This window comes from Humulus lupulus, chromosome X (genome assembly GCF_963169125.1).
Source record: "Humulus lupulus chromosome X, drHumLupu1.1, whole genome shotgun sequence".
In the NCBI taxonomy this organism is placed as follows: Eukaryota; Viridiplantae; Streptophyta; class Magnoliopsida; order Rosales; family Cannabaceae; genus Humulus; species Humulus lupulus.
Window position 1 is genome coordinate 238,029,484 of NC_084802.1, and position 144,179 is coordinate 238,173,662.

The 144,179-nt window shown below is 42.8% G+C and overlaps 1 protein-coding gene across 1 annotated transcript; it reads right to left on the minus strand.

Annotated features, from left to right (window-relative positions):
* Positions 1-54,952: 54,952 nt before the first annotated feature.
* Positions 54,953-96,088, minus strand: LOC133806877 (uncharacterized). The gene is made up of 5 exons (XM_062244960.1): positions 95,895-96,088; positions 95,027-95,521; positions 55,489-55,678; positions 55,181-55,432; positions 54,953-55,099 (listed from the first exon to the last, which is right to left on the minus strand). The coding sequence occupies exons 1-5, from the start codon at positions 96,086-96,088 to the stop codon at positions 54,953-54,955; spliced, it is 1,278 nt and encodes a 425-aa protein (XP_062100944.1).
* Positions 96,089-144,179: the final 48,091 nt, after the last annotated feature.

Genomic DNA, 144,179 nt, shown 5'->3' on the forward strand with positions numbered 1-144,179 from the left:
GGAGGAGGCATTATTGGACTGCACCACTTCATCCTGTGTCTGGGAAAGTGGCTCTGAGAGCATCCTTGGGGTTCGAATCCTCCCCTAGGACTCCCAATTACTATTGTCTTGCATCCCTGATGCTTTGGCCTAAGCCTCCCTCATCACCTGAGCAACATCTTCAGCATTAGCTCAGGCTAACTAGATAGCCGCCTCCAGGGCCACAGCAGCCTCTTAGTGCCTCCTGTCAGCTTCCTACTCCCTCTGGATCATCCTTTGGACCTGTTCATCTATCTCTCGTTGTTGTCGTTCCATAGTCGCGCTCTGGAGGGAAATTTCTGCAGCAAAGGCCTCCTGCCTCGCCAGAAATGGCACCATATCCTCCTGGTGAGCGTCCTGTGGATCTTCTGCATTAGGTTGATCTCCAACCTCCACCTGAGGTTCGTTAATGGGATTGATGGGATCCTGAGTGGTGGAATCCCTAGGAGTCGTCTTCTTTGTCTGACTGGTTTTTGGAGGCATCGTAAAACTGATGAAAGTGTGTGTCTTGATTTTGTACTCTGAATGAAAGCACCAAAATGTTGACCTGTGAAATTGGCCAAAGGTCGTATGTACAGTATATGACACATTTTGAACAAAATGAATATAATATACGACAGAGTACAAATATCTTAAATAAACACAGAAATTTTATAGTGGTTCAGCCCTGTTCTGATGAACAGTAATAACCTAATCCACTTAGTCTTTAGTATTGAATCACTAGATAGATAATTACACGGATGAACTGAAGTATTCACTCGTTACTAATTTTCACAGAGTTTATCCTCATAAAATATCTCTCTCAATATTCTTCCAAAAATACCCCTTTTATGAAGCCCTAGGTCTTTATTTATAGTACCCAGGGGCTGTGACATGATCAATAATATTGGAGATCGTGGTTCGGTTCATGATTATTGGGTAGTGGAGATACATGTCCACCTCCCCATGATTATGAGATCATGGGTCTTCTCGTTGTTTCTCTAGATCGTGGTTGACGATGCACGATTCAAACCTTTGGGAAAACGCTAAGTCTCAGTTGGTTTAGAGACTTAGGTGCTAGACCCAACGACCCTTTAGAGCTTGGGTGCTAGGCCTGATGACCCTATGGGTGCTAGGCTTGTTCATCTTCTGCTAGGCTTGATGACCCTCTGGGTGCTAGGCTTGTTTATCTTCTGGGTGTTAGGCCTGTTGGAACGAGCATGAACTTTACGTGTATTTAGGAGTTTAGGCCGAACACCCTATGAAGAATAGGGTGGGCCGACCACCCATGTGGCTCTTGAGCATGTCAGGCCGAGCACCCCTAAGGTTTGGGGTCAGGTCGACCACCCCTAGGGGCTTGGGCCAGGCCGACGACCCCTCGGGGGTTTAGGCCTGGTCAACTTCCCTATTGATTCAGGACCTATCTTTTTTGCTCATCGGCATTTTTTCAATACTTTGTCGTTTTTCCCTAACTTGTGATGCCACGTGCCTCTTTCTCATTTGCCACGTCATCTCTTGATTTTTGAGGGATAACAACCCTAACAACCAATTCAAACTGGTATACCACCATTGAAGATGACTCTGGAAATTCTAAGGAAGATCTGCCCTTTGCATATGAGGAATTGCCTTCATCTGAATTTCAAAGTCAAGAGTCTTCAGATGTCATTGCTTCCAAAGCTACTAAGATAAAAACAAAAGAATGTGCTCTCAAATAGGCTGCCTCTAAGAAGGTAGCAAAAACTAGTGATAAGGCCGATCAAGTTGGGGCCTCGTTAAATGCTCGCGCAAGTAAGCCAATTGCTGCAACATCTATGCCTACTACACCCGAAATTGAGAAGCCTTCCAAACCTTCTTCGGAAATTTTCATTTCTTCTACAAGGTCAATCAAAGATAAATATCCTATTGTCTCATCAGGTCAAACTTTTGTTCCTTATAATGATTTTTCTTTTTGCTACAATGACATCATAGACATTGGTCTTTAGATGAGAATAAGACCATTTTTGCTGAGACTAATTCTAACCTGGATGCCCATAAATAGTTTGGGGTAGAAAAAATTCTTCAAGTAGGAAATGGGTTCGATCTTTGTGTAATTGGAAGGGTTATGTTTCTAGGATAGTAAAGGAGTTATATGCCAATCTAACCGAAGATTTTGAAGAGCCTAGGAAGGATTTGTATGGGAAATTTTTTGTTCAGGGACATTTGTATGATTTTGGGGTTAGGTAATTATCCAAAGTCTTATGACTACTTGCCTATTCTCATGTGGATAACACGAAGCTATATCATAAAAATAAGGTGGCATCCGAGTTGCTTGGTCCAAATGTTCTGTGGTCTCCAAATCAGAACTTTAAAGTTGTAGACATGACCTACAAAAATATTGTGCTACCTCGGTTTGCTCAAACCAATGGGTATCCCACTTCTCATTCTTAAAATATTATGGAAAACATGGCTTTTGTTTTGTTTGATATTTGGACAGCTGAGCCTTTGAATCTAAGTGATACCATACCAGACAAAATTTTGAGTCTAGCAATGGGAAAGAAGCAAGGGCACTTACTTGTTCACCTGTTCCTCATTTATGAGAATCTCCAAAGTCAACATCCCATCAATGATGAGGCAGAAGAATTTTTCAAGGCCAAGACTATTCCAATATAAAAAATCAAAGTTCCCAAGGTGACTTCAGCACCATCCAAAGGGTAAAAGGTCACTATTCCTACTTATGCATTTGGTTCTCCTTCTACTTCGTCTGAACCAGAACCCTTAGAAGATGTTACTGCATCATCAATGTGCGACCCAAAAATACTTACACCAATTTTGTGGGCTTTAAACCATTTTCATTAAGAAAAAGGTCTTAAAAATCCATATAAAAAAATGTTTAAAAGTAATGTGTGCACAGTAAAAATATTTACATTTTAATGTTAAATTCTCACAGTGAACCAAAAGAGTTTAAGAAATAATTTAAAAAGTAATTCAAAAGTGCAATCTTCCCAGAGGTTGGCCACATGTACATCCTGGCAAGCAGACTTCTGCGCTCACTGTCCCAACTTATCATTGCCCTTACCTACACATGAAACAACTAGGTAAGCGAGTTGGTACCATACTGTTGAAAGATAGTGCTCCTAATGCGTAAAGTGTTGTCTACTACTGTGGTCATTTTAGGGAGACAAATATCGTGATGGTGAACTAAAAGGGAAACACACTATTGGATGGTAACATTCCAATCTGGGTCCTCATGTTGTCTGGTCATGATCTTCCTTGGTTCATGTTGAGCTAGGAGGAAGCTGGCAGCAACCCAGTTAATATTATTTTCATTGTTACCTTGGCTAGAGGTGCTAGCTACTTCCCCAACTCAGACCGGCCTGGGTCACTATTTAAACCGCGCTGGAAAGGGCGTCTACGTACCAATGGTGTGACCTCCTCCTCCTCAACCTCCTCTACGATGGCTTGGGCCCTTTTACCAGGAAGACCCCGAGGTCGGAGTGCCAAGGATTGGCCATCACCTATTAGCTGGCATGCCGACATGTTGGCATCAGTTATTATTGTTCGCCAGTCTTTTTCTTCGACGAGAACGAAGGAAAATATTAGGCACTTGACCTTAGGACAACGGAAGCCTTATACCTCTTGTGAATAGCTGGACAAATAAATAACGATATCATAATAGGTCAATATTATGAAGCAAAAAAATATTTATGAAATGCTCAAGGCAAAGGCACTTACGAGGTCAATTAAAGTATTGATAGTCATAGGTCACAAACACGTTCGATGTGAAGAATAGATTTTTAAATTTTTTTGGGGAATCGGGTGAGGTAGTAAAACCCGTCACCTAAGGTTCTAGTTTAAGGATTGGACTTGAGGCAAAAAAAGTAGAGGATATCCTCTACAGTGGGGTCCTCCAACTCAGATTTAAGAAATAAATTGTATGCCCCATAAGAAGGCAATACGTGTTGGGTGGGATGGGGGGGATGGAATGAAGTTAACTTTACAAAATTCAAAAAGTCTGAGAAGTATGAAATCAGTGGAAGAAAGACCCCTGCCTTCAAATGCTTGTCACTTCAAGCTCTAAAATTGTCCATTAATGGAGTGCAGCTCCGCTCTCCTTCGAGCGCTGGGCAGGCGTAGAACTTTGAGTCTATTTGGATGCCATAGCCCCTTATTATTCTATTCACTTGGGGCATGGAAGTTATCTGAGAAATGATCTACTTTGCCTCATAAAAGTTGTTGGTGGTTACCTCGATCTCTGGAATGAAGTTAACTTTACAAAATTCAAAAAGTCTGAGAAGTATGAAATTAGTTGAAGAAAGACCCCTGCCTTCAAATGCTTGTCACTTTAAGCTCCGAAGTTGTCCTATAATGGAGTGCAGCTCCGCTCTCCTTTGAGCAATGGGCAGGCGTAGAACTTTAAGTTTGTTTGGATGCCATGGCCCCTTATTATGCTATTCATTTGGGGCATGGAAGTTATTTGAGAAATGATCTGCCCTACCTTATAAAATTTGTTGGAGGTTACCTCATCCTCCCTTTCCACCACTAGCCCGAAGTGGGGAATGGGGGTCTCCGTAGCCTGCTGGCCTTGAGAAGAGGAGCCAACTGTGTTCTTTTATTTTTGTTGACTCATTTTGATGGTAATTAACCTCTCCTGGGCACATAACAATACTAACAATTAGTGGGCGACCTAAGGATATAGCTCTGTGATAAGGGTTAAGAGAATCAAGTTAGCTGGTCATACTTAGTAACCAGAGGAAGGTCCCTGAAAAATTGGACCCAACATTTGGAGGAGACGGGTCCTACGAGTTGGAGATTCTATAAGAGAGAAGTCTACAAGCTAGAAATCATACGAACTAATACGAGTTTAGAACCCGTGTACATGGATCCACGTGTGTCCCTAATTCACGCGCCCTAGTCTTGGAAAGTACAGTCAACTCCAAAATTGCTTGTCGAAACAAGGTTTTGGAAATTGGTTTTAATGAAAAACTGCCCAAAAAATGTTGCCTTTAAGATACTCAGTATTGAGGTAAGAAATCCAGAAATTTAGCCTAAATAGTTCTTCTTTCAAACACCAAAAGCTCATAAAATGCCTCGATATTTATTTATTTTATTATCCTCTCAATACACTTGGCTAAAAATAAAACCTATATTCTCCTTATAACCTGTTCTACCTTACAAAACGCAAATATGCAAGCCAAAACCCTCGATAGAACCAATACAAAAAAAAAAGTGACTTTGCAGAAGAGTTCGTAAGAAAACACATAGCAAGAAATATAAATAAATTTGTAGCAAAGAAAGGAAAATTACTTATAGTTCAGATTGAAGGGAAAAACTTGAAGGGTTGAAGGATTTGAGAGACTTGGGTGATGAATCAGAGAGAAATTTCCAGAGGGCTTTTAAGAGTTTCAGAAAAATGAGAGAAAAAAGGAAGCTATTTTAGAAAGGGATGCAACGGTAGTGAGGATCGGCTAACTGAGTAGCCTTATATATAGACTAAGCTTGGGAAAGATTCAGAGACATTTGATCGAAGCCACATTAGATTGAAAGGCTGAAATTATATAGACAAAACAACGACAAAAAGGTGATAAGACAACTGTTACTGTACTCAATACTCACACAAACGCCTGTAAAAATCAAACACGTGTCCCATACTCGAGAGGGTAGGTGGGCGCCTTACCCACGATGGAAGTAGAAAATTCCCTACTATATGTGTCAGACATAGGACTAATGTCATACATGAGCGAGGCTTGGGGGAAAATGTTGTACCTAAAATATACGAGCTGGCATGTCTTAATTCGCGGTAGAGTTGACAAGAAATTAATGGAGATTATTCATTCCTTAGAACACTGTATAAGTTCTAAGATGAGTAGCTCGAGTAAAGCCCAACTCTAGTAAACATCAAGGAGATAGCCTAGCCAAGTTGACCAAATGTTGTGGAGTTTTCTTAGCACCATCTTGCTGTAGCCTATAAACCTCCAGCTCAAGGAGTGCATTCAACTCGTCGTAAATGCTTGGAATGTGCATGCTTGAATTCCTAAGGACTCAGAGACGTTACACGAATAAAAAAACATCTTGTAACTGATGTAACCCCTACCTGGTAAACGTATGATATCAAGCAGTTAATGTCTTTATTACATTTAATTTTACGTTTGGGGAATTACTCAAAGTTGTACGTTACTCAGATGTAAACAGTCACTGAATTCTATCTGTTGAACCCCTATAATATATAAAGAGGGGGAATGGACTGAAAAATGGACAGGACTTCTGTATGTAAAAATTATGCTAAAATTGTCATAAACAATTTCCCAGATATCATAAGGCAATAATAAACACTCATAGACTAGGTGAATTTTAATCACTGAACCATGTGAACTTCCAAATGATTTTACCTGTGGTTTAGATAAAGCCTAATTTCTCATTTGCAAACTTCTTAGTGCACTGTTAGCGAAAAACCACATCAACATAATAAAACATGCAGAAAGTACTGGATCCAGATTTAAGTAAAAATATTTTGTGCAACATGACTTTTAAATATCCAAAAAAATGACACTAGAATTATTTAAAGAATACTTTAAAAGATAAAATATACTGGTGGCATCCTTGATCGGTTTCTAGTTCATATGTCCCCCACAGTATAGACACTTCCTTTGGATAGGCCTCAGCTCATCACTTCCATAAGTAATCAAAAAATACTTGTAACTAGAAGAAAAATAAGGGGGTGAGCTTGAAAGCTCAGTAAAGAAGTACATTCATTCAACCAAATTAACAGTTGTTGAATGCGTTTTTGGCCAACGACGTGTTGGTAATAAACGACACAGACGATTTTTATAGTGGTTCAGCCCCAATGTGTTGGTAATAGCCTAATTCACTTACAGTTGTGATTATAGATCTACACTCAAGATCAGATGAACCTGAGTCAACTGAGTTTCATCAGTGCAGATTACAAAAATACAAGAATTCTCTCAAATACAAGTACTCTCTCTCTAGAAAATTAGAATTTGAACCAAAAATCCCCTTTATGATGCCATAAGCCTTGTATTTATAGGCTCAGGATCGTACAGATGATGTCCCTCATAATCGGGATATTTTGTTATTCTCATTATATTTAATTTACAATAATATTCAAAATATAACAATACACTATATTCATGGGATAAACTGAGAGATTCCCGCGCAAGCCAAGACCGATTCTTGTTGAAGGCATTTCTGGGATTTTTCACGTAGCCCTGCTCTATCTAGTCGATCCATATCACATTCAGGCTGGTCGGCCAAACCTTCACTGGGCAGACATGCACCTGGCTGGGCAAACATGCACTTGACTGGGCAAACATGCACTTGGCTGGGTATACATGCACTTGGCTGGGCAGACATGCACTTGCCTGGCAGACATACACTTGGCTGGTCGGACATGATCATGACCGGTCGGCCAAGGCCATGCCTAGGCGGCCAAGGTCATGCCTGGGCAGACAAACATGTGACTAGTCGGATAAGGTCATGCTTGGGCAGACAAACATGTGACTGGTCGGACAAGGTCATGCCTAGTCGGTCATGACACTTGACTAGCCAGTCAACATTCTTCACTGGTCTACCGGGTCACTCCTAAGCCAGATCACCCAACCATTCCTTGCCATTTGTCATTTCTATTGCCACGTCATCATTTTCAAATTTTGGGGATAACATTTGCCCCCCAAGTTTATTATATGATGCTCTCACATAATAAACTTTTTTCTCCACATCTAACGGCACAATAAAAAAACAATCAACTGTTCATCTTCCCGCCATGCAACAGACCACGACTCCACAGACCACGATCACTGCTATTAACTGCTCATAGTCGTGGGGAGAAAAAATATCTAAGGAACTCCAAGGGTCCAAAAATAAGTGGCAATTCCCACTTTTTTCCTTTAAATAGACCCTTATACTCCCACACTTCCACACACACAAGAGATCAAAAACAAAAATTTCCCTCATTCTTTTTCTTTCTTCTTTGGCCGAAACCCCATAAGCCTTCTCCTTGGCCGAAAAGTTCAAGGATTCTCAAGGAAAAGCTATCATTTCTTCAAGCAAATCAAAGGGTTCTTCAAGATTGGGTAAGTCCTCTCCTTCATCTTCACTTGTGTTGTTATTTTTTTTCTTCAAAATTCCATGAAAAATACATGTGTTGGCCGAAACCCTCTTGAAAATTTTTCCCTTTGAACTATGTGTGAATCTTTGAAATACAATGTGTTTTGTGGCTGTTTTGATGTTGTTTAGGTTATGGGTAACTCAATTTCATAGAAAATTAAATAAAAATGAATTATTTTATCCTAAATCATGAATATGGGTTTATGGGTAATGAATTGTATATATGATCTCAAGAACATTTGAAAACCTTTCAACTCACCCTTTTTGATCTTGTGGTTAGGTATTTTAGATGAGGAATGTGTTTGTGCTAGATGGAATTTAGGGTTTTGTTTTTCGACCAAGGGTTTATGTTTGTGTTTTGGGGTATGGCCGATTGTCCATTGTTCCCTCTTTCTGTTTTTTGAAAACCTTAGTCCGATCGGACGCTTGGCTTTGGGCTCGGACTAGGATCTCATGCTCGGACCAGGGTTCCTCAGCACCCCTCGGACACGCACCCTCGGACCAGGCGATCTGCTCGGACTAAGTTGCTCCTCAGACCCACACGCAGTCCCTCGGACCAAGCTGCTTCTCCTCGGACACCAACTATCCGCTTGGATGCAGATGCCTATGCTGGCCCTCGGACACCCACGGGGCTCTTTCGATAGCTGCCCCGATCGGACACCATAGAAGCAATGCTGCCTAGCCACTCAGCCATATGCTCCATGCGCACCTGCTGCTTCCACTCGGATGCCACACACACTCGCTCGGATGCCACTGCGCTGGCTGTCGGACACACGCGCACGGCTTGGAAACTTCGGCTTGCCATAAGTGCACCGCTCGGACACTAGGCCATCTGCTCGGTCATATGCACACACAGCACCAAAATTTTTGCCCATCTCTAAAATTTTTCGTTCATGCCCATTCTAGGGACCTTAAGCACTTTTAGGCACACAAATTATTTTTTCCTCATGTATGCTCAAATTTTACTACTTACACAATTTTTTTCTAAGTACAAAAAATAAACATTGCTCTGTTGATTTAAATTTGTATGGTTACTCACCTCCCCTTTTCATTTTTTGTAGATGAATCACTTCGACTATAGGGGAGGTGAAAACCACACGAATTCCGACACGTCCGTCCCACAGTTAATCAATACTCCTCAAAGCAGCGACTCCTCGTCGAAGTCTCCTGACAATCTCACTCCTGAGGATCGCCTCCGCCACTTTAAGAAAATCCTCCCCCCTTCAGCTTTATATTTTCTTCACGAAGAGCAGTTCCTCCATCACACTGAACAGTCGACAATGAGGGTAAAGAAGTCCAACAGACTCCCGCAGGACCAGGATCCTCAAGTAGCCCACAGAGCGATACAGAAAGTGGTCCGCACTGCAGCTTCTTCGAGACCACCTCGCCAGACACCAAAACCAAATAAGCCTCGGAGAAAAATTACCCAGAAATTTGCTACCGAGATCCAGCATTTAGCTGTCCAAAAACCAAGGAAGGAAGGAGAAGAAACACCTTCTTGGTTTACCACAAAGCCTACGAAACTCAACCCTGGGATGTTTGACAAACACATCCAGGCCTTGGGCTTGAGAGGGGTGAATGTGATATGTCCACGCCCCCATCAGAGGGCTAACAGGCCTGGCGGACCTTACTGTGCCTGGTCTAGGAACCATATATACGCAGGAGCTACTATCCCGCTACACCCCTTCTTCCGGTCAGTAGCGGATTATTTCAACGTTTCTCCCTTCCAAATAGCTCCTAACGGGATTCAGGCGTTGTCTGCCCTGTTCATTCTTTACTTCTTGCAAGGCTGGGATGAGCCTACCCCTCATGAAATATACTACCTATTCGACTTCAGAACCAACCCGAGCCATAAAAACACAGGTTTTTTCAACCTCTTTCATAGGCATAAAGGGGTTATATACCTTTATGGCATTGCTCACAAGTCGAATCATGGGAAATACTATACATAGTATTTTCTCACGCCGAACATCAAAGCCAACAACCTGGCTTTTACGCATGCGGGTTCATTCCAGCAACCCTTGTCCACGAAAGACATGTTTGACCGAGCAGAGGAGTTGGCCAATATGTGCATCGAGGAGAAGGATGTGAAAAACTTGGTTACTGTAGATAATCTTTAGCTGGTGGGCCTGCTACCAACTAACCAGAACATCACAGTGGAGAGCACAACTGAGGAAAATCATGCAACTGATCAGTCCAACGCCGGCACTGAGGTAGTGACCGATTAGTTTTCTCCTGGACCGTCTCCTCACTCCCGTAGACCAAGTAATCTCATCAATAGGGAGCCCTAGCTAGAGGACCAGCACAGACCTACTATTCCCATACAGCCTGGGAAAGGGAAGGCCATCCAGCCTGAGAGAGACTTAAGCTCATCATCCAACGACGAGGATGACTTCCTCGACCAGATCCTCAACTCAGGTCTAGTAGTCACAATGAGATGTTTGATAACTTGGTTATATGGGATTTATAGAACTGTCTAGTAGTAGTAATATACTTATTCACATATTGCTTTATATATATATTTACTAACAAATCTTGTGCTCTCTCTTTTGCAGATTCAGAGATGTTTAGGCATTTCAACGCCCCTCCTGCCCCAAAGAGGAAATCCGGGGAAGGAAGTGGCTCCACCCCTCCGAGAAAAGTCCAAAGGACCACTCCGCCCAGCCAATGGAGACAACCCGAGGGGTCGATTGCAATCCCGCAACTGACCCCTTCCTCGCTTCCTCCCTCTGCGAGCCTAACCCCCACTCGCCCGACTGGCTTGAGTGAGGCACTTCGCACTGCTGGTACTATTGGGAAGGAAGTGGTTGATCAGACTCTTCATGACGCTTCAACGATTCAAAGCTTTGAATCATTTCCTCGACTTAGCGTTGATGTCATCTTACAAAGAGGGCTTGCTCAGTTGGCGAATGTAAGTATTCTATCACAAGATAATTTGTTATTTATATTTATACTTGTAGTAACCTCTTGGTTTTCATGCAGACGCTCATCACCATCAGTCTTGCTCAGCACCGAGCAGTATACTACAAGGATTTGATCAAGGTCTTAAATGATCAACTAGTGGAGGCCCAAGCTAAGGTGGATACTCTGACTTCTTTAGAAAAGGATCTTAAATCCAAGTTGGAGCGGTCAGAGAAGACAGTGGCTGAGCGAGATGAGTCTCTTAGGGGGTTGGCTGATGGGAACGACAAACTAGCCCAAACCAACAAGTCATTGACTGATCGACTAGAGAAACTGACTCACGAGAACGAGGAATTGACTCGTGAGACCGAGGAGCTAAAGCGAGAGAAATAAGCCAATCTTGCTCGCTATGAGGACATCTACTTCAACTGATTTTACTAGGTGTGGAAGCAGAACAAGCCTCTCAACCTCGACTTTCTCACAGAGGAGGTCAAGGCGGAGGAGCTTGCGAAATGTGAGGCAAAGGCTGCTGAGGAAGCAGCTAATCCTGCCGGCACTACATCTGTTTCCCCCACGTTGTCATTCCTACCGGAAGGAGCAGCTGATGCTGAGGAAGGGGTTGATCAACCTACCAGAGCCGACCAGTGATCTCGCAGCCAACCAGACAAGTTGTCATCCAACCAGCTCTCTAGTAGATTTTTGTTTTGTATTTTGTTATGTACTCTTGCTCGTATGGCCGAGCTGTTGGCATTTATACTTTACTTTTCTTGGCTAACTTGAAACATTCTAAGTCTTTTTAGACTTAAAACATTATAAGTTTTTTGTGAATAGCAATGTCACTCTGATGTATGCCTTATATTTTCGCATGAGTACTTTGTTTTCTAACTTAGAAATTCTAGACATTTCATAAGTCCATACTATGTATACTTTCTCACACTCTTATTACTCTAACATTTTATGAGCATAATGTTTATTGTCATACGAATATCTGCTTCTAACTTAAAATTTTAAAAAATTCCAAGTTACTTAAGCTTTGTAAAACAAGTTAGCTTAATGGCCTTTTTGGACTTCGAAAATTTACAAGTCAGCCTAAAAACAGATATCTTAACTCGTGCTCTTATTGCCTGTGTTAAATTATATACTGATATACCCTATGTGCCCCCCAAGTGATTGAGGGTTGAGAGATCCTTAGTCACTTGCTACTTGACCGAATCTGTTCGAGCAGTTCATCACTCGTGAAACACATCGAATATATGGAAAATATTTGAGCAGTTGAACACTGCTTGAATGTATCGACCAGTTGAACACTGTCTGATTTTACCGACCAGTTGAACATTGTTTGGATAATTAACACACATGCACATTTGTAGCAAGAATCGACCACGCTGCGCGTAGTCTCTTTTATTACTCATAAATTCAAAAGGACAAAACGTGTCTAATAACGAGTCTTAAACAACAAAAATTGTTCAAAAATAGATGGCTGGTCAGCAAAATAACCAGCTCATAAACCAAATTTAAATAACAAGTTAAACAACTTGAAATTAAACTACCACTCTGAAAGTGGTATTTAGAAATAATATATTCATAGACGCTCACCGCTCCAGTGGCTCTTGATCCTAGCACTCCTGCCCAGTATGCTTCTCCCTTGCTTCGTTGCTTTCCTCAGCCAAGTGTGGACCTCCACATATAGTGTCTAAGGTAAATTCCACAGGTCCGGGCTGCAAGGGTGGAGATCTTTGTCGTTTGAAACCAGGATTGCTGATGCCTCCTTCTCCTTGGGGTGTCTCTGCCTGGTACTTCCTCAACTTGCCCGACCGGAGAAGAAATTCTATTTCATCTTTGAGGTGATTGCATTCGTTTGTGTCATGGCCATAATCTCCATGGAACCGAAAAAAAAATTTCATGTCCCTCTTAGATGTCTCATTCCTCATCGGTGGGGGTTTCTTATAGGGAACTTCCTGATGATTAGCGAAATAGATTTCTGCCCGGCTTGCAGAAAGAGTTGTGTAGTTTGTGAATCAGGGCTCATACTTGGTTGGCTTATCGTTCGAATTCGACTTAGCTTTCTTTTCATCATGGCGTTCAGACTCGTTATTCCCACATTTCTTTCCGCCATTTTGACCATTTTCTCCGTTCTTGGGGAGATCAGTCGATCCGCCCGGATTGTTTAGACCTTTCTCTCCTTTCTCAATCGCGTCGTCCAATTTCATATATTTATCCGCCCGGTCAAGAAACTGTTGTAATGTTGAAATTGGGTTGCGATGAATGCTGTCCCACAAAGGACTCCGATAGATTATGCCAGAAGAAATTGCCACCATCTTCCCCTCATCTCCAACTGTAGTAGCTCGGTTAGCTTCTCTCATGAACCTTTGTATGTAATTCTTGAAAGACTCGTCCTTCCCTTGTTTAATATCCACCAAGTGATTGGCATAAACTGGAGGGGTCCGAGCAGCACTAAACTGCCTGCAAAACTCATTTCTGAAACTTTCCCAAGAAGTGATGGATTTTGGCTTAAACCTCCAATACCACTCCTGGGCAGTATCGGACAATGTTGTAGGGAAGACTCTGCACCGATAGTCATCACTCACTCCGAGCAGCTCCGTCTGATCTTCGAATTTCCCCACATGCCTTATCGGATCTGCCTTTTCTATATAAACTGGCAGTACCAGTGCTTTGTACTTCGCTAGTGGCTGGGCTGCTTTAATTCGAGCACAGAACGGGCTGCCATTCCTATGGTATACTGGATCGACCGTAGAGGGTCGTTTCGAAAAACCCTGAACTACTGCTGCCAGAGCATCAAGCTGGGCTTGGATCCCTGGGGCCACTGCTTGGGACTCATTTTCGGGACCGCCTGGTCAAGCGCTCCTATCCGGCAGACTGTCATCAAGTATTTCTACTTGACTGGTAGGTCGGATTGGATCTCGCCCTTCGACTGGGAAGGTCCTTCTCCTATCAGTAATGTTGTCTCTTAAATCCTTCTGGGAGGTATGCCTCCCAAACCGATCGAACACTGTACTCCGAGTCTTTTCGGAGGGCTTGCCGTGTGTGACATGCTCCTTGCCACTGCGCTGGTTGGGATGCAGTGGTGGCCTTCCTGTTTGCGATGGGCGATCTTTTCCTCCTCGATGGTTGTTATCATTCTTCTCCTTCGACTGGTCAGTGTGATGACTATCAGCTTCATCACGACCATGCCCATCTTTGAAGTGAGAAGTTTCTTTACCTCGAGGAGCTCTATTGTGCTCCTGCTCAGGTGGAGTTTTCTTGATACCTGATTTATGACTTCCTGATCTAGAAGTATCTAATCGGTGGCTCCTTGAGGGGGTTCTGGAGTTCCCCCTTTGGGTTGAGGCAGTGCCCGACCGGACCCCATCTTCTTCCCGACCAGGTGGGTTACTACCACTCCTGTTTGGCCCTCGAGAATGGGGTCTATCAATGTTCTTATGACCAGCTTCTGTGGTCCTTGGTCCTAGGGTGGCTGCTCCTCGTGTTGCAGCTTAGGCATTGGCTTGGGTCAGCTGCGCAGCTGCCTCCAGAGTGAGTACAGCCTCGGGATGTCGCCTATCAGCCTCCTCCTGCTTTTGCCAGATCTCCTCACTCCTAGCGTCCATCTCCCGTCTTTGCTGCTCGAATGCAGCCTTCTGCCTAGCCATTTCTTCAGCGAACACCTCCTGTCTGGCGTTGAATTGTGCCATTTCCTCTTGGAAGGCCCCATGACTTCTTGGAGTTCTTCAACTTCTGGAGTCACGTCCTCGAGCACGACTCTAGGTTCAGTCTCACAGTCTTGAGGGCCAGGACCTTCTGATCTGGCAGGCTCTTTAGAAGAACCTGTCTTCTTGGAGGCCGCATTGGTGTTCTTAGGCGCCATAATACTTCAGGGATCGTCTGTCTTTCTCTTCAGGCTCTCAATGAAAGCACCAAAATTTTGACCGCATTTTTGGCCAACAACGTGTAGACGTCAAAAACCACAAAAACCTTCAAGAGAAATAAACAACACAGACGATTTTTATAGTGGTTCAGCCCCAATGTGTTGGTAATAGCCTAATCCACTTACAGTTGTGATTATAGATCTACACTCAAGATCAGATGAACCTGAGTCAACTGAGTTTCTTCAGTGCAGATTACAAGAATACAAGAATTCTCTCAAATACAAGTACTCTCTCTCTAGAAAATTAGAATTTGAATCAAAAGTCCAAAAGTTCCCTTTATGATGTCGTAAGCCTTGTATTTATAGGCTCAGGATCGTACAGATGATGTCCCTCATAATCGGGATATTTTGTTATTCTCATTATATTTAATTTACAATAATATTCAAAATATAACAATACACTATATTCATGGGATAAACTGAGATATTTCCGCGCAAGCCAAGACCTATTCTTGTTGAAGCCATTTCTAGGATTTTTCACGTAGCCCTGCTCTATCTAGTCGATCCATATCACATTCAGGCTGGTCGCCCAAACCTTCACTGGGCAGACATGCACTTGACTGGGCAGACATGCACTTGGCTGGGCAGACATGCACTTGCCTGGGCAGACATGCACTTGGCTGGTCGAACATGGTCATGATTTGTCGTCCAAGGCCATGCCTGGTCGACCAAGGTCATGCCTGGGCAGACAAACATGTGACTGGTCGGATAAGGTCATGCCTGGGTAGACAAACATGTGACTGGTCGGACAAGTTCATGCCTGGTCGGTCATCACACTTGACTGACCAGTCAACATTCTTCACTGGTCTACCGGGTCACTCCTAAGCCATATCTCCCAACCATTCCTTACCATTTGTCATTTCTATTGCCACGTCATCGTTTTCAAATTTTCGGGATAACAACAGTCAAGACATAGATCAAAACTAGCATAAGATCAGGAAAATAATTACCATAGATATAACCAAGAAACTTACAAAAATTTCATAACAATATATGTCTTTATCCTTATAGTTAAATCTTTGAAGATAAAATCATAAGCATATACTAAACTTCAATGAATCATGCACTTCCATTCAAACAATCTCATGACCTATTAATTAGTCACAATATAACATCTTTCAAATGATAGTATAAGCATCACAATAAATACTTTAACATCCATACTCTCATTCATAAGGCACCAAGTAAATAAGGCATAGAAGTTCCATGAGGAAAACATCCTCCTAGGACCACTTTGGTCAAATTCTGAGGCACGTCTGCCAAATACTCATCTAACTAAATTACTTGTGCCTGCAAATCATTAACACATAACATAATCCATCACACAACATGTAACAAAGAGGACTAAATAACTTCCTTACCTTGAGTCCTTGCAACTAACAAAGTAATAAACTTTACTTTAATTCATAATATTAAAAAACATTGAAAATTACAAACTTGCATAAACCCTAGACTTAAGTAATTTTAGATCTACCATGCCATTACTTAAGCACCAGTTATGTAATCACCAAACAGTTAGATTTAATAAGTCATAAAGCATCAAAATAATACATAGCATCGATCATTCCTCATTCATAACTACTACATAGCTAATTAAGATATACATACCAAAAGGTTCCATACAAAGTACATAAACAGTTATTTAAAGAATATGACTAACTACTACAAATAAGACTAAGCTAAACACTTCGTTCTCCATTAACGAATCTCCTCAACACACTTTCGCATCAAGCTGAGTTCCTGAAAGGGGAAAAATATGGGGTGAGCTTATAAAGCCCAATAGGAAAGTAAATAATATCAAAGGACAAATAGATTTAGTAAAACCCATGCATGGTTATTGTTGATGCTCAAAATCTCACCAAGGGGAAATATGAGATCAATGCCATGAGGCCCCCATTTACACGACATAGATGCCAAGACGCCATGGCCTCGCTCAGCCAACCAGACGCGAGACTCCATGGCCTCGCTCGGCCACCCAGGTGCAGAACGTCAACAGCCTCGCTAGGCCTCGCTCGGCCACCCAGACGCGAGACGCCATGGCCTCGCTCGGCCACCCAGGTGCTGACGCCTTCGGCCTCGCTTGGCCACCCAGGCGCTGACGCCATGGCCTCGCTCGGCCACCCAGACGCGAGACGTCAACGGCCTCGCTCGGCCACCCAGGTGCTGACGCCTTCGGCCTCACTAGGTCTCGCTCGGCCACCCAGGCGCGGACGCCTTCGGCCTCGCTCGGCCACCCAGGCGCGGACACCATTTTCCTCGCTCGGCCACACCCAGCCGCGACCACGAACCTCCAGCCATCTCGCTCAGCCGCACCATCAGATGGCCACACGGATGGGCCATGCGCAGGAGGCCTCGCGAAGGGGGCTCGTGAGCGTCGTGAGAGCCATGCCACCAAGGGGGTCGTGAGGGAGGCATCTCGCCTCGTACCCTTAGACTTCTGGCGGGGTCACATGCCTGTTACCCATGCTCGTAGGTGGCCTCGGGGTGCTTTAGGCATCTCACGTCAAGGACCCGAGAACCTCGCCTCGCGCCACCCCCGTTACGCACGATAAGTGTCTCGTTCCCTATATCTTGGGACCCCAATGCTTAGGGGCCCGGGTATGAGTTGAATGGAACGTACTTGTACGATCTTGTACTGGGTACGGCCGCTAAGACCCTGTATGTCGAGTACGGTCACCGTACCAGTGGGGTAGTAGGAGTGCTGGAATAAGAGATGTGGCCCGTACGTCTACGGCCAGGAGTCAGAGTCGACACCACTACCACCTGCGCCACTATGCCTGTTACCACTCTTCAGACATGGGTACGGATAAGTAGTGGAGGCATCCTCCTGACGCCTGCCCCTGTAATGGATGTACGACCACAACCTCTGAAGCCACTCTCCTAACAGAGTACTTATGTACCACTTGGTCTCCTGGACCACCATGTACCCAGGGCCATTAGAGCTTACTATAAAATGAACTCTAGCCCCACCTGAAAGAGGGTTGGAAAATTTACTGGAGCAAGTGCTTGAGAGTGAATGAAAGATTGATTTCTCCATTGTTGTTCTGTCATTGTTCTTGAGTTATTACCTAAATTTCTACAGCTTTTTTATTGACTATCTTAGCTTGATAATTTTTTCCAACTCAACTTAGTTAACGAGTTCTCACCGTCAACAGTTTGGCGCCGTCTGTGGGAAAGTTAGTTTCAAGCTACTGTTCCACCATTTTTTCCGGCAAGAGGAAATGCCAAGACGTTCAAAGCGACTCAGGGAGCCACGAGAAGCAGAGGTCCACCTGAACGGAGTCCAGCTAAAGGCCTCCATGAAGGACTGTAACGCCCTACTTCCTTAGAGCCGTTACTAAGTGAGTTTTTAAGACAAAACAGTGTGAAATGAACTCGCTAACCGAGGTTTTTAAAACAAAAGTGTGACTAATTAAAAGTTAAGGCTGTAATCTTTGAAAATGCGTCGTTTCATCAAAAATTCTATTATTAAACAGTTGGGATCCCAAAATAAGGTTTGAAAACTAATTACATCTTGAAATAAGGTTACAGTTGAGAAATTATAAAATTATAGATTATTACAGCCATTTTCGAATAAACCCCCAACCAAAGCAGTCGGGCAGGCCAAACATGTACACGTCGCTTCACGCTCTCCGTACTCATGGTTGGTTGACTCAGTCATTGCCCTTACCTGCAACACAGAGCACCCGTGAGCCGAAGCCCAGCAAGAAAACTCATGCAGGACATAACATATGCATTTATACAATTTATCATAACAGATAATCCACATATAAACAAGTCAACCAATAGACTAAGAAAACACGGCCATGCCGCCCCAGAGGCCTTACCAAAGCCCTGGGGTATCGGTTCTCACCGCGAGGATAACTCATGTATCCCTTGGGTCCCACCCTGAATATAGCATAATACATGTATCCACCGGGCCCCGCCCTGACTATAGCATCCCATGTGCTAGGTGTTACTTTCGGCCCACGGCCGCCCCGGCTTACGCCGTACTCGGCCCACGGCCGCCCCGGCTTACGCCGTACTCGGCCCACGGCCGCCCCGGCTTACGCCGTACTCGGCCCACGGCCGCCCCGGCTTACGCCGTACTCGGCCCACGGCCGCCCCGGCTTACGCCGTACTCGGCCCACGGCCGCCCTGGCTTACGCCGTACTCGGCCCTTGCCGCTCATTTCATCATAATCACACATATAGTACATTCGAAATAATCATTCACACACATCATGATTCATTTAAGGTTTAAACATTTGCACATAATACAATCTGGGGCCATGCCCTAACCTCGGGTGTTATAGTTTTCTTACCTGCATTCCGAGCCTCCTGATGCACTAAAGCCACGAGCACGGTCCTCAAGCACGAGCCTCACTAACAACCTAGTCACAACACACAAGAAACATCCCTCATTACTAATCAACCCAAAACCACTTCCCGGGACCAACCTCGCACTCTCGGGACTCCCAAATCCCTAAAACAATTCATCGGAAACATCCCCCGAACCCCCGGAGCAAAAGCTGAAAAATGCAAATTTCCAACCCCTGAAAATGGCCTAGCGCTGCGGCACTCCCCTCAAGGGCCGCGGCGCCCAGCGAGATGCCCCTCTCCTGATGCAACCTCGCGCCGCGGCGCCCAAGAACAGGGTCGCGGCGCTCATACGCGAACCCAGAAAATCTGGGTTTTCTCTTGCGTTTTTCCCGAACTTAAACCTTCCAAATCACACCAAACCAATACCCAAACCCCAAAATCAATTTAAAACCTCAAATGAACCACCCAACAACTCATAAACTCTAGATTCAAGCTCAACACACAAACATATCCAACAATCCCCCTTTGATTCCTATTTTCAGCAACTCAAACCAAAAAACTCAAACACACTAACTCAAGCTCTAGATTTTACAAATCAAAACAGAAATCAAAACTTAGATGTGCACAAGATCCTTACCTCAAATGGAGAATCCACTTAAAAGCTCCCTTGATCCTCCTCCCAAGCTCCCACTTCAGCCCTTCACCTTCTTCTTCTTCTCTTTTCACTTGCCCTAGCTCTTCTTTCTCCCCCTCTTTCTTCTCTTCAATTTCTATCAATGCCACAAGTGACCCCAAATGCCCAAACCGTACCCCCCTTAGATCACAGCTGAAATTTTCATAATCCCCTTGCCAAAAGACCAAATTACCCCTTCCTATTAACCTTTCCAAACTAAACCTTCAAGGGCACTTAAGTCATTACTCTTCTATTTCATTTCTACCATTTTCTTTCTAAAACTTGTTACTCTCAGCAGTAACTAATGGTTACCCAGGTTACTAAATCTCCAATAACCATTACCCGCTAAATCTCAACTTGACCATAAAATTCCCGAGGTACCCCTAGGCTCCTCCCGAGCCGGGTACGGAATCCCGTTGTGACTCTTAAGTTAACTAGCTCTCTAGGACCGTCTCGGCACGTGCATCACAACAATAACACAACACTCACGTGGTACAAATCACGGAATACAATTATCACATATCAATGCAGATATGCCCAACAAGGCCAAAATTACAGTTATGCCCTTCTAACACGATCCGGGCCTACATGCATACTAATATACATGGTCATGCATCTCAGATAAACAAATAGTCATATAACATGCTTTAAATCATAATCATGCGTTTAATTCAAAAAAATCACACATAATTCCCATCATGCCCTCCTGGCACGCTAATCAAGGCCCTTAAGCCTTATTAGCAAATTTGGGTCGTTACAAGGACGCTCCTCTACCCAGAGACGTAGAGCCCCCAAGGGACCCTGAGGTTCATGACGGTGATAGAGAGGCCTCGTCACTAGCCGCTCCACCTGGAGGGAGTCCTCCAGTAGCACCACCGAAAAATGCTAAGGAGTTCCCTCTCCCTAAGTCACCACAAGTACCGAACTTCGGCCGGCGAGACCCGGGCCCCTCTACCTGTAGGCATGATAAGCATCCCCGGGTCCATTCCGTGAGCTCGAGTTCTAAATCTCGATTCTATGAAGAAGAAATATGTGAGCTCCACCGTAAGAACCAAAGGTTGGAGACCACCCTAGAAAACATGCAAGAGGTGCTGAAGGGCCTGTTGCAGGGTAAGTCAAGCATGATCTTGCCTAAGGGGAAGGAGAAAGTTCAGGAGGGGTTGGAGACCACCGTACCAGTAGATGATGGGAGGACGCGGCACTCTACCAGTAACACCCCCCGAGCGAAGCGACGCGAACACCCTGAACCACTGAAGCAGGCCCAGAAACCAGCACCAAGGACCAACGCTGCCCCTCGCAATGAGGGCGAGGTAACCTCTAAAAGAGCAGCCTCGGATTTAAGGGAGGAGCTCAATAAAAAGAGGGCGGGCAAAGGGACCACGCCCCCCATGGCCCCTCGAGAGGACAAGGGAAAGGCGGATCTTAGCCCGTCTGCTTTGAGGGACTCCCTAAGCAAGAGGAGGCAGGACCTGGACACGGAAATGAGGAGCCTGCGAAGCAAGATCATCACCGCATCAGGCGGCCAGGTTTTTGAGGAAGAATTCGACCACGAGTCGCCCTTTGTGAGAGAGATTCAGGCCATCCAGCTCCCTGCCAACTTTAAGGAACCTAATATGACCCCCTACGAAGGAAACATGGATCCAAAGTACCACTTGGATGCGTATAACGACCTGATGAAACTGAGAGGGATTGGAAGTGGAGCCATGTGCCACTGCTTCGTCGTCACCTTGAAAGGACCCGCCTACAAATGGTTCAAAAGGTTAAGGCCGGGGTCCATCAGGTTCTGGCAGCAGTTTTCTGACGAACTCCTCCAACAGCATCATGCCGTGCGGGACTACACGATGCCAGGTACCAGCCTAGCCAACGTGAAGCAAGAGGAGAATGAGATCCTGAAGAGCTGCATTCACCGGTTCAATATGGGGGCCCCGAAAGTGGGGAGCCTAACCCGCCGAGAGTTAAAAATGGCCATTATAGCCGGAGTGCTCCCAAGAAGCAAGCTGTGGGACAACATGTTGAAGAGGGAAGTAACCGACTTAGATGACTTCTACGAGAGAGCGCAGAAGTATATTCGTGTGGAGGATGGCCACGCAAACCTAAAGGCAGGAAAGGAGGAGCCCCACACGAAGCCCCCAGCTAACGACAGGTCGAATGTAACAAAGAAGAGAAGGGCGTACGATGGATCAAGAGATGACCAGCAGAGGAAAACCAAACAGGGGAATGATCATAGGCAAGCGGCTTATACTAACTACACAAACCTCATAGATACCAGGGAGCACATTTACCTCACCAACGAAGATCGAGTTCCTTTCAAAAGGCCCCCACCAATGAGAAAGGACCGGTCCAAAATGGATCCTAGTAGATACTGCCAGTACCACAAGGATACCAGTCACACCATGGCAGAGTGTATCCATTTGAAGGAAGAAATTGAGGAACTCATCCGCAGGAGACATATGGGCAGGTGTGTGCGCAAGTATAACCAGAGGCCAGAAGGAGGAGTGTCCCCATCGCGGGCACGTGAGGTGGCCCCGAAAGTGCAAGGAGAGGTCAGGACCATCTTTGGAGGACCAGGATTCTGAGGCGATTCTAGGAAAGGGCGAGACAGGTATGCCAAGGAGGCCCGACGAAGTCCACCACATTGCATTTTAAGTTTGGAGCAACGCCCCCCGAAGAGCTTCAAGGGCAAGAATGACTCAATAACTTTCACTGAAGAAGATGCGCAGGGGGAGCATTTCCCCCATAATGACCCCCTGGTGCTAACTGCCCAGCTTGCTAACATGAGGGTACATCGGGTCATGGTGAATAACGGGAGCTCTGTGGACATCTTGTATCGACAGGCGCTGGAAAAGATGGGATTGAGCCTCCGTCACCTAAAGCCTTACACTACGACTTTGTATGGGTTTACGGGAGATTCGATGCAACCTCTGGGGACAATCAAATTAGCCCTCACCATGGGGGAGCAACCCAGGCAAACCACTGTAATGGCTAACTTTGTCGTTGTAGATTGCACCTCAGCCTTCAATGCGGTATTAGGGAGACCCTCTCTGAGAGAATTGAAGGTGATAACTTCTGTGTATCACCTAGCTATGAAATTCCCTACCCCTGGGGGAGTAGCACGCGTGAAAGGGGAGCAGAAGGAAGCGAGGGAATGCTATAACATGTCCCTCCGCGCAGCCACCAAACCATCTATGCCAATGACAACGGCTGTGTATGAAGGAGCGACCCACACAAGTTAGATCCACACAAGATTGGACCCACGGGTTACGGAGCCTCTCGAGAAGTGCTACCAGCAAGGCTTCGGCTCTCAGTGCCAAAAGAACCTATGTTTAGTTTGTTCTTCGTTATTTTAGCTTAAGCAAGTAAGAATCAAAGAGGCTACCTAGGTAACCTCCTAGTTAGATGTAACCCCCTTTTTATTTACAAAGTCGGCTGTAAACCGCATGTTATGAATGAAACTGTTTGCAACTTCATGTGTTATTTTTCTTCGCTACGCGGGCATCAGCCAAAGTGCCTGCCGAAATAAATTTCACCAAACACTTGGGGGGCAGGACAGGAGGCAATAACATGCGGCTAGCGAGGGGAACCTAAAAAGGGCCCTCTAACGGAGGATCCTAAAAAGGACCCCTCGCCCTCCTAAAAAGGAGGCCCCTAAAAGGGACCCTCTACCAAGAGGACCCTAAAAACGACCCCCTGTCAAGAGGACCCTATGCACTAGGATGATCCTAAAAAGGGCCCTCCATCAGGAGGAAGTAGGACAGGAGGCAACAACATGCGGCTAGCAAGGGGAACCTAAAAAAGGGCCCTCTAACGGAGGATCCTAAAAAGGACACCTTGCCCTCCTAAAAAGGAGGCCCCTAAAAGGGACCCTCTACCAAGAGGACCCTAGAAACGACCCCCTGTTAGGAGGACCCTGAAAAGGACCCTATGCACTAGGAGGATCCTAAAAAGGGCCGTCCATCAGGAGGAAGTGACCTTAAAAAAGGACCCTTTGATGGGGGATCCCAGAGGGACCCCCTATACCAGGGCCTTAAACGAAGTCCTTACAAGGCATCCCCTGGGATCACAAGGATTAGCTACCCTTGTGAACACCAAGGAAGGCCATAGGTGTAACTCCCTACTTCCTTTAAGCCGTTACTAAGTGAGTTTAAAACAGAAATCGTGCATTTAATTGACTCAAAGTGGTTTCTAAAACCAAAAGTGTGACTAAACCAGAGTTTAAGGCTATATTCTTTTAAAATGTTTAACTTCATTGAAAACGTTAAATATAAAACATCTGGGATCCCAAAATAAGGTTTACAAAACATTTAAAACTCAAAAATAGATTTACAACAGGTTTGACTATCAAAAGAATGGATCAATACAACCATTTACAAAATGCCCCCAACCAAAGCAGTCGGGCAGGCCGAACATGTACGCGTCGCCCCCACGCTCTCCATACTCATGGCCGGTTGACTGACTCCTTGCTTTTACCTGCCACACGGAGCACCCGTGAGCCGAAGCCCAGCAAGAAAACCCAAATAGCACATAACATATGCAATAATAATATCACTGGCATAATTCACTGATAAATAGGAAAATCATCGATTTAAACAAGCACGGCCATGCCGCCCCAGAGGCCTTACCAAAGCTTGGGGTCTCGGTCATTACCGTAGGATAACTCATGTATCCCTTGGGTCCCACCCTCGCTATAGCATCCCATGTGCTGAGCGTTGCTTCCGGCCCCACTGCCGTACCCGGCCCTTGCCGCTCTCGGCCTTGCCGTTCATTCAATTACAATCACACATATCATACATTATGAAATAACCATTCAAACATACAATAATTTATCTAGGATTACACATTTGCACACAATACAATCTAGGGCCGTGCCCTGCAATCACACAGTGGGCCTATGCCCTATTCTCGGGTGTTACGGTTTTCTTACCTGTATTCCGTGCTTTCCGATGCACCACGGTCACGAGCACGGTCCACTAGCACGAGCCTCTCCGAAATCCTAGTCACAGCACACATAAAACACTTTTAATACTAACCAAGCCCAAAACCACTTCCCGGGACCAATCCCGTACTCCCGGGACCTCTAAAACCTTAAAACAACACCCCGGAGGCATCCCCCGAACCCCCGGAGCTAAGACCTAAAATTGCCAAAAAAAACTATCCTGAAAATTTGCCTTGTGCCGCGGCACCCATCAGTCAGAAGCTCCCCGCCGCGGCACCCAAAGTCTGTGCCGCGGCACGCCTTCGCAGCCCAGAAAATCTGGGTTTTTCCTGCATTTTTCCCGAGCTTTAACCTCTCCAAATCACCCCAAACCAATACCTAAACCCCAACACTCAAATCCAAACATCAAATGAACAACCTAACACCCTATAAACACTAGAATCAAGACCAAAACATCAACACACCCAAGATCCACACCTTTGATCTTCAAATTCAGCAACTCAAACCAAAACCCATGAAAATCTTATCTCAAGCATTAAATTCCTCAATCAACACAGAAAACAAACTTAAATATGCATAAGATCCTTACCTCAAGAGTAGAATCCACCCTAAAAGTTCCTTGATCTCCTCCTAAGCTTCCCACTTCAGCCCCCTTCAACACCTCTTCTTCTTTCTTCTTCTTGCCCTAGCCTTTCTCTCCTCTTCTTTTCCTTCTCTTCTAATTTTATCAAAGCCACAAGTGAACCCAAATGCCCCAAACCGTATACCCCATATACCCAGCTGAAACTTGCCTATTTGCCTTGCCAAAAGACCAAATTACCCCTTCTTACTAATCCTTCTAAGCTAAACCTTCAAGGGTACTTAAGTCTTTACACTTTCATTTCAATTCTACCACTTTCTATCTTAAAACTTGTTACTCACAGCAGTTACAAATGGTTACCCAATTACCAATAGCTAACCACTCATCCTCAACTCAACTTATAAGATTCCCGAAGTACCCCTAGGCTCCTCCCGAGCCGGGTACAACATCCCGTTGTGACTTTTAAACTAATTGGCTCACTAGGACCGTCTCGATGCGTGCATCCTGATAAAAACACCACCTCACATGGCACAATTCACATAGTACAATTATCACAGATATGCCCTAACATGGCCAAATTACAATCATGCTCATTATAAGACAATCAGGTCTACATGCATACTAATTCACATAGTCATGCATCTCAAATAATCAATTAGTCATACAACGTGCATTAAATGATAATCATGCCCTCCAGGCACACTACTCCAGGCCCTTAAGCCTTAACACTGAATTTGGGTCGTTACAACTATCGCCTCCTCATGAGAATTTTGTCCTCGAAATTTACCTGAACAACTCGGGATGCCGCTCCCGCATATCTGATTCCAGTTCCCATGTCGCCTCTTCGACCTTGTTGTTCCTCCACAACACTTTAACCAAGGCGATGGTCTTGCTCCTCAAGACCTTGTCCTTCCTATCAAGGATCTGAACAGGCTTCTCTTCGTATGATAAGTCTCGATCCAACTCCAAGTTCTCATAGCTCAACACATGAGTAGTGTCCGAAATATACTTCCAGAGCATGGATACATGAAACATGTCATGAACCCCTGATAGAGCTGGAGGCATTGCTAACCTGTAAGCCACCTCCCCAACTCGTTCTAGAACCTCAAATGGACCAACAAACCTGGGACTCAGCTTGCCCCGAACGCCAAATTGTTTTACTCCTCTCAGGGGTGAAACCCTGAGGAATACATGATCACCAACCTGAAACTCCACGCTTCTGCGTTTCTGATCTGAATAACTCTTCTGGCGACTCTGGGAGGCGAGCATACGAGCTCTAATCTTCTCAAGTGCCTCATTGGTCCTCTGAACCATCTCAGGACCTAAATACCTTCTCTCACCTGCCTCATCCCAGTGAATCGGTGATCTGCACTTTCTACAATACAGCATCTCATACGGAGCCACTCCGATCGTTGCCTGATAACTATTGGTGTACGAGAACTCAATCAGAGGGAGATACCTACTCCAAGATCCCTCAAAATCCAACACACAAGCTCGTAACATGTCCTCCAGTATCTGAATTTTCCTCTCAGACTGTCCATCCGTCAAAGGATGATATGTGGTACTAAACCGAAGCTGTGTGCCCATTGCCTTCTGTAGACTCTTCCAAAACTTGGAAGTGAAAGTGGGGTCTCTGTCGGATACTATCGACCTCGGAGCCCCATGAAGTCGAACAATCTCCTTTACATAAAGCTCTGCATACTAATCCACAGTATAAGTCGTCTTCATAGGTAAGAAGTGGGCGGACTTCGTATACCTGTCCACAATCACCCACACCGAGTCATGCTGACCCACGGTCTTTGGCAATCCAATCACAAAGTCCATGGCAATATCTTCCCATTTCCACTCGGGAATCCCTAGAGGCTGTAATAATCCTGCTGGCCTCTGATGTTCCGCCTTAATCTGCTGACAGGTTAAGCATCTAGCCACATAGTCCACCACGTCCCTCTTCATGCCTGACCACCAATACAAAACCTTCAGGTCATGGTACATCTTCGTAGAACCTAGGTGTAAAGAGTAGGGAGTGGTATGAGACTCGTCCAGAATCTCTCGCCGAATAACTGGATCAATCGGAACACAAATCCGTCCTTTGTACTTCAACAAACCCATCTCAGAAATAGAGAAGTCCTTAGCTGCTCCAGTTAGGACATTCTCTCTACGTTCCACTAACTGGGGGTCCCTTCCCTGTGCTTCCTTAATCCTCTCGAGGAGCGTTGACTGAAGAGTAAGGATGGCTAACCTACCAACCACTAACTCTATACCTGCTCTGGTCATCTCTCCAGCTAATCTGTCAGATATCTGCCTCGAGCTATACAGCTGTCCTGGGCCCCTCCGGCTCAATGCATCAGCCACTACATTAGCCTTCCCAGGATGGTACAGGATATCACAATCGTAATCCTTTACCAGCTCTAGCCACCGTCTCTGGCGCATGTTCAAGTCCTTCTGGGTAAAGAAATACTTTAGACTTTTGTGATCAGTGTATATCTCGCACCTCTCTCCATACAGATAGTGTCTCCAAACCTTAAGGGTGAATACCACTGCAGCTAATTCCAGGTCATGCGTGGGATACCTCTGCTCGTACTCCTTTAATTGCCTTGATGCGTATGCTATCACCTTCCCAGCCTGCATCAACACGCATCCCAGACCCTGTCTAGAAGCGTCACAGTAGACCGCAAACTTCTCATCATCTGTTGGCAGGCTCAGCACTGGTGCAGTAATCAACTGCCGCTTCAACTCTTTAAAGCTGTTCTCACATCGATCTGTCCACACATACTTGGTCTTCTTCCTTGTCAATTCTGTCAATGGAATAGCAATCCTGGAGAACCCCTCTACAAATCGCCGGTAGTAACCTGCTAATCCAAGGAAACTTCTAACTTCAGGAACACTGCTGGGTCTAGGCCAATCTTTCACTGCTTCCATCTTGCTTGGGTCAACCAGTAACCCATCCTTACTAATAATATGGCCTAGAAATGAAACTTGCGATAACCAGAACTCGCATTTGCTAAACTTAGCATAAAGCTTATGTTCTCTTAATCGCTGCAACACTAGGCGCAGATGATGCTCATGCTCTGTCTCTGACTGGGAGTATACTAGGATATCATCAATAAATACAATCACGAACTTATCCAGGTAATCCTTGAAAATTCTGTTCATCAAATCCATAAACGCCGCTGGGGCATTGGTTAACCCAAAGGACATAACCAGAAATTCGTAATGCCCATACCGTGTCCGAAATGCAGTCTTTGGTACGTCCTCCTCTTTGATCCTCAACTGATAGTAGCCTGATCGGAGATCAATCTTCGAAAACACTATACTCCCTTGAAGCTGATCAAATAAATCGTCGATCCTAGGCAATGGATACTTGTTCTTGATGGTCAGCTTATTCAACTCTCTGTAATCGATGCACATCCTGAGCGATCCATCCTTTTTCTTAACAAATAAAACAAGAGCACCCCACGGCGAGAAACTCGGCTGACAAACCCCAAATCAAGTAGTTCCTGCAGTTGAATCTTCAATTCCTTTAATTCTGCTGGAGCCATTCTGTAGGGTGCCTTGGATACTGGCTCTGCTCCCAGAGCCAACTCTATGATGAACTCAATCTCCCGCTGTGGCGGCAATCCCGGCAGATCTGCTGGAAACAAGTCTGGAAACTCGCAGACAACTCTGGTTTCATTCGGTCCCACTGCCGCCACCTTGGAGGCATCTACTATACTCGCTAGGAATCCTATGCAACCCTCCTGCATCAGGTCTCTAGCCTTTAGTGCCGAGATCATAGGCACCCGCGGTCCATCCACCGTTCCCACGAACACAAAGGGTGCCTCGCCCTCCGGTTCAAAGGTCACCATTCGTCGCCTACAATCAATGGTTGCTCCATACCGCGTCAACCAATCCATCCCTAGTATTATATCAAAATCGTCCATCTCTAGTTCAATCAAGTCAACAAACAATTCTCTACCGTCTACCACTACTGGTAAGGCTCTAACCCACCTCCTAGAGACTACCAGCTCTCCTGTAGGCAATATAGTCTGAAAACCCCTAGCATACAAAATACTAGGTCTACAAAGCTGATCAATCACCCTAGCAGCAACAAATGAGTGCGTAGCACCAGAATCAATCAATGCAGTAAACAAGGATCCAGCGCTAAAAATATGACCTGTGACCACTGATGGACTGGCCTCTGCCTCTGTCTGAGTCAAGGCGAAAACCCTAGCAGGAGCTAGGCTGTCCCCCTGCCTTGGCTCCTCCTTCTTCGCCTGCGGGCAATCTTTCTTCAAGTGACTGGTGCTCCCACAAACAAAGCATGCCCTGGTCCGGCACTCGCCCTAATGGCGTCGCCTGCATCGAGGACACATCGGAAGGCTTCTCCAGCTGTCATTTCCGCCCTGGTGGCCACCCACAGAACCGCGAACTCTCCTGTCAGAACCATAAGGAATAAATGAGTCTGGTACTCTCCTCTTCTACTCCCTGGGGCCGCTGCCCCGACTAGGCCCAGAAGAAGAAGACGCTACCCTCCTGGTATCACGCCTAGCAGCGCCATCCTTCCTGATCTGATCCTCAGCCCTCTCAGCAGTGAGGGCCTTGTCTACCACTTGTGCATAGGTAGACTCTGGAGTCATTGTGATACTCACGTCACGGGCGATCATTACATTTAATCCCCGTATAAACCTGTCCCTTCTGGCCGCATCATTCGGCACTAGCTCTGGCGCAAACTTCGCCAATCTGTCGAATACCAGGGCGTACTCGGTGACGGATAACCTGCACTGAGTCAGGTTGTTGAACTCATCCGCCTTCGCAGCTCGAACGGCTACGCTGTAGTATTTCTCGTTAAAAATGCTCTTGAATTCTTCCCAAGTCATAGTTGCAGTATCCCTTCGCTGCCCAACTACCTCCCACCAAATACGTGCATCATTTCTAAGCATGTAACTGGCACAATCAACCCTATCCCTTCCTTCAACCCTCATGAAGTCCAGGATCACAAACATCGTACCCATCCACTGCTCAGCTTACAGTGGGTCTACTCCGCCCTCAAAGGTATGGGGTTGCTGTTTTCTGATCTTTCGTATAGAGGTTCCAACCTGTTCCCAGTCACAGGTTGAACCGGAGCTGGTACCACGCTAGGCGGTGGTGGTATCACAGTGGCTGGTGGAGGAGCTGGTTGCCTCAACTGACTAAGCTCTTCCTCTGTTTTCTTCAACCTAGCCTCCATCCCCGCTAAAATCTGTTGCCAGTTCTGAGGAGCAGGTGGAGGGTCCTGCCCCTGGTTATCATCCTCGGCCTGAATGTCGCGGAGTCTCGACGATTGGCGAGGCATTACAACTAAATGCCTGCAATCAGTGACACCGCTCATTAGGCATGATAACTAGGTCCAATTTCCACCTCTCAATCTCAACAACAACCAAGATCAATCGACCAAAATGACATACATATATCATGCAGCATACAACGGGCCTTGCCCTGGCATCATGCATATGTTATTTCAATCATCATGCTCATAACAATCTAGGCAGGCACACAAAGCATTAAACACATATTTATGAATATATCAATCGACCATAACAAACCACCCTGAGTCGAGCTTTTCAATGGCAGCATGCGTACATGTTCGGTCGATCTCCAGAACCAATAAACCTTGGCTCGCTCTGATACCAAGTTGTAACGCCCTACTTCCTTAGAGTCGTTACTAAGTGAGTTTAAAACAGAAATCGTGCATTTAATTGACTCAAAGTGGTTTCTAAAACCAAAAGTGTGACTAAACCAGAGTTTAAGGCTATATTCTTTTAAAATGTTTAACTTCATTGAAAACGTTAAATATAAAACATCTGGGATCCCAAAATAAGGTTTACAAAACATTTAAAACTCAAAAATAGATTTACAATAGGTTTGACTATCAAAAGAATGGATCAATACAGCCATTTACAAAATGCCCCCAACCAAAGCAGTCGGGCAGGCCGAACATGTACGCGTCGCCCCCACGCTCTCCATACTCATGGCCGGTTGACTGACTCCTTGCTTTTACCTGCCACACGGAGCACCCGTGAGCCGAAGCCCAGCAAGAAAACCCAAATAGCACATAACATATGCAATAATAATATCACTGGCATAATTCACTGATAAATAGGAAAATCATCGATTTAAACAAGCACGGCCATGCCGCCCCAGAGGCCTTACCAAAGCTTGGGGTCTCGGTCATTACCGTAGGATAACTCATGTATCCCTTGGGTCCCACCCTCGCTATAGCATCCCATGTGCTGAGCGTTGCTTCCGGCCCCACTGCCGTACCCGGCCCTTGCCGCTCTCGGCCTTGCCGTTCATTCAATTACAATCACACATATCATACATTATGAAATAACCATTCAAACATAGAATAATTTATCTAGGATTACACATTTGCACACAATACAATCTAGGGCCGTGCCCTGCAATCACACAGTGGGCCTATGCCCTATTCTCGGGTGTTACGGTTTTCTTACCTGTATTCCGTGCTTTCCGATGCACCACGGTCACGAGCACGGTCCACTAGCACGAGCCTCTCCGAAATCCTAGTCACAGCACACATAAAACACTTTTAATACTAACCAAGCCCAAAACCACTTCCCGGGACCAATCCCGTACTCCCGGGACCTCTAAAACCTTAAAACAACACCCCGGAGGCATCCCCCGAACCCCCGGAGCTAAGACCTAAAATTGCCAAAAAAAACTATCCTGAAAATTTGCCTTGTGCCGCGGCACCCATCAGTCAGAAGCTCCCCGCCGCGGCACCCAAAGTCTGTGCCGCGGCACGCCTTCGCAGCCCAGAAAATCTGGGTTTTTCCTGCATTTTTCCCGAGCTTTAACCTCTCCAAATCACCCCAAACCAATACCTAAACCCCAACACTCAAATCCAAACATCAAATGAACAACCTAACACCCTATAAACACTAGAATCAAGACCAAAACATCAACACACCCAAGATCCACACCTTTGATCTTCAAATTCAGCAACTCAAACCAAAACCCATGAAAATCTTATCTCAAGCATTAAATTCCTCAATCAACACAGAAAACAAACTTAAATATGCATAAGATCCTTACCTCAAGAGTAGAATCCACCCTAAAAGTTCCTTGATCTCCTCCTAAGCTTCCCACTTCAGCCCCCTTCAACACCTCTTCTTCTTTCTTCTTCTTGCCCTAGCCTTTCTCTCCTCTTCTTTTCCTTCTCTTCTAATTTTATCAAAGCCACAAGTGAACCCAAATGCCCCAAACCGTATACCCCATATACCCAGCTGAAACTTGCCTATTTGCCTTGCCAAAAGACCAAATTACCCTTTCTTACTAATCCTTCTAAGCTAAACCTTCAAGGGTACTTAAGTCTTTACACTTTCATTTCAATTCTACCACTTTCTATCTTAAAACTTGTTACTCACAGCAGTTACAAATGGTTACCCAATTACCAATAGCTAACCACTCATCCTCAACTCAACTTATAAGATTCCCGAAGTACCCCTAGGCTCCTCCCGAGCCGGGTACAACATCCCGTTGTGACTTTTAAACTAATTGGCTCACTAGGACCGTCTCGATGCGTGCATCCTGATAAAAACACCACCTCACATGGCACAATTCACATAGTACAATTATCACAGATATGCCCTAACATGGCCAAATTACAATCATGCTCATTATAAGACAATCAGGTCTACATGCATACTAATTCACATAGTCATGCATCTCAAAAAATCAATTAGTCATATAACGTGCATTAAATGATAATCATGCATAAAACTCAATAGAAACACACACCAAATCCCATCATGCCCTCCAGGCACACTACTCTAGGCCCTTAAGCCTTAACACTGAATTTGGGTCGTTACAACTATCCCCTCCTCATGAGAATTTCGTCCTCGAAATTTACCTGAACAACTCGGGATGCCGCTCCCGCATATCTGATTCCAGTTCCCATGTCGCCTCTTCGACCTTGCTGTTCCTCCACAACACTATGAATAACGACGAGAAGGACGCTTCTCGCAAAGAAATAATAAGCGCGCACAAGAATATATAAAAGGATAGTTAGGACCCAAGGGGTCAAAATATCCTTATAAGAGTAATCAAGAGGCACCAAAAGAGGTCCCAGTGAACCCTTTCACATGGGCTCCAAAGGACCTCCAGCCTGATAAATAAAAGAGGGGAACCAACCAAACCCCATCATACAGGCTTAAAAGGGCCTCAAATGCAGTAGAATAAGAGATAAATAGCAACACATGTATTTATACATTGAAAAAGAAAGTTTCGAAGATAGTACAAGAGTTACGCTAGAAAAATAGTAATGACAGTCATATTACAAAGGCCCGAAGTACAAAAAAAAAAAGGAAGTGAGCATACACCCATGGAGGGCTAGCCGGCAAATGTTATGAAGTAACTACTTCAGGGCCTCCTAGCGTGGGCACTACACATGGCCGCTCGAGCGACGGCGTGCTCACCAAAATAAGAGAAATCAAAATTAGGATCCTACCTCTACACGTTGTATAGGGCACGGTCTATGGACCTGCGCTTGGTGGTAGCCTTCTCCGCCTCCAAGGAAGCATTTCTCTCCTGTGACGACTAAAGTTCAGCCCTGAGGGCCTCGAATTCGGCCTCCAACTGGGCAACTCTCTGCTGCGAAGCAGCCGCGATGGCCTTGGCCTCCTGGAGTTCACGCTCCAAGCGGGTAACCTTGTCCTCTAGCCCCTTGGTCTTGGCCTTTACTTCCTTCCTCTTTAGTGACAAGTTGGAAAATCTGGTCCGGACCTTTGACAACTTAGCCTTAGTTTCATTGAGCTCTTTCTCGAGCTCCTGGACTCGGGCTGTAAGGCAGTCCCTCTCAGCAGTAGACGCGGAGATGTTACTAGACGTGTCAGCAAACCGCATAGCCACCGTATAGGCCTACACAAAAAAGTTAACAACAGCAACAATAAGTGACAAAAGCAAAAGACATGTACATAAACACCTATACATAATAGGGCCGACGCGAGGTGGAGGAACTCACCCAAGTCATGGTACGCCTCAGGTTCTCCCCAAGGTCCGTCTGAGCAACGTTCCCAAGACCATTCAAGTCGGATACAGGGAGGCTCGAGGCAAGCTGAGTGTATCGCTGTCCGTAAGACGTTGCCATCCGAGTCACCCAAGGTGCCCCATCCGTACTAGGGGCACCTGGCTGGATGGGGACAGACAACCCGCTTGCCGAAGCAGGAGGGGGCGCGGTTAAAGTGGAAAACGGAGGCTCTGGTAGATTAGAGTGAGGCTCCGCAAGGTCAGCGTAATAAGTCCCCGATGGTTCAGGGTCGAGAGGAGCCTGAGTGAAGGCGTCGTGGCCCTCAGGGTCAGGGAAAATACAACACCCCGGAATGTCCTGCTAGTCTTGTGAGTGAGGGGCTATGTCCGGATCATAGGAAGCACATGGAGGGCACCCCCCAGGAGATGGAGACAGCTGGTGGGATCCCCCGCGGTCAAGGGGGGCTTCCTCCGGCCCCTCATCGTCCTCATCGTCCTCATCGTCATCCGGGCAAGGCTCAGCCAAGGTCTCCTTCATCTTCGTGGACCCAGAGATGGTCCACAACAACTTGGGGTCAGAAACAAGAGACAGCTTGTGGCAGTTCAGATTTTTTACGGTGAAAAGGCGCACTGCCTCTTTTGTGGCAGGATCAGCGTTGAGGAACTTTCTCATGTCTTTCGCTTCCAACCCGACGACGATGGGTTCGGCGAATCGCTCTGCACAATACGCGCCATAATCAATGTGAGCGTAAGGCACAAAACCATAAGTTACAAAAAAAAAAAAAAAAAAAGAGGAAGTGATGCTCAAAGTACTTACTGGGAGTGTACCGGAAATCCTCACAGACAGAGAGTGGACCTTCCACGAAGAAAAAGTCCCGCTTCCAAGCCCCCGGGTTAGACACCGAACCCTCTATCAAAGAGGCCCCGTTGTTGGCTTTTTGTAAGTAGTAAAAGCCTTTTGAATTGTGAAGGGGCATAAGGTTGTAGAGGAAATGTACCTCAGTTGCCGTAGGGGCGCGCTTCAACAGTTTCACATATGCAATGAAAAGGCAGCTCAAAGTCAGCCAGCCATTGGGTGCCAGCTGAAGCGGAGCAAGGTCGAAGTAGTTAAGGACTGCAACAAAGAACGGGTGTAACGGAACGGTACCACCCACTTTCAGAATGTGCTCACTGAGGGCCACGAAGTCGAGCCTAGGGCGGTCAGCCTGGCATGTCTCCAAAGGGGCGTATAGAGCATAATCTGGAGAGACGCGATAATGATTCACGATGTCCACCAGTTTGTTGTCGGACACGCGCGACACCAGCTCGGACGCTAGTGAAGGGGCGTCGTCCTGCTCTTGGGTAGATACCTGTCGCCTTAACCTCGGCATATCTTCAAAATCAAAAGAAAAATGTGAGGAAGAGACAGAACACTTGACCCTCCAATTTTTCTTCCTAGCAAGAGTCTTCCATCGAGGGAGCAACTGCGGAAGTGCTAAGCTGGGAAAAACTGAGACTAGGGGCTGAGGAGAAGCAGAAGCAGCCCCTTGACAGTCATCAGGCGAAGATGGGCTGGAAGGCTCAAGCGGAAGGTGTCCCTCCATAAACTCTAACCCCCTCTGCAACTCTAAGAGGGTCACCTTAAGGCTCGCTACATGGTCACTAAGGTTTGGGGGGGGAAGGTCCTCCGTCTCCTCTCGACATCAAGTCAATTTCGCTCTCCACTACCCAAATTTTACGCCTAAGTTCAGCCATGTACTCAAGGTGGTGGATGCGGGCCTGCTTTAAGGAGTCATAGTCCTGGTGAGGATTGCCCTCAGGGGACTCTGAGTCTGAGGACAGGTCAATAAATTCAGCCCCCGGAAGTATGTCGGACGAGCCGTCACTGGCCATGAGACCTCGTCCCGAAAGCGAAAAGGGGTTCGCGTATAAATAAGGGGATGGCTACAAAACACAAAAAAATAGGCTTAATATCTCTAGATGCAAGCGTCCTAGACGGCCCACTACAGGGTATAAAAAAGAGGGGCGTGCATATGGTCAAACTCACTACAAGCTCAGGCCAGGGTACCCCATCCCGAGTAACGCTAATTTGAACCCAACAAAAACCAGGGAAAAAGAGAATATACCTCAAGATGTAGAAATTGGAGGCTGTCGAGACCAAAAAAAGGAGGACGAGGGCTAAAAACACCAAATGGTCGAAAATACATGTCTGCAAAAATAGGCAAAAAGGATGTGTTAGTCTCCAAATAGACACACCAAAAAATTAGCTCATATGTAAAAAAAAAAAAAAATGATGATGATGATGAGATGAAAAAATAAAATAAAGGAAGCTATGGCAAAAGTGAGGTGGTGGGGGATTGAACCCCTTACCTCTTGAAAGGAGTAAGGGTCTAGGAACCACCAAGCTAAGGAAGTAAGGTGTAAATATTAGGCCTTGCATGAAGGCCTATTTATAAGAATCAAGGTGAATAGTCTACAAGAGCACCTAAAGGTACTCTCCTAGACTGGTGGGGAAGTGTTGATGCTCAAAATCTCACCAAGGGGAAATATGAGATCAATGCCATGAGGCCCCCATTTACACGACATAGATGCCAAGACGCCATGGCCTCGCTCAGCCACACTCGGCCACCCAGACGCGAGACGCCATGGCCTCGCTCGGCCACGCTCGGCCACCCAGACGCGAGACGGCAACAGCCTCGCTAGGCCTCGCTCGGCCACCCAGGTGCTGACGCCTTCGGCCTGGCTAGGCCTCCCTCGGCCACCCAAGCGCTGACGCCATGGCCTCGCTCGGCCACCCAAGCGCTGATGCCATGGCCTCGCTCGGCCACACTCGGCCACCCAGACGCGAGATGTAAACGGCCTCGCTCGGGCACCCAGGTGCTTACGCCTTCAGCCTCGCTAGGCCTCGCTCGGCCACCCAGGCGCGGACGCCTTCGGCCTCGCTCGACCACCCAGGCGTGGACACCATTGGCCTCGCTCGGCCACGCCCAGCTGCGGCCGCGAAGCTCCAACCATCTCGCTCAGCCGCACCATCAGATGGCCACACGGATGGGCCACGCGCAGGAGGCCTCGCGAAGGGGGCTCATGAGCGTCGTGAGAGCCATGCCACCAAGGGGATCGTGAGGGAGGCATCTCGCCTCGTACCCTTAGACTTCTGGCGGGGTCACATGCCTGTTACCCATGCTCGTAGGTGGCCTCGAGGTGCTTCAGGCATCTCACGTCAAGGACCTGAGAACCTCACCTCGCGCCACCCCCGTTACGCGCGATAAGTGTCCCGTTCCCTATATCTTGGGACCCCAATGCTTAGGGGCCCGGGTATGAGTTGAATGGAACATACTTGTACGATCTTGTACTGGGTACGGCCGCTAAGACCCTCTATGTCGAGTACGGTCACCCGTACCGGTGGGGTAGTAGGAGTGCTGGAATAAGAGATGTGGCCCGTACGTCTACGGCCAGGATTCAGAGTCGACACCACTACCACTTGCGCCACTATGCCTGTCACCACTCTTCAGACATGGGTACGGATAAGTAGTGGAGGCATCCTCCCGACGCCTGCCCCTGTACTGGATGTACGACCACAACCTCTGAAGCCACTCTCCTAACAGAGTACTTATGTACCACTTGGTCTCCTGGACCACCATGTACCCAGGGCCATTAGAGCTTACTATAAAATGAACTCTAGCCCCACCTGAAAGAGGGTTGGAAAATTTACTGTAGCAAGTGCTTGAGAGTGAATGAAAGATTGATTTCTCCATTGTTGTTCTGTCATTGTTCTTGAGTTAGTACCTAAATTTCTACAGATTTTTTATTGACTATCTTAGCTTGATAATTTTTTCCAACTCAACTTAGTTGATGAGTTCTCACCGTCAACAGTTATATTTTAAAAGATAAATAAAAGCATATCATCATCATGTATAAAAAATAGAGAGACCACAAGAGAGAAACTACACGTTCACATCACACTGTCCAATAGATCCCTAACTCCCAATACCCATCATAGAAAAATGACATCGTAAATCGGGTAGTCGTGCCTCATAACCACCACAAGGGGTGGCTCAAATTACCTCATGTACAGCTCCTAGTTCTTTACATTTATAGATGAGTGAGCACCTGACCTACTTATGATGACACAAAGACTAGGTCATGAAACAACAATATGCCAAATCATGATCAATATGGCTCTTATCAGTATAACCAACTCCAGGCAAAAAGAATAACAAACAAGCATACTCCCCTTATTTTAGAAAATTCAGCAGCACAACAACTCCATGTGAATAAAACCAAAAATCATAATCTACATAGATATGTATACAAAACTATATTTGGCACTCAGTGCCCTCAGAACAGTCCAAAAAAATAAGTAGATTAATTTTTCAATTTTTCAAACATTCTATAAATCATAAAATTGGAATATGTCTAATGTTATTTAGTACACATAAAACAAGTGCAGTAATCAAGGTAAATGCCTACCTCCTTAGGATCATTATCCTTTGTCTAAAGAGACCCTCCTAAGCCCCCTATTCCAAGGTTCCAAGTATCCTATCCACTCTAAAGTCATTTTTTCTGACAATCCTCAATTGAAAAAACAATTATCATCATTGTAATGTACTCTTCAAATCGAGTCCAACGACATATAGCATGATACCATTCAAAGATGGTAAAAAATATCACCTTAGCCATGCACAATGGCAATTCATAGTGGCCAGTGATAGTGCTCCCACAACGGTGATGGAATTTGACTTTCTATATACAAAACAATCATCTCGTTGAGTACATCATGGAAGTATAACCCATTTTTCCAAACAACCACTTATGTCACTAGAAAATGCTCATAAAGGGGTAGAGATCCAAAAATCTTACCTAAGAAAAATGACGAGTTGATCGAAATGGTTTAGGGGCAAAGTTCCTCTCGCGATGTTGATTCCAATGGTACCAACCTCTCATCAAATGGTCATTGAAGTATGAATGTCATCTCAAAGTTTCGACGGTGAAACTTTGAAGCTTCCGTTTAGGCACGTCCTTGCTCCGATTTCCACCAAACTTGGGGTGTAGCTTCATTATCGGCCAGATATGCTCCAGCTCTGTGGGTATCAAAAATGGACCTTCGGTGGTGGTCTGATCTAGCTCTTGTGTGAGTGTCGTAGAGAGGAAATAAAGAAAAGGAAAGAAAGAAGAGAGAGGGGAGTCAGGGAGAGAGACAGAAAAGGGAGAAAGTAAGGTCTTTGACCCAAGTGGGTCCTACACTTATAAACAAAACTAATATTTTTTTTAAAAAAAATTTTGTTTTGTATTCTTCCATCCTTAAACAAATTTCGTCCCAAAATTTAAAATTACAACCTCAAGCTGAAAATTACACAAATGAGGAGACTTCTCGTACATCTCCGACTATAACTCCCAAGTAGCCTCCTCTTCTCTATGGTTCTACCATAAGACCTTGACTATATGAATCTCCCTATTCCTTAGCACCATAAACTCTCTCGCCAAGATTCTGATAGGTTGTTCTTCATATGTCACATCCTCTTGAATAAGAATTCCCTTATAGTCAATGGTGTGCGGTGGGTCTGGAGTATACTTCCTCAACATCAACATATGGAACACATTGTGAACATGCCCCCAACCGCATCGGTAAGTTCAATCAATAATCGATCTCTGCAATACTCTCGATAACCTTGAAAGGTCCATCATATCTTGGGGCTAGCATATCCTTCACTCCAAATCTCATCACACCACGCATAGGAATAACTTTCAAGAAGACATAGTTTTTCTGACGACTTTGAACAACCTTAAGTCTTCTTGGATGTCTTTGATCTTCTCAGTGATACTAGAGATAATTTGAGGTCCAATAGTGACATGACCATCTGATTCTACCCAACACAAGGGTGAACTGCTTGGTCTCCCATATGAGGCCTCATAAGGAGCCATGCCTATACTGGCTTGGTAGCCATTGTTATAATTGAATTGCACCAAAGACAAGCTACCTCCAAAATCCAAAATACAAGAATGAAGCAAGTCCTCCTAATTTTGGATGATCCTCTCAGACTGCCCATTTGTTTAAGGATGATGAGCGGTGCTCAAGTTAAGTTCAGTCCCCAAAGTTTTTTACAATGCTCACCAAAACCTTGACGTAAAATTGAGGATCTCTATAAAAAAACAATGCTTGAAGGCACCCCATGCAGTCGAACTATATTATCACATAAAGTTGAGTTAGTCTCAAAGTCTTGTACTCATTCCTAATTGGAATGAAATGAGCATATTTGGTCAAACAATCACCCAGACTGTGTCATGCTTTAAGGTTGTCATCCAGTCACAAGGACCATTGGGATCTTGTCCCATTTCCATTATGGTATAGGCAAAGGTTGAAGCAAACCTGGAGGTCTTTTATGCTTAGTTATGAAGCTAGCCACACCTCTATTCATACTGTTGACCCTCGATTTAGCCAACTGACACGGAGTCAAAATATGAATGATATAGACGAATATGTATAGATAATAACGTAATGACAAAAGTAAAGAAAACACAGTAATTTATAGTGGTTCGGCCCCAGAATCTGGTAATGACCTACATCCACTTAGAATGATATTGATATGGGAACAAAAGTGTGATCAGAGAGCTTGGGCTCAATGAGTTTCAACACTCCTCATAAACAATACTAGTTTTCACAGATAATTTCTATATTTCTATGGTTTTTGGGCTGCCAAAGGTCCCTTCCCATGAGCCATCTCCTGCTTTTTATAGGCTCATGGGGGTTGCCCAATATTGTTACAGATATTATCCCCTGAATCATGGGATATTCAGAAGATTGCATGAAATAAATTCGGGATACATAAGATCTTTCCATAAATGTTGCTTTGCCAGCGGAACCACCGACCAGTCTGGTCGTGGTAAAAAAAAGGTCTGTCCTGCTTCTGGTGTGTCTCCTGGTCGATACTCTAGCAGACGCTCCAGGTGTCAGGCACGTGTCAAGAGATTATTCGCCACGTCACAAATGCTAATTTATTGGATAACATTTGCCCCCCAAAGTTTATTTACTACGAACAGTAAATAAACTTTGAGCGAACGACCCTTCGGTAACCCCTCCTGACGTGTCAGAGCCCTTCGTGCGTTCTTGAAAAAAGCAAACCACTCCTGTCTAATCAAGGCTTTTCAGTTTCCCAGAAACAATTTTGACGGCCATTACTCTTCCCCATACTTCGAAAATGGAAAACTAATGATCACGCTTTTTGAATACCAAAGACAAACTTATATAAGGTTACTTGAGCCATTTCCTTCCTTTTTACGCACGTCGTCTCTTTGTCGAAAAACCCTAAAAACCAGAGCTTTACTCTCTCCGGCGAACCTTCCTTCGTGCTGTAGGATCAGACGGTGGGCTCATTGACTTCCGAAACTCTCATTTCTATCTTCACGACCACTTTCCTTGGTAAGTTACTCTGAAACTCCATGCTTCTAACCTTCCGTGGTGCATGCTTTTAAATGGTGTACTGTTTGAATCTCTTGGTTTCTGGTTTTTTGAACGCCTGTAGATAAGATGTTTTTTGTAGTCAAAGTATGCTTTTGAGTAAGTTTAAAACCCAGGATTAGCACTTTTTAGGACGTAGGATCGAAGTAGCATTTCGATTTTTTAATCCAGTTGGAAATAATTTCTTCCCGTTGTGAGGGGAGTCGAAAAAGCTTTTCAGGAAAACTTTTCACTTTCACCCTTTTGGTCCGCTTTTTAAACTGTTTGCGCAGAGAGACTTAGTTAGAATGCTGTTATATAAAGGCTTAGCTTTTATACTTCGACCAACGTTACTTTAAGAATCTCCTAGATCCCTCTGACCTCGCCTCCCCATTCTTCTGTTTGCAGATTTTAATGCCAGATTTGTGGGGAGGTGAGAGACCCATCGACGACGATCTCCTTGCCCAACTGCTCGAGGGAGAAGAACAAATATCCGATCGCATCCACCAGATACCCTTCTCACGAGCCTCTTCCAGACCGCACCCTTCTCCTTCTATGGCCCGTTCAAAATCTTCTGGCAAGAAAAGGCCTGAATCTGAAAGTAACCCTTCTCCTTCTGCCCAGCCTGATTCGCAGGCGGGGGCTCCCTCGACCAGTGGTCGAGAGAATCTTACTCCGGACCCCAATATCCAAACTAGGGCTCGTCCTCGTCATCGTAATCCGCCTGATGTCGAGTGGTACACCCCTCCAGCCAGTTCGATGACCCCTCGGATGGTCGCGAACTGCTTCAGAAAATATCCCCTAACGGGGGTAACCATTACACGTCCTACTGCGGAGCAGAGGGCTAACCGTCCAGGAGGGGCAAACAGCGCCTGGTCCCGGTATCACATCGAAGCGGGGGCTTATCTCCCTCTTCATCCTTTCTTTGTGGGGGTGGCCAATTATTTCGGCGTCGCTCCCTTTCAAATGACCCCTAATGGATATAGGATGTTGGCTGCACTCTATGTCCTGTACAAACTTAACAAGTGGCCAGAACCTTCACCTCATGAGGTTAATTACCTCTTTGACCTTAAGTCCAATCCCCAACACAACGGGACAGGCTTTTTTCACTTCTGCCATCAGGAAACTGGCCGGACGTTTTTGAGTGGCACCACCCACATATCAAACATGGGACATTACAACAAGGAGTACTTCTTTACTCCGGATATATCCAGCAACAACTTGCCTTGGTCGATACTTTATCATAGAGTATTTCCTTTCGTCATTTCTCAAACTCGACTTGCTTTTCAGGCCCCTGGTTGCGCCCGACCCCAACACCAGATATGGTGTCGAGGTCTGACACTCTGGCCAAGATGTCTGCCGCTACCAAATGTGTCAAGACCTTGACACAAGAAAATAATTTGAGGTCGTCTGGCCTTCTGGCTCCTCGCCATGACAATAGAGGGTCCGAAACGGACGAACCCACTGCTGGGGGGGTTCCCGAGCAGCAATTTCCTGTGCCCTCTCCAAGGAGGAGGCCAACAGGAGTTACGATCAGGGAACCCACGGGCAGCCCTTCTGCAGAAAGGCCTTCTGCTCCCCAAGGCAAGGGGAAAGAAAAGGCCAAAGAACCAGTTGTTGACTTGGAAGAGTCTTCTGATGACAATGGTAACGTTATTTCGCTTTTAAATGGTCTGCCAATCCCCTGTCACATGTTTGACGGGGATGGCAACTTTACATATGCTCCAAATCTAGGGCCAAACTTCTTCATGCCAGAAAATGAGTATATGATTAATAGAGTCAATAGTATAGCGACCAGTAGTTGTAGCTCGGGTATTCACTTTATTATCTTCTTTCTGTTGTATTACTTTTTTCCACCTTTTTCTTCCCTTATTAACCTCTTGTGTTTGTTTTCATGCAGATATGTCGACTCCCAATATCTTTGACATGTACCAGGCCGAAGAGGAAGAGGAAGTCCCTCAACTTCAACGGAGGTCAAAGAAACGAACTGGTGAAACCAGTCGAGGCCCTTCAGCCAAGAAGAGTCGACCAGAAGACCCTCCTCAGGGTACCCCAACCGGGCAAAGTCCTGCGCCAACTGGGCGAACTCCTACCCCTCCTCCAGCTCCTTCTGAACAGCAAAACACCCCTGCTCGGTCCAATCCTCCACCTGCGCCTGCTAGGGAGCATCTTTCTCGCGAAGAGGCTCATGAGGCCAGGCTCGTGAGCCATACCATTCGATCCGCTAAGGATCGAATTGAACGGATTGGCAGAGGTGAACGTGTTGGGGCTGCCATGATCCAAGCTGTGGAGCTACCAGTCGATCAAATCCTGAACAGGACTCTGAACGAGATCTCCAGCGTAAGTATTTCTTTGTTTCTCGAGTCTTTGTTTTTTCAGTTCCCATGATGAGTCTTGACTTCTTTTTCTTTCGTTTACAGGCCTTACTTTCTGCCATTACTGCTCGTACCCGAGCCCAGGCCTACTTTGAGCAGATTGAGGCTAAAGTTCTCGAGAAACATCAGGTGAAGGCGGCTGAGGAGCTTTCGGCTGCTGAAGCCAAACATGCTAAGGAGTTGGGGACGGTGGTCCAAGAGCGGGATGCAGCGGTGACCAAACTGTCTGCAGCTGAAGCTGCTAAAGATGCAGCGGTTAAGCTGAGGGAAGAGTATCGGTCGTACAATAAAACTCATCTCCGCGAGATCAAGCATCTGGAGGGGGTAGTCAAGTCTAAGGACGAGACTATTGCCACTCTCGAGGGCAAGGTGCAGCAGTCGGAGCTTGACAACTCCAAGAATCTGGAAAAGTATAAGAGGGCGACACTCCGATGTTTCTATAACTTTTGGAAACATAATCAGGGTGCTGACTTTAGCTACCTTTCAGAGGAGGTCAGAGTTGCGGAGTTGGCTCGGTGCGCTGCTCAACTGGCTGAAGAGGAGGCGAGAGCTGCGACTCCTGCAACCCCAAGCGTCGTTGGTTTGGACGAAGAAACCATCGAGGAAGAGACTGACCAGGTTGTTGCCCAGGATCCTCCTGCCCCCCATGCCTCTTAATTTATTTAGCTGTTCTTCTTAAACAAGCGACCCACGGGTCGCAATGTAAAGACAATAATTTCTTTTTAAACTTTGCTGCACGGGCAGTAAATCTTTTTGTTTGAACAATTACATCCAAGCAGCAATGCTTGCGGTGTAAAAGCTTAACTCTTGGTGTTATAATATTTTTACTTATTATAACGTTTGTCCGTATGACCGAACTTAGCATAGTACTTTGGCATCATATATTTTGAAAAAATACTCTAAGTACTTGAAGCATGCTTTCACTCATTTTGTTCATGTGTTTACATACCTTGAGAGTATGCTTTGCTATCGATGTGCCTTATATGCCCCCCAAGTGATCGAGGAGCTCTTAGGTCCTTGGTCACTTGCCTTGACCATGGCCTGTTCGAACATTACTGTTCGAGAGGAAAAATGATACTTGTAATACAGCAAAACAACACACGTAATGAACAAATACTTGTAAATGTAAATTCACAAAGTTTGGCAAGAACGACTGGCTGAGCACAGTCCCTTATAATTTCGTATTAAAAATGGACTAATCATGTCTTTACGAATGATTCTGAAACAGAATCTTACATATACGAGCAGTTAGCCATACACCGTGGCTAACCCTCTTTGCAAAACTTGTAAAAATTAATGGGAAAATTTGAACAAGCCAGTCCTTTAAGAAGGGCTGTTTATTGATAATACTTGCGCAGGTGTTCTCCATTCCAGTAACGTGGAACGAGATCTCCGTTTAAGCGTGCAATTTTGTAGGTGCCTGGGTGAAGGACTTCTTCAATCTGGTAAGGTCCTTCCCAGTTAGGTCCAAGCACGCCGGCAGTGGGGTCGCGGGTATTCAAGAAGACTCGTCGTAACACCAAGTCTCCGACGTTGAATCTTCTTTCTTTAACTTTGGAGTTAAAGTACCGGGCGACTTTTTGTTGATAAGCAGCAACTCGGAGTTGAGACTTTTCTCGTATCTCATCAATTGAGTCTAAGGACTCCAGTATTAGCTGGCTGTTTTTCTCTTGATCATACGTTAAACGCCAATGTGAGGGGGGATCTATCTCGACGGGTATCATGGCCTCATACCCATAGGCTAAGGAAAATGGGGTACGCCCTGTGGCTGTTCGATGAGATGTTCTATATGACCAGAGGACTTCCGGTAGTTGTTCTGGCCATGCTCCTTTCGCTTCTTCAAGTCTTTTCTTCAGGGTGTCCTTGAGGGTTTTGTTTACAGCTTCGACTTGCCCATTCGCTTGGGGGTGTGCGACTGAAGAAAAGATCTTGATTACCCCATGCCTTTCGCAGAAATCGGTGAACAGGTCGCTGTCAAATTGGGTTCCGTTGTCTGAAACTATCTTTCTGGGCAAACCATACCGGCACACAATGTTCTTGATGACAAAGTCGAGAACTTTCTTGGTCGTTATGGTTGCGAGTGGTTCAGCTTCGACCCATTTCGTAAAGTAATCGACCGCCACAACTGCGTACTTTACTCCTCCTTTTCCTGTCGGTAGTGATCCTATTAAATCTATTCCCCATATTGCGAAAGGCCACGGGCTTTGCATCTGCTTTAGCTCGTTTGGAGCTGCTCGTGGGATTTTGGAGAACCTCTGACATTTATCACACCTTCGTACGTACTCCATTGAATCCTCGTTCATCGTTGGCCAAAAATAGCCCTGTCGAAGAATTTTTTTCGCCAAACTCTGCCCCCCAGCGTGATCTCCGCAGAAGCCTTCATGCACCTCTTTCATGAGTTCCTTAGCTTTTTCTGATGTAATGCACCTGAGCAGTGGCATTGAATATCCTCTTCGGTACATAACACCGTCGAGCAGTATGTACCTAGCAGCTTGTCTTTGTAGAGTTCTGGCTTTGTTTCTATCTACTGGCAATGTCCCATTTGTCAGATACTCCAGGTAAGGTGCCATCCATGTATCTTCTACTCGAATTTCCATGCTGGCTTCGGCTGCATCAATGCTTGGTTCACTTAATCTCTCTACTGGGACTATGTTCAAGGTGTCAGCATCTTTGGCACTTGCAAGTTTGGCCAAGGCGTCTGCATTCGAATTTTGGTCTCGCAGAATTTGCTGGAGGGTGTATTTTGTAAACTGTGCTAGCAAATCTTTCGTTTTATTAAGGTAGGCCATCATTTTTAACCCTCGCGCTTGATATTCTCCCAGGACTTGATTCACGACCAGCTGAGAGTCGCTGAAAATATCGAGCGCTTTTATGTTCATCTCCCTGGCCATTTTCAGTCCAGCGAGGAGTGCTTCGTATTCCGCTTCATTGTTTGACGCTGCGAAATCAAACCTGATTGCGCAGTGAAATCGATGCCCTTCGAGCGTTATCAATATCACTCCCGCTCCAGCGTGAGATTCATTAGATGATCCATCTGTGAATAGTTTCCACGAAGGAGTCTTGTCTTGAGGCATGGGCGCCTCAGGTTTCTCGCACAACTCGTTGCTGGGGAGTTCGGTGAACTCCGCAATAAAATCGGCTAAGGCTTGCCCTTTTATTGCTGCTCGCGGTGAATAAGTCACGTCGAACTGTCCCAATTCGACCGCCCATTTTAACAGTCGTCCAGCCGCCTCAGGTTTTTGGAGGACATGCCGAAGGGACTGGTCGGTCAAAACCGTGATAGGATGGGCTTGGAAGTACGGTCGCAACTTTCGGGAAGCTAGAATTAGGCAATACGCTAATCTTTCGATCGGTGGGTATTTTAATTCTGCACCGATCAGCCTTTTGCTGACGTAGTAAACAGCTTTCTGCACGCCTTCTTCTTCCCGTATCAGTACCGCACTAGCAGCAACTTCGGTAATCGCCAGATAAATATACAAAGTCTCTCCTTCCATTGGTTTTGATAGGACAGGAGGTTGCGACATATGAGCCTTTATTGTCTGGAATGCTTGCTCGCAGTCTTCCGTCCATTCAAACTTTTTATTTCCCCTAAGTAGATTGAAGAATGGAACGCACTTGTCAGTTGATTTTGAGATGAATCTACTAAGGGCAGCTATCCTTTCGGTCAGGCTTTGGACATCCTTGATCTTTTCTGGCGACTTCATATTGATCAGGGCTTTTATCTTGTCGGGGTTGGCCTCGATTCCCCTTGAATTCACTATAAATCCCAAAAACTTTCCTGACCCGACTCCGAAGGAACATTTGAGGGGATTCAACTTCATATGGTACTTGTTTAACACATCAAAGCACCTTTGCAAATCTTTCACATGTCCTTCAGCCTTCTTGGACTTTACCAACATGTCATCCACATATACTTCCATGCTTACTCCGATCAGCTCCTTGAACATGTGGTTGACCAATCGTTGGTAAGTTGCACCTGCGTTTTTCAGTCCAAAGGGCATTATTTTGTAACAATATAAGCCTGTATCGGTCCGAAAGCTGGCATGATCCTCATCAGGGGGATGCATGCTGATCTGATTGTAGCCTGAATACGCATCCATGAACGAAAGGGTCTCATGCCCAGCGGTTGCATCGACTAGCTGGTCGATCCTCGGGAGTGGGAAGCAGTCTTTTGGGCAGGCCTTATTGAGGTCTGTAAAATCCACACAGGTCCGCCATTTGCCGTTAGGCTTGGGGACCAACACCGGATTGGAGACCCATGATGGATAAAACGCCACCCTGATGAACCCATTTTCTTTAAGTCTTTCGACTTCTTCTTTCAAGGCTCTTGATCTGTCTTTATCGAGCAGCCTTCTTTTTTGTTGCACCGGTGGAAAGACTTTGTTTATGTTCAGGACATGGCTGATCACCGCAGGATCTATTCCGACCATGTCTTTATGTGACCAGGCGAAAACTCCCTAGTTCTCTTGCAAGAATTCCACCAGCGCCTGTTTCGCGGTAGGTTCTAAATTCTTCCCAATCTTTACGATTCGAGTCGGGTCTTTTTCATCGAGATGGACCTCCTCCAGGTCCTCGACGGGTCCAACATTTTCTTCAAAATCCCCAAAGCGAGGATCCAAATCTATATCCTCACTTTGGGCAACACCCTATTTGGTGACTTTTCCACCTGATTGGGTTTGTCTGTCTTCCGTCATCTGCAATCGTTCTGGGGTAGCGCTCCTCGATGTTCCACTTTTTGCCTTTGTGATCGAGGCGTTATAGCACTCCCTGGCTTCCCTTTGGTTTCCCAAAACGCATCCTACCCCTGCGTCCGTTGGGAATTTCATGGCTAGATGCCACATGGAGATGATGGCCCTCAGTTCAACCAGTATGGGTCTTCCAATAACGGCGTTATACGCTGAAGGACAATCGACCACTACAAAAGTAGCGAGTAATGTCCTTGAAGCAGGCGCTGTACCCGTTGTCACTGGGAGTTTGATCATTCCGGCTAGAGCGAGTCCTTCTCCAGAGAAGCCGTATATGGTTTGATTGCAGGGCTCCAAGTCCTTCACGGACAGCTTCATGCGTTCCAGCGTTGATTTATAGAGGATGTTCACTGAACTTCCTGTATCGACCAGTATTCTTTTTACCATCATATTGGCCATTTGGATATCCACGACCAGCGGATCGGAATGTGGGAACCGGACGTGTTGGGCATCGCCCTCAGAGAAGGTTATCCCGCACTCCTCTGAGCGGGCCTTTTTCGGCGCTCGGTCCTCCACAGTCATCATCTCGATGTCCTGGTCGTGGCCTTTCCGCTATTTCCAGCGAGGTGTGGGCCTCCACAGATGGTTAAAAGTGTTCCGGCTACGGGGGCAGGCTGTAATGGTGGCGAGCGTTGGCGTGTGGACGTCTGCTCGTTGCCACCTGGAGCTTCTCGTTGGGAAGTTCCCGAGGCCCGTACATACCTTCTCAAGTGTCCTTGTCTAATGAGGAACTCGATTTCATCTTTTAGCTGGTTGCATTCATTAGTGTCATGTCCATAGTCGTTATGATAACGACAGAATTTGGTAGTGTCTCTTTTCGAAATGTCTTTTCGAATGGGCCCAGGCTTCTTGTAGGGCACACTAGATCTTGTGGCCTGGTATACCTCTCCTCGAGACTCAACGAGGGCAGTGTAGTTAGTGAACCTAGGTTCATAACGATTACCCTTGGCTCGTTTATTGTCGGAGGTGGAAGGCTCATTGTGTTGCCGTTTCCCACCATTCTTGCCATTACCGTTGCCGTTGCCATTTGGTTTGGTGCCATTGGCGGCTTTGGCGGGTTCGGCAGCCTTCTTGCCCTTGTTCGAGGATTTTCCATCATCGGCAATGGCTTCTTCGAGTTTGATATACCGATCAGCTCAGTCTAAGAATTCCTGGGTGGTTCTGACCCCATCCTTACGAAGACTTTTCCATAGGGGCGAACGGCGTCTCACTCTCGCGGTTATAGCCATCATTTTTCCTTCGTCCCCGACTGTCTTTGCTCCGGCTGCCGCTCGCATAAAGCGCTGGATGTAATCTTTTAGTGATTCTCCATCTTGCTGGCGGATCTCAACCAGTTGGTTTGCTTCGGTCGGGTGGACACGACCTGCGTAGAACTGTCCGTAGAACTCCCTTACGAACATTTCCCAGGAAACTATGCTTGCAGGTGGGAACTTAAAGAACCATTCCTGCGCGGCTTCAGAAAGTGTCGCAGGAAAGATCCTGCACCGAGCGTCTTCGGACTCCTTCTGAATGTCCATCTGGATTTCAAACTTATTCACATGCGAGACAGGATCTCCGTATCCATCAAAGTTCGGGAGCGTGGGCATCTTGAACTTGCTGGGAGTCTCTGCGTTGGCTATTCTTTGGATAAATGGAGTGCCTTTTCTTCTATCGTGGTCAATATAAGAGGTTCTTCCTCCGACCAATTGTTGCACAGCCTGATTTAGTGCGTCTATCTGGGCTTGCAAGGCAGTAGGAATAGCTACGGTCTCTGCTGCTGGGGGGATGTTCTCACCATGCTTCTCTCGACGATCATTGAGTATGTCTCTTAGATCTTCCTCTCTTCTCCGTCGCTCGCTACCTCCGAGCCGGTTGAAGACATTATTTTGCCGGGGTTGCCCCCCAGCATCTTGTCTATTTGGCTGATCATCTTGAGGTATTTGGCTCCTGCTCCTACCTTTATTTCCGTTCCTCCCATCAGCATTGTTCTTGCCTGAGTCAGCCTCGTTGTAGCCGTGGCCATCTTTGAAATTTGACTGGCTATGGTAAGACTGGTTGTTCCCTCTATTCCCGTCTCTGGCAGAAACACCCCGAGCGTTAGGGGGTGGCCTGCGCTGGTCGCGATGTCCCCGTGCATTATCATGCTGCTGGGATCCATGGACCGCAGAGCCTAACTCCGAGTCTCTCCTGTTACCAGGAGGGTAGTGACCCCTGTTCGCTTGGTGTGGCCCATCATTCTCGCGGCGTCTAGGACTACGAGGCTGTCGCTCGACCCTATTCTGCCTTTGCTGCGGGGGATTACCTCGAGCAGCGTGGGATGGTGGATCTGCCTCGGGGTCCAGTGGGACGTCGTCATGGGGCGTCTGGGGCTGTTCAGGCCTTTGCGTACTTGAAGGATGGACCGGTGGGCTAGGATTGGGACCTCCCTGGGGTGGCCCAGTTTCAGGTTGATTAGGCTGCGAGGCAGGCGCGGCCTGATTTCTGGCCAATAGCAAGGCCGCTTCAAGGGCTGCCATGGCCTCAGTCTGGCGGCGATCCACCTCCGCTTGTCTCTTACTCAACTCCGCCCTCTGACGATCAAGTTCCTGCTGCTGCCTTGCCATAGCTTCTGCGGCAGTCTCTTGATTGGCTCTCAGACTAGCCAGCTCTTCCTGCAACGTGCCCAAGGTGCTCCTCAAAGTCGCATCGTCCATTTCCTCCTCTTCAAAATCTAGTTGCGGTTCATCTTCCGCCATGCTTGCAGGGGGAGGAGGAGGTGGCGGATTCGACGGTGCAGCGGCGGCGGTCTGAGCAGCTTTCTTCCCTGCTTTCGCCATTAGTTTTATCAACAATGATGAGTCGCCCTCTCAATGAAAGCACCAGAATGTTGACCCTCGATTTAGCCAACTGACACGGAGTCAAAATATGAATGATATAGACGAATATGTATAGATAATAACGTAATGACAAAAGTAAAGAAAACACAGTAATTTATAGTGGTTCGGCCCCAGAATCTGGTAATGACCTACATCCACTTAGAATGATATTGATATGGGAACAAAAGTGTGATCAGAGAGCTTGGGCTCAATGAGTTTCAACACTCCTCATAAACAATACTAGTTTTCACAGATAATTTCTATATTTCTATGGTTTTTGGGCTGCCAAAGGTCCCTTCCCATGAGCCATCTCCTGCTTTTTATAGGCTCATGGAGGGTTGCCCAATATTGTTACAGATATTATCCCCTGAATCATGGGATATTCAGAAGATTGCATGAAATAAATTTGGGATACATAAGATCTTTCCATAAATGTTGCTTTGCCAGCGGAACCACCGACCAGTCTGGTCGTGGTAAAAAAAAGGTCTGTCCTGCTTCTGGTGTGTCTCCTGGTCGATACTCTAGCAGACGCTCCAGGTGTCAGGCACGTGTCAAGAGATTATTCGCCACGTCACAAATGCTAATTTATTGGATAACACATACCTTGCCACCAGTATTTTCTTCCAAGTCTTGGCACATCCTTGTACTTGCTTGATGTACAACAAACTTAGTCTTACGGCCCTCAATCATACCAAAATCTCTAAGAACGGGGATATTTGCAACAACCAATCTTCTCTTATGGTATAAAAAACCCTTCAGTACTTACTGTCCATCCATCTAACAGCCCACTATTTTTTCTTTGATTCCAGATATGTCTCAATTTCTCATCTTTCCATTGATACTACTTAAGTTGCGGAAGTAGCACTAAGGTAGCCACCATGTTAAAAACATAAGCAACCTCTTCATAATACTGCAAGTTATAATCACCCACCATAATTTTCCTCTTCCAGTCCTCAAGAGCTAAACATGTCAAAGTACCCTGAGTTTTTCTACTTAATGCATCAGCAACTACATTTGTCTTTCCAGGATGCTACTGCAAAGTGAAATCATAATCTTCCATATACTCAACCTGTTGGGATTTTATGCCCTAATTAAAACTCAATTTCTTTGTAATCTCATTTTATTATCAATAAAAGAATAGAAATCATTTTTTTGACTTGGTCAATCACTTTGCTCACATGTTTTATTTTCATGATTATTTGTTTAATATAAACATCTACTAAATCTTGAGCATATAACTAATCGTATTTATAGTGACGTAATCACAGTGGAATATAAATATGATTATATGTTCAAAATAAGTTAGTCCTAAGATTAGTTAGTGCACAGGATTTACACTAACTTGCCAATCTACGATATGATCTACTTACACATTGTGGTGTTATGTTCTTTCTAGAACATTAGAAAAGTTGATAAGATCGGATGTATTTGTTACATCGGACTGGTCCGATATTGACAGTTGATAGGATAAGTAAACGTACCGTTATTATCTATTCTAGTCATATCATATAGTTGACCATAGGTCAATTCAATCTCAATTCTGAGTGGTTAGTATTCTAACAGGTTGTATTATTTGACTTCTTTGACTTGTTCGTTACCAGCTTACCCTACGGACTAACCCATACTTAAATTTTGCGAACTCGATAGTATAATTGAGTGGGAGTGTTAATAATAGATATGAACATCTATAGCTTCTGATGAAGAAGTGAAACGATGGTTTCCTTTTAGTTTGGTTGAAGGTGCTAAATGATAGAGATCTCATTTCAGTAATTAAATTAGTTTACTGAAATATCATTTACAAGGAACTAAGTGTTTTAAGGATAAAATAAAATGAGGGGTAAAACGGTATTTTAGTCCCATCTCATTATAGACCGTCTATAGAGGATTGAGTGACAATTATGGTTGTAACAGTGGATAAGTAATAGCATATCTATATTTTTTATAGAGTGTTCTATGAATTAAAGAGTGCAATTCTGAGTCTTTAGTGGAGTCATGAGGAATTAATAAGTTAGTAAATTTATTTATTAGATTTATGATAACTTATTGGAGCTTGATTTCATAGGCCCATGGTCCCCATTTTACCTTGGATAAAATCACCTAGATAGTCTCAATTAATTGATTCAATTATCAATTAGAATTATCAAAGTTGACCAGATCAATTTTGGATAGTTTCATTGAGTTATGTAATTTTCAGAAGAAAAGAGAAATTAGGGTAGATTTATTAATTAAGATAAATTGGTATCTAAATTAACAAATAATTTTACATCAAGGTTCAAATTATAAATAATTAATTTGATAAAGGATTTAAATAATTATTTAATTAATTAAATCAATAGAAAATAATGCAGGCATTGATTTTAAGTGTAATGGGCTTATAATTAAATGGGAAATTTCACAGGCCTAAAGCCCATGATAATTTCGACCTAGGGCTTCATATTGGCTATTATTTTATTAATTTTTTAATTAAATAAAATGGCCTAATTGAGTCTATAAAAGGAGTGCTTAGAGAGAGTTGAAAACACAAGTCTAAACACAAAATCACAAGTCAGATTTTCTGTTAGTTTTTAGATTCTCTCTAAATTCAAGTCATTTTCTAAGCCTCTTTGTTATTTTCTATTCTTCTCTCTGCATCTATCTCATGTGTTGAGAATTTCCCACTCTAGTCTAGGTGATTCTAAGGATACTTTGGAAGACTGTGAAGAAAATTGAAGATCGATTCAGTTTCTTGATAATACTTTGCGACAGAAAGGATACAAGGGTTAGAGAAACTGAGGGAAGGACTCATTCATTCCGCTGCATATACTGTAAGTATTCTTATCATTGTTTCTCTTTGAATTCAATTTTAGAAACATATTCTAGGTTATCTCATATTAATTTGTTTAATATTAGATCTACATGAAAATAAATAGAGATCCTGTATAAGTTTTTTCCAACACAACCCATATTCTTTGCCTCAAATTGAAGTCTCTTTGAGTAAAAAGACACTTTAAACTCTTATGATCATAATCTAACTCAAACTTTTCCCCATACAAGTAACATCTCCAAATTTCCAAGGCAAAGATCACTGCTACAAGTTCCAAGTCATGTGTAGGGTAGTTCTTCTCATGTGGCTTCAATTGGCGTTAAGCATAGGTAACAACCTTGTCATTTTTCATAAGAACACCTCTTAAACTAGTAACAGAGCATTAGTGAATACCACGATGGTTCATCACTAATAGGCACAGTGAGAACAAACACCGTTCTCAATCTTTGTTTTAGTTCTCTAAAAGCTTCTTCACAACTTTCATCCCACATGAACTTTAAATCCTTTCTTGTCAACTTTATCAAAGGCATCACAATTTGAGAGAAATATTCTACAAAGCGAAGATAGTAACCTGCTAACCTAAGAAAACTTCAAACTTTAGTAACATTCTTCGATCGTTCCCACTGCAAGACAGAGTCTATTTTAGCATGATCAACAATAATGCCTTCTTGAGAGATTACATGCCCTAAGAATTTTACATTGTTCATCCAAAAATCACGCTTCTCTTTCTTAGCATATATTTGATGAACCCTCAAATTCTGCAACACTATTGCTAAGTGCTCAACGTGGTCCTCAGGTGTCTTGGAATACACCAGAATATCATCAATGAAAACGGCCACTAACTTATCCTATTCATAAGGTCCATAAATGTCACAGAGGCATTTGTTAACAAAAATGGCATCACCAAAAACTCGAAGTCCCCATATTGTCTCCTGAAAGCAATTTGAAGAATATCCTCTTCCTTGATCCTCAATTGATGATAACCTGACCTCAAGTCAATTTTGAAAAAGAACTTTGAACCTACAAGCTGATCAAATAACTCATATATCTTTGGCACAGGATACTTGTTCTTAATTGTCATCTGATTCAATTTCCTATAATAGGCACAATGGCACAATGATCCATCAGCTTTCTTTGCAAACAAGACTAGAACTCCCCATGGATAAGTAATGTTCCAAATGTTACCTTTATCCACCAGCTCACCCAATTTCTTTTTCAATTCAGCCAACTCTGTAGGTGCGATGTGATAAGGAGCAATAGAAATTGGTTGAGCCCCAAAAATCAAATCAATTCAAAACATGATCTCCCTATTAGATGGAAATCCTGGAAAATCCCCCAGAATCACATCTAGAAAGTCACTAACCACTATATCAAAGGGAACTATCCTAGATCCCAAGACTCATCCTCGATTGCAAGGAGATTCCCATAACATTCTAAGTTTCTTTCCTCACATAAACATTCCTTTAGGATAGGATTCAGCCTCACTGCATTCATACTGGCTAAATATATAATAAAATTTCTACTTGGAATCAAAAGAGTCACATTTTTTGCATGAGAAATCTAGAATAGCTTGGTACTTAGATAATCAATCCATGCCAAGAATCACATAAAATTATCCCATGGGTAAAACTATCAAGTTTCCTAACAAATTATGTCCCTTAAGCACGATACTAATCTTCATATGGTGGATACCTCACCATGTCCTCCCATATGTACACTCAACTGTAAAGCAGGACTAAAGTTTCCCAACTCAAACCCAACATGTAGCAAACATCAAGGATATAAAAAGTTGTGGTGCACTAGTATCAAATGATACATTAGCCCAAGAGTATTGTATAAGAACCATACCATCAAAAAATCTTGGCTCGCACCTCCCCACATATCATCACCATCAAGAGCATAAGCATGAGAAAAGGCTTTTCCTTTTTCCTAGTTAGATTTCTTCTTCCCACCTTTTTCCTCATAACGAGCCTTAGTTCAAAAGGCTGACATCACACACTCATTCATGTCTGTAAAGGTTAGAGTAACGATCTCATCATGTGTTGTAGTCTTCAATCGACTCATGAACTTTTCAATCAAAGGATACTAATCAATGACACCTACATAAACATAGAATGTCACCTCTACAAACTATATGTAGAATTTATTCATTGACATCTATCTTATCTAGTCCTTCCATGACCCCATTAATCTATCATTGATCTTAATCAATCAAATGATCCAATCAAGTTCTCCAATGAGATGTGTTAAAACATTGTTCCCTGAAAAGCCTTTTCAAAATTTCCTCAAATAATCCCATCATTTCTCTGATCCTACTTAAGGCCTCCCACCAATCTGGTGCGCTCCTTTCCAACTTGGACACATCAAAGGTTACTTGATACTCTTCAGGTGTTCCCATAGTGTTGAAGTTTTTCTTTATCTGCATCAACTACCTTTTAGCACCATGGGATCATGTCGACCATTAGACTTAGGCATTTTAATGTGATAAAAGATTTAGAAATAATGACTCCATCGAGTAACTAGATCCACCTGTTGGGGATAAATTCCTCTTGAAGCCTAAAGGATGGCATTCATTAGTAATCCAGCTTACAGAGGAGGAATATTAACCTGCGGAGCGTCAACTCCAAGCGCAATTCTTGTTGTCTTTCACCTCGGAGCCATTTTCATAGGTCAGTAAATCAAAAGCTAACTAGTTAGTGGGGAATGGATGTTATCTATATGTCTTTCATATATCAAAATATTTAGTTTTAAAAAAATATATAATCTATTTGGTGACACACTCAGAGGTATGTAAACTCGACACTCTAATACCATTTTTCTATCACGACCCGAGCCCTAGGTCGTGGAAAATTTGTAATATCCATAACTTTGGTGGTCAAATGTCAAACTTTGACCCTTGTTGCAAAATAGTGCTTAAAAACGATATGTTAGTTTATACCATATCATACAATAAATTATAAGTTCAAAAATAATGGAACAACTCCTTTAATTACATAAAAAATATTAGTAAAAAAATTAGGATCATCCATCATTATAAATAGAACAATAATCTTCCCACAGTTATGAAATCACCAAACAATTAGATTTAATAAGTCATAAAATACCAAAATAATACTTAGCATCCATCTTTCATCATTCCTAACTATTAGTTGATTAAGAGGTACAGGCCATAATGTTTCATATTAAGTACATAAACAGTTCTTTAACGAATAGGACTAACAACTAGAAATAGGACTGAGCGATGCATATATTAATTGTTATTATTATTATTATTTGAATAATATTATATCAATATTAGAAAATTCCCAAATTTGTTATTGTGACTAAAATCTTGTATTGGTACAAGAGGATTAAGGTTGTCTGGAACAAATTTCAATAGTTCACATTAAAACAAAGTTATATGGAATCTTTGGATTAAAAAATGTTAGTACGGTTCACTAGTATTATGAATACATGTAATCTAGATCCGGATTACTCATGTAGTAGGATATCTTATGGAGGTACTTTGTATAATGTGATTATACAGAACTGGACCCGATATGTTATTAATACTTAGTTAAATATCGTTTTTTTTTATAAATATTAATTAAACATATCAACAAGATGATCATATACAAATTGATCTCAATCCTGAAGTTATTATTTACTCTTGCTTATGTCATTTGAGTCCTTTGATTCACTCATTATGGTTTGTAAGAATGATCAAGCTTAAAACTTTTGTTTTGGGGACTAATTGATGTAAGTGGTTGGGGACATAGTATACAGATATGGAATCTATACCTTTATGAGAGGAATGGAATAATGGTTCCCTTGAAAGAATATGTATTAGACAATTTTTTTAAGTAGGTTTTCATGCATCATTTGGGTGTGCTCTGAAAGTAAGAAAATAAATTCGGGATCCTTTACAATGTGTGCCCTAGCCCTATTTATAGATGGTTGGGGAAATTAATTCCCGAATGAGGGATAACTACAATTATCCTCCCCTAATGGGGCTTAATACTTGATAAATAGTAATTCTCCCAATAAATGAGCTAGTGAGCCCCTGCGTATCTCAGTGGGCCCAATACGAGGTATTCTAGCCCACTAACTTATTGGGCAACACGATCCTGACAGTGTTAGGAGGGTAGCAGCACGTTTTCTCATGTCAGGAGACGTCATGAGACATCCAGCTTGTCGCTTGTATGGGATTGACACCATGTTCTGTGTAATAGTAATTGTCAGATGGCTGCTTGTGGTCCAAGGCCACTGTGCTTGACACTTGACAAATCTTCTCCATGTATGGAAGAGCCTTTTCGTAGACATGGAGGAGATGAATGGAGGAGATGCTCTTGTAATGAGATTTGGTGTAGCATCCTGGAACATGGTCCTCGGGAAGTACCGTTTCCATGAGGACATGCTCCTCCAGTGGTGGTGAACTATGATTGAAGGTTGGGCTTACCTCCCGTGGAGCTCAAGGAAAGCCCAAGGAGACTTAATCAGCTTTCGTGAAGACTTTAATTGAGAGGAGTAATTTCGAGGGAGGTACTTAGGTTGAGACGGCTGGGTGTCTTAGAGACCTGACACTTTAAAAAAGGTAATGCCACATGTCAGTTCGCTATTGTTGGGTTCACCAATCGATACAATTTAATGAGAGTTCTTTTCCATGCCCAAGACTTCTATTCCGTTCCCGAGACGTCCTTTCATCTTTTTTATCACAATTTGTGTTCTGATAAGTGTGATCATTAGATCGTGCTTGAGTACCTACTTTCTAGGTGATCAAAGGCTAGGGTTAAGTTTCTCTTTACCCACACCTGATGGTATATATCAAAGTAAGAGTTGAAATAAGGTTAAATCAGTGAAAGGACATATTTGGAAAAAATTTGTTCTTCAGGACAAATATGTAATTGAGATTAATTAATTAATTATTAATTTTTAAAATAAATTTATCAAATAATTAATTATAATTTTGAAATTATTATTAAATAGTAATTATAATTTTTGAAATTAATAAATAATAAAAATATTAGTTTTGAATTAATTAGTTTTTTATTTAAAAAATGTAAAAAATAAATCTAATCATTCAAATTGGATTTGAATTTGTTTATAAATTTATTCAGATAATTAAAATATTTATCTGATAAGGTTGGTTATCAACTTTTAGATATTTTATCATTTTTGAATAAAAATATTATTAATGGTTAAAACACATGCCTTGAAAAGGACATGTGTCACACGCAAGTCACAGTGCTTGCACTATACTGGCGTGTAACAGAGTCCCAAGACTCAATCTGGGATATTTTATTTAATGAATTAATTTAATAATTAAAATTGTTTAAATTTTAAATTTTGAAATTAATTCAACTATTGAACAATTAAAATGAAAATATTTTTCTAGAGTTTTGAAAAGAGACTTAGTGATTAAGTTTTCTAAGTTTTTCACTGATTTTTCACCAAATATATTGTGTTCTCTAAGCCTGAAAACCAATCTCATACGTAATTCCAAGAACACATGTGTGGAGTACATCTTGTGAATCACTAAATATTCCCACTATTACTCTACATGCCCACGCACGTCTTGAGCTGTAGAGAACACATTGGAAGATCGTGGTTTGAGTACCTGTTGATTGCTTGGATTGTATGTTCGTTAATTAAAATACTAAAAGATTGCAAGGACTCTTGATAGACTTCAACTGGTATGTTCTTCTTTATATTAGTTTTGATTAATGTATGTATATTAATGGATATGTTATTTAAAGCTTGTCTAAATAAAAAAAAAATTGAAATCTCTTTGGTCCACCACCCCATGCATTATGTTGTGCATATGGTAAACTTGTTACCAACAATTAGTACCAAAGTGGTCATTAATCTCTGCATATAGTAATTGTTGTGTGGGTATAATATGCATTCTTATGTTATTGTAATATGTGATATATTGATGGATGTATGTGTGATATATGATTGTTCTTAAGAGTCATTAATTATATGGTGTTTTGGGTTTAGGAATTGTTCTTAAATTTTTTTCTAGATCTTCAAAATTGTAAGCCATATTTGGAGCATAGTATTTTTTAATTTAATTTTTTGGTGTTGTAAACGTTTTTTACAAAATTGTGTAATCCCGAGCCCCATGCTGCTCAAGCCCCAAGGATCACACTCAACCATGGTCGAGACTCACTCGGTCACCTACCAAAATTCCCCCTTGTCATGACCCTAGCGTGCACCCCTACCATGCCCTAGCTGCACCCCTAGTACGCCCCTACCGCACCGCAAGCGAGCCCCTGCCACGCCCTTACCGCGCACCCCTACCACGCCCTCACCATGCACCCTTATCGCGCCCTTGTTGTGCTCTTGCTGAGCAATGCGGTGCGCAGGCGGCTCTCAAGTCGTCTGCATCGTGTCGAGCCCTCTTGTTGCAAATTTCCACTGCTTGGCTCCTCATAAGAGCCCTAGGGTAGCTGGATGTTTTCTTGAACTTGCGAGCTTGGCCCAATGTCAAATAGTCTTTTAAAATACTAATTAAATATTGAATTAAGTGGCCCAAATTAAAAATGGGCCTAAATAACTTGTTGGGCTTTAATTAGCCAAGTTCAAATATTGTTAAAAGATTGTTTAAAAATAATTGAAGTTATTTATAAAACAAAATTGGGTTTGATGGCATAAAATTAAATGATGGCTCGAAGACGAAGATGGAGATTCTACATGAAGCCTTGTTTTTAATTTTTATTTTATTTTGTAAATTTATTGCAAGTGTTGTAATTTTTCTAGAAATACCCAAAACACCCGGATCAAATTTATTTATTCTATTTATTTATTTAATTTTTTGAATGTATTAAATATGTTTAATAGCATTGTCGTGCATTGTAACATGCCATAAATATTACCCACATAGTATTTAATTAAAACATGTATCTCATACGAGTAGCAGCATGTTTTAATTAGGAATGTCTTATTTGATTATATGTGTTTTTTGATGAATCATATAATAAAACTAGCTTAATCTAGTACAAGGTGGTGAATTACTTTTAAAGAGTTAATTTTAAATCTATTTGATCATTAATTTTCTTAGATAGATAAGGGATATTCTTAATAATTAGAGAATTTATAAACTAAATAATTTAAGGACCTATTTAGAAGTATTATTAAATTTTGTTTAATATTTAAATGCTTAATTTTATTAGTAATTATTAGAATATCATTTGGTATGTTAATTGAATTAATTTAATAACAAAGCATAGGATGTTTTGAGTAAACACATATTCTAAAACAGCAAGTGGGAGAAGGAGATGTAACAATAATTCCTATGATCTCCATTATTAATTAACACCGAAGTTTCATGGAATGGGCCTCGAGGCGCCTTTTTTTGTGTCACTCTAAGAAAGGTTTCAGACTGTGTTATTTTCAAGGTTAACTCTTTATTTTTTTAAGAATAGGATTGTATGATATATTTCAAGTTTGACTAAACCTAAGGCACACTCTTGAGTTAAGTCATTAATCTAAAATAATGGGTTATACTCACAAAGGTTGACTAGGCTTTCGAGGGAACTAGTCAGTCTTTACCAAAGAAGTGGTTGTTAGTAAGTTAAAAGAGAAAATTGTTGATTTTAAGTTTTTACTTATGAATTTGAGAAGTTATCAAAATTAATTTTGAAATTAGTCTGACCTATCCTAAGGCTGGTCCATTAATTGTTAAATTAATTTATACCAGTTTAGTAATAAATTTTTTATGTGTTATTTAAATTTGTTGCATTCATGCATCATATTTACTATTCTGAAATTAATGATATTTATTATATATGCTAAATTCTTCTTATGATATTTATTTATTTCCAACAATCATGTCTGATTATTTCTCTCAACTATACTCTAGAAAAGGTTGAATTCGACATTAAAAGAATTCATGTTTGGCACGTCTGTATGTTGTACATTCTGAGCCAAATTGCAATATCTGATATTATATATCAAAAACCACTTGAAGAGCCATATATAGATGATACCTATAGTATGCATGAAAAATATACCAAATGTTTAAAGAATGATCATCGCGGCGGTTTTTATAATCAAAAGCCTGCCAAACGAGTATAAAAACAAGAATAAACACGTCAAGACATCATATGAGTTGTGGCATATGATTTGTAAAGATGTTGGAACTCCACATATACTGTGTACGGTGCAAAATAAATGGGAAGGTAAATTCATATTTGCCTTTACTTTTACACTTATGTGATCGATATTAAATTAACATTATGAGTGTTATGATCCATGATTCTAAAAATATTTTTTTGTTCCTTGCAGAAATGAAAACTCTTCCTCCAAAAGAGTCAAATTGTAAAGGAAAGGCATCGGTGTCAAGGAACAAGTGGAAAGCCAACATTAGTTTTAGAGATTCATTGTTATTTTGAACAATTTTATTTCTTTATTTTTGTTTTGGAAATTTTAGAATTCTTTAGTCAGAAATAACTAATGTTTAGAAATTAAGTTCGTTATTAGTAATTTGATTATTAATATTTTGAAACTTATTTCTATGTTGCATGAACAAGGTTTTAATATTTTTTTAGTAATAATTTTATTGTTATTTCGAGATCTGGTATTGAAATTTGTTATGCAAAATCCATTGATGGGTTGTATAAACTAAAGGCTAAAGAATGATTAATCTATAACTCTAAAATGTTTAAAGTTGCTAATCCCATACCTATTAAACGCCAAAGGACTGATTCCAAAAGTGATACATATCTTTGGCACTTGAGATTGGGACATATTGGTTTAGATATGATAACAGGTTAGTAAAGGAAGGACCTTTAAGAGAATTAACTATTGGTTCACTTCCAGTTTGTGAATCCTGTCTAGAAGGAAAAAAGACCGAAAGATATTTCTCTACTAAAGGTTCAAGAGCCAAAGAACCACTCCAACTTGTACACACTAACGTTTTATCCACTTAATGTACAAGCAAGAGGATGGTATGAATATTTCGTCACTTTTATTGATGATTATTCAAGATATGGTTACCTATACTAAATGCAAAGGAAATCTGAAACTTTTGGGAAATTCATAGAATTCCAACCAGAAGCTGAAAAGCAATTAGGTAAATCACTAAAAAATCTTTGATATGATCGAGGAGGAGAGTACTTGTATTATGAATTCAAGGATCATTTGAGTGAGCATGGAATTCAATCCCAACTCACAACACCTGGAACGCCACGGCAGAATGGTGTTTCAAAAAGAAAGAGCAAGATATTACTAGATATGGTTAGATCAATGATGAACTATTCATCATTACCATTGTCATTTAGGGGCTATCCAATTCAATGTCCAATGTACATATTGAATGTTGTTCCATCTAAGTCAATCCAGAACACACCATTAGAACTATTGAATGGTAGTAATCCTAGTTTGCATCATTTCGTGTTTGGGGGTGTCCAACACACATGCTAAAGGGAAAGACAAGGAAGTTGGACTCTCGGATTGAATTGTGGATGTTTGTAGGGTATGCCAATGAGTCTAGAGGTGGTATATTCTATATTCTAAAATAAAACAAAACATTTTTATCGAGAAATGAAACTTTTCTTGAATATGAATATATTAATAACCACAAGCTTCGTAGTAATGTTGTACTGGAGGAAATGATCTCAGATCAAATAAATAAATCACCGACTATTCACATTGAAAAATGACAAGAAGAAGCCACAAGTTCTAGTCATAATAACAGAGAACCTCGTCGTAGTTGGAGGAGGTTTGTTAGGCAACCAATTCGCTATGAACATGAAGTTCAAATGCTTGTGTCTAAAACAAACAAAGATAATCCATTAACATATAGAGATGCAATGAGAGATTCTGACAAAGAAAAATGGCAGGACACCATAAACCTGGAAATGGAATCGATGTATTCCAATTTCGTATGGGTTCTTGAATAACTACCAGAAAATGTTAAACCTATCGGTTGTAAATGGTTATTCTAGAAGAAAAGAGGCGTGGATGGGAAAGTAGAGACCTTCGAAGCTAGACTTGTAGCCAAAGGCTATACACAGAGAAAAGGGGTTGATTATGAAGAAATTTTTTCTCTCATGGCCATACTAAAATCAATTCACATACTCTTGTACATAGCTGTTTGCACAGAATATAAGTTATGGAAATGGACGTTAAGACAATGTTTTTGAATGGCTATCTTGACAAGACCATTTATATGTCTCAACCAGAAGGGTTCGAAGTCAAAGGTCAAGAGCAAAAGGCTTGCAAACTTCTTAGGTCAATTTATGGACTCAAACAAACTTTAAGATCTTGGAATCTAAGAATTGATGACACAATAAAAATTTATGGTTTTAAACAAAATATTGATGAACCTTATGTCTACAAACAAATCAAAGATGGCAAACTGGTCTTCTTAGTTCTTTACATTGATGATATTCTACTGATTGGAAATGACGTAAAAACATTAACAAAAGTAAATAAATGGCTAGCTGGACAATTCTAAATGAAGAATTTGGGAGAAGAAAACTATGTTCTAGGCATTCAGATCCTTAGGGATCGACATAACAAAGTTTTAGCACTATCTCAAGCAACATATATTGATAACGTACTAGGACTCTTCAGTATGCAAAATTCCAAGAAGGTTCATATGTCAACCCGCCATGGAATTGTCATTTCTAAAGAATAGTGTCCTAAGGCACCTCAAGAAGAAGAGGACATGAGACAGTATCCTTACGCCTCTGTAGTATGCAGTCTCAAGACTTGACATTTGTTATGTAGTCGGGATAGTCAGTCATTATCAATCCAATCCAGGATTGAGTCATTGGGTTGCAATAAAGAATATTCTCAAGTATCTTAGGAAAACTAGAGAATATATGCTTGTATATTCAGGTGGTCACCTGAACCCCACTGGTTACACTGATTCTGATTTTCAATTAGACAGAGATTGTCGGAAATCAACTTTTGGATCAGTGCACACTTGGTGGAGTAGTTGTAGTCTAGCATAGCATCAAGCAAACTGGCATTGCAAATTCTACCATGGAAGTCAAATAGATAGCGGCTTGTAAAGCAGCTAAAGAGGTTGTGCGACTCAAAAAGTTCTATACTAATCTGGAAGTTGTTCTAGACATGGATAAGCCACTAGTCCTATACTGTGACAAAAGTGGAGTGATAACTAACTCAAAGGAACCAAGGATTCACAAGAGGGGAAAGTACATCTAGAGGAAGTACCACTTGATCAGGGATATAGTCCACAAAGGAGATGTAGCAATTACGAAGATAGCTACAGAACATAATCTTGAATATACTCTCACTAAGACTTTAGCTACTAAGTCTTTTAAGGATCATGTTATAAACATGGGTTTGAGAGAGATGCCTCATTTTCTTTAGGGCAAGTGGGAGATTGTTAGGAATGGTTCCCTTGAAATGAATTTGGGATCCTTTACAATGTGTACCCTAGCCTTATTTATAGATGGTTGGGGCAATTAATTCCCTAATGAAGGCTAACTACAACTATCCTCCACTATTGGGGCTTAAATACACAATAATTGGTAATTCCCCCAATCAATGAGTTGGTGGGCCTCTACATATCTCAGTGGGCCCTACGAGGTATTCCAGCCCACTACTTTATTAGGAAACACACTTCTGACAGTGTTAGGAAGGTAGCTGTAACGCCCTACTACCTTAGAGTCATTACCAAGTGAGTTTTAAGACAAAACAGTGCAATGAACTCGCTAACCGAGGTTTTTAAAACAAAAGTGTGACTAATAAAAAGTTAAGGCTGTAATCTTTGAAAATGCGCTGTTTCATTAAAAACTTCTAGTATTAAACATTTGGGATCCCAAAATAAGGTTTGAAAACTATTTACATCTTGAAATAAGTTTACAATTGATTAATTATAAAAATCATAGATTATTACAGCCATTTCTCGAATAAACCCCAACCAAAGCAGTCGGGCAGGCCAAACATGTATGCGTCGCTTCACGCTCTCCGTACTCATGGTTGGATGACTCAGTCTTTGCCCTTACCTGCAACACGGAGCACCCGTGAGCTGAAGCCCAGCAAGAAAACTCATGCAGTTCATAACATATGCCAAATATACAGTTAATCATATCAGATAGTCTACAGACAAACAAGTCAACCATTAGCCAAAGCAAACACGGCCATGCCGCCCCAGAACCCTTACCACAGCCTGGGGTCTCGGTCCTCACCGTAAGGATCTCACATGTATCCTCTGGGTGCTACCCTGACTATAAGCATCCCATGTGCTAAGTGTTACTTCCGGCCCCGCTGCCGTTCTCGGCCTTGCCGCCCTCGGCCATAGCCGTTCATTTCACTATAATCACACATATAGTATATCTCAAAATAACATTCAAACAATTATCAATTCATTTAAATCTGCACCCTAACATGTAATGCAATATAGGGCCGTGCCCTGCAATCATCTCATCATGCAACATGCAATATAGGGCCGTGCCCCGCAATCACACTATGGGCCCATGCCCTATCCTACGGGTGTTATAGTTTTCTTACCTTTCCATTCAATAGCTTCCGATGCACCAAGGCCACAAGCACGGTCCTCTAGCACGAGCCTCCTCAAAATCCTAGTCACAACACACATATAACACTTTTAATACTAACCAACCCGAAACCACTTCCCGGGACCAATCCCGCACTCTCGGAACCTCTAATTCCCTAAAACGATACATTGGAACCATCCCCCGAGTCCCCGGGCAAAAGCCCTAAAAACCAGAATTTTGGCTGTCAAAATTGGCCTAGGGCCACGGCACTCCCTTCAAGGGCCGCGGCGCCCAGCGGCTTGGCCCCCATCCTGAAGCATCGTCGCGCCGCGGCGCTCCATCGCGAACCCAGATTTTCTGGGTTTTCCCATGCGTTTTTCCCGAGCTTCAACCTCTCCAAATCACCCCAAACAAATACCTCAACCCCAAAATCAAATCAAAACCTCATATAAACCATCTAACAACCCATAAACTCTAGATTCAAGCTCAAAACACAAACATACCCAACAATCCACCCTTAGATTGCAAAATCAGCAACTTCAAACTAAAACTTTAAAAACTTAACTCAAGCTTTAAATTTCACAAATCAAAACTTAAATATGCATAAAATGCTTACCTTAAGTAGAGAATTCACCCAAAAGCCTCCTTGATCTCCTCCTAAACTCCCACTTCAACCCATATTTCTCTTCTTCTTCTTCTTCTCATTGACCTAACTTTCCTTCTCTTTATTTTTAACAAAGCCATCAAATAACCCAAATGACCAAACCGTATACCCTATAATCCCAACTGAAAATTGTCTAAGCCCCTTGCCAAATGACCATGCTACCCCTCCAAATACTCCTTTCCCAACTAAGTCCTCAAGGGCACTCTAGTCCTTTCACTAATATTTCAATTCTACCATTTTCCAACTAAACTTGTTACTCACAGCAGTAACTAATGGTTACCCAGGTTACTCAATCACCAATAACCATTACCCGCTAAATCTCAACTTAACCATAGAATTCCCAAGGTACCCCTAGGCTCCTCCCGAGCCGGGTATAAAATCCCGTTGTGACTTTTAAGTTAATTTGCTCTCTAGGACCGTCTCGGCACGTGCATCACAATAATAACACCACACTCATGTGGTACAAATCACAGAATACAATTATCACATATATGCCCTCAGCGGGCTAAAATTACCAATTTACCCCTATCATGCGAACGGGGTCCACATGCATATTGATTTCACCTAACATGCATACTAACCATGTAGTCATGCATCTCGAATGTTCAATTAGTCATATAACATGCTTTAAATCATAATCATGCATTTAACTCATAAAATCACACATAAATCCCATCATGCCCTCCTGGCACGCTAATCAAGGCCCTTAAGCCTTATTAGCGAATTTGGGTCGTTACAGTAGCAGCAAGCTTTCTCATGCCAGGTGGCTTCGTGACATCCAGCTTGTTGCTTGCACGAGATCGACACCACAATCTGTGTAATAATAATTGTCAAATGGCTGCTTGTGGTCCAAGGTCACTATGCTTGACACTTGGAAACTCTTCTCCATGTTCAGAAGAGGCTTCTCGTAGACCTGGAGGAGTTGAATGGAGGAGACGGTCTTGTAATGAGACTTGGAGCAGTATTCTGGAATATGGTCCTCGGGAAGTATTGTTTCCATGAGGACATGCTCCTCTGGTGGTGGTGAACTATGATTGAAGGTTTGGCTTACCTCCTGTGGAGCTCAAGGATGGCCTCATGGGACTTAATTAGCTTCCGTGGAGTCTTAATTACTCCTAATGTGTGCCACGTGTCATTTGGTGAAAATACAGACAACATTTGCCCCCTAAATCTTCACTCGTCCTTGGACAATGAAGACTTTAATGGAAAGGAGTATTTTCGGGGGAAGTACTCGGGTTGAGACAGTTGGGTGTCTTAGAGACCAGACACTATAAAAAAGGTAATGCCACATGTCTGCTCCCTATTGTTGAGTCCGCCAATCGATGCCATTTAATGAGGGGTATTTTCCATGCCATGGATGCTTATTACGTACCTGAGACATCCTTTCACCTTTTCAATCATGATCTGTGCCTTGATAAGTGTGACTATTGGATCTTGCTCGATTACCTACTTTCTAGGTGATCAACGGATGGGGTTAAGTTTCTCTTTTCCCAAGCATGATGGTATATTAAAAAAATTTCCTCCATCACATTTCACTTTTGCGTTAAAAAAATTTCACTCCCAGAGCTCAAAAAACTCCCATTTTGGAAAGAACATGCTCATTAATCTTAGAAATCTTTCGTTGTTGACTCTAGATGGTTGGAGGGAATCACAGTATTTTTGGATGAGCCAGACATGATACTTTCACGTTCTTACGCGACTTAGCACTTATAGGCGCTACATCTCGAGTATTTCTTCTTTACCACTTCTTTGTTTTTGCTTGTTCTTTATATTCTCTGGGAATTTTTGGGCTTCTGTTTAGGCTATTTAAATGGTTAGGAGTTAGAGGTTGTTTTACCTCTTTTTAGCCATATTTTGGGTGCTTGTTGGTGTCGATACCACCTTTCGTGCCCGAGTGGTTGTCTTAGGGTATTCTCGTGTTTCAACAATTTTCCTTGGGTCAAAATGCTAACTGCTTGGTTTTTGTTTCAGATGTCCAAGGAGCTCTGTGAACTACACAATCACAATTTTCACGCTTTCGACAAGGAACTAATCATGATGGCCAAAGGTGGTCGAGAGCCGAAGGAAAGAAGAGAGTTGGTAGTGAGGGAGGTAGCTCTAGTGGCAGAGCGGCCGCGGAAGGAGTGCAGATTATATCCTGAACAAGCTAAAGCATCCCGGTGTCATGATTAGCATCATCAACCACTACAGGATCAGGGGTGAAGGCCTTCTCATCCATCTTTGTCATGAGAACGAGAGGTCTCACCGGAGTGTAAAAAACCTCGAAGCCTGGAGCCAATCACACCTCCAGGCAGGAGCAACACTACCTCTCCACCAGTACTTCATCAACTTTTTGAAGTTCATGGGGATTAATCAATTCCAACTATCCTCACATGGATACAGGGTCCTCGTGCGCCTGTATGTCCTGTACTGAAGAGGAAATTGGCCTGAACCTTCTTTAGCAGAGATCTTGTATCTCTACAGGTTCCGGGCTTTCCTAAAGAAGAAATGGTCTGACCTCAATGGGTTGTACACCCTGATGAAGAATACCAACATGAGATACAAGACTCCTCACCTCAACGAGAGCCATGCATGTGACTACAAAGACCATTTCTTCTTCACCAACAACTTCCCGCTCTGGACCAACCCTACTATCATCTTGGAATTCTCCAGGGTTGGTAATTTTCTTATCACCTTCTAAGTTTCCATTCTTCGGGGTTGGTAAAATTCTTTGTTACTTTGTTGTTTTCCTTATGTTAGGTTCCCTCTGTCGTATGCTACGTGTCCATGATTTCCAAAATTGCCTGGAGATGATGAACGTCCTCCTGGATATGGAATTGGAGCTAAGTCAGTTGGTAATGGAGGACAACCTCATCGAAGTTGGACTCCTCAAGACGGGGCGGGACATCAGCAACCTGGACCTAACTCGTTTAAGGAATTCCACCAGTTCTTGGGCGATGGCTGCAGCCAACATAAATTATGTTGACGGACTAACCCACACTTAGTATAATATGCAACTATTGGACGAGGGCTTGGAGAACGCTTAGGCTTTTCCGGCACTTATACAGTGTGGCCTCAACTTAGCACATCATTGGACTCAGGTGGAATACCAAGATTACCAAGATATGGTTGACTCTTACCTCTGCCACCCGAAGAGGTGGCTGCCTGCTCGGGGGTTTGTACCTTTGGATGATGTTACATCCTTCAACGCAAGTGTTTTTGTTAGTACAAGACTAACACCACTCAGAAGATGGGGAGGCTCATAGGGGAGTTTGAGCACTCAATGCTTCTCCCAGAGTAGCCATCTAGTGTTGGGGCTTCCGAAGAAGCCCACATGCTCTCGACAATGATGTCTTTATTATTGTATTTTCCCATGCTTCTATTGGTACTAACACTTTGTTTCTCCTTGCAGGTCATATGGGTTTGGAAAACATTGCTCGTACCGCCAAGTGAGTCCCTGAGGGTCACAGTAGATCTGAGGCTGGAGAATCCCAATGACCCAACGAGAGGGTGGAACCTTCTCCACCGTCGAAGAGGCAGCAGATGTCATTGGCCCCAAGCAAGGTGTCTCGGGTGGAGGACACATCTGTCTTGGAAGTGTCTTTGTCTCCTTCCCCTCCCGATCTTCCAGGGGTTTTCAGGGATATCGAAATCCCCGAAGATATTGTTTCCCCCGAGGTGGAGGAGAGCCCAGTAATTGAGAACATTCCCCGCTTGCTCGTGTATTGGGAGAGGTATGAGGAGCGCTCCTTGAGCATTATAAGGCCATGGTGGAGCATTTTGATGCTCGCGTGGAAGAGGGCAACCAAAACTTGCACAAGACAGTCGAACCCCTCCATCAGCTCAAACCTCCTCAGGCGAGGCCTTTGGAGCCTCTCATAGGCCGAGCTGAGTTGGACAACCTTTTCACCGAGAAGCTCGGCAAGGTCATGCCTCTGCTTGCGATGGAGCATTTTCAAGGGCTCAGCTCCACCATGTGTGAGCTGACTTCTCGAAGCTTTGTCACGCTAGGTGATGACAACGAGGCTTCTCTCATCTCCATGTTCTGATATGCCTCCATTAGGGTAATTTTCTCCATAGTTTCAGTATATTCTATGTTGTGATTATTTAAATTTAACTGACTTTTTCTTATTCCCTTTCAATTAGCTCTGGTGGCCCAAATGGCTCGAAGACATTATAATGGAGAAGTCCTAGCCTTTTAAAGGCTAAGGCAAGTGTGCCTCCAGAGGAGCTAGCCCGGTTGCAGGAGGCATTGGAGGCAGAGAAAACCCATTCTCGAGAGCTGGAGGATTCATCAACCAAGGCGGCCAATGAGGCCACGGTTGCTAAATATTAGGCCCAGCAAACCCAGGAGGAGGTGAAGGCGACTAAGGACAAGGCCTGGCAAGCCTAGGAGGAGGTTGCCCAGGCCCAGCAAGAAACAACTATGGTCATGGGAGAAGCTTTTTGGGCAGGGGAGGATGCAACCTAGGTCCATAACGAGGCCACTTGGGTAGCTAATAAGGCTCAAGCTATGGAGGAACAAGCACAGCAGGCCACACTCAAGGATTCTCGGACGACAGGGGAGGTGGCATCTCTCCGAAAGAAGGTAGAGGTCCTTGAGATGGAAATCGACACAATAGCTGAGGATGCTTTTTATTGGTTCTCCAAGGTTGTCTTTAATGGGGATTTTTCCCATCCTTTGCTATTTCTCAAAGGGTAAGCCTTTTCACATACTTTGCTCTGTCTTATTAGCTCTTCATCAACTTTCCTTGTGTTTACCGAGTTGACCATTTTCCCCTAATTTGGGAGAATTTTTCAGGAGTCTCCTGGCTCAAGAAGTTCGAAATTATCAATTCTAGAGCAGAATAATTAACTTTGTGTGTTTCTTACACCAATCGAAAGATGAAGCCATTCCCATGAAGGCTCTACAGACTGCCGAGGTCATGTCATGTCTGCCGAGGTTATGCTCGGTTGATAACATCGACAAATCTTCTATCATGTTATCTGCTGACAGAGATGAAGATAAAGAGGCCACTTTAACTAAGGTATCCCACACTTATCTTGTCGAATTGAAGAAGATTGGCGCTGCCCCAGTCGTCTCGCCTCTTCTTCCAGATGGCATCCACGCACTATCATAACACGTGGAACATGACTGGAAAAACCTAGCCTCTCGAAATGTTCCCTCCTCATCTCGAGGCTCTCGCCAAGGCTCAATAGCTAAGAGAACGAGCAAAGAGACCAGTATCTCCATTCTGTTCATTCCCAAAATGCTCTTGAAGCTACTAGTGCCCTAGCAGAAGTGGTCACTGCTTCTAAATCAAGCCACTCTTCTAGCAATGCCCCTGCCCCTATTGATGCTTTTCTACAAAGAACCTGTAATGCCCTACTACCTTAGAGCCGTTACTAAGTGATTTTAAAATAGAAATTGTGCATTTAATTGACTCAAAGTGGTTTCTAAAACCAAAAGTGTGATTAAACCAGAGTTTAAGGCTGTATTCTTTTAAAATGTTTAACTTCATTGAAGGCGTTAAATATAAAACATCTGGGATCCCAAAATAAGGTTTACAAAATATTTACAATTCAAAATAGGTTTACACTTGATCAGCTATCAAAAGAATGGTTAAATACAGCCATATACAAAATGCCCCCAACCAAAGCAGTCGGGCAGGCCGAACATGTACGCGCCGCCCCCACGCTCTCCATACTCATGGCCGGTTGACTGACTCCTTGCTTTTACCTGCCACACGGAGCACCCGTGAGCCGAAGCCCAGCAAGAAAACCCAAAAAACACATAACATATGCAAATCATATAGCTGACATAATTCACTGATAAATAGGAAAAACCATCATAATAAACAAGTACGGCCATGCCGCCCCAGAGGCCTTACCAAAGCCTGGGGTTTCGGTTCTCACCGCGAGGATAACTCATGTATCCCTTGGGTCCCACCCTGAATATAAGCATCCCATGTGCTGAGTGTTACTTTCGGCCCCACGGCCGTACCCGGCCTATGCCGCTCTCGGCCCATGCCGTTCATTACATTGTAATCACACATATAGCACATTCGAAAGAATCATTCACACACATCATGATTCATTTAAGATTAAACATTTGCACATAATAAAATCTCGGGCCATGCCCTACAATCACACAGTGGGGGGCCACGCCCTATTCTCGGGTGTTATGGTTTTCTTACCTGTATTCCGTGCTTTCCGATGCACCACGATCACGAGCACGGTCGACTAGTACGAGCCTCCCGAAATCCTAGTCACAACACACAAAAGACACTTTTAACAACCTTAAATGAGCTTCCAGGCCAAGCTCTAGCACTCAGAACGTTGAAATTCACCAAACATGGTAAAAGACTCAACCCCGAGCACCCTAGGTTAAATTCCCAAGCCTAAAATCTCAAAATCCCAAAATCCCTTAAGCGCCGCGGCATAGGCCACCCATGCCGCGGCATGCCCCCCAAACAGAACCCCCAAAGGCTCCAAAACAGGTAAGGGCCGCGGCATTGCTTGGGCCATGCCGCGGCCCGCCCTTCTCCATCAGCAAACAACTTCTTCGAAGGGTCGCGGCTCACCAAGAACCATGCCGCGGCCCGACCCTTCGAACCCAGAAAAAAACCACCATTTTACTCTCTAAACCTCACCTTAAACCATCTCAAACACATATCTCAACCCCAAAACTCAATTCCAAACTTCATATGAACAATCTAACAACCTATAGACACTAGAATCAAGATCAAAACATCAACACACCCAAGATTCACACCTTTGATCTTAAATTTCAGCAACTAACCCAAAACCCATGAAAATCTTAACTCAAGCATTAAATTCCTCAAATCAACGCAGAAAACAAACTTAATCAAGCATAAGATCCTTACCTCAAGAGTAGAATCCACCCTAAAAGTTCCCTTGATCTCTCCTAGACTCCCACTTCTCCTTCTCTTCTTCTTCTTTGCTTGCCCTAGCCTTTCTCTCCTCTTCTTTTCCTTCTCTTCTAATTTTATCAAAACACTAAATGATTCAATGCCCAAACCGTATACCCCATATACCCAGCTAAAACTTGCCTATTTGCCTTGCCAAAAGACCAAATTACCCCTTCCTACTAATCCTTCTTAGCTCAACCTTCAAGGGCACTTAAGTCTTTACACTTTCATTTCAATTCTACCACTTTCTATCTTAAAACTTGTTACCCAATTACCCATAACTAACCACTCATTCTCAATTCAACTTATAAGATTCCCGAAGTACCCCTAGGCTCCTCCCGAGCCGGGTACAACATCCCGTTGTGACTTTTAGACTAAATGGCTCACTAGGACCGTCTCGATGCGTGCATCCTGATAAAAACACCACCTCACATGGCACAATTCACGTAGTACAATTATCACAGTTATGCCCTATCATGGCCAGATTACAATCATGCTCATTATAAGACAATCAGGTCTACATGCATACTAATTCACATAGTCATGCATCTCAAATAATCAATTAGTCATATAACGTGCATTAAATGATAATCATGCATAAAACTCAATAGAAACACACACCAAATCCCATCATGCCCTCCAGGCACACTACTCCAAGCCCTTAAGCCTTAATACTGAATTTGGGGTCGTTACAGAACCTCCTCTTCTCTCTAGGTCTCAGAAGTTCTACTGGTCTGAAAGAGGAAACATTATCAACTTTCTCTCGGGGCTCCATATACGGTAGTGTCACAAGTCCCTTCTGGTCCTATCACAATGAAATCCAAGGTATCGTTTGGTCCAACTCCTTCTTCATCTTCTCAAACATAATTGATCTCCCCCAAACGTTCAATCTCTCAAGGTACATAGACGCGTAAGCTAGCTCTAGCCAACATGCCTCTATTCAGCAGACTTTCTAAATCTGCTCCCTCAAGTCTTCTAGCCCTGCAAAAACCGTCTCAAGAATATGTCCCTCTTACTTCTTATCCACTATCCATGCCCCCTCTGATGCAGTCATCACTACAACTTCAGCCACTCCTTCTCGTGTTATTTCTATTTCATCTGATCTACTTCCCCATGATTTTTTTCTCCAAAATTTGTGAGCCTCGTCAGTAGACATTACTACATTTCTCCACAGCGACTGTAGCAGTGGAAATATTGAAGAAGCGTATTTCACCTTTTCCAATTTTTCGATTCCTGGTGATTCTCTAGTTTATTCTCCAGGATCCTAGAAATCTGATGCTGACACTTCTTCTTTCAAGCTACCTCCCAATCCATTTATTTCAGTTCCAACTTCTCTGGCTAGAGCAGTATATGAGGTTATTGTTACCACTGGTGCTTCATTGCTCCCCGTAGTACCTCTTGCACCCTTTGTAACTTATACCTCTCTTTCTATTATTAATAACCATTTCCTTTTCTCATGTTGTTGTATTCTATTTTTAGCATGAATTCATTTACTCAGCTCGGGTACAGGTGGCAGATAAATACACAGAATATATGCTTATTATCCATGTGGACAGCTAAGGATTCATAAATATTAGACATGGTTCTAGGCGTCCTGAGTTTATCATGAACTAAGAACACAATTGTTGTTAAGCACGAGCTCAGAATCAGATAATTGTCGAAGCACGAGTTAGGAGGAGATATCCAGCTCATGATGATTCAACTATAATGCATATTCTGGGATCCCCAGAAACTCTGGATATGTTTATACGTTTATTTATGACCAGGCTGTCATATTTATTATCCGAGATAGCAGGAACATATTTATTCTGTTATCAAATCATATCCCCATATAAATGGGAATTATTTGTATTGAATATAGACATTATGTAAATGTGTGATTGACTCACGCGGTTACCCAAACCTGTCCATGGAATTCCCCTATAAATATTGGGAATGTTGGACAGGAAAGGGGGAATTATTCTGTAATACCGAAACTCTGCCAAAATAGTGAGAGAAACAGTAATAATAATGACTCGTGGACTAGGTGGATTTTAACCAATGAACCACGTAAAAGTTATGTGTTCTTGAGTGAATTCTTGATATTTTCATTATGGTTTATCATTAAGCACTAATCTTCCCTTATTATTTCTTAATACACTGTTGGAGAAAAACCGCGTCAACAGTTTGGTCTTTTCATTGAGAGTAAATTAGTGCTTCACAAAAATCCCAGTTGATTTCAATCATGGTGCTCTCTCGATCAATGCACGATAATGAGACAAAACAGCCTAGTGGGCAGGAGGCCCATCATATTGCTGTTGCGGATGAACGTGGCCCTGAGATTCAGCAACATCCAGGAAAACAACTGGCGGATCAAGGCGATATTGGTAGTTCGCCGTCATTACTGCCAAACCCAAACCCAGACTACCTAATTGTCGTTGAGATGGAGAACATGCAATTGAGGAGCCATCTCGCTAGGGAAAACAAGCAGATTCAGGAGGTTTTGGCTCGGTTACCCCCTCTTGCAACCGACGTTAATGTTGGAAAGAGGCAAAGTGGGTCTCATAAGTCCCACAGGAATAATCGATCCAAACTGAGTCGAACAGTTAGAACCGCCACTCCAAGTTTTGTACCTGCGAGGCAAGATTACCAGAATGCTCAACCCAGCAACCATCATAGGGGTCGTCAGAAAGTCAATCGGTCAGTTAGGACCACAACCCCAAGTTCGGTGCCTTCTTTATAAGTACCTAGGAATTCCCATGACAATCCACGAGGAGGGGCAGGAACAGGCTCACGAAGACAAAATGCTCCAACAAATCCTCCTACTCCACGATCGGATCACCAGGCACAAAGAACTAGAGACATTGGAGGAGAATAGAGGCAGGCTAATTTAGTCCTTCCTGATGGAACGAGGATAGCCTCACCAATAAGGCATCTCGTCACCTATAAGACATCCAATGCCACCTCATCCTCAGTGGGATATTCCAGCTCATGGGGACAGTAGGAGAAATCCTCCCCCATCGACCAATACTTACGTCCCACGAACACGTGTCGAGAATCCAGGTCCTCGGCCCCAGCCGCGAGCTATAAGCTTTGGAAACGGGAGTTACTGGACCGAAATCCATCGTAGCGGCAGGTCCAAAAGCGACCTAAGGAATCATTTGAGTTCAGCACAGAGCCCTCGGTGTGATCCACAACCCGATTTGAGCGATCGTCTGAACTCGCAGAGAAGGTATCCAGTTCGGGATGGAGATATTAGCTATACTCGACAAGAGGAAGGTCTGTCCATAGTACGCGATAACGGGAATGCCTCGCAAAACCAAGCTCGAACTTAGAGGGACAATAACCCGTCAAACGCGCATAATAGGATGGGAGCTGTTGAACAGCCCCCAGCTAACCTAGGGACTAGGGACCAAACCCTCGAAAAACTAGCTCTGATGGAAAAGAAAATGAGAAAACTCTTTTCCGAAAAGGAGAAAGACGATTACGACTAAGAGGAAGAGCTCGAGCCTTTTGCTCCAAATATTGCGGCAGCGACATATCCTGTGGGTTTCAGGATGCCACACTTGTTGAAATTTGATGGAGATGGAGATCCGTCCGATCAACTCGGAATGTTCAACACCATGATGATGGCCCACAATGTCGGGCTTGACCTAAGGTGTATTTTGTTCCCTGCAACTCTGATCGGACCAGCCAGGCAGTGGTTTAAGCAATACAAGAAACATTCCATAAGCTCGTGGAAGAAGTTTTCCTTCGAGTTCAAAAAAGCATTCCGAGCTTCATAGGCAGCTCGAGTTGAGGTTGATTCATTGGCCAACGTAAAGCTGCAACCTGGTGAAACACTGAAGGCATATTTGAGTAGATTTGCCAATGTGCCTGCACGAGCTAGGGATGCTGATGACAGCTCCAAACTCATGGCAATGAGGACGAGAATCCTCTTTGGGGGCGATCTATGGCAGGAACTCCAAAGAAAAGGAGTTAAGAGAGTAGATGAATTCTTAGCTCGAGCTCAAGAGTGGATAAATCTCGAGGAGGTGCGAGCTTCTATTGTAGGAAACAGCCAGACCCCTATCCAACCCATTGGAGTGGCAACATATGTAGCAATTACGGCTCAAACCGTTACCCAAAATAACCAGGGGGAATAACAAAAGAAAATGGAATGGTGAACCCGACCAGAGCAGGACAAAGAAAAATAAACTCGCAGAGAAGTTCAAGCCTCTCTACGCCACGTATATCGACCTAACGGATCCACATGAGCACATTTTTTTGGCCAATTCTAGTCGCCATCCATGGAAGAAGTCAGAACCATTGAAGAACCAGGTGGTGAAAAGGGATCCCTCAAAGTTCTGTCAGTTCCACAATGACATCGGTCATAACATTGATGATTGCCGACAGATGAAGGATAAGATTGAAACCCTCATTAAGGCAGGACCTTTGGCCAAGTTTGCCCGAAATCGGGTGAATCAGAGTCAGCCCGTTGGTCAAACCCTGCTACCTATTCCAGAAACTCCGACTAGCCATCCTGGAGCTCAAGCAAATCAGGTCGACCCTTCTCCGATAGTAGGGGGAGATATAACCACCATTTTGAGAGGACCGCATTTGGCAGGCATGAGCACCGGGGCCCAAAAGAGGTACATTAACGAACTGAAGTCCCATAACGGGGTGGAGTTCATCCCGGAACAATGGTTATCGAAACAACAACTATTGGAAAAGCAACCAATCATTTTCACAAAAGAGGATGCTAGCCACGTCCAATTCCCACATAACGATCCACTGGTGGTAACTGTTCAGCTCACCAACTGAAGGGTCCGAAAAACACTAGTGGATAACGGATGTTATGTGAATCTACTTTTCAGGTTCACCTTGGGAAAAATGGGGTTACCCGTAACTGATTTGAAGGCGACCTCGATGACTCTGTACGGGTTTTCTAGTGAAGGGTCGGCAGCCATCGAGACGATCTGATTGGTGGTGACATTGGGAGAAGAGTTGCGATATGTTTCCAAGTTGCTTGAGTTTGTGGTACTCAATTTTCCAGCTGCATACAATGCCATTTTGGGTCGACCTGCGCTGATGGCATTTGAAGCCGTAACCTCTATCCGCCACCTAGCAATGAAATTCCCCTCAGCTGCGGGAATATGCACCATCAGAGGTGATCAGCTCGCTTCCAGGGAATGCTATAGAATTTCTATGAAGGGAAAATCACAACCCGGGCAGCAAGCGATGGTCATAAATGATAGAGGTGAGGTGTCCCAGGAAGTAGAAGTTATTCACGGGATGGAAGAACCTCAGCAAAAAGGGGATAATGTGGTCACCCAAGACGACGACATTGACCCACGGGTAGGCGAAGACAGATCAGAGCACCAAGCCATAGAAGAGCTCGAGGAAGTAAACATTGACCCCAAATAAGCTTCAAGAGTTGTAATGATTGGAAAGAATCTTGATGATAAAAGGAAGAAGGAGTTGTTTGATTTCTTACAGGAAAACCTAGACGTCTTCGCTTGGTTGCATGAAGATATGGCGGGAATAAGTCCGAGTGTAATCATGCACACCTTAAATTTGGACAAGAACGTGCCTGCAAAATCCCAAAAATGGAGATGTTTGGGAACGGTCCGAGCTAAAGCCCTTGAGGTAGAAGTAGCTCGATTATTAAAATGTGGGTTTATCCGGGAGGCAAGATACTCAATTTTGGTCACCAATCCCATGTTGGTCCCGAAGCCAAACAGGAAGTGGAGGACCTGTATCGAATTATCTGATCTAAATAAAGCTTGTCCCAAGGATTGTTTCCCACTGCCAAGGATTGACCAGTTGGTAGATGCCACGGCAGGTCACGAGCTCATGTCCTCATGGAAGCGTATTCTGGATATAACCAGATCACGATGAATCTTGCGAACCAGGAACATACTAGCTTCATGACTGAACATAACGTATATTGTGATAAAGTTATGCCCTTCAGGCTGAAGAATGTTAGGGCTGCATATCAATGCTTGTTCAAAAAATGTTTGCTAGCCAGATCAGGAGAAATATGGAGGTGTATGTTGATGACATGCTTGTCAAATCAAAAACTGCCAATAACCATGTGTCTGATCTAGAAGAATGTTTTGGAATATTAAGGACGTATGACATGAAGCTTAATCCCCAGAAATGTACTTTCAGAGTGGCATCTGGAAAATTCCTGGGGTTCATAGTCAACACAAGGGGATCGAGGCAAATCCTGAGAAAATCAAGTCGTTGTTAGAAATACCCTCACCCAGGTCGCGTAAAGAAGTTCAAAGCCTAACTAGAAGGGTGACAGCTTTGAATCGAGTCATTTCAAATCCACTTACAAGTGTCTGCCATTCTACAACTTGCTCAGAGGAAATAAGAAATTTGAGTGGACCAAGGAGTGCGAACAGGCATTCCATGACCTAAAAACGCACCTGGTTATCTAAACCTACGTCTGGAGAATCTTTGTTCCTTTATTTGGCCGTGACAGAGAATTCAGTCAATGTCGTGTTAGTTTGAGAAGAAGACCATGCTCAGAAACCAGTATATTACGTAAGCAAGGGACTTCTCGGAGCCGAGTCACGATATCCACTGATAGAGAAGCTGGAATTATGTCTAATATTAGCTTCTAGAAAGCTCCGGCCATATTTCCAGTCCCATTCAATCAACGTCTTGATCGACCAACCTTTAAGGCAGGTTTTGCAAAAACCTTAAATGTCGGGACGTCTCTTAAAATGGGTCATTGAACTTAGCCAGTTCGAGATATTGTACATGCCACAGACCTCAATCAAGAGTTAGGCCCTTGCTGACTTTATGGCTGAATGCACTGGTTTTCAAGAAGAGCTCTTGAGGGAGCCGGTGCAAGAATTATGGAAAATCTTCGTTGATGGATCATCAAACGAGAATTGATCAGGAGTTGGGATCATCTTAATCTCACCAGAAGGGCATCGATTTCATACAGCTCTGAGAATCAGATTTGAGGTGTCCAACAATGAAGCAAAATATGAGACCTTACTAGTAGGGCTGAGGGTGGCAAGAGAGCTCAAGGCGAAATCCATCCAATGCTATAGCGATACCCAACTTGTGGTCTATCAAATATTGGGAGAGTATCAAGCTCGAGGTACCAAGATGACAACCTACTTAGCTAAGGTAAAGAGAGAATTGTCTAAATTTGAGTACAGCCCTGTTGAACAAATACCCCGTGAGAAGAACTGTAACACTGATGCTTTGGCATGACTTGCTACCACAAAAGTGGCTGAGACGTTAAATGTAGTGCCAATGGAGTTCTTGGAGAGCTTGAGTGTGACAGAAGAAATGGTAGAAGTCAGAATGATCGACATATGACCGACCTGGATGACTCTTATAATGGAATACCTCGCAACTGGAAAGTTACTTGATGAAAGAAAATGAGCGAGAAAAATACTCTATCAAGCTCTGCTGTATGTGATAGTAGATGGAACCTTATATCGGCATGGTCATTCGTTACCTCTCCTACGATGCGTTCTGCCCGAGTAAGCCAAAACCATTTTACAAGAAATACATGAAGGATTTTGTGGGGATCATGCTGGGGGGCAAAACCTGGCACTAAATATACTGAGACAGGGCTACTTTTGGCCCACTTTAACAAAAGACTCGATCTCGTATGTTCAGAAATGCGGCAAATGCCAACGTTTCGCCATAGTTGCCTGAGCTGCTCCAGTCGAGCTAATGATGATTTCATCCCCGTGGCCATTTGCAACATGGGGAATCAATCTAATAGGTTCCCTGCCTATGGGAAAGGGAGGAGTTTGATATGCGGTGGTGGTGATCGATTACTTCATGAAGTGGGCAGAAGCCGAGCCCCTGGAAACCATCACATCAAAAAGATCACTAGACTTCATGGTGAAGAGTATTATATATCGATTTGGACTTCCTAAGAAAATCGTGTCAAACAATGGGACACAATTCGACAGTGATCTCTTCACGGACTTCTGTGAAAAATATTTCATCACAAAGAGTTTCTCATCGGTAGCATACCCACAAGCCAACGGGCAGGTCGAGGCTGTAAACAAAACCCTTAAGGCAAGTTTAAAGAAGAGGTTAGACGAAGCCAAAGGACTGTGGCCCGAACAGCTCTCGCAAGTACTTTGGGCCAACCAAACTTCTCACAGGACCTCCACGGGGCATACTCCTTTTTCCCTAACTTTCGGAAGCGAGGCCATCCTTCCAATCGAAGCAATGGTAACTACTCACAAGCAAAGGACATTTGATCAAGAATAGAATAAAGGACTACTTAACGCATCTCTTGATCTGATCGAAGAAAAATGACAGGAATCGCAATTGCAGCTCGCCAATTATTAACAAAAGATCACTTGCTATTTCAATTCAAAAGTCAAGGGTCGTAGACTGGGATTAGGCGATATGGTTCTCTGAAGGGTCTTTGTGGAGAATAAACACCCTAAGGATGGTGTGTTAGGCCCGAACTGGGAAGGAACATACAATATTGTAGAGGTCTTATGCGAGGGAACTTTCAAGATAACTCGACTGAATGGAGAAATAGTGCCACAGACATGGAATGCTCTACACTTGAAAAAGTATTATTAATAGTGCCACCATCAATGTCAGGCTTATTTATAAAGGCCATTCTGATTAAATGTAGAGTCCAAGAACTTTACTTAGCTAGTTAGATAGTAGTAGCAATAGTAATAGTTATAGTATCTTTATGATTGTCGATTTTGGTTCAGACCAGAATTTAGTTGGACACTCCTAGTAACACTTGTAGATTTTATAAGTTTAACCTATAGCTTAAGAATATTAATTATAACCTAATGTTTAATTAATATGACTGATTATGAAGGTGATATTTATTATAATATAAGGTTTAGATAAACCCAATAAGGAAATGACACTTGTCATTTGTATGTTTAATGAATAATTAAGTATTTTGAAGAATAAATTTAATAAGAGTAATATTTGAATATCCTACGGTTTGCCAGTAGCATTGAAATCGTTAGAGGACTTAGTCAGGTTGTTTACTCAATTCAAATTAGGCTAAAAAAGTGAAATTACGTGTATAATATTTCAGTGTATGCCGATATATCGCAGCACTAGGGGCGATATATCGCCATACGGGGATAGGAAAAACACGTAACTTCGCACGACCACCTCGACGAGCCTCGGGCATATTAGCCCAGGCGATATATCACCTACTAGGGGCGATATATCGACTGTATTTCCAGATTTTTAAACGTTTTTGAAACCGAGCTTAATTTATTCTTTAACCTCTTGATAAGTCCAAATTCTTTTTGACCGAGTCTTCAGCCTTTGCTGAACAATTATTCAAAGAATTTTCAATTAAAAAGCCATTATTTTATTCAAGCTAAATAAAGATCTTTTCATTCTTGAACTCTATAAATAGGACCTAGTACCCAGCCATTTATTCATTCATCAAGCTAAGTTCAGAGTCTACAAGCTGCTAGGTTATTTTAGAGTGATAAACACTTGGGTTGGGGTTATAAGCTTTATCCTTATAAGCTTAATAAACACTCGGGAAGTAAGGTTCGTAGTATATTTCGGTTCGAGGTGTAGTTCGGTTATAGAAGCATTCGAGGTATTTCTTCTTCTAGTTCCTTTTTGTGTTATTCTTATAGTTTTTCTACTCAAAATCCTAACTCGAATTCTTTATTCTTGGTTAGGAATCTAAGATCTTGAACGTAAGATTGTTCTTGGTAAGTATCCTTTCGATGGTGTTGTTCATTCTTTTCATCCTTTTTCTTTAGTATACTCACCTTTCTATTATGCTTTTTAGGAGTGTTCCAATGTCCCGATACTGTTCTCATATCCCGGTATATTGGTAAGGAAAATAGGATAGGATTTTATATGTTATATGTTATCTTATGATATGTTATGTTATGAAATGTTATATTATGTATGTTGGTAGACTTGGGCATATGACTTGTATAGCTAACAAGCCCCAATAAATTTATGGGCATATGACTTGCTTAGCTAGCGAGCCCCACAAATGTAATGGACATATGACTTGATTAGTTAACAAGCCCCAAGTAGTATAATGGCCATTTTAGTAGTATATGACATATGTTTATGATACACTTATAGTATATGTTTATGATATATTTTTAGCATATGATGTGACATAAATTTTATGTATATGAGTTATGTTGTTAGTTTTTCCTTGCTGGGCATTAGGCTCATTCCTTTATGTTTATATATGCAGGAAAATAGATTGGCGGCGGAAAAGGTTCTTGGCAGCTTGGGGATGTGTATTGAGGCATGATGGAATCGGTGGATTGAGCGTTCGATTTGAGGATGAAGTCGCTTCCTAGTCTTTTAAAAATTATGCTTTATATGTATTTTCTGCACTAAATTTTGTAACCCATTTATTTAAAGTTATGTTATGCTTTTATTTTAAAAACAATGGGACCCATATCCTACTTTAAATTTTATGTAGTTTAACATTTGTTTTACAAGTTTTAATGAAGTTATGATTATTTCACTTGTGAGTTTTCTTTAAGATTAGTATAGTAGTCATTAATGGTCCAAGGTCTAGAATAGTTGGGCCGTTACTGTTGGTATCAGAGCAACGGTTCATCCGCATGAAGTTCTCCTCGATAAACACACTCAAAACTCTGAATCTGACTACCAAGTAAGTGTTTAAGTTATAGTTATTATGTTTATATGTATAGCTAACGATTTTAGCATTTATGTTTTCAGTTAAGAATGAACGAAGCATTAACCTATGAGGATATCCGAGCCATTAAGGCTTTAAAGAGAATTAGAGAACCGAGAAACACCATAGGAGTGCTAGAGAGAATCACTCAAAGACTGCTTTTGTTCCACAAAGAAATAGGTCACCTTCAAGAATCTAAGCAGATCATGATGAGAGCAACGGAGCAATACGTTTTAGTAATTAGACTATTTAGAGATTTTCATATCGTAATTGCAGCCTTAGAGGAAATACGGGAAACAATGGATGATGAAGATAAACTGCTGGTAGCAATGAGATATTATTTTCTCTTAATTAGGTTCACTTCAAAAATAGAGTTTCAGTTTACAAATGAGCAAAAGCATAGGATTTTTATGAACCTTCCTCGAGGGCATTTTGAGGCACATGATAATGAAGACTATGAAGAGTTAGATGATGATATGCTAGATGAAGGATTGGATAAAGAAGATCCCGATTTTTAGAATAGTTAGTTTCATTGTTTGTTTTATTTATTATTTGTTTTATGGTTGTAGTTAGTGAAAACGTTTTTCCAAATTAATATCATGTTATTTTGTTATCATGTATGAGTTTGATTTTTTTTTGCAATCATAATAAATAATGACTAAGTTCAGTGAGGGTGGATACAAATCAATGAACCAAGCTTCTATATTGAGAGTTAGGGGGCCATAGTAGTGGGAACGATTTTACTGATCCTATCCCTCCCTCAATATGGTTAACTTTGGAACAAAGATGAGTTTCGAGCCTGAGAATTAAAGTCATATAAGGTGATTAGAAATAGACTTAGAAAATAAAGATGGCTTGTTTTTCTAAGTATAGAAACCCACTCTAAATAAAGAAGACTTATATTTAATTTTCATAAGAAGTCATAATCAATAGGTCCGAGTTATGTCTGTTTAGAATAAGTTTTTGCCTTAGAGCCTATTAGGTAAAGTTATAACATGTTTCTTTCAACTGTTAGAACTCTGCAGTGATGTCGCTCCGAAGATCTGCACGCACCAACGGAAACGCCTCCAACGCTGCTCCAGTGAATAATGAAGCCCTTCCAGCTCGCAGAAGGGGAGTGCGTGCTACTGCCAGCCGCAACGCGCCGGCACCGCCAATTGACAACACTGCGGAGATCACCAGACTGTGACAACAAGCCAAGGAACTTTTGTAGCAACAACGACAACAGGCTCAGCCCCAGACTCAGCCTCCACCGCAGCCCCAGCCACAGCAAATGGCCAAAGCACCCCAACAAGTTGGTCCATAAGGGGGATGGCCAGTGGTGAACTATGCGCCATATCCAGTACAGCACTTGGAGCCAGTTTATGAGAGGTTCTGCAAGCAGCACGCTCCAAACTTCGAAGGGACTACAGAACCCATTGAGGCAGAAGAGTGGATAAGGAATGTAGAGCCAATTCTGACGCACATGAATCTCAGTAACACGGACCATATATCTTGCATCTCATTTTTTCTCAAGAAGGATGCCAGAATATGGTGGGACTTGGTCTAGCAATCGCATGATGTTGCCACCATGACATGGACTCGATTTGTGGAGCTGTTCCATAAGAAGTATTACAATTCAGCTGTCATTGCTTCAAGGGTCGAGGAATTCGCTAGTCTAAAGCAAGGCAATTTGACAGTGGCAGAGTATGCTCGTCAGTTCGGCCGCCTAGCTAAGTTTGCACCAGAAATTGTTCTAACCGACTATCTGACGGTGTCTAAGTTTGTTATAGGACTTCGACCGAAGATCGAGATGGGGGTTAAGCTAGCAAACCTGGGTCATACTACGTATGCCCACATTCTAGAGATGGCAATAAAAGTAGAGAGGTTGCAAGCTAATGTAAGTAAAGAAGAAGCCAGTAAGCCTGAGCCTAGACAGCAGGGTCAACCTCAGACCAGTCGAAACAGCAACCATAATAGCAACAATCAGTTCGGCAACAACAGTAACGGTCAAAAAAGAAGGCATTCTAATAATAAGTGTTGACGGTAAGAACTGGTCAACGAAGTTAAGTTGGAAAAATTATCGAATCAAGATCGCTAATTGAAAAGCTATAAAAACTTGAACAAAAACTCAAAAACAATGATAAATCAACAATGGAGAATTTAGTCTTTCATTCACACTTAAGCTTCTGGTACAGTAAAATTCCCAACCCCCCTCCTAGTGGTCTTAGAATCCCTTTTATAGTTGGCTCTAATGGCCTTAGGTACATATTGGTCCAGGGGACCAGGAGGTACATACGTATTGCATTAGGGGAGTGGCTCCAGAGGTGGTGATCGTACATCCCGTACTGGAGCAGGTGTCAGTACGATACCTCCACTACTTGTCTGTACCCATTTCTGATGCGCGGTGGCAGGCGTAGTGGCGCAGGAGGTCGTGGTGTCGTCTCTGTCCTATGACCGTAGACGTACGGACCATGGCTCTTCCCCCAGCAATCTTACTGGTACTGATATCCGTACTCAACACTAGGTCGTACAAATATGTCTTCATTCGACCCGTACGGGACCGCCTAAGCATAGGGGTCCTAAGGTGCAAGGACTGGGACCCTCGGCGCGAGGCGGAGATTTTTGGTCCTTGGTGCGAGATGCCTGAAGTCTCCCAAGATCACTCACAAATCTTGGCCATAGGTATGTCCCCCATGTCTGACGTCTAAGGACGCATGACGAGACGCCCTGTTTGTGGCTCCCTTGACGGCGCTGCTCCCTAGCTGCTCAGGAGGCCCCCTATCCCCTCGTACGGCCAAACAAGGCCATGGCTGGGCAAGGCCACTTGGTTTCCTCGGCCTATGGCGAGGCCCTTAGACGTGAGGCGGCTAATGCGAGACGGTGGCACGGGCTTAGCATCCAAGCGAAGCCAGGGGGTGCTCCGTGCGCGGGGGCCGAGCGAGGCGACGGGGCTCCATGCGCGGGGGCCGAGCGAGGCCACGGGGCCTTGCGCGGGAGCCGAGCGAGGCCATGGGGCCATGCGCGGGGGCCGAGCGAGGCGACGGGGCTCCATGCGCGGGGGCCGAGCGAGGCGACGGGGCTCCATGCACGGGGGCCGAGCGAGGCCATGGGGCCGTGCACGGGGGCCGAGCGAGGCCATGGGGCCATGCGCGGGAGCCGAGCGAGGCCATGGGGCCATGCGCAGAGGCCGAGCGAGGCGACGGGGCTCCATGTGCGGGGGCCGAGCGAGGTGACGGGGCTCCATGCGCGGGGGCCGAGCGAGGCCATGGGGCCATGCACGGGAGCCGAGCGAGGCCATGGGGCCATGCGCGGGGGCCGAGCGAGGCGACGGGGCTCCATGCGCGGGGGCCGAGCGAGGCCAGGGGGCCATGCGCGGGAGCCGAGCGAGGCCATGGGACCATGCGCGGGGGCCGAGCGAGGCGACGGGGCTCCATGCGCGGGGGCCGAGGACCTCTTGTAATTCTCATATTTTGGCTTGGTGGAATTTTGGCGTCCACAATAAGCAATCTGACAGCGATAAGAGGGCACAGACAAATAATGGGGGAAATAAGTCGGGTTATGTGGAATACCCACCATGTGTTAAGTGTCAGAAGAAACATCCTGGTGAATGCCGCGCAAACACCAAGGAATGTTATAACTGTGGTCAGGAAGGACACCGGAAAAGAGATTGTCCTCAGCACAAGCTAGAAGGGAAGAAAGTCGACAAGATGGTTCCTGCTAGGGTTTTTTCCTTAACCCAAGGAGAGGCTGATGCTAGCAATAAGGTGGTCATAGGTCAGGTTTCTATCCTCAATAATATATGCTCTGTATTATTTGATTTGGGAGCCACTCATTCGTATATCTCGTTAGGAATGATAGAAAACTAGGCAAACCTTGTGAAAGATTTAGAACTAGGTTTGTAACCGAGTTGCCTTCGGGCAAAGTAGTTCTATCATCACGGATAGTACGAGGTGTACCGATCAAGATTGAGGATGTAGAACTAGAAGGAGACCTGATATAACTGGAGATCAAGGACTTTGACGTGATACTAGGCATGGACTGGCTAGCACGGCATGGCGCAACCATCGACTGCAAACGCAAGAAGGTGATGTTCGAGACTCCTGACGGCCAGAAACTATGCTTCATGGGACAAGCTTTAGGATTTCGCACCCCGTTAGTATCATCTCTCAAAGCTCAAAGAATGATGGAAAAAGGATGTTAAGCATTCTTAGCCAACATCACAGATGTGGTAAAGGAAACACCACTCAAGGTTGGAGACGTCCGTATTGTAAGAGAATTTCCAGAGGTATTTCCCGATGACTTGCCAGGGTTGCCGCCGACTCGGGAAATTGACTTCATGAAAGAATTAGTACCAGGCACCGAGCCTATCTCCAGGGCACTGTACTGGATGGCACCTACAGAACTCAAGGAGTTAAAGACGCAGCTACAAGAACTCCTAGACTTGGGTTTTATTAGGCCGAGCTATTCGCCATGGAGAGCACCAGTGCTATTCGTGAAGAAAAAGGACGGAAGCATGCAGATGTGTATAGACTATCGCGAGCTAAACAAGGTAACGATTAAGAATAAGTACCCGCTACCCCAGATCGACGACTTGTTTGATCAACTCCGAGGCGCGACTGTATTTTCAAAGATTGATTTACGATCCGAGTATCATCAGCTCAAGGTAAAGGGAGAAGACAGCCTTTAGAACTCGTTATGGACATTACGAGTTCTTAGGTATGTCTTTTGATCTTACCAACACACCAGCCGTGTTTATGGACTTGATGAATAGGGTCTTCAAGGACTACTTAGATAAATTCTTCGTAGTGTTCATCGACAACATCTTAGTATACTCTAAGGATGAAGTAGAGCACGAGGAACATTTGAGGTTGATTTTGTCACGACTGAAGGAGCATCAACTCTACGCCAAGTTCAAGAAATGCGAGTTTTGGCTTTTGCAAGTGGCGCTCCTCGGGCACATTATATCAAAAGACGGAGTTGCAGTAAACCCATCAAAGGTAGAGGCCGTGAAGGAGTGGCCAAGACCAAAGAACGCATCTGAAGTAAGAAGCTTTCTGGGGTTAGTAGGTTATTATAGGAGGTTCGTAGAGGGCTTTTCTAAGATAGCCACTCCGCTTACCAACCTGATCCGGAAACAACAAAGATTCAACTGGAATGATAGATTTGAAGAAAGCTTCTAGTTCCTTAAGGATAAGCTTTGCTCAGCACCAGTACTATCTGTACCGACACCCAACGATAAGTTTGTAGTCTACTAAGATGCATCGATGCAAGGGTTGGGTTGCGTGCTGATGCAGAATGACAAGGTGACAGCCTACGCCTCACGACAGCTGAAGGAGTACGAACAATGCTATCCAACGCATGATATGGAGTTGGCAGCGCTGTCTTTGCATTAAAAATCTGGCGCCATTATCTTTACGGAGAAGGGTGCGAGATTTATATGGACAACAAAAGTTTAAAGTACTTCTTTACTCAGAAGGAGCTCAGCTTGAGGCAACGCAGGTGGTTAGAGATAGTGAAGGATTATGACTGCGAAATATTATACCAGCCGGGGAAGGCAAACGTAGTTGCCGATGTGCTAAGTAGGAAAAGTTATGGAAGTTTAGCAGCATTAGCTGGACTAGAAAAGCCACTGCAGCAGGAGCTGATCAATGCCAGAATAGAAGTAGTTGTCGACAAACTAGCTAACTTGTCTATCCAGTCAAATCTGCTAGAAGATATACGGATTGGGCAAGAATAGGACGACACACTAGCGACACACGTGGATGCAGTTAGAGAAGGCAATACCATAGATTTCTCAATATCTAGTCAAGGTTTATTGAGATATAAGGATCGGGTATGCGTGCCAAATGATCAAAGGATTAAGAAGACGATTCTAGAAGAAGCGCACAGTACCCTGTACTCAATTCACCCACGGTCGACCAAGATGACTCATGACATCAAGGCAATCTATTGGTGGCTAGGGATGAAAAAGGACATAGCAGAGTTTGTGTCTAAGTGTCTAGTATGCCAGCAAGTAAAAGCAGAACATCAGCGGCCTGCAGGCTTATTGCAACCGATTAGTGTACCAGAATGGAAGTGGGAAGATATAGCTATGGACTTTGTGACGGGTTTTCCACGAACGAACAAGCAGCATGATTCCTCTTGGGTAGTAATAGATAGGCTAACCAAGTCGGCTCATTTCCTGCCTGTTAAGACTTCATACACGGCAGACCAATATGTAGACATCTATGTCCAAGAGATAGTATGGTTGCATGGAATCCCCAATACAATAGTGTCGGATAGAGGATCGGTGTTTACATCAAGATTTTGGGGAAGTTTACAGCAAGCTATGGTACTAAGTTAAGTTTTAGTACAACTTTTCATCCTCAAAAAGATGGGCAGTCCGAGCGTACGATTCAGATTTTAGAAGATATGTGGCGCGCTTGTGTGCTTGATTTCGGAGGATCATGGAATAAGTACTTGCCACTGATAGAGTTCTCCTACAACAATAGCTACCAGTCAATGATCGGGATGGCACCTTATGAGTTGCTATATGGAAGAAGGTGCCAATCACCATTGCACTGGGACAAGGTAGGAGAAAGGCAGCTTCTAGGTCCTGAAGTTGTTAAACTAGCTCAAGAAGCAGTAGTGCTAATTAGACAGTGTATGCTTGGTGCTCAAAGCTGTCAGAAAAGCTATGCGGATGCCAAGTGACGTGATGTGGAATTCAAAGTCGGAGATCCAGTCTTCTTGAAGATATCTCCTATGAAAGGTGTGAAGCAGTTTGGGAAGAAAGGCAAGCTCAGTCCCCGATTTATAGGTCCTTTTGAGATATTGGACAAAGTGGGACAGTTGCATATAGACTAGCCCTACCGCCAGCTATAGCAGATAGTCACAACGTGTTCCACATCTCGATGCTACGCAAGTATGTGTCAGACTCATCTCACGTCCTGAAGTACGATACGATAGCACTCCAAAAAGACTTGAGTTATGAGGAACGACCGGTTAGCATCCTGGATAGGGGGTGAAGTAGTTACGGTCCACGAGCATTCCTATAGTCAAAGTCCTATGGAGTAATAGTTCTGAACGAGAGCCAACGTGGGAGTTGGAGGAGGACATACAAGGCCGGTATCCGTAGTTATTTGGTAAGTAAATTTCGAGGACGAAATTCTTTTTAGTAAGGGAGAATTGTAGAGTCCAAGAACTTTACTTAGCTAGTTAGATAGTAGTAGCAATAGTAATAGTTGTAGTATCTTTATGATAGTGGATTTTGGTTCAGACTGGGATTTAGTTGGACACTCGTAGTAACACTTGTAGATTTTATAAGTTTAACCTATAGTTTAAGAATATTAATTATAACCTAAGGTTTAATTAATATGACTGATTATGAAGGTGATATTTATTATAATATAAGGTTTAGATAAACCCAATAAGGAAATGACACTTGTCATGTGTATGTTTAATGAATAATTAAGTATTTTGAGGAATAAATTTAATAAGAGTAATATTTGAATATCCTATGGTCTGCCAGCAGCTTTGAAATCATTAGAGGACTTAGTCAAAGCTGCTTACTCAATTCAAATTAGGCTGAAAAAGTGCAATTACGTGTATAATATTTCAGCGTATGCCGATATATCGCAACACTAAGGGGCGATATATCGCCATACGGGGATACGAAAAACACATAACTTCACACGGCCACCTCGACAAGCCTCGGGCATATTAGCCCAGGCGATATATCACCTACTAGGGGCGATATATCGGCTGTAGTGCCAGATTTTTAAACGTTTTTTAATCTGATCTTAATTTATTCTTTAACCTCTTGATAAGTCCAGAATCTTTTTGACCAAGTCTTCAGCCTCTGCTGAACGATTATTCAAAGTTTTTTCAATTAAAAAGCAATTATTTTATTCAAAATAAATAAAGATCTTTTCATTCTTGAACTCTATAAATAGGACCTAGTACCAAGCCATTTATGCATTCATCAAGCTAAGTTCAGAGTCTGCAAGCTGCTAGGTTATTTTAGAGTGATAAACACTTGGGGTGGGGTTATAAGCTTTATCCTTATAAGCTTAATAAACACTCAGGAAGTAAGGTTCGTAGTATATTTCGGTTCGAGGTGTAGTTTGGTTATAGAAGTATTCGAGGTATTCCTTCTTCTAGTTCCTTTTTGTGTTATTCTTATAGTTTTTCTACTCAAAATCCTAACTTGTATTCTTTATTCTTGGTTAGGAATCTAAGATCTTGAACGTAAGATTGTTCTTGGTAAGTATCCTTTCGATGGTGTTGTTCATTCTTTTCATCCTTTTTCTTTAGTATACTCACCTTTCTATTATGCTTTTTAGGAGTGTTCCAATGTCCCGATACTGTTCTCATATCGCGGTATATTGATAAGGAAAATAGGATAGGATTTTATATGTTATATGTTATCTTATGATATGTTGTGTTATGAAATGTTATATTATGTATGTTGGTAGACTTGGGCATATGACTTGTATAGCTAACAAGCCCCAATAAATTTATGGGCATATGACTTGCTTAGCTAGCAAGCCCCACAAATGTAATGGACATATGACTTGATTAGTTAACAAGCCCCAAGTAGTATAATGGCCATTTTAGTAGTATATGACATATGTTTATGATACACATATAGTATATGTTTATGATATATTTTTAGCATATGATATGATATGATATAAATTTTATGTATATGAGTTATGTTGTTAGTTTTTCCTTGCTAGGCATTAGGCTCATTCCTTTATTTTTATATATGCAGAAAAATAGATTGGCGGCGGAAAAGGTTCTTGGCAGCTTGGGGATGTGTAATGAGGCATGATGGAATCGATGGATTGAGGGTTCGATTCGAGGATGAAGTCGCTTCCTAGTCTTTTAAAAATTATGCTTTATATGTATTTTCTGCACTAAATTTTGTAACCCATTTATTTAAAGTTATGTTATGTTTTTTTTTAAAAAACAATGGGATCCCATATCCTACTTTAAATTTTATGTAGTTTAACATTTGTTTTACAAGTTTTAATGAAGTTATGATTATTTCACTTGTGAGTTTTCTTTAAGATTAGTATAGTAGTCATTAATGTTCCAAGGTCTAGAATAGTTTGATTGTTACATTAAATAGTAGATGGATTGTTAGATAACCATTTCTTAGTCTTGTTATTGCAAGCCCGTGTTCTCATATTTGTAAAAGCAATCAAGAAAGTTTATACATTCTGGTTACTTGGGGGACACATAACTGAGGTTGGCAAAATTAAGCCTGCTCGGATAAGATTAAAAGCTGAGAAGCTTGGAAAAATTTATTATTCAAGGGCCTTTTAAAGCTTGAGTTTTCAATAAACCTAGCGCGAACTAAGTTTAAATCATCTAAAACCTTGGATATAATTAGGTCAAAAACTTATAAATTTTGGAAAATTGATTATTCAAAGGCTTTTTAAAGCTCGAGTTATCAATAAACCTAGCACGAACTAAGTTTAAATCATTAAAAACCCTGGATATTACCAGGTTCGAGGCCTGGTTCTTAACAAGTATGATACAAATAAGCAAACAAAATCTTGGATATAACCAATTTTGATAAAATCTATCTCGATCTAAAAGTCGATTCCTAAAATCTCGAATGTACAAGAGTCTAAGGATTCATAAGCATGAGAAGATAATAAAGGAAAGACAAATGGATCAAAAGTTAGATATATATTGAAATAAAACTAACAAATATATTACATCGAGGAGAAATAACCTCAAGCAAAGCCCGAAGGCAATTATTTAATACCAAAATACTGTTAGACAATTACAAATAAAATCATAAATAAAATCATTGGGCTCCGTCAGCTCACCCCACTGAAGTGACCTCCTCGCCATCTCCCTCTGCCACTCCGGACACCTCACCAGTCTCCCAGGGTTCTTGCAAGAACCGATCCTTGAATTTAGCAAGGTACTGATCCCACAACCCAAGCTCCATAAAAGAGGAGTTCCCGTCCTGGTAGAAAGCCCAGCAATGGTATAACATCTCCACCATGGCTGATGATGATGCTACCTTTTCCTCCTTGGATTTAACTTCAGCCTCGAGTAGTTTCTCTTTGAGCTCACCAATCTCGACCTGAAGCTGTTTAGCACGATGGTTCGCTTCTACAGTCTGAGCTTGGGAGGTGGATAGTGCGGTCTTTGCGGCCTGCTCGATTTCTTGGGAAGAGGTGAGAGCAGCCTTTGCAGCATGCTCATTCTTCTGAGCAGCTGTCAAGGCAGCTTTGGTGGCCTGCTCACCTTCCTGAGCAACATTCAAGGTGACTTTGGCAGTGTCTAACTCAGCCTGAAGCTCTTCATTTCTGGCCCTAGCACGAGTTATGTTTCAGTATTGGGCGAAGACAGACTACAAAATAATAAAACAAGTCAAAAATATAAGATGAAGAACACTATAAAAAAAATTCATCACCAAATATGGGAGAAGAACTCATGGTAAGGTTTATCCCCATGGCGGACTCAAAGACATTCTCTGGGCTACGCTCCTCTGTGGTTCTCAGGTCCCTCACACTGGCTTTATAGGCATGGCCCACCATATGAGTCGCTGTCTCATACAAGATACCCCGAAAGGCTTTAGGGATCTTCTCCAGGTCCTGAGGATCAATTAGTATTCAGACGATGGGGGCATCGGCTTGTATTACTTGAGGAGGAGGCATGAGTCGAGGTGGGGGAGGGGGAACCTACCCAACGGTGACAGAGGTCATCAAAGCTGGCTCTCGAGCTGAGCTCGTGTCCTTACCCTTAGCAGGGGATTTTGAAGTATTCCCCGTTGTAGGGGTGGCCTTCTTCGCCACCCTAGGCCTCTTCACGACGAGGCCCGTGCCGGAGTTTTTAGCCTGAAAGGCAGTCCTTAGGCCAGGGGCTCCTATTGATTCCATCTCTTCGCCTAAAATGAATAAAAGAGTTAATTCATAAAAACATCTCAAAGATATAAAAAGAAAAAGGAAATGGGGAATATAAAGATCCTACCCTCTAGGCTGGGGGAGGAATCTATAATCACCAACTCAGGTGTATGAACCGGGCTAAGTCTTACCTCTAGCTCTGAGAGTAATGGAGAGGAGGGGGAATCTAAGGTTACAATCTCTAAAATCGTAGGGAGTTCAGGTCCCTCCTCAGGGCTAGATTCATCTACACACTACCTAAATCCAGGAGCAAATGTCCCTTGGAGTAGAGAGGGGCAAGCCCTAAGGTTGGTTCCATATTCCTCAAAGATAGACGATGTAAATTCAGTGTATTGTTGATGACAATGGGGCCTTTGGGATATCTATGGTCGTAGTGTACCACCAAATGGTCCACATATTGGAGGAGAGTTGTATTTAGGTCCGGATCGATGGGGTGGTGACTAACTAGATGGTTGGGGTTGAAACGAATTAACCTAAAGCTAGCTGCAGCCCAGTCTAACTCCTTAAAAGGGTATGGGTTAGCTTGGCCAGAGGGGCCGGCTGCTGCCCCAGAAGTAGCCCGATCAGGATCAAGCCTTTGATCGGCTTCGGGAGCCCGTCTTTTCTAGAAAATAGGCACCTCGGCCTCTTCCTCGTCAGTATCCTCAGCAGTTGGAAAAGTCTCTTGAAAGGAGGGAAGCTCGGGGACCACCGGAAGGGGAGCTCAGGTCCTTAGGGCCAATGTTTGATCCTCGCTGATCAGTTTGCAGGCCAACATCATGGCTTCATAACCTGGCGATAATCTTTTTCCTGTGGGGGAAGTCTGGGCAATTTCTCATACTGGCCCCCGAGGGTCACGGATTTTTTCGTCCAGGAAAATATAGCTACATGAAAAACAAACTCAATTAGGACATTTTAAAAAATATATATAAATATAAATTCACGCGCTAAATTTGTAAGGGTAGAAGACTTACGAGGTCAGTTGAAGTATCGATGTTCGCAATTCTTTAAGCCATTCGACATAAATAATAAATCTTTATAGTCGTTTGAATGGTTGGGAAGATCGATGACAAAGGCGGAGCTGGGAAATCGCGTGAGGTAGTAAAATCTATCACTGCGTCCTCTCTGGTTGAGGCTTGCTTTGAGATAGAAAAAGAACAAAATATATGCTGGAGAGGGGACCTCCCACTCGTGCCTCAAGAATAGATATTTCAGCCCCACCAAAAGTCTATATGAATTTGGGGGGAGCTGTAAAGGAACCAGTTTTACGTAGTTTAAAAAGTCTACGAAATACTGGTCCAGGGGAAGGAAGGCCCCGCCTTCAGATGCTCATCTTGGAAGGGGCACAACTCTGTTCCCCTTCAAACGCAGGTCGGTCTAGGAGCTCCCATCTCGATGTTGTGACTCAACAGTATTTTATTCACCTTCCCTTGAGTCTTGATTTTTGAGACTATGTGCTAGACCTCGAAGAACGCATTGGGGTCGACGGGAACTTCTTTCTCCACAACCGGACCGAAGTGCGAAATAGGAGAATCAAGGGTGACCTGCTTCCCTCTGTCTTTGAATTGGGTAGATGAGCTCACGGATTTCTTCTTGGGAGGTGCCATCAGATCGCCTGACAACAAAGCGGCCTAGTTAGTAAACGACCTAAGATGATTTATAACTATGTCGCAAGGGTACGAAGGATGAAATGGGTTATTCTCGTTATACTAGCTAAAGTTAACCAAAGCCCATCGCGTGGTGCCACGCAATATCCAAAGCTACGCGCCTCGGTTTCTTAACAGTCCCCTGATATTTAGGGATCTGTGTGTCAAAAATGTCGGGTCACTACTTTCCTCTATAAAGCGATTTAGTGCAAAACCGCCTAAGGAATCGTAACCCTTAAGCTACCTGGTATTTAACCTAGAGACGTTACGATTTCTATACCTCAAACGGGTATTCTCTAAACCTATTTGTCATTAGAACTACCTCAAATTTACCCAGTTTTATGGATACATTTTTTTTTTATAAAAACATATTCGGTTTCACTTATGGAGCCTAAAGTCGAAACCTATTCCCTATTGGCATTCATAAAAAGTCTAACAATATCGCACGATGAACATTGCTAAAAAGAAGAAAAAGAAGTTTCTTTGGGTCATGAAGAATAAAGAAATTCATTCAAAGTAAAGGATGAGATACTTATAGGAAATGTGTTTGATGATCGGAGAATGTAAATTCGGATCACGAAAAGCTCTTGGAAAGCTTCTAAATGAGTGGGCACGATGAACAGTTTTGGGGATTTTGGGGAAGAAAAAGGGAAGCTTGAGAGTTTAGAAATGGGAAATTTTCAAATGCAAAGGTGGTAAGGTTTGAAATCTAATCACCTATTTATACGTAAACTACGAAAATTAATCTGGGCCATCCAATTGGGGTATCTCGAGATCCAAGGGCCAAGATTAAATAGACCAGATGGTGGCAAAAGTTGGCAAGACAATAATTGCAGTCCTCGAAACCCGAACAGACGCCAATTGTAGTAGACCACGTGTCTAGTACTCGAGTAGTAGGCAGGCATGGTTTTATGCAGCAGAAGTCTAAAAGCCCCTACTGTGTAGGTCGAAAAATGACGACATCATACATGAGCAGGAGCTTGGGGGAAAATTTTGTATCCTATTTTTAGCACGAGTTCATTTACTCAGCTCGGGTATAGCTGGCAGATAAATACACGGAAAAATAACCAAGTAGAATATCTACTTATTATCCATGTGGACAGCTTGGGATTCATAAATATCAGACATAGTGTTAGGTGTATTGAGTTTATCGCAAACTAAGAACACGATGGCTGTTAAGCATGAGATCGGAATCAGATAACTGTCGAAGCACAAGTTTGGAGGAGATATCCAACTCATGACGATTCTACTATAATGCATATTCTGGGATCCCCAAAGACTCAAGATATGTTTATATGTTTATTTATCACCAGGATGTCATATTTATTATCCGAGATAGAAGGAACATATTTGTTCTATTATCAAATCATATCCCCATATAAATGGGAATTATTTGTATTGAATATAGACATTATGTAAATGTGTGATTGACTCACGCGGTTACCCAAACATGTCCTGAGAATTACCCTATAAATACTGGGAATGTTGGACAGGAAAGGGAGAATTATTCTGTAATACCAAAACTCTGCCAAAATAGTGAGAGAAAAGTAATAATAGTGACTCGTGGACTAGGTAGATTTTAACCACTGAACCATGTAAAAGTTTTGTGTTCTTGAGTGAATTCTTGATATTTTCATTATGGTTTATCATTAAGCACTAATCTGCCCTTATTATTTCTTAATACACTGTTGGCAAAAAATTGCGTCAACACATGTATTTAGGAGTGAACGAATGCCTCCACCTATTTTACTTTGATCAGTCTCTTCAAAAACCTTTTAGACCTTTTTTCCAAGGTAATATGTACGCTAAATATAGGTGGTGGGAGTCATTGCCTCGTAATTCCCTTCTCCTTGCACTTTTTGTGCCTTCCTTCATCGTACCGGTTTCTTTTCTTCTTAGTCACTGTTTTGCAGTGCAGGTGAAGCGCAAAGGTACTGGGAACGTTCAGGTCATTTGTGCACCATCTTTAACAAGGAAAAGTTTCATCTCTCCTCCCAAAGCAATCAGAAGGCATTCAACTCAGGTTGCTCACGACTCTTCTCTGGCACCAGACGTGGCTTAGGGTTCTGTGAGAGTGTGCCTAGATCCTTCAGGCCAAAAAATACTTTGGCTTTGGTCTTTGTCAAGTTCTGTGTCAATTAATGATTTTTACTCAGAGGCTTTAATAAAACTTTCAAACATTTCCCTCTCAGTTTTAGGCGTGTCTATAACTTCATTGCCTATTTTCGCTCGATTTATAAATTTCATATTGTTTATTGCCAGTATCAAGCTCATATTTCAACCAATGTTGGATTCAAAACACCCTTACACAAGATAATCAATTGCTAATACCAACCACGTTGTTAATTTAATCGTTGTTTTTATCAATTAATTCAATTTTGCCATCATGGCTCACAAATCACTGACCACCATATGGTCCATCATGGTACTTCTCGACCAATCATTTTTTCCCAAAATGGCTCACAAGATATCAGTCATTATGTCCAATAATTAATCACTCTTGCCTAAAATGGCTCATAAAGCATCATTCCCTACTTTTCATACCGAGGCCTTACATAATTTGCCTCGCATTTTCTCTAACATTATCACTTCATTTAGCATGCACAACAGCAAAAGCCTCAGATATAATTTTAAATGCTTCTTTGATATGTGGTCTTCCACGTCAGCTTAGTTGAATTTTCCATCTTTCTTTTGATAGCGCGATGCTTTGCAAACTTCTCTACACATGTCATTCCCCTCGAACTTTACTTTTGGTCGCTTCCTCTTGATCTTAACTATCCTTATCACGCTTTTGGCATACTAGCTTGGTTCCATATAGGATCAGTCATTTTCTATTTTGGTGACTTCTTGTGCCCAAGATAGATCACTATGTGATGCGCTTTATTATGACTTATTCAGTTGATTTAGCAATGTGCATTTTCGCTTAACCCTCATTGTGTTGTTAATTCTTGTGCTTTAGCTTCTTTCAGATTCGTGATTTTCTTTCATATCCAAACTTTCTTTTGCTTCAGTTGTGCTAGTTCATGTTCCAGAACGCTTCTATCATGCTTCAAATACTTGAGGCTTGAATAAGCTTCACTTTAACCCATTATGATCTTTGTTCAGAGGATAAAGGCTTCACGATCCAGTCCTTTTCAGGGTATATCATCCCCTTTCATACTTCACCATCCTCGGTACTTTGTCATATTTCGTTCTTTGTTCATGTTGGTTCAGCTTTGTTCCGAGCATATACATTCTGCAATGTATAGTATTGTTTGTTGTCTTATTTCATTATTTAGCTATGGCTTTGCTTCATTCGTCTCTAGATTTTTAGAGCTTTCATTATTTCCAATGACCTTTGCTCTAATATGTTCTTACAAGTCTTTAAGCCTCGGGCTAGCGTAAAGGCTTCCTTTGTTTTTTCGTTCTCTCGGCATACTTTTTCATGCACATTTTTGCTTTGGTCTTTGTTTCTTGTGTTTATCTTAGCCATGTGGTTTGTCTTTTTCATGGTAATTTTGCGATCTAGACAATGTGGGAAATTGCTTTGGAATAAATTTTGACACTTTATTTAAATTCACTACAAAAGTACATCGTTATGAGTACATCAACTATCTTATGCTCGTATTACATTTCTTTCTTTGCTTTCTCTCTGCTACTCGAACTTTCTTTGGTCAGCTCGGTTCTGTTACTTGAACTTTCTTTTCCTCTGAGTAAGTGGTTTCAACAAGCTATATCTATTTGCCTCCCTATCTGGAATGATTGGGGTAACTATCCTCCTTATGCATCTTATATCTTCTTATCTCCCCCTTCGTTGAAATATATAGTTTCAAAACTCTTCAGCTGCCTGAAGGGGAAGAAGAGGACCATCTAGTGAGCATTTTCCTAGGTTCTTCAATTGGGGGTTCACGAAACTCGTGAGGACTCCTCTAATCTCTGATATAACCTGAAGGGGGTGGGGTTCTACTGGATGGGCTACATAGGCAAGAATACCCAGATGCCAACAAAACTCTTTTGGCCATTCAAAATGAACTTTGTGAGCAAGTTCACTCCTACCGCTCCACATTCTAGTGCTCTACAGCTCCTTGGGACTATAGAAGTAACTGCCTCTTGTTTCTAGAGCGTAGCCCACAAAAATGCATTCTTCAGACCTCGAATCAAGTTTCCCTGATTTAGGTCTAAGAACATGAGCAGGACAACCCTAAATGCAGAAATGGTGCAAAATAGGTTTGTTTCCATTCCACAGTTCTAGTGGCATTTTTCTTATGCTCTTAGATGGGACTACATTCAAAATTTAAGTCGATGTTTGAAGTGCATATCCACATAATGAGAGAGGAAGCAAAGAGTTTCTTAACATAGACCTGACCATGTCCAACAAGGTCTTGTTTCTTCTTTCTGAAACAACATTTTGTTGTGGCATTCCAGGTGTTGTGAGGTTGGATAGAATACCATGCTCCAGCATGAAATCTTTGAATTTTAAATCCAAATATTCACCACCTTGATCTGATCGAAGTGTTTTAAGAGTCTTACCTAATTGCTTCTCAGCCTCAACTTTGAATCCTTGAAACTTATCAAAGGTTTCAAATTTCCTAAGCATTAGATAAGTGTGACCATATCTTGAATAATCGTCAATGAAAGTGACGAAGTACTCATACTCACCTCCAGCTTGTACATTGATTGGATCACAAACATCGTTGTGTAAAATCTCAAAAGGTTCTTTAGCTCTATTTCCTTTCGTTGAGAAATGACGTTTGGTCATTTTGCCTTCTAGATAAGATTCACAAACCAGAAGAGTGCCAACTCTTAGTTCTCTCAAAGATCCATCTTTTGTTTACCATTTTATCCCGTCTAGTCCTATATGACCAATTCTAATGATGCCAAAGATATGTGTCATCCTCATTTGAAACTTTTTGTCTTTTGTTTTAATTAGGTTTTGCTACTTTAAATATTCTGAGTTATTTAGTGTTTGTTCATTAGGCTTGAGCATATACAATCTATTTGTATGTTCTGCTTGACAAATTTTGAAATCATTCTTTGAAATAACAATCGTATTATTATTAAAAGAAATATTAAAAATTTGTTCATGCAACATAGATAAAGAAACTAAGATTCTAGAAAATCCAGGAATAAAATAAACATTGTTCAAAACAAGATAATTGTTTCCAAAATATAAACGGATTGTTCCCATTGCTCTAGCTGAAATGAGCGCTCCACTTCCAACTCTCATTGTCACCTCGCCCTAGAACTCTTAGGGTTGGCGGCTACATGGTGAGCCATAGGGATCTTGTGCACGTGCCTGTGTGGCTAGCGCAGAGGCTCAGGGCTCGGCTGAAGGGCTGGGCGTGCGCAGGGGCACAAGGCGCGGGGCTGGGTGTTCACAGGGCACGGGTGCACAAGGCTGAGCTCATGCACACGCAGGTCATACATCTGCAGGCCTCGGGCTGTGTGCCTCCAAGTTGCATGGCTCAGGTCCTTTTTTCTTCTTTGTCTTGTGTGGAGATTTTACATATCTTAATTTCAAAAATAAAATTTACAAAATACCTATGCCCTATATGGCTTACACAAGATCTAGAAATTCAAATTCCTAACCCAATAGCACCATATAATTAACGATCCATCATTCAACCATACATTCAAAAAACATATCCATCCATTCAATATACATATAACAAATGAAAGAAAACCACACGAAATTTAATATAAATATATATATGTATCTATATGTAGACTTCTCTAGCACCAATTGTTGGTATTGAAAGTGTAAATCAGAGATACGCAACGGAAATTGGGTTTTAAAAAATTTATTAATTCTAGCCAGGATAATACATATATAGATATATTAAATCACATACAAATAGATTACAGATTACCTTTTGAAGCCTATCAAGTATCCACGAATATTTTTGTATAAATCAACGATCTTCCAATCCAAATTCTGAAAGCTCACAACTTGATCTTCTAAACAAATCCTCAAACACACAAGGACGTGTGTGGGCACGTAGGATTCAAAAGGTTTATTTAGGACTCTATTGATGTACTCAACACATGAGATCTAGGGAGGTTTTGATTGATAAAGGATGTATTAGATAGTTTTTCCTGTTTAGAAACACTATCACTTTCTTTTCAGAGAGAGAGTCTGACAGTCAATGACAACCACTTCTTGTTATTCTTTTTCTTGAAAAGTATAGCTTCTTTTCAAGTTTATAATGATAATTCATTTTTATTTTATTTAAAACAAAATTGATCGGTTATAACCTATTAAATTATTTAATTTAAACCATATTTAAAAAAGAATAATTAAATAAACAAATTATTTGAAATTCAAAATTCAAATCCCAGGGTTAGTAAATCCCTATGTGTGGTGCCATACTCACTATACAGTGAGTGTGTCGACCACACCATTAGGATTATCCCTAATTTTCTCATTTGTTTATTTAATTAATATTTAAGACAATATATTTAGCCTTAAATAAATATTAGTTAATTCAAAATTAACTTTATCTTAAAATATTAGTTGTAAATAAATAAATATCTTATTCTAAATAAGATAATTATTAATCTCTCTTTATATTAATAGAAACATGATTAATATTTATTTTAACCTATATTTTTTCAAAATAAAAAATATATAGTTAAATAATTAATTAATTCATATTTAATCTGTTGACACGGAGGAATCCGAAAATAGAGATATTATATTTTTGCTAAACCATAATTGGACAAGTAAGAAATATCAAGAACCCTCACACAGTAGTTACGTGGTTTAGTAGTTAAAATCCACCTATTCCATGAGTCACTCTTATTAATATGTTTTTTTTCTCTCCATGAGATTGTTTGTGACAATTTCACCAAAGTTTTAATGTACAAAAGTATTGATCCCCTTTCTGTCCATTATCCCCTGTATTTATAGGGAATTCTGCCTGGACAGCTTTGGGTAACCATGCAAAAATATGGTAACATACATTTTTGGGTAACATCCCATTTACATAAATTCATTAATGCCTATTGTAACTATGCCCACAATATCAGGTAATAAATACAGAATAATATTTTAGCATTAATGAGCGCATAAAGAATCTCTGAGTCTTTTGGGATCCTTCACTATGCGTCATGATCAGGCTTCCACGAGATGAATACTTCCTTCAAGCTCGGTGTCGAAGAACTAACCTGAACTGACACAGATCACATTCCGAGTTTCAAAAAAGCAATCTGGCTCTTGCGCATCTCGAATTAAATTGTTGGGGCAAGAGGCAAACTGGAGACTATCTGGTTGTCGTAAGTTGTCAAATTTGACTCGAACTGTTCACTCCAGAGCCAATTAGATGCTCTATTTGTACGCTTTCTTCATACGCTTGTCCACCAGCTGTACCCCATGCTGAGTAATTCAGCTCATATTTTTGGGGTACAATATTTGCCCCCCCCCCCCTAAGCTCCTGCTCGTGCATGATGTCACTTCTGACACGCACAGAAGGGGCTTTTCGGCTTCTGTTATGTGAAAACATACAGGACACGTGTCAATTTGTAATAGGTGCATGTTCGGGTTTCGAGAATTGTGACAACTATCTTGTCAACGTTTTGTCGCGACTTGGTTTATTTAATCCAGGCCCTTGGATCTCAAACTGATCTAATCGTGTAGCCTAGATCAGTTCCTGAAGTTTACGTATAAATAGGAGAACCAGACCTGTTACCAACTTTGCATTAAAAAAAATTCCTCTTTCTTCTCAAAATACTTTCAGAGTTTTTTGCGTTCCCTCATTTTCCAGAAGCTTTCAAGTTATTAACTGCAATGTTGCTATCATTTCCTCAACTGAAAAACCAGACTTTAAGTATCTTTACTTCCGGTTTAAATTTTATCTTCTTATTTTTCAATAAGTTTTATGAAATTTTCCAGTATATTTTCTTACTTTGATTTTGTTTGAGCTTAGTGTGGTGTTTTTTGGGCCAAAAACAGTAGCACTAAATCCGATTAGAAATAATGCTAAAAAAAGGGGTAATTTTTAGGGTTTTCTGGGTTTCAAAGAGGAACGTTTGAATACTTGAACGTGAAGATTTGGGGATTTTTTTTGGGGGGGGTTCAGTTCTAGGTAGCTTAATGGTTACGGTTTCTCGAGTGGTTTTGCATTAAATCGCTTTACAAAAAGGTACACGATCTAGCACGTTAATCCCGAAGTATCAGGGGTTTCCCGAGGTTATAGCGCGTGTTTTCTTACCACGCGTGAACTCACATATTAGTGAACCAAACTTAAAACTCCAGATTTCCCACACTTCAAGTGTCATAATGTAGTTATATCTTAGGTTGCCTCTAACAAGTCGTTCTATCGCCAGGCACACTTAATTATGGCCAACGAGAATAAGAAAACAATGGTTAGCTCTTCCTCTCAAAGCAAAAATAAAGATAAGGAGGTCACCTCCGAGACCTCGATTCCCCACTTCAGCCCAATGGTGGATAGGCAGGTCGTGGTTGACCCCAACACCTTCTTTGAAGCCGAGCATATCGTATCTCAAATAAAGAATCAGGGTAAGGTAAACAAAATCTCACCGAGTCACGGGATTGAGACGGGCTCCGAAGTACTTCTTGCCCGCCCTCCGTTGGATGGAGAGAAGAAATGTACCTCGCTCAAAGACAACTTTGGGGCTTGGAGTGATGAGCACCTGAAGGCAGGTGCCTTTCTTCCCCTGGACTAGTATTTCGCTGATTTTTTAAATTACGTGGAGCTGGCACCGTTCCAATTCCCCCTTACTCTTATCGACTATTGGCGGGGTTGAAGTATTTATTTTTGAAGAACGAATGGGACGTCCCCACCCCTGCCGACATTATGTATTTCTATTGCCTCAAGGCCAATCCAGAGTCAAAGAGGCAAGGTGATGGCTTATACTATCTCACTAGGTTTCTCAGTACAACCTCTATCATCGACCTCCCCAGCCACCTGAATGACTATAAGGATCAATTTTTCATGTCAAACAGGTTTAAGAGCTGCAACCATCGATACTTCAACTGTCCTCATAACTTTTTTCATCTTCTCAAACTTTGCATTTGAATTCTTTCTTAACCAAGTTAAAACTCATTATGAACGAGTTGTTACTTTGTGCAGCTATATATAAGAGAACGGGGCGGTGAGAGACCCTCAAAGGGCAATACAAGACGCAGGCCCATGCTCTTGACAAGGAGAAATAGTTCCAAATGGTGATGAATGATGCCACCATGGTGGCTTGCAAGATGATCTGCGAGGATCAGACGCTGGCCATCAAGGTTCAAAGCTCCCTCCTCGAGCTCCCTCCTCCCCAGCAACTCCTCCCAACCGCTGAAGAGGTTGATGAAGAAGAGGAGGTCACATTGTTGGTGCGCAAAAGAAAGGTTCCTGAGGATGGAAAAGATCTTCACCAAGGCCGAGCAAAATTGGGGGGAGCATCCGGAACCTTCGGCCATGGTAACCCATATAGATAAATGAATCGAGTTGCTGCCAATTTTAGGTTAGTCTGATTCAACCCAAGGTAGCTTGTGAGTCGACACCCAGTTAATCCGGACCTAAATTTGACCCTCCTTCAGTGTGTGGGCCAGTTGGTTGTACGCCACGATCATAGCTACCCCGAATGTATCGTAGTGGTAGATAATACTTTACACTTTAGGTCAACTGTATTTGAAGAATGTGGTACAAACCTTTTGTCGTGGCCTTCCCTGTGTCATGGTGTTTTTACCCCGGGTATTAGGCAGGCCGAAATAAAAGAGATGCGCTTACACAGGTATCATTCCTTCGATAGTGGGTTTTTATTCCATCTTTGCTACGGGCTAGAAGAAGAAGCTGTCGAGGAGCCTCCATTATAAAGGATTATGTGCCTATAGAGGGAGAGTTGAGGAGTGCGAGGAACTAGCTGTATTGAGGGAGATTGTGGCTTGCGAGTTTAGAGAACTCCGTGAAGGAAAGCGTCGGGGGTTCACTTAATGCACCCATGTTGTCGTGACATCCGGTCCATTCTTCCTCCTCAATGGGAGTTACTGTGGCCATTCCTAGTCCGATGGCTCAAATTCCACCAGCCCGAGCAAGACCCTCAACTGCCCTACAACCACTTGGCCTCATGTTAGATCCTCGAGCACCTCCTCCATGGGTCACCCACTTCGAATTAGGGATCATAATCTCTAAGTTGACCTCCGTGGACGTGCTCAGAGCTATCAAGGAGCACTATGGAATCTCCTTTCCCCATTTCATTAATAGGATACCTGACAGATCAGAGAGAGCCTATTACACCTACAATGGGTTCTCAGCATGAAGCTAGGCCCACTAGGAAGTAGGAGCGACCCTCCCACTCCACTAGTATTTCATAGAATTCGTGGTGTGGATGCCGATTTCACCCTTCAAACTTATCCCCAATGCCTACCAATTACTGGCGGCGTTCTTTGTGTTGTGTAAGGAGAGGAATTGGGTCCCCCCAAGCCCCTAAGAACATCATTACCACTTTCAGCAGAAGGTAACTCCTATGAAAGGTGGTCAGGCAGTAGAGGAATTTTACCAGCTGACAAAGTCGGTGTCGGCTTACGGAACTCTTCACCACAACAAGAACAAACCTTGAGAATCCAATAACAAATTTTTCTTCACAGCGAGCTTCGACACTCGCAATAATCATTGAATTTGCTTGGTCTTCAACCAAATCAATAAGTGATCACACTTCTATGATTTCTTGTTCTTCGGTATATTGGCCTTATCTTTGTCTCACCAACCTTCAATCACTTTTTTCGTAGGTCAATACTTGAGGCCCAACCAAAAAGATGAATACTTTGTTAGGGTCCAAGCTATTCATGCCTTCTAGCACGAAGAAAGGGATATCCAACAGCTGACCACAACTGCTCCGCTACAAGAGGCAAGGGTCATAGGCGCCGAGCAATGAGTTGACTGCCTCAACATTATAGGGATAGTCAACACGCATTGAAGGAAGAGGCGCATCTTCCCTGTGGTGGTGGTTGACGAGCCTGCTGACCTGGACACACCAGAACTTGGGCAACTGGAGGAGGACATCGATAACTCTCAGTAGTTTCCACTAATGAGTGCCGAGGAAGAGCCTTTCAATCTTGGAATGGAAATCCCCATTGCTCGAGAGCCCAAGGGGAATCCTCCCGAGCCCCAAATTGAGCTAGAGGATGATGTCTACGAGGCCTTCGAAGCCGTCCATGTCTAACGCGCTACACGCTGCTTACGTACCTTGAGGCAGCTTGAAGCTGAAAACCAAGGTGAGAATATTTCTATCTTCATTCCCCGGACTATGGATGAGGGTCACAGTTTAGTTCATTCCTTTTTTATGCCTACTTTACGTCAGTATGGGTATGTCGCTTGACATTGGTCGGGGTAGCAATGTATAGACTACCTCGATCATGTCGACATCGAGGTTCATCACTACTATCCTATGGATCTCGCAGGGATAGTTGTGGTTGAATGTCTCATGGCAATGCAGGCTCGGGGATTCAATGAATACAGCACAAATGCGGGCATGGATTTGAGTCTACTCCCCGATGGCATGAAGAAGATAGTCAAGGAATTGGTCTCCTCATGGAGTGAGTCAGATTTGAAAGACCTACGAGGAAGGATAGCTCCCAATAGGTCTCCTATCTCTGAGGAAGTCCTCGATGGTGTGATGACACTTCCCAAGCTATATTTTTGACTAACCCTTGTCCTTTGTTGTGTTTGAGGTTAAATAGACTCTGCACGCTTGATTGATGACAAGACGGAGTCTTTGGAGGCTCGAAAAAAAAAATAGGTCAGCGAACCTTCAGGGACTCAGATGAAACCAAGAGTCACCACCTCCAATGCTCCTGGTTGTTGGACGGACCATTTTTGTTTGTGAATTTTCATCCTCGACGATGAGTTTAGCCCTAATGGTAGGACCCCGCAAGGATGCAGACCCTCCTCTCCCAATGCAATTCGAATGTACAACACAGTGTGGCAAGGCCATTGCCAAGGAGTCACCACCCTCACTGGCAGCTTCACTAGTGTAGTCCCTTTCAAGCATAGCCAGGATGATTCTGAGGCCTCGGCTCATGTTGGCTTCAAGGAATACCTCTGAAACTTGGGGAGGAGGTTGACCCCTTGGCCGATGGGTTGCTACTGATGGTGGGAGACATTATAGGGAGTATACCTCTTCGTCGATGGGCCTAGTTGATGGAGCAAAACATTTACCATCTCTCTCAGAGTTAATCGGTGACTTCAGTTCTAGTAATTTTACAGTACCTTGGTCTTTAATTTTACCCACATATTACTGACTTTCATTGCTCATTCTTTTTGTGAGGTTGTGAATAGGTGGATGTGGGACACCCAGTGCCTTTACGATGAGCTCCAAAACTATAATGCCCTGCTCAACAAGGCTGGAGAGGAGCTGGCCAAGCTGAAAAGAGATGGTGTTTCTTCCACGTGATGAGGCAAAAAAGTTGGCTCAATCTCTCACAGATGTTGAGCGTGCATGAGATGACGAGAAAGCTCATCGAGAGGCTGCCGAGAAAGAGTTGGATGCGGGCTTGGAGAAGACTGCCAATAATGAGGAGAAGACTCTTCGTGAGACCGTCGAGTAGGAGTTTGGCAAAGCCCATACTAAAATGGCCACCTTCAACAAATATAAAGCGAATATCATCCACCAGATGACTTTAAAAGAGAGGATCAACACTAAAGTGGCTCTGGTGGTCGAGTTGATCAAGGAGAGCAAGGTAGAGGCCACAAAATACAGCGAGTTGTCCAAACCTGGACCTGAGCTACTTTGGGGATGACAAAGCCTATGTCTGGGGCCTTATGAGAAATGCGTTCTGACCACTCCCAGACCAACTATCCCTGAGAATGTCATTGTCCTAGCTACCGAGTTGCCCCCCCGGGTCCTGAATGCTCCCACCAAAGGTGATGGCCACCCCCACAATAGTTTTAATCATTTTTTGTGTATGTATTTTTTGTTATAGGTCTTCGAGCCTTTTTAGTTCAAACTTGATATTGCTCACACTCCCGTGCCCTTTGTACCTAAACTATAATGTAATATATAACTCCTTTTACATACATGTATATTCCTTTTAACTTAGTTAATTGTTTTTCATGATTTTTACACACGTCATTTTGGCACTGAGGCTTCGCAACGCTCTCAGGCTCTCGTAGTATAGGTTAATATCATTGTACCTTTACTATGTCTAGGTATTGGGCAGCTTTACGCTTATGTCTTTTAAGTGTTTAAGTGACCATTAGAATTAGGGATTTTGTTGCACCTAATTCTACTAGGTTTCTCCGCGTATGATGTTATACGCTCCAAACCTAGGCTTGCACCTTCATGCGTATCTTGATTTTTTGCGTACTTATCTGTCTGACACTAAGGCCCTTGGATACGCATAAGTTGTACCCTAAAACACTAGCTCAACTATCTAGCTTGGGGTACAACGGGCGCAAAATAAATAAAGGAGGCAAGACTTTAGAGATGTTTCGTTAACTATGGACCAAATAGCTTCCAGGTTGTGTCACTGAGCCCAAACAACCCAGGATCTTCCAGATCGTTAGAGATGCAAATGACAGAGATCAAGGTACCCAGTATCCATATCGCCTGCATCAAATTGGAGCATTTTCTAAGTTATTCCATCCTATTCCAGTCATATCCAGCTCGAGAAAGCCATCTAGCTCGTGGTGGTTCAATGAAGCACGTGGAAGAATCCTTATAGAATCGAATGCCTGATATGCGTAATAAATGCACGCAATCGTTATATACATTTATTGATTGATATAAATGACAGTAGGCTTAATTAGGATATTTAGATTTTCATTAATTTGGGAAGTTTCCCAATATTGTACGTTACCATTTATAGTACGGTTACCCAATATTGTCCATCATAATTCCCTATAAATATAAGGGAAATTGACAGTAAAAGGGACCGACATTTTGTATGCAAAAGCATTGATGAAATTATCTCACAATGTAATAATATTAGAGTCTCCCCTCCTCCGATAATCCAAGAGTTAGTGGTTTTACCCAACCCGATTCATAATTCAGTGCCGATCATAGTAGTTTCCTCCTCTAGTTCAAAGGGTAGGGCTCTTGTACTGTTACTCTTTGCTTTATGTTATCTTGATTAATCGTTTCTTGGATCTGACTTTTCTGCTCACCCTTTTTCAAATGAAGAAATGAATCTAAAGGAGGCCCTCAAGACCAGACCACATGTAAAGAGGCCGAGGGTTTCAAAGAAAACCGTTCCCGGAGCTGGAACCGCCACCAGGTCTCCAGCAAAAGACAAGGGTGCGAGCTCCACCCAGAAGAAGCAGCAGCCTCCCTCTATAGAGACGACCTTGCTGGCTTCTCCACCAGTTCCTTGCGACCTCACTCCTGTCCTGCAAGTTGCCCAATTTGAAGTTCCGACAGTCACCATCCCAGCTCCCCTCCTCGGGGTGGAGAAATATCCAGAGCCACATGATGAAGCACGCGAGTGTGGTCACCGTCAAAGAGTTGCAGGCTATCGAGTCGCGACCATCAATGACCATCCTCGACTCTGCATTAGGGATTACTCAGACGGTAAGTACTATACTGATCTTTTTCTTCTAGTCTCATGCCTTCAAAAAGAAAACCCTCTTTATCCTTTGTTTGCAGTCTTGCATGGCTCAAATCCATGGCATCACTCAGGTTTGAGCTGAGGTTAATGAGGCCAGGACCGCCTTGGAGGAAGCCAACACCATGAGGGCAGCCCTGGATGAGGCCAACAATGCCCTGAAAACCTCGCAAGAGAATAAGTGAGTTGCCAAAGCCTAATTCTTGGAGGTGATTCAACAGCGAGACCAGCTTCAGCTCGAGGTTAATGATCTTAAGGAAAAGCTTGTGGAGGTCGACAGTCTCAAGCAGAGGCTTGCGGAGGTCAAGGCCAAAGCCAAGGAGGAGGATGTTGAAGTGGAGAACTATTTAGAAGAAATGTTCTATTGGGTCTAGGCGTATAACCAAGAAGTGGACTTCTCATTCCTGGACGCGGAAGTTCAGGGGTGCTACCTTGCCAAGTTCTAGGACTGGTTATCAAAGGAGCCCGCAGACATAGACGAGGCTTCAAGAGCTGCGGTAGAGGTCAAGGAGGAGTAGGAGGTGTCATCCCAGGGGCAAGTCACCAAAGTTGAGGGATGAAGGGGGAGCTCTCTTATAAATGTATATTTTTTTATTTTAGGCCTGGGGACTTTGGTATGCGGGCCCTTTGGGCCGAGACGATTTCTCCTCGAGTTATTCATATACTTGTGTTAGTACATGTTCATTAATTTTTGATCTATTTTTCTTCCCCTTTACCTATTATCTTGTTATGTTTATGAACTTTAAGTCCTTGTACATTTTCATAGTCATAGGGGTTAACTTTAGATCGAGATGAGTGCCTGATGACTCAACCAGTTAATTCTGGTCAATGACCTCGTTATAACTAGGAGTTTGCTTACCTAGTAGCATTATACCTGTTCAGAATCAGGCCTCGGACTTGGTTATATCCAAAAGTTTTCTCGCCTAATAGCATTATACTTGTTAGGAATCAGGCCTCGGACCTGGTCATATCCAGGAGTTTGCTCGCCTAATAGCGTTGTATCTGTTAAGAATCAGGCCTCGGACCTGTTTATCTCCAGGAGTTTGCTAGTTGAATTCTAAGTTTTGTTTCTTTGAATTTTCTTAAATTAGTTCATATTCAGAATTTCTTTAAAAATTCAAGCTTTAAATTTTATCCAAATTCGTTAATTACTTTTAATGACTCGTTGAGGGTTACATGCCTCCCAAGCGATCAGAATTTATGAATATTCTAGGTCGCTTTTACAAAATGAGCATGTGATACAAGAATAAGATAAAATATTGATTCTATGTTTAAATTACCCAGCATTCCAGCGTTATTAAAATAGAACAGATTTTATAAATAAATCTTACATGGAAAAATGCTAAAAACATTATTGATAGTATTTTTTTGAGATGTAGAGCATTCCAGGTCTGTGGGACCAACTCTCTACTTAACCAAGCTATTTTGAAGCTTCATTCATGCAAGATTCCCATGACTAGTATGGTCCTTCCCAGTTCGATCCCAATACATCATATTTAGGATCTTTGTATGCCAAAAACACCCTTCGGGGCACTAAGTCACCCAGTTCGAGTTTGTGTCATTTTACCTTTGAGTTAAAGTAACAAGTAATTCTCTACTGATAGTGGGTGAGTCGTAATTGTGACTCCTCCCATGTTTCCTCGATCGCATCCAGAGATGCATTGAGCAAGTCTTGGTTTCAATCTTGATCGAAGTTTTTCTGCCTATGTGACGTCACTAGTGCCTCAATTGGGAGCAAAGCCTCACTTCCAAAGGTTAAAGAGAAGGGAGTGGGCCCTGTGGAGGTGTAATGTCAGGTCCTATAGGCCCAAAGTAGCTGCTTTGGCCATAATCCTTTAGCTTCATCTAGTCGTTTCTTCAAACTCACCTTTTTGGTTTTATTTATAGCCTCGACCTACCCATTAGCTTGCAAACACGCCACTGAAGAAAATCTCTTGGTTATGTTGCACTTCTCACAAAAGTTCGTGAAAAGATCACTATCAAATTGAGCTTCGTTGTCAGATACGATCTTCTTTGGGAGCCCATAATGGCATATGATGTTCTTCACGAAGAAATCCAAGACTCTCTTCGAGGTTATGGTCGCCAGAGGCTCAGCCTCAACCCACTTTGTAAAGTAGTCGATGGAGACAACTGCATAGCGAACTCCTCCTTTTCCTATTGGTAGTGAACCAATCAGGTCGCCCCCCATACTGCGAATGGCCAGGGCGATGAAATCATGGTTCTCTCCATGGGTGCTGCTTGAGCAATCGTGGCAAAGCACTGGCACTTATTACACTTTTGGACGTATGAGGCCGAGTGGTGAACCCAAAACGGGTATGTTTTAAAAATTTATACTCGCAAGCACACGAATCGTATATGAAATATAGTGTTCGTGTAAGCACGAGATCGAACCCAAAGGAGTTGTCTAAAATCAAAAAGAAAACTATTTTAAATCAAAAGTAATAAATTCTAACCAAGCTCCAAAGATTGATGAGTTTTAATGTTATGAACATAAAATAAAAGATTGAAAAATAAAGCTATTTAAGAGAATCAAAATAAATCAATAATGATTTGAAAATAAGTGTTAAAAGAAAAGATTATTAAGATACTAGAATCCACAAAATGTAAGTTTAATAATATTTATTAGTATATTGATTCCCAAGTTTTAGTGATAGTTAAAATAATTCAAACTATCATTTTCCAAATAGATTTATAATTTTAAGCACAAATTACTTCTAAAAAGATAGGATTTTTCTTCACTTTTCAAAAATTATAATTTCAAAGTATTTAATGTGAATCAACCTAATGAAACAACAAAAAATCAAATAACATTATTTATAAGGCAAAACATAATATTTTTTCTCTAAGCATGGATGTGTACAATTTAATGACACATCTTACAAAAAGAATATTATGATTTTGCAAAATGAAGAACAAAGTGCATATTATCTAACAATCCAAACTATGAGATATTAAAGATGAAAGACATATATGAAGAAGAAAAATCCATAAACTTTGTTGCATTACAAGGGAAATCAACATACAACATAAATATTACCTAGTTACAAGTTGCTTCATCATGATCTTAATAATCTTATGAAAAATATTAGAAGCACATAACTAGAGTAGAAATTACAAAATAAGTGACATACATACTTGAAAATGCTCTTGAAAAACCCAAAATGGAAGAGAGAAAATGGTAGAAAAAGATGGTAACCAAAAATTAAGCACCCTAAAAATGCTCTTGAAATTCCATATTTATAGCCAAAATGAGATTATTAAAATAATCAATTTAAATTAATTAAATTGATTAGATTAATTAAATAAAATAAATATGGTAAGAAGAGGTAAATTATAGGGTGTAATGATGATGTTGTGGTGGAAAATGTGTAGAAAAAAGGGTAAAAAGTTGGCATTTTTGGGTATTATGGGACAAGGGAACAAGGAAAAGTGGCTAGGTGGGTTGTGGTAGGGGAGGCATGTGAAATGGTGGTGTACGGCTGGGAAATGGCCAGGTGTTGGGGTTGGGCCATGTGGGTTTGGCTGAAGAGGAACCTGCTGAATGGTTGGTGGCGTTGGGCCTTGCTGGGCCTAGGCTTGGCGTTTGGAGCAGGAGGCATTGGTGAGGCTGGGGTATGCTGCTGGAGGCTCGGCTGGCAGGGAGGAGAGGCTGATTGGAGGCACGGACTGGCTGGGAGAGACTTGCTGAAGGAACTTGGACAGGTGGCAGCAGCTGGGAAGGGGACACGGCTGAGGAGGTGAGGCGCATCAGCTGAAGGGAAGGCTGAACGTGGGCCTGGCTGGATCCGTGGGCCTGCTTTTGGTATTTCAATAATACCAACTTTCCTTTCTTTTCTATCAAAAATGCCAATTTTCCTTCATTTTTCTTGCTTTTTCAAGAGCAAAAAAAATACAACAACTTCTATACAAAAATAAACATAAATTAAATTAAAACTAAATATTTTCAATAATAAAATATACAACATAAGTTCCATGAAAATATTAATTAAAACTTAATTTATTTAAACATTTAAGCTCAAAATTGCATCTTTTTACTTCTAACTTAACAATACTAATTTCAAATAATTAAACTACAACATTTTACAATAAAATAACTATAAAAACACACAAAAATCTATAAAATTAAAATAAACCTAATAAATTCAAAATTACTTAAGAACTTAACAAATCAATTAAAAACTCAAGAATTAAGCAACAATTAGCACATAAAAAGTGGTAAAATAACTCTATTTTGTAGAGTTATCACCGAGTCCTTTTTTAGCATAGGCCAAAAAATAACCTTGCCTCAATATCTTTAGAGCTAGGTTTTGCCCCCCAGTGTGGTCTCCGCAGAATCCTTCATGTATCTCATGTAGGATAGCCTGTGCTTCTTCGGGCAGAACACACTGTTGGATGGGTAGCGAATGACCTCATTGGTAGAGAATTCCCTCAACCATAACATACCGTGGAACTTGATATAACAATTTTCTTGCATCCTTTCGATCATTTGGTAGCTTACCAGTTGTGAGGTATTCTACTATAGGGGTTATCCAGGTCGGCCTTGTATCAATCACTCCAACATTAACCGGCTCTTCCGTTATGCTTGGCCGTTCTAAAAAATCCACTAGGACTACGTTTAACGTATCTACCTCTTCGGTGGTGGCAAGTCGGGCTAAAGCATCAGCATTCAAATTTTGCTCGCGGGGTACCTGTTCAATGGAGCAGAACTTAAACTCAAACAACTCATCTTTAACCATAGCAAGCAAAGCTGCCATTTTGATACCTCGAGCTTTATACTCCTCCAATATCTGCTTAACCATGAGCTGGGAATCACTATAACATTGAATTGCCTTTGTTTTAAGTTCTTTTGCCACACGTATTCCCGCCAATAGAGCCTCTTACTCTACTTTATTGTTGGATGCTTCAAAACCCAACCTTAGGTTTGTATGGAATCGATGTCCCTCAGGCGAGATTAGAATTATCCCAGCTCAGGATCTGTTTTCGTTAGAGGATCCATCAACGAAGATTATCCACTATTCTTGCACTGGTTCTCTCATTGGCTCGTCTTGGAAACCTATGCATTCTGCCACAAAATCAATGAGAGCTTGACTCTTGATTGTTGTTTGTGGCTAATATAATATCTCAAACTGTCTGAGCTCGATGGCCCACTTAAGCAAACATCTTGATGCTTCAGGTTTTTACAAGATCTGCCTTAAAGGTTGATCGGTTAAGACGTGGATGGTGTGGGACTAGAAATACGACTTGAGTTTTCTCAAGGCCAAGATCAAGCAAAACGCGAGTTTTTCTATTAAAGGGTATCTAAATTCAGCTCCCGGAAGCCTTTTACTCACGTAGTACACTGGTTTCTGAGCTCGATTTTATTCTTGAACTAATACGACGCTGACTGCATTTTCTGTCACAGCTAGGTATAAGAACAAACATTCTCTAGATACTGGTTTTGATAATATGGTGGTTCAGCCAGGTGATTTTTCAGATTCTGAAACACCTACTCGTATTCTTTAGTCCACTCAAACTTTTTGTTTCCCTTGAGCAAGTTGTAGAACGGGAGACACTTGTCAGTCGATTTTGAAACGTAGCAGTTTAGGGCCACCACTTTCCCAATTAAGCTCTGTACTTCTTTATACGACCTAGGCGAAGGCATTACTAATAACAATCTGATCTTACCTGGGTTTGCCTCTATCCCCCTTGTGTTGACTATGAAGCCCAAAAAAATTCTCGAGGAAACCCCAAAGGTGCACTTCTAGGGATTTATCTTCATGTCATATTTTCTTAGCACGCAAAAACATTCTTCCAGGTTGGATACATGGTTGATGGTAGTCTTTGATTTATCGAGCATATCATCGATGTACACTTCCATGTTTTTCTTGAGTTGGTTAGTGAACATTTTGTTGACCAGCCGTTGGTACATTGCACCAACATTCTTTAGCATGAATGGCATAACCATGTAGCCATATACACTATGCTCAGTCATGAAGCTAGTGTGCTCTAGGTCTGCAGGGTTCATCATGATCTGGTTATATCCAGAATATGTGTCCATGAAAAACATGAGCTCGTGACCGGTTGTTGCGTCTACCAACTGATCGATTCAAGGTAGTAGAAAACAATCGTTAGGATGGGCCTTATTGATGTCGGAGAAGTCAATGCAAGTTCTCCACTTTCCATTGGGCTTTGGGACCAAAACAGAGTTAGCAATCCAAGTCAGATATTTTGCTTCCCTTATGAATCCACACTTAAGTAAGCAAGCTACTTCTTCTTCTAAAGCTTCTGATCGTTCCTTCCCCAAAAGCCTTTGTTTCTGTACCTTTTTAGGTTATTTCTCAAAAGCTCGACCAGCTTCTTCTACCTTTCAGTTACAAGATTCTTTCCAACCTTTACAACCCTTGAAGGTACCTTTGGGTCAATACTAATTTCCTCGAGCTCCTCCAATGCTTGGAGCTCAGACTTGTCTTCACCTAATCTCATATAAATGTCATCTTGTTAGGCAACCTCGTTATCTCCTTTCTAAGGTTCTTTCGCCCCATAGGCAATTGCGATTACCCGAAGCTCCTCATTTCCCTCAATGATGACCATCACTTACTGCTCAGGTTATGATTTTCCCTTCATAGCAATACTATAACATTCTCTGGAAGCAAGTTGATCCCCTCTTATAGGTAGTGGAAAACAATCCTTAGGACAAGCCTTATCAAGGTCGGAGAAGTCAATGCAAGTTCTCCACTTTCCATTGGGCTTTGGGACAAAAACAGGGTTAGCAATCCAAGACAGATATTTTGCTTCCCTTATGAATCCACACTTAAGTAAGCAAGATACTTCTTCTTCTAAAGCTTCTGATCGTTCCTTCCCCAAAAGCCTTCATTTTTGTACCTTTGCAGGTTATTTCTCAAAAGCGCGACCATCTCCTTCTTCCTTTCCATTCATAGATTCTTTCCAACCTTTACAACCCTTGAAGGACCTCTGGGTCGATACTGATTTCCTTGAGCTCCTCCAATGCTTAGAGCTCAGACTTATCTTTGCCTAATCTTGGATCAATGTCATCCTGTTGGGCGACCTCATTTTCTTCTTCATAAGGTTCTTCCGCCCCATGGGCAATTTTGATTACCCGAAGCTCCTCATTTCCCTCAATGATGACCATCGCTTGCTACCCTCTCTTCAGAGCAATGCTATAACATTCTCTAGCATCTAGTTGATCCCCTCTTACAGTACATATACCTATAGTCGAGGGGAACTTCATTGCTAAATGTCGGATTGAGGTGATAGCCTCAAAAGTCATCAGCGCGGGTCATCCCAAAATTGCGTTGTATGCAGCCGGACAATTGATTACGACGAACTCAAGCATTATAGCAACAGCTCGCATATCATCTCCCAGTGTCACTACGACCCCAATCGTCCCTAAGGTTGATGTTCCTTCTCCCGAGAATCCATATAGGGTCATTGAGGTTGCCTTAAGATCGGCTATAGATAGCCCCATTTTTCTAGGGTGGACCAGAATAGCACGTTTTTAGAGCTCCCATTATCAATTAGTATTCTTCGTACTCTTTGATTGGCGAGCTGAATGTTTATCACCAGCGGATCATTATGCGGGAACTGGACATGACTAGTGTCCTCTTCTGTGAAAAAGATTGGTTGTTTCTCCAACCGTTGTTGTTTTGATAACCTTTGCTCAAGAATGAACTTAGTTCCATTGTGGGTTTTTAGCTCCTGTATGTACCTTTTCTGGGCCCCATTACTCATGTTAGCCAGATGAGGTCCTCCGAAAATAGTGGCTATGTCCCTCCCTTCTACTGGAAGGGGGAAGATTTGATTCCCATGATCTGGTTGAGCCTAGGTTTGATTGACTAGATTTTCCTGAGCTGGTTGAATATTTTACCCGGTTGGCTGATTGGAACTACTCTGTTTCGAGCATATTGGGCTAACGGTCTAGCCTGGATGATATTCTCAATCTCATCTTTTAGTTTACGAAAATCATAAGTGTTGTGGCTGATGTCATTGTGATATCGACATAATTTGGCTATTTCTCTCTTCGCCCTCTGATGCCTCAGGGGCTTTGGTTTCTTCCATGGAAGGCGATTAGAGTTTTCCAAGAAGATACGCTCTCGTGTTTCTGTCAGGTCGGTATACGCGGTGTAGATGGACATATACTTTTAACCAGATTTATTCTTTTTTCTGCCATTCTGGTCGCTCTCACCAGTCCCCTTCTGATTATTACTCCATGCCTAGTTATTCTAGGTAGTGGGTTGAGTCATAGCTGCAGCATCCGTTACCGCTCCAACGGGCTGGACAGGGGTTTGGCTAGTTCCTGCGACAACAGATTATGCCTCCTCTAGAATTATCCAATTATGAGCTCGAGCCAGGAATTCATTTATTCTATTAACTCATTTCTACTGGAGCTTTTTCTATAAATCACCTCCTTTTGTGATCCCTATCCTCATAGCCTTAAGCTTGGAGCTCTCATTAGCATCCCTAGCTCGTGCTGCCACATTGGTAAATAGGTTCAGATATGCCTTCAGGGATTCACCAGGCTGCTGTTTGATATTGGCCAACGAATCGGCTTCAACGCGAACTTCCTTCGCAGCTCGAAACTGCCTCTCAAATTCAAAAGATAGTTTCTTCCATGAGGTGATTGAATGTTTCTTATACTTATTGAACCACAACCTAGTCGGCCCAGTCAGTGTTGCTAGGAACAAGATACATCTTAGGTCAAATCTGACATCATGGGCCATCATTAATGTAACGCACTGGATAACCAAGACCGTTACACTGTGTGTTTATAATTGTGCAAGACTTGCTAATCAAGTCGTTTAGTTGAAAATGTGACTCTGAAGTCATAATCGAGTTAGGGTTAAAATATTTTGGTCATACATGGATAATTTTTCATTTAAATAAACATTTAGTACATGGGATCTCAAAAACATGGTTTAAGGAACAAATTTACAATATTCCATAAGTCATATACAACCAATACGCATTTCAGGTTTTCTGTCCCTATACAAATCCCTCGGGCGTGGCGAACGAGCAGCTGACAATGTACATCTCGCCCCCTGAGCTCTCCAACTCATGGTTGATCCATCTTACCCTTGCCTTTACCTACACCACGTAGCACCCATGAGCCGAGTCCCAGCAAGAAAATCATATAGCATAGCATAAACAATGATGACAATCAAATGATTCATAGGAGTGTTAACCAATCATTCAGCATGTCATAACAGTCACCTAATCAAAGAGGACATTCAAAGATTCATAAGCCATTCAATCCATTATTTAACAAGCTATAAGCATCAGAATAGCATTGGTAAACATATCAATACTCATTAGTTTATCATAAGCATCATACAATACTCAGGGTCGATGACCTTAGGCTCGCTTAGGCCGTGCTCAGTGATTATCTAGCTGACCCCATCTCTCAGTGATCGAGTCGTGTCCTGTGAAATGGCCGTCTATTTCATGCTGTCATGGCATATCATAATTATACAACATTTGTATTCAAACATAGGGAATCTCAGTCCCTACATAGCCACACAAAGGGTGCAGTTTTCTTACCTTCAATTCTGAGCAGAGAAAGTGAAATGATCCTGAGCACAGTCCTTAGCCCCGAGCCTTGGTGATAAACTTAGTCACAAGTGCCAATGGCATCCATCAACTTCCAATCAAAATATAATACCTAGGAGACAAAAACTAGCCCCCTGGGACCTCAATTTCTACTAAACCGAGTAGTAGAAATTGTCTCAAGTGCCTAGGTTCGAACCCCCGAACCTTTCCAATTCTAGGAACAATTCTAAGGCTAAAATCCCCAAGCGGGTCGCGACTTGGCTTAGTGGGTCGCAACTTGCCCCCAAGTCAGAGAGCAATCACCCAAGCCAAATGGGAGGCGGGTTGCAACTTGGCCTAGTGAGTCGCGGTGCACCCCCAAGTCAGAGACATCCCCAAGCCCAAATGGACACATGCACCATGGTGCCCCAGGGCTGGGTCGCGGCATGCCCCTTTTGAACCCAAAAAATCTGGGTTTTTCCCATGCATCTCCCAGCCAAGAACACCAAGATTAACCTAGAATTTTCCCTAACAACTTCCCTCAATTCAACACTAAACCAGCTACAAATTCGAAATTAAATCTCATATTTCTAATCACCAAAACCTTAGCAATTACACCTTAATCACTATCTAATTTCAATGAGAATTCATCACTCCAAAAACCCAGTCCAATTCTACTCAAATTCCATAAATAAAATACATGTTCTAGGCTTCAAACTAATCAGTTTGAAAGGTCAGGAACAAGAGTTTTACCTGAATTTGATGACCCTAACTTCTCAATAATCCTCTGGCTATCTTAAACTTTCCTTTCCTCAGTTTGACCCAGCCTAGAACCAACTTAGTTCCCAGCTCTTTGCCAAAATTCAGCAACCCCTTCACCTTAGCTCCAAAATAAAGAAAGAGAGAAAGGCAATCCGTGAGGGAGAAAGAGAGAATTCTGAGTATCTCTCTAAGTTTCCAGTTTTTTCCAGTATATGGCTAATCTCAAATATAAACTGAGTATATTCCTTAGTTCCTAGGCAAAATACCATTATGCCCTTCTTAATTAACTAGCCCTCAAGTTGACCTTAGGGGTAAAATGGTCATTTCCCCCAGTTCCCGCTAATTCCTCAAATGTTCCTAATATTTATCAACTAATCCCGTCATCCAATTAATGACCAATTATTTACTCAATATCTAATAATTCCCAAGATATCCCTTAAATTCCAAAAAATAACCCCAGGCTTCCCCCGAGCCGAGTATTAATCCCCGTTGTGACTATTTCGCCAATCCGCTCACTAGGACCGTCTCGAGCCATATGCTACAAATATATCCACATAATAATGTGGTCTTAGCAATTTATCATACATAATCACATTTATGCCCGCAACGGGCCAAAATTACAAATATGCCCTTTTAAACTAAACAGGGCCCACATGCATATTTTATACTCATAAACATGCATATCACATATCCATATAACCATATATTCATGAATGCCAAATAATCATCATTTAACCATTTAATCACACATAAACCAATTATGCCCTCTCGGCACACTAATCAAGGCCCTTAAGCCTTATTAGCAAAATTTGGGTCGTTACAATTAACGTATTGAAGGTCCCAAGGTGATTGGACGGGTCAGAGTTTCCAGCATATGTGGGCATGGTCGGCATCCTAAAACCAATAGGATACAGAGTTGCCGCAATGTTAGGAGCACAAGGCTCAAGCTCTTCATTGGAATCAATATCGTCAACTCATTTTCTAGATAGGAGTTTCTTCATCTGTTCTTCCATTAAGGCCACTAACTCGAGGGTTGGATCATTGGCATCTAGGTTATTCGATATGTGATTATCAGTCCCCATCCTGTTGTACGCATTAGATGGGTTATTTTCTCTCCAAGCTTGAGCTTGGTTAGGTGGGACATTCCCATTTTCACGTACAATAGGCGGATCTCCCCTGAGCTGAGTATAACTCAAATCATCATGGCTAGCTAGATGCCCTCTTTGTGAGTTCAGATGATCACGCGGGTCAGAATGTGGGTTGGAGCGAAGGCTTTGTACGGAGTTCAAGTGATTCCTCAAGTCGCTCTCATACCTACCTCCGTGCTGGCCCTATGTCCAATAGCTTCCATTAGCGAAGCTTACAGCTCGTGGCTGGGATCAAGGACCTGTATTATTAGTGTGAGACCGTGAGAAATAAATGTCCTCTGAGGGGTTAGGATTTCTTCTGCTATCCCCTCGAACTAGAGCATTCCTCCGTGGGCGTGGTGGTGTAGGATATCGAATCGGTGATGGAGGATGCCTTATTGGTGAATCTATCCTTGTTCCATCAGGTCATACTAGATTAGCTCACCCTTGGTCTACTCGAATTTCTCAGGTTGGAGGTAGTGCTAGTTCATTTCTCTGTGTTAGAGGTCCTGGTCGCATCACAGATAAATTTGCTGGGTTGTCCATTCTCCTCGAATCGGCCCCAGCTCGTCGTGTTTGGCCAAGCTGGTTCCTGGGAGTGTGAGTTGAATGATCATTCCTGTGAGGGTTGGTAGGTTGAGTATTCCATGGGATCCATTCAGAAGGTACGGAACTCGGGGTTGCAAATCGAACAAACTGACAGACATGAGGTCAATGATTCCTATGAGGATCGGCAGGTTGAGTATTTCGCTGGATCTGCTCAGAAGGTATGGAACTCGGAGTTGCAGTTTTGACAGAGCGGCTAAGATTGGGTCGATTATTCCTATGGGACCTATGGGACCCACTTTACCTCATTTCGATGTTAACATCAGTTGCAGGAGGGGGTAATCGAGCCAAGATCTCCTCAATCTGCTTGTTAGCCTGGGCAAGATGGTTCTTTAATTGGGCATTTTCCATCTCGGTGGCTGTCAGGTATCCCAGATGGGGATTTGGTGGGCGTGAGGCTGAGCTCCTAGCATCATCTTGGTCCACATGTTGTTTTCCATAATGTTTTTGTGCAAATGAGCCTTCTCTAGTGAGGATGGTCGCACGGTGAGCCTCTTGATCATCAAGTTTCACTATCTCGTTGTCACTCATAGATCGAGTGACCACTGTGGTGACTGTTAGGTGAAACTTGCATGGGGAATTATGCCTAATATGCTCTCAATGAAAGCACCAATCTGTTGATGTGGTTTTTCGCCAACAATGGATTAAGAAATCCGAAAATAAATACATTAGGCTTTTGCCAAACCGTGATTGGACAAGTAAGAAATACCAAGAACCCTCACACAGTTTTTACGTGGTTCAGTGGTTAAAATCCACCTAGTCCACGAGTCACTCTTATTAATCTTTTTTTTTCACTCCGTAAGATTGTTTGTGACAATTTCACCAGAGTTTCAGTGTACATAAATATCGATCCCCCTTTCTGTCCATTATCCCCTGTATTTATAGGGAATTCTACCTGGACAGTTTTGGGTAACCATGCATAAATATGGTAACATACATTTTTGGGTAACATCACATTTACATAAATTCATTAATGCCTATTGAATATATGCCCACAATATCAGGTAATAAATACAGAATAATATATGAGCATTAATGAGCACATAAAGAATCTCCGAATCTTTCAGGATCCTTCACTATGCGTCATGATCAGGCTTCCACGAGCTGAACACTTCCTTTGAGCTATGTGTCGAAGAACTAACCTGAACTGACACCAGTCATGTTCAGAGTTTCACGAAGGTGATCTAGTTCTCGCTCATCTCGAACTAAGTTGTTTGCGCAAAAGGCGATCTAGAGACTATCTAGTTGTCGTAAGCTGTCAAGTTTGACTCGAATTGCTCACTCTAGAGCTAGCTAGATGCTCTATCAATACGCTTTCTTCATACGCTTGCCCGCCAGCTGTGCCCCATGCTGAGTAATTTAGCTCGTATTTTTGGGGTACAACATAACCAATTGCCCATAATTATCACATAATTATTTCCTTGCCCTGGAAAATTAATTATTTTGCAATTAAGTCCTTCTCTCTTCAAATCTTTCTTTTGACATCCTTACCCTTGACAGTGTAGGGTAGAGGTGATATGGGGACCATGGACTTACAATACGAAGCTCCAATTAAACTAGATTATTAATTAAACTCTTTAATATAATAATCTTATTTATTAATTCCATGATTACTCCACTATAAATATGGAATTTTGCTCTAAGTATTTATAGAATTATATTTATAGAGTTTTCTCTTGTAGTCCATTGATATAATCAATAAATGTAGTTCTGTCCTCCATTTATTTTTTTGTTAATTAGAGTTGGTCAAGATTACCGTTTTACCCTAATATGTACCTCTTAATCCTTAAGTACCATTAATTCACTAGCGAATAATTAATCTATAATCAAATTATATATTTGAGCTCAATAACTATTCAGTTCCAGAATTAACCCTTAAGGGAACCAATATTCGATCCGTTAGGAAAGTATGGATTTCATTATTGTAAATCATGTTCCCAACCATTCATGATATTGAATCTCCAAAACAAAAGTCATGAGCCTCATTATACTAAGAAACCTTCACGAGTGAATCAAAAGATCCAATAAACACAAACAGGAGTTCATGAATACTCAGGATTTAGATTGATCTACAAATTATCATCTATTATGATAAGAATTAAATCTTTATGTCAAACGATAAATTTATAAAGATAATTAATTCACATTGGTCCTGTCATATATAATCTCTATTATATACAACACATTTACTAAGATGTCTATCCATATCAATAATTCAAATCTTGATCATTCGCATCCTGTATGCTTAGTAAACCGAACTGGTAACCATTCATTAAAGATTCCTTACTTTAATATGTTACTGACTATTTTATTCATTATATATGATCTTAATTCTCTCGTACTAATACAAGATCATATTCTCATGAATGAATAAGGAATTTTCTTTATATTATTATATAATTAATTCAAACATTCATTATAATATTCAAACATAAATAAATTGTACTTTTATTTAAATCAATAAAATGTCTTTATATGCTTTTAGGCCATTAGTTCTAACAGTATAAGCCCTTCCCAATCGCCTCAGCAATTTGGAAAGGGCCATCCCAGTTTGCCTCGTGTTTTGTTTGGTTCCCTGTCACTCTTCGAAGGACCCATTCATTCTTTTTAAAGATCCTCGGATTCACTCATTTCACATATTGCTTCTCTGCTAGGCTCTAATATTTGGCGGTTCTGATCTGGGCCACTTGCCTGAATTCCTCTAGCAAATCCAAATTGTGGGTTATTTACATCATATTCATGGCCTTGTTTGTGGCAATCTCTATTCCGAGCGTGAGAAAACCTACCTCTATTGGGATGACCGCCTTAGTTACATAAACCATAGATAATGGGGATTCCCCTATTGAAGACCTCTTAGTGGTTCTATTTTCCTAAAGGACTCTTGGAAAATCCTCCAACCATTCTTCCTTTTTTATCTTCTAAGTCTTTCTTGATGTTGCCAAAGATAACTTTGTTCATTGCCTCTGCTTGGCCATTCCCCTGTGGGTAACTAACTAAGGAGAAACTTAACTTGATCTTTAAGTTACACATAACTCCTGCACTTTAGCATTTTTGAAACGAAGTGTCGTTATTAACTAAAATTTCTAGTAGATTTTGAACTAGCATATGATGTGCTTCCATACTAAGTTCATAGTATTCGCTTTCCCCACGGTGACATACACCTCTGCTACCACCCATTTAGTAAAATAGTCATTTGCTAATAATACATACCTCTTCCCTCCCACAGCTCGGAGGAGTTTTCCTACTATATCCATTCCCCATTTAGCAAAAGGCCATAGGGCAATGATCGAGTGCAATTGCTGGGAAGGTTGATGTATGAATGGAGCATGCCTTTGGCACTTATCACACTTCCTCACGTAAGATCCTACTTTCGTCGTCATGTAGGACCACTATTATCCTGCTGTAAGAGCTTTATGAGCGAGGCTTCTGCCACCTGTATGGTTACCGCAAACTCCTTCATGTATCTATTCTAGTAACTTCCTAGGCTTGGTCAGCCTCAAGCATCGTAGGTAGGGCCCATGAAAAGATCTTATGTACAACTGCCCATTAATCATTGAAAATCTGGCTACTCTGACTCGCAAGTTTTGCACCTCTTCCTTTTTGTCTGGGAGGGTTCCATCCTGTAAATATCTGATAATAGGGTCCATCCAACATTCTTCATATGCTTCTATCTCCATGATGAAAGCTCCCTCCTGTTCGATGTTTATTGAAATACTGGACAATCTCGTGCACTCGCCCATTGAAGATTTCTTAGCCAACTCATCCGCCCTCAAATTTAACACTCTGGGACTTATGCCAGCTCGAACCCTATGAAATTCTTCTTTAACTTTACGACTTTGTAGAAATAGGTCTTCATATTTGCCCTTTTTGTGTTATAATTGACGTTCACTTGCTCTGCTATTAGCATCAAGTCCGCTCTGACTTGTATCTTTGTTATTCCTAAGCCTTTTGCTAGCTCGAGCCCATAGACCAAGGCTTCATATTTTGTTTCATTATTAGTTTTCGGCTGCTTCTGCCTTAGAGCTTCCTCTATTCGCAGTCCCGAAGGTGCTTCAAGTACCATACCAATTCCTAATCCCAATGCTTTAGATGATTCGTCGGTGCTCATTGTCCAAATCAAACCATGCTCCTGTATTTTCATTTCTTCCAGCTTTTCGGGTTCAAAAGAGTTTATTTCTACAATGAAGTCCATGAGTACTAGTTCTTTACATGCCTTCTTGGGCATATACCTAATATTTTACATGCCTAAATAAATTTCTCACTTATCCATTCGCCCAAATAAATCCAGCTTTGACAGAACTTGTTTTAAGGGAAAATATGTCAGGACAACGATCTTATGGCTCTCAAAGTACCATTTCAACCGCTTCTTGGTTGTTACTAAGGCCAAGACAAGTTTCTCCATTGTACTGTATCGAGTTACAGTGTCAAGTAACATCTTACTCGTATAGAACACTGGTCTTAGCCTACCATTTTCTTCCCTAAACAAAACAGAGCTAACTGCAACCTTCGATACCGCCAAGTACATGTACAATTCTTCATCAGGCAGCGACACACTTAATATTGGTGGTGAACTAAGGTACTCTTTCAAGTGTGCGAAGGAATTGTTCTACTCTTCTCCCCACAAAGCTTTTGAATTTTTCTTTATGCATTGGAAGAATGGTTGGAATTTGTCTAACATTTGTTAGATGAAACGACTGATCGCAACTATTTTCCCAGTTATCTTTTGTACGTCTTTGACATTCTTCAGCTCCGTCAGTTCTGCTTATGACTGGACTTGTGTCAGGATAGCTTCTATCCCTTTCTTACTTACAATATGCCCGAGGAACTATCCCGAGGTCACCCTGAAGGCGCGTTTTGTTGGGTTCAGCTTCATCTGGTATTTGTCTAACAGTGTGAAATACTCAGCAAGATGGTCCAAGTGATCTTCCTTCCTTTTCGACTTTACCACCATCTCATCGATTTAAACTTCCATGATTTTGCCCAACTGATCGATGAAGACGTTATTCATCAGCCTCTGATAGGTTGCTCTAGTGTTCTTCAGTCCAAAGGGCATTACTCTGTAACAATACAAGCCCATCCCCTATTTGTAGTGAATGTTGTGTGTATTTTATCCTCTGGAACCATTGGAATCTTATTATACTCCAAGGTGGCATCGATCATTTGATCTATTTTTGATAATGGGAAGCTATGTTTGGGGCAATCTTTGTTTAGATTTGTGAAATCTATACATACGCAGTTTTTCCCATTCTTCTTGGGCACGACAACTGGGTTTGAGATCCATTGTGAATATTGGCATTCTTCGACAAATCCTGCCTGCAACAACTGTACGCCCTGAAAATCAGCACGTATCTTTTTAGGTAGCTCAGGTATAGCTGGCTAGCAAAAGGCTATAATCGATGTTCCACGTGTTCAATTTTCATTTGGGGGAATTTAGCATGATTCCCTAGACAAATAGCTTGAGCTGATGAGTTCAACGCAACTTACTGCCTGGAACCATTTGTGGAATATAGCACCGAAAGGGACGAGCTGATGTTACGCTAAGCTCGTGGTACGCCAGATGTCTAACATACCCCAGGGTCTTTATAAAGTTGACCACGTAATATAAACGTGCGTAAACATACATCACGTGTCTGTTTACTCTCGAATTCCCGGATACGCAATATAAATGTGCATGATCAGACATCACACGCCTGATTTAGACCATACGACCATGATCTATTTTACCTAATGATTAGACCACACTTCAATATAAAATGTAAATGTTAATCATCAGTGTTGCAGGGATGATGTGAGGGATCAAGTGATCATGGGATGACCCAAACACCTACCCAGGGATCATTCTCCTATAAATACAAAGACCTTGGATAGAAAAGGGGTTGGATTTTCTCTGTGTAATGCAAATATTCTATCAAAATAGAGAGATACGTACAGTAATAATATCGACTCGTGGACTAGGGGGATTTTAACCTCCGAACCACGTAAAAAGGAATGAGTGATCTTACTATATCATTATAAGTAACTTGAAGAATGATTATTCTCCTTACGGTTTACCCTTAAGCACTAGTTTATTCTGGCTAATTTTCGTAATACACTGTTGGCGAAAAACCGTGTCAACAGTCTGGTGCTTTCGTTGAGAGCTGCAAATTAGTGCCATAGAAAAGGTTCAGGAAAAAGTTAATCATGGTAGTCACTCGTTCAAGGCACGGTAACAAAACGAATCAGCATGGTGGGCAGGAGGCTCACCATACCACTGTTTCTAACGTACAAGGCCTGGAGATCCAGCAACGATCGGGAAAACAACCGATGGGCCACGGCGACACCGGAAGTTCAGCACCTCTACCGCTGAATCCAAACCCGAATTACTTGACTGCGGTAGAGATGGAGAACATGCAGTTAAGGAGCCATCTAGACAAGGCCAATAAGCAAATCGAGGAAGTCTTGGATCGGCTACCCCCTCTTGCAACCGACATTAATGTCAGAAAGAGGCAAGGCGGGACTCGTAAGTCTCACTCGGATAGTCGACCCAGGCCAAGTCGATCGGTTAGAACCTCAACTCCAAGTTCTACTCCCGTGTCGCCCAATCACCCAGAAACCCTGTTTGGTGGCTTTCCTAGGGATCACCAACGAGTCAGCCGGTCAGTCAGAACCTCGACTCTCAGTTCAATGCCACCGTCAGATGCTCATGGAAACCCACGCAGACGGTCAAGGACAAACTCGCAAAGACAGCGTGTCCCGACCGACTTCCCTGTACCGCGATCAGATCACCATGCACAGGGAACCAGAAATGGTAAAGCAGAGCAACCTCAGGCTAGTTTGATCTGACCTAATGGGACAAGAATTGCTTCACCAATCAGACACCCTCTGTCGCCGATCAGGCATCTGCCCCCACCTCGTTCTGCTCGAGATGTTCCTACCTACAGAAACAGCAGGAGGAATCCTCCTCCCGCTGCCCCTGCTCATGTCCCACGAGCACGCGGGAATGCTCCAGATCCTCATCCTTGACCGCAAGCTCTAAGCTTCTCTAATGGAAGTTATTGGACAGAGGATCATTGAAGTGGTAGAACAAGCATAGATTTGAGGAATCAGCTGAGCTCAGCTCAAAACCCTCGGGTTGATCCACATACCGATCTACGAGATCGCCTAAACTCACAAAGGACCAATTCGACTCACGATGGGGCCAGCGACACTCGCCACGAGGGAAGTCCTTTTCGAAGTACGTGACAACGGGAATGCCCCACCAAACCAAGCTCGAGCTTGGAGGGACAATAACCTATCAAATGTGTACGGTCAAATGGGAGCTGTTGAACAGCCCCAGGGAACCAAGGACCCAACCCTCGAGAGGCTAGCCCAGATGGAGAAACTGATGAAAAGACTCCTATCAGAAAAGGAAAAAGATGAGTATGACTCAGGGGATGAGCTCGAGCTTTTCGCCCCCAACATCGCAGAAACACTATACCCACTAGGTTTCAGGATGCCCCATTTATCAAAGTTCGATGGAGATGGAGATCCGTCTGACCACTTGGGGATGTTCAATACCCTAATGATGGCCCATAACATCGGACCTGAATTAAGATGCTTAGTATTCCCTTCGACTCTTGTCGGACCAGCCAAGCAATGGTTCAAGCAATACAAGAAGCATTCTATCAACTTGTGGAAGAGCTTCTCTGCTGACTAAAAGAAGGCATTCCAGGCTTCTCAAGCAGCTCGAATAAAGGCAGACTCCCTGTCAAACGTAAAGAAGCAGCCCAGAGAGCCTCTGAAAGCTTACTTGAGTAGGTTTGCCAACATCACTGCACGAGCTAGAGACGCGGATGAAAGCTCCAGGCTTATGGCGATGAGACAGGAATCCTTGTCGGAGGCGACCTGTGGAAAGAGATCCAAAGAAAAGGCATCAACACAGTGGACGAGTTCCTGAACAAGGCTCAGAGATGGATCAACCTGGAAGAGGCACGAGCTTCGGTCCCAGGAACCAGCCAAGTCCCTGCCCAGCCCATTGGAGAGGTAACGGACGTGGCATCTACAGCTCAAATCGTTACCCAGAATAACCACGGGGGAGGAAGCAAGAGGAAGGGAAATGGCGAAGGCGTCTAGAATGGTTCAAAGAAAAGTAAGCCCGTGGAGAAATTTAAATCAATCTATGCGACTTACGCCGATCTCACGAATACCAGGGAGCGCATCTTCTTAGCGAACTCTACCCGCCTTTCGTGGAAGAAGCCCGAGCCTCTAAAAAAACAAAGGGCGAAGAGAGACCCTTCAAAATTTTGTCGATTCCACAATGACATCGGTCACAACACTGATGACTACAGGCATTTGAAAGATGAGATCGAGACGATCATCAAGGTCGAGCCCCTACCTCAGTATGCCCAGAATCAAGTCATTCCTAATCAGCCTACTGGGAAAAACATTCAATCAACTCCGGAAGCCCCCGCAAATTAGATTGGAGCCCAGGTGAGTCAAGACACCCCTCCTCCGATAATAGGAGGAGAAATAACCACCATATCTAGAGGCCCTCATCTGGCAGGAACGAGCAAAAATGCCCAGAAAAGGTATGTCAATGAGTTGAGGTCTCACAATGGAGTTGAGTTCGTCTCGGAGCAGCGTTTGTCTAAACAACAACGATTGGAGAAACAACCGATCAGTTTTACTGATGAAGACGCTATTCATGTCTGGTTCCCGCGTAACAACCCTCTAGTCATAACCTTCCAGCTCTCCAATCGGAGAGTTAGGCAGACCTTGGTCGACAACGGGAGCTCTGTGAACTTGCTATTTAGGTCTACATTGGAGAAAATGGGATTGTCTGTGGCTGAACTAAGGGCAACCTCCAAGATGTTGTACGGGTTTTCCGGAGAAGGTTCGAGAGCTATCGAAACGATCGAGTTGGTGATAACCCTAGGTGAAGGACCACGAATTGTTTCTAAGCTGCTCAAATTTGTGGTCGTCAATTGTCCGACCGCATACAACGCAATCTTGGGTAGGCCCACACTGATGGAATTTGAAGCTATAACTTTTGTCTGCCACCTCGTGATCAGATTCCCTTCATCCACGGGAATATGTACTGTCTGGGGCGATCAACTCGCTGCTAGGGAATGCTATAGCATTTCCATGAAGGGAAAATCACAACCCAGGCAGCAAACTATGGCCGTGCAAGATCAAGGAGAGGAATCCCAGGAAGTCAGAGATAATCCTAGGATGGAAGAGCCTCAGCAGGTCAGTTGCAAGGGAACCACCCCGAGTGAGGATATTGATCCCTAGATGGGTGAAGATAGATCCGAGCTCCAAGCTATCCAAGACTTCTAAGAAGTAAACATTGATCCCAAAGATGCTTCGAGGGTTGTTAAGCTCGGGAAAAATCTTGACGCCAACAGAAAGGCGGAACTGATTACTTTTTTACAAGAAAACCTAGACGTTTTCGCTTGGTCCCATGAAAACATGATAGGAATCAGCTCAATTTTCATCATGCAAATGCTAAATTTGGACTAAAGCATGCCTACGAAATCCCAGAAACAGAGGCATCTGGGTACGACCCGAGCTGAGGCACTGGAGGAAGAAGTAGCTAGGCTTTTGAAGTGCGGCTTTATCCGCGAGGCTAGGTATCCGATCTGGGTTGCCAATCCTGTCCTAGTCCCAAAGCCAAATGAAAAATGGCAGACCTGCATGGATGCATACTCTGGATATAACCATATCGTCAAGAACCCTGTGGACCAGGAACACACTAGCTTCATGACTCCAACCAATGTGTACTGCTATAAATTCATGCCCTTCGGGCTGAAAAACGTTGGAGCGACCTACCAGAGGTTGGTTAGCAGAATGTTCACTGATCAGATAAAAAAAAACATGGAAGTGTATGTTGATGATATGCTAGTCAAGTCAAAGACTGCCGATAACCATGTCTCCGATCTGAAGGAATGTTTTGGAATTTTAAGGAAGTATAATATGAGGCTAAACCCCCAGAAATGTACTTTCGGAGTGGCGTCGGGAAAATTCCTAGGAGTCATAGTCAACACTAGGGGGATAGAGGCGAACCCGGACAAAATCAAATCTCTGCAAGAGATGCCTTCGCCCAGGTTGCATAAAGATGTCCAGAGTCTGACAAGAACAGTGGCGGCCCTCAATCGGTTTATTTCTATATCCATCGATAAGTGTTTTCCATTCTACAACCTGCTTCGGGGGAACAAAAAGTTCGAGTGGATTGAGGAGTACGAGCAGGCTTTCATCGACCTGAAGACACATTTGGTCGAGCCACTGGTGTTATCTAAACCAATGGCAGGAAAGCACATTTTCCTCTATTTAGCCGTGACCGAAAATGCGGCCAGCGCCGTGTTGGTCCGGGAGGAGGACCAAATGCAAAAGCCAGTATATTATATAAGCAAGAGACTTCTCAGAGCATAATCTCGATATCCTCTAATGGAAAAGATGGCGTTCTGCCTTATTACGACTTCCCAAAAACTTAGGTCATATTTCCAATCCCATTCAATCCACGTCATGATCGATCATCCTTTAAGGCAGGTGCTGTAGAAACCTGAAACATCGGGACATTTTTTGAAATGGGCGATCGAGCTCAGCCAGTTTGAGAAACTATATGCACCTCGAACTACGATAAAAAGCTAAGCCTTGGCTGATTTCATGGCTGAATGCACTAGATTTCAGGAAGAGCCCTTAAGAGAACCAGTGTGGGAATTATGGAGAATCTTCGTAGATGGGTCATCTAATGAGAACGAGTCCGGAGCTGGGATCATCCTAATATCCCCAGAAGGGAACCATTTCCACTCCACGCTGCGGTTCGGGTTCATGGCATCCAACAATGAAGCCGAATACGAAGCCCTATTGGTCGGGCTTAAAGTGGCGAAGGAGTTGAAGGCCAGGGCCGCCCACTGCTACAACGATTGCCAGCTCGTGGTAAACCAAGTATCAGGGGAATATCAAGCTCGAGGAGCCTAAATGGCAGCTTACCTAGCCAAGTTCAAGTAGGAGCTATCCGAGTTTGAGTATAGCCTAGTCGAGCAGATTCCTCGTGAGCAAAATGCCAATGCCAACGCTCTGGCTAGACTCACTACCTCCAGAGAAGCTGAAACTCTGAGCATAGTACCAGTGGAATTCTTAGAAAGTCCGAGTGTGGCAAAAAGCTCGGTGGAGGTCAAGATGATCGATATCAGACCGACTTGGATGACTCCCATAATAGAGTATCGTACGACAAGAAAATTGTCTGGCGAGCGGAAAGACGCGAGAAGAGTACTCTATCAAGCTCCAAGGTACACAATCATAGACGGGACACTGTACCGACGTGGCCACTCCTTGCCTCTACTACGATGTGGTTTGCCAGAGGAAGCCAAAACTATTTTGCAGGAGGTGCATGAAGGCGTTTGTGGGGATCACGCTGAGGGGCAAAACCTGGCCTTAAAAATATTACAGCATGGGTATTTTTAGCCCACATTATCAAACGACTCCATCTCCTATGTCAAAAAGTGTGATAAGTGCCAGCGGTTTGCCACCATTGCCCGAGCTCCTCCGATTGAGCTAAAAATGATATCATCCCCCTGGCCATTTGCAGTATGGGGAATCGATTTAATTGGAGCCCTGCCCACGGGGAAGGGAGGAGTTCGCTATGCAGTAGTGGCTATCGATTATTTTACAAAATGGGCGGAGGTGGAGCCCCTGGAAACAATCACCGCAAAGAGAATCCTCGACTTCGTGGTCAAGAATATTGTTTCCCCATTCGGACTGCCAAGAAAGATTGTGTCAGACAATGCGACGCAATTCGATAGCGATATCTTCATTGAATTTTGTGAAAGGCACGGCGTAATCAAAAGCTTCTCCTCGGTGGTCTACCTATAGGCCAACGGACAGGTCGAGGCTGTAAACAAAACCCTCAAAGCAAGCCTTAAAAAGAGGTTGGATGAGGCCAAGGGAGTATGGCCCGAGCAGCTCCCCCAGGCGTTGTGGGCTTACCGGACCTCCCATCGAACTTCCACGGGGCATACCCCTTTCTCCTTAACTTTCAGAAGTGAGGCCGTCCTCCCTGGCGAAACAAAGGTAGCCACACATAGGCTTCAGACCTTTAGCCCGAAGCAGAACGGTGAACTACTCAGCGCATCCCTTGACCTAATTGATGAGAAATGGGAAGATTCACAGCTACGACTCACGCATTATCAGCAAAAAATCACGCGTTATATTAATTCAAAGGTCAAAAAGCGTGTCTTTGGTTTAGGAGACCTAGTACTCCGAAGTGTATTTTTAGCAGGCAAGGACCCCAAAGATTGTGCCTTAGGCCCGAGCTGGGAAGGGCCCTATCAGATAGTGGGAATCATACAAGAATGTACTTTTAAATTTGCCCGACTTAGTGGAGAAATGGTACCACAAACCTGGAATGCTATACATTTGAAAAAGTATTATTAGTGATCAAACCACCTGTCTATGGTATATTTGTATCTTTGTACGGTTTCATATGCATGTTAGTTCAAAGTAACCCATAAAGTCCACTTCCTGATTACTTGGGGGGCAGAGAACCCGAGGACCAGGTTTCGAAACTTAGAAGTTGGTTAAATTGATTAACCAGTGTTTTTCCAAAAAAAAAAATGTGAGGTGTCAATAAAACTAACGCGAACAAAGTTTTTAATTAAATATCCTGAACACGACCAGGTTCCGAAACTTAGAAGTTGGTTAAATTAATTAACGAGTGTTTTTCCAAAAAAACGCGAGGTGTCAATAAAACTAACGCGAACTAAGTTTTTAATTAAATATCCTGGACATGACCAGGTTTCGAAACTTAGAAGTCGGTTAAATTAATTAACCAGCATTTTTCTAAAAAACATGAGGTGTCAATCAAACTAACATGAACTAAGTTTCTAATTAAATATCCTGGACACGACCAGGTTCCGAAACTTAGAAGTTGGTTAAATTGATTAACCAGTGTTTTTCCAAAAAATGCGAGGTGTCAATAAAACTAACGCGAACTAAGTTTTTAATTAAATATCCTGGACACGACCAGGTTTCGAAACTTAGAAGTTGGTTAAATTGATTAACCAGTGTTTTTATAAAAAAATGCGAAGTGTCAATCAAACTAATGCAAACTAAGTATCTAATTAAATATCCTAGACACGACCAGGTTCCAAAACTTAAAAGTTGGTTAAATTGATTAATCAGTGTTTTTCTAAAAAACGTGAGGTGTCAATAAAACTAATGCGAACTAAGTTTTTAATTAAATATCTTGGACACGACCAGGTTCCGAAACTTAGAAGTTGGTTAAATTGATTAACCAATGTTTTTCTAAAAAATGTGAGGTGTCAATCAAACTAATGCAAACTAAGTTTCTAATTAATTATCCTGGACACGACCAGGTTCCGAAACTTAGAAGTTGGTTAAATTGATTAACCATTGTTTTTCTAAAAAACATGAGTTGTCAATAATACTAACGCGAACTAAGTTTCTAATTAAATATCCTGGACACGACCAAGTTTCTGAAACTTAGAAGTTAGTTAAATTGATTAACAATGTTTTTTCTAAAAAAAAAGCGAAGTATCGATAAAACTAATACGAACTAGGTTTTTATTTAAAAAGCCCTGGATACAACCGGGTCCAGGGCCTGATACTTAACATGTACGATATAGATCGTCTTTTTTGGTTACGACCAGGAATATCAATCTCGACCTAAGGGTCATTTCCTAAGGCTTTAACCATGCACATCATAAAGCATGAGAAAAAGATTGAGGAATAAATAAAACTTAGATAATTGAAATTAATATATATAAATTGTCTCGAGGTGAATAACCTCGTGCTTAGCATTTACAAAGGAAAAATACATAACATAAATAAAAGAAAAAAAAAAACAAAATCTAAGGCCCTCCAGGCCGCTCTGAGGACGTCACCTCCTCGGTCTCCTACTCGCCAATGACAAAGGCCTCCCTGGTCTCAAACTGCAGCACTTGTTGTAGCCGAGCTTTGAACTTCTCGAGGAAGTGCCCCACACGTAAGAGGCCATGAAGGAGAAGTTGTCGTCCTGATTGAAGGCCCAGCAGTGGTACAACATGCTCTCCATGGAGGAGGTCGATGCCTTTTTCTCCTCCAGAATAGCCGCCTCGACCTCTAATTGTTTGGCCTTGGCCCCCTCAAGCTCGGCCTGAAGGGCTGTCGTGGCAGCCTTTACTGCCTACTCGCCTTCTTGAGCTGTGGTTAAGGTAGTCTTTGCTACCTGTTCACCCGCTTGGGCCGCCGCCAAAGCAGCCTTGTCACTTATCTCACTCTGTTGAGAGGCAACGAGAGCAGCTTGGGCAGATGTTAAGGTGGCCTGAGCAGTCTCGAGCTCGTCCTTGAGTTCATCGTTCCTGGCCCTGGCCCAAGATATGCTGCGATGTTGAGCCAAGACAGCCTGCAAAAAGCAAAGAAACAGTTAGGCACATACCAGGGAAAAATAATAAAAGTCAGGTGAGGGGAAATGCTTACTGTGAGGTTCATCCCCAGGGCGGATTCCATGACATTCTCCGGGCTCCTCTCCTCGATCGCCCTTAGGTTGTTGGGCCTGGCCTTATAGAAATGCTCCACCGAGTATTTTGCCGTCTCATAGACGGTCCCCTGAAAAGTGTCTTGAATCTGCTGCAGATCCTGGGGGTTGACAGGGATACGAACAGTGGTGGCAGGGACCACTGGAGCTGTGGAACCAACCGGTGCTACCAGATCCTGAGCAAGAGCCGGGGGAAAGCGAGGAGGGGGTGCTGCCGGACCGTTCTTCTCCGGGGCTGCAGGGGGCAGAGCTCCCGAGCTCGAGCCTTTCCCCTTGGTCGGGGATTTGGAAGCGGTCACGGCCAAGGGAGGCATTTTCTTTGCCATAGGCCGGAGTTTCTTGACTAGGGGGCCCTCGCTGGATCTCCCTTCCTGGAACATCGAGCGGATGTCAGGTTCCCCTCGCTATGCCATATCCTCACCTGAAAAAGAATGGGAAATGTGCTAAGTATGCATATACGTTCATCAGTTTACCAAGAAAATACGTATAAAGTAACAAAAAATCCTACCCTCCGAGCTAGAGGAGGAGTCCATTTCCACGACCTTCGGCCTCGGAACTGCTATAGGGGAAGGAGAGTCTAAGTCATCCACTTCTTGGATTAGGGGATGTTCTGGATCAGGCTCTACCTCAGGACATGATTCCTCTATGTATTGTCTAAGTCCTGGAGCAACTATACCCTCGAGAAGGGAGGGCAACAACCTAAGGTTGGTCCCATACTCCTCAAAGAAGGCCGACCTAAAAGACAAGGTGTTGTCTACAACTACGGTTCCTCTAGGACGGCCCATGTCATGACGTAGTACTAATTGATCTACGCACTGAAGTAAGGTTGTGTTATAGGCAGGGTCTCTAGGGTGGCGATGTACGAGCTGGTTGGGGTTAAACCTAACTAGCCTAAGGTCAGCGGCCGCCCTATCTACGTCCCTAAAAGGGTATGGGTTACCTTGGCCAGAGGGGCTGGCTGCTGCCCCCGATTGAGCTCGATCCACATCAGGTTCCTGAGCGATATCAGGAGCTCGCCTCTTTCACACAAGTGGCACCTCGGACTCCTCTTCTTGCTCGTCACCATCGACGACGACGGCGCCTCCCTCGGGGATGGGCGCCAGCTTACGAGCTACTGTGTAAGTAGCCCGCGTCCTCCTCAGGGCCAAAGTCTAGCCTTCGGAAATTAATTTACACTCCATCATCGTCTCATTAGAGACGAGCTGGCGGTAGTCCTTCTCGCTGGGCGAAAGCCCCACCAGGGTATCATATTGACCCCCGAGGGTCTCTGATCTGGCCGTCCTTACAAAAATGGCTGCACGGTGATGCTCTAATCAGTATACACGCGAAAAATCCAAGAATAAAAAATAATAATAATTTTGCGAGCTGAGAATAGAAAGGAAACTTATGAGGACGGTTGAAGTAATGGTAGTCACAATTGCAAAACCCATTCGACATAAAGAACTGATCTTTAAAGTTGTTGGGATGGCTGGGCAGTTCGATGACTGTGGGTGAATTTGGAAAGCGGGTCAGATTGTAGAACCCGTCGCCTCGACCCCGTTGATCTGAGCTGGCCTTGAGGTAGAAGAAATAAAGGATATCTGCAGGGGTGGGGACCTCCCACATCTGCTTCAGGAAGAGATACCTCAGCCCATCCAGTAGACGATAGGAGTTCGAGGGAAGTTGAAATAGCTCCAACCTCACATAATTGAGGAAGTCCGCGAAGTACGGGTCGAGGGGGAGAAAGGCCTCAGCCTTTAAGTGCCCATCACTCCAGGCCACGAAATCATCCTGGAGTGGTGCACAGCTCCGCTCCCCCTCGTACGGAGGTCGGACGATGAGAGCCCCTGTCCCAACCTCGATGTTATGGGACAACAGGATCTTGTTGACCCTTCCTTGGGTCGTTATCTTGGAGACAATCCTTTCGGCCTCGAAAAAGGCATCAGGAGCAACCGCAACCTCCTTCTCCACCACGGGGCTGAACTCAGGCAGGGGAGAATCAAGGACGACCTCATTTCCCTTGCGACATTGTTAGGACGACGAGCCAGTTACGTTCTTCTTGGATGCGCCTTTCTTGGGTGCCATCAGCTCGCCTATCGAATAAGAACGACGGAGTTTTTAGTGGATGACATAAAAAAAATTTAATAGGAGAAATAACAAAGGCCAGGGGTCCTAATACGTGAGCTGAATCTCAGCCCGCCATGTGATGCCACGCGTTGCCTATGCTACGCGCCTAGGTTTTCCAACAGACCCCTGATATTGAGGGATCCGTGTGTCAGCAGGGTAAAGCCATTACTTGCCTTGGGGAAAGGGTTTTAAAGAAAAACTGCCTATGAAACGTGACCCCTAAGCTACCCGATTTTATACCCTAAAAACCTCTCGTCTTCCATATCCCAAATGGGTATTTCCTAAATTTACACAGAAATTACCTAGTTATGAACATCACAATCCTAGATATGTTTTAGGATCTACTCAATACGCCTAAAATCGAAACCTAAGTTATTCAAGAACAACCTACTGTTGGTGACTATGAAATGCAGATTCACATGACAAAGAAAAAGAAAGAAATTGAAACACACAAAAAACAGGAAACTTACAGTATGTTCTCCAAATGAAAGTTGCAAGCAGCGTAGAAGGAGGAGTCCTGGAGAAATCCTTAAGAATGGGCTTCTGAGGGGTTTTTGTGGCGAGATTATGGGGATTTCTGGGATTTTAATCAGAAGAAGAAGAAGAGTTTTTGAAACTCGGAAGAGAGAAAATGAAGAAAAATTTCGAATGAAAGGTGATGAGTACTGAAAATTGCCAACCCTATTTATACATAAAAGGCATAAGGAAACAAGGACCGTCTGATCATGCTAAGGCGAGATACGAGGGTCATGATTCGAAAGATTAAATGGTGGCAAAAAGGTTGCCAGGCCATTTAATACAATCCTTGAAACCCGAACAGACGCCAATCACGGAGTTCCACATTTCCAGTACTGAGAATGATGGGCAGGGCCTGGATAATCGCAATGGAAGTTTAAAAGTCCCTACCGTGAAAGTCAAAAGTGACGTCATAGAACACGAGCAGGGACTTAGGGGGCAATTGTATGCCCTGAAAATCAGCACGTATCTTTTTAGGCAGCTCGGGTACAGCTGGCTAGCAAAAGGCTATAATCGATGTTCCACATGTTCACTTTTCATCCGGGGGAATTTAGCATGATTCCCTAGACAAATAGCTTAAGCTGATGAGTTCAAAGAAACTTACTGCCTGGAACCATTTGTGGAATATAGCACCGAAAGGCACGAGCTGACGTTACACTAATTCCCGGATACGCAATATAAATGTGCATGATCAGACATCACACGCCTGATTTAGACCATGCGATCCATGATCTATTTTACCTAATGATTAGACCACACTTCAATATAAAATGTAAATGTTAATCATCAGTGTCGCAGGGATGATGTGAGGGATCAAGTGATCACGAGATGACCCCAACACCTACCGAGGGATCATTCTCCTATAAATACCAAGATCTTGGATAGAAAAGGGGTTGGATTTTCTCTGTGTAATGCAAATATTCTGCCAAAATAGAGAGAGACATACAGTAATAATATCGACTCATGGACTAGGGTGATTTTAACCTCTGAACCACATAAAAAGGAACGAGTGATCTTACTATATCATTATAAGTAACTTGAAGAATGATTATTCTCCGTACGATTTACCCTTAAGCACTAGTTTATTCTGGCTAATCTTCATAATACACTGTTGGCGAAAAACCGTGTCACAACAACCTATCCACCTCATCATTAATCACTTGATTTATCTTTGGTGTGAACCATCTGGCTTTTTGTTTGACTGTTGGGTAATCCTTTAATAAATTGAGCTTGTGCGTCATCACTTCAAGGCCTATTCTCGACATATCCTTGGGAGTCCATGCGAAAGTGGTCTTATGTTGCCTCAGTAGAGTCGTCAGCTTTTGTTTCTCATTTTCATCCATATGGGCTCGTATCAGCACATTCTTACTCGGTTCCCTCGGATCTAAGAATACTTCTTCTAACTCATCTATAGTGTTATGTTGTTCGTGGCGATCTTCCTCCATCTCTAAGGTTGTAAATACACTAGTAGTTTTTCCCTAATTGCTATTTGGGGTTTCTGTCCTCGAAACAGGGGTCCGTACTAACATTGTCGACTTCCCTCATTTAGGTACAATACTTCTTTTCATGCTTCTGATAGCCCTTAATGTCGATAGTGTACTTGCCATCTTGGGATTGGCATCGTATCACTTGATGCAATGCAGATACCACACCTTGCATTCTATGCGTCCATCCCTTGCCCATAATAACATTATACCCTGAATGTGCATCGACCATGATAAAATTCACCTTCAGAGTTCGTTCTGTGGCTATCACAGGTAACTCTGTCTCCAAATAAATTTGCTCGTTGGTAGTATTGCATTCTATGAGCGGATAATTGAACCTTTGCCTCTTCTCATGCGCTTGGGACTTCTAGTAATCAGAACTCTGCGAGAAATCTCCTCTCCTTTTCATACCTACATCATTCATTTGCTATCTTTCTGCCCTTGGAATGGATATTAGTGCGACATGCTTTGCTTCTTCTTCTCGGATCTCTAGGAATCTGAAAACTCCTTTGGCTCTAATTTGGATTTCAGTTAAGTCTTTAGGAGGCTGCAAGTAGATTTGCTCACACAAAAATGACCCATTCTGCAAGCTATCACGAAATAGCCTAGTTGTCATCCTTTTATCCATGTTGTTTATTTGAGGAACCAATTTCATATATCTCTTTAGGTATTCTTTAAGGTGTTCATTAATCCCCTGCTTGATCTCGTACAGATCATTCGTCGTCTTTTGCGTCTATGTGTTACCTCCATATTGAAGCACAAACTAATTTCCCAACTCCTCGAATGAGTTAATGGATTGCGGCTTAAGCTGTCTAAACCATAACATAGTCGACCCAGTTAGAGTAGTAGAGAGCACTTTGCACCAATCACCTCGTTTTCAGACTCCATGCCCATCTTTTCCTGGAATTGCAAGATATGGTCAACTAGATATGAGTTCCCATCAAACAACTTAAAGTTCGGGAGAACAAAATCTTTGGGCTTTGGAACATTGGAGATCCAATCCACAAACGGAGACTTGTAGATGCCTCTATTGGCCACCGAGGCCCATTCTACTGTGCTTGGGGGTTGGCTACCTACCATATTTTCGAGGACTTATTTCTATTTGGAATTGTGCCCTTAAAGCAATTGTAGTTGACAATGGTTTTGATGAAATAAATGAATGAATTGAATTATTGTATATATGTAGCTTATGTACTATATTATTGTTAATAATATTAAGAAAATATCATAAAATTCTCAAGTTCATCTATGTGGTCTCAATCTCATATTGGTATGAGAGGATCGAGATTGAGATAATG

Bases quoted from the DNA above. Each gene is read 5' to 3' on its own strand.
- LOC133806877 (XM_062244960.1), bottom strand. From the start codon at position 96,088: ATGGAATCAATAGGAGCCCCTGGCCTAAGGACTGCCTTTCAGGCTAAA. The intron at 55,679-95,026 runs GTGAGCTGACGG...TGCCTATTATAG, and splicing joins GAGGAGGTCACTTCAGTGGG to GAAATTGAATCAGATGACAA. The intron at 55,100-55,180 runs GTTTGAAGTTTT...CCTTTGATAAAG, and splicing joins GATCGAAGAATGTTACTAAA to TTGACAAGAAAGGATTTAAA.